Raw genomic sequence first — 120,579 nt, forward strand, 5'->3', positions numbered from 1 at the left:
ACCTCGCCTCTCCCCGCCTCTGGGGTCCTCCCAGCGCACCTCTGGCCTCCAAACCCTCTACGACCACCGTCCGTTCATTAGGTTTCAGGGATGCATCCAATTGGAAAATGCCAGGACGCAAGCAGAGTTGTAGACCTAAAATTTAATGAACAAAAATCATTACTATAGACATGGCCAGTTGGCTCAATGGATAGACTTCGGCCCAGTGTACGGACAACCCTGTTTCCATTCCAGGTCAGGTCACACAGGAGAAATGACCATCTGCTTTGCCCCGCCTCCCCCTCCCCCTTCGCTTCGCCTCGCCTCGGGCAATGGAGCGTGGCCCCAGCGCTGTCAGCCTCAGGAGCTAAAACCAGCTCAGTGCTGCAGCATCTGCCCCAGATGGGGTTGCTGGGTGGCTCCTGTCTATATCAAATGTGGGAGAGTGCTTCATTATGCCCTCCTCTAACCTAAAAATAAATTTCATTATTATAAATGTTATAAAATTTAAAACGGCTCTTTATTTATTTTTGTATTTTTCTGAAGCTGGAAACAGGGAGAGGCAGTCAGACAGACTCCCACAAGCGCCCGACCGGGATCCACCCGGCACGCCCACCAGGGGCGACGCTCTGCCCACAAGGGGATGATGCTCTGCCCATCTGGGGCGTCGCTCTGCCGAGACCAGAGCCACTCCAGCGCCTGGGGCAGAGGCCAAGGAGCCATCCCCAGCGCCTGGGCCATCTTTGCTCCAATGGAGCCTCGGCTGCGGGAGGGGAAGAGAGAGACAGAGAGGAAGGGGGGGAGGGGGTGGAGAAGCAAATGGGCGCTTCTCCTATGTGCCCTGGCCGGGAATCGAACCCGGGTCCCCCGCAGGCCAGGCCTACGCTCTACTGCTGAGCCAACCGGCCAGGGCCTAAAACAGCTCTTTAAAATAAATTATCCACATAATACAAAGATGAGCCATGAATGTAGACAAATTATTTCATCACCAACATAGCTAATGAAACATTTCTACTCCATACACACACAGAAAAAAATTTATTAAAATTTCCTTAGCTCTGTCAAACAAATAACCATACTGAAAATGGCTTCCTATATCTAAACACACACCTGGCTGAATAACACAGACAGTGTGGACAAAAAAGGGTTCTGTGGAAAAGGACCTTCTCCTAAACCAGGATAAAATTGCACTTGCTCTTCATGGCCATCGATATGGAAACCTGCAAGAAAAGGGAATGACAGATACCGTTTCCATTATCGTTTTCAAATAAACTTCTAAAAGAGCCCCCAACATAAAACACTACAACAGTTTAAAACTAATTTTCATAGAAAAATGATAAAAAATACATTCTAAGTGTTTCTACATCAAAATAGATTTCTCCCTCAAGGCATACTGGAATAAGATGGCTGCACTTCACATTACAGAGGGTGGGGTTGCTGGCTTGCATTGCAGACACTAACACTTGCTGCTGAGCCCCTACCAAGCAAAAGGCCTTCATCCACATCAAAAGATGACCACGGTGCCCTGGCCGGTTGGCTCAGTGGTAGAGCGTTGGCCTGGCATGCAGGAGTCCTGGGTTCGATTCCTGGCCAGGGCACACAGGAGAAGCGCCCATCTGCTTCTCCACCCCTCCCCCCCTCCTTCCTCTCTATCTCTCTCTTCCCCTCCGGCAGCCAAGGCTCCATTGGAGCAAAGTCGGCCCTGGGCACTGAGGATGGCTCCTTGGCCTCTGCCTCAGGCACTAGAATGGCTCTGGTTGCAACAGAGCAAGATGGGCAGAGCATCGCCCCCTGGTAAGCATGTCGGGTGGATTCTGGTTGGGCACATGCGGAAGCCTGACTGCCTCCCTGTTTCCAACTTCAGAAAAAATACAAAAAAGAATAAAAAACAAAACAAAAAAAACATGGTATTGGCAGAAAAATAGACAGTCAGACCAATGGACAGAATAGAAAGCCGAGAAATAAAACCACATGTATGCCTGACCTGTGGTGGTCCAGTGGATAAAGCGTCAACCTGGAAACACTGGCTTGCCTGGTCAAGGCACATATGGGAGTTGATGCTTCCTGTTCCTCCCCCTTCTCTCTCTCTCTCTCTCTCACTATCTCCCCCATCCTCTCTAAAATAAAAAAAAATTTTTTTTTAAAAACCCACATGTATATGGTCAAATAATTTTTTATAAAGGGGCCAACAACACACAGTGGAGAGAAGAAAACCTCTTTAACAAATGGTGCTGTGAAAACTGGAAAGCCACATGAAAAAGAATGAAACTTGACTACAGTTATGTCCCCTTGTACTAAAATTCAAAATGTATCAAAGACCTAAATATAAGACCTGAAACAATAAATTACATAGAAGAAAACATAGGCACTAAACTCATGGACCTTGGTTACAAAGAGCACTTTATGAATTTGACTCCAAAGGCAAGAGAAGTGAAGGCAAAGATAAATGAATGGGACCGCATCAGACTAAGAAGCTTTTGTACAGCAAGAGAAACTGACAACAAAACAGACAGCCAACTAAATGGGAGATGATATTTTCAAACAGCAGCACAGATAAGGGCCTAATATCCAAAATATACAAAGAACTCATAAAACTCAACAAACAAGCAAACAATCCAATAAAAAAATGGGAAGAGGAAATGAACAGACACTTCTCCCAGGAAGAAATACAAATGGCCAACAGATATATGAAAAGATGCTCATCTTCATTAGCTATTAGAGAAATGCAAATCAAAACTATAATGAGATACCACCTCACACCTGTTAGATTAGCTATTATCAACAAGACAGGTAATAGCAAATGTTGGAGAGGCTGTGGAGACAAAGGAACCCTCATCCACTGTTGGTGGGAATGTAAAGTAGTACAACCATTATGGAAGAAAGTATGGTGGTTCCTCAAAAAATTAAAAATAGAACTACCTATGACCCAGCAATCCCTCTACTGGGAATATACCCCCATAACTCAAAAACACTGGTACGTAAAGACACATGCAGCCCCATGTTCATTGCAGCATTGTTCACAGTGGTCAATACATGGAAACAACCAAAAAGCCCTTCAATAGATGATTGGATAAAGAAGATTTGGTACATATATACTATGGAATACTACTCAGCCATAGAAATGATTACATCGGATCATTTACAGCAAAATGGTGGGACCTTGATAACATTATACTGAGTGAAATAAGTAAATCAGAAAAAAACTAAGAACTATATAATTCCATATATAGGTGGGACATAAAAATGAGACTCAGGGACATGGACAAGAGTGTGGTGGTTACAGGGGGGTGGGGAGGGAAAGGAAGGGGTGGGGTGGGGAGAAGAGGGGCACAAAGAAAACCAGATAGAAGGTGACAGAGGACTATATGACTTTGGGTGATGGGTCTGCAACATAATCAAATGTCAAAATGACCTGGAGATGTTTTCTCTGAACCTATGTACCCTGATTGATTAATGTCACCAATTAAAATGAATAATAAATAAATAAATAAATAAATAAATAGAAATTTTAAAAATGACCGGGAACAAAAGGTCTATACTACTGAGAACTTTATAGGAAAGAAAGATGAGTCCGTGACCACACAAACAGCATGTCCTTTGGCATCCTACTGCTCCAAGCAGGCCTTTCTTCAAAGACTGACATGGAGGCCAACTGCTAAAGAACAAGGACACAAAGACTAAACCTGCCACCTTCCAAGCACCAGGGAGGGATGTCCTAGGCTCAGGAGACACTCAAGAAAAGTGAGGAGACGATGCCTTTCCCTGAAGCTGCACATGACCCAGCTGCACATGTGTGACAAAAATCATCTTCAACAGCCACCACCTTTTTCAGAGTATTACAAATTACGATTAGGTTCCAGGACCACAACATTCCCCCAACTTTCCAAAGTGATCGCTTATGATGAAAACATACTAATCAGACTCCTATTCTCTTCATATATATTAATTTCAAACATCAATCATTTTCCAGCCATGGTCAGGATATCGACCACAAAGGCAAAGTATGGCAGGCTCGACCCCCCTCATCAGGACACTACCAGACTGACTGCACAACGAAATTGAGCGCCTGAGCTAAATGATGGGAGCTCATACGTGTGATACGTGTGTGTTCCTCTCTCTCTCTCTCTCTCTCTTTCTCTCTCTCTCTCTCTCTCTCTCTCTCGCCTGCCCTCCCTCCCTACTTCCTTCCCCTCCCACCTGCCCTAGGTAACCACTTCACTTTTCTCTGTGTCCATCAATAGACTCACAGTCTTTCTATAATACTTCACCTTGTCCTCTCAGCACCGGGTGGCTGCTAAGATATGTTCACCAGCCTCAACAAAATAAGACCCTCGAAGGTGGTGACCACTGTCTCTGGCACACGTCCTGACTGAGCAAAGCTATCCTGCGCTTTCACTTAAAACCAACGCCAAGAGCCCCAGTCTTAAGCACCATGGGGTCAGAGAGCTGACTTCAAAACCCCCTGCCTACCTCCCCGGGGAAAAAAATCTGCCACCTTACAACACCAAAACTCCATGAACCACTGTAGGCCTCTATCCTTGTTTGTCACGGCTCATACACACCCCTTTCATATTTGTTCTGTAACATACCTTATAAAACTTTAGACAACTGGCAATCTGTAAGTCTCTCAGTGGATGTGAAGGGGGACACGATGTCACTTACACAATACTTCTCATTTCTAGAACACCTTACATCCAGACCCTTGCCTCACTCACAATGCTAAGGACTCTGCTAATATTTTATAGATTACTCCACTTAAAATGAATACAAAGAACTTTACATACATAGGTCAATTTCCAAAACACGTCTATAAATGTATTACAATAAAATTTAAAACACCAACCACATTGTTCAAGATCCTTTGCCTAATGGTCACTTCACATACTAAAAAATAAAGGAAGATTCTGGAAAAAGCCATTCATGGAAGAAAGCCCAAACACACATAAAACTTCCTTGTATTCTGCAGCTACTGAAATGAAACAGTACATGGCCACCTTCTAAATACACAATGTACACAAAGGGAAGATGTGGTAATAGATGCAAATCCATTTGAAATTTTTGTAGAAGCAAGGTTTCTCCTTAAATCATGGGCTAACAGAAATGAAAACCAAATTAAATGTACTCAATGTATGGTACATTGAAAGGCAAAACTGGTCCTAAAAATAAAGAATGGAAAATTATTTTCACAAGCTTCATGAACCAGAGTGATCTGCCATCACTTTCCATGAATAACAAAGTGAATTCATACATCACAGGGCAAACAGGAATAACTAGCAACATCACAATGATACAAGGGGATTGAATATACCTCTGTTGCCTGACCTGCTGTGGTGCAGTGGATAAAGCCTCGACCTGGAAATACTGAGGTCGCCGGTTCGAAACCCTGGGCTTGCCTGGTTAAGGCACATATGGGAGTTGATGCTTCCAGCTCCTCCCCCTTCTCTCTCTCTCTCTCCCTCTCTCCCTCTCTCTCCCCTCTCTAAAAAAAAAACAAACAAAAAAAAAACATACCTCTGTTGGGGATGCAGCCCACCTTTTAGAACCGATCTGACCCACACATCAACTGCTAAGAATGTGCAAACATAACACAAGTAGCCAAGAAGATTCCATATACATAAATACTCCAGGATAACCCAAAAAACTGCATGTTAAAGCTCAGGTTCAAAAACATTTGAAACTATTTTTAAAGGGCTACAGGGAACTAGAAAACAAGTTTCTACTAATTTCGATTTGCTGAAGTTCTGTGACCTACAGGGATGCCTCCCATGGCTTTCCATCTGGAAATCTGTAACACCAGGCAATTACATTCTCATAGAAACATCTAAAACAGCCCACAAGCTAAGTCACTAGTAAAATTATAAAATAACTACAATGGAAAGATAATAAAAATATTGCATTGCAATCCTTTCAGATTCCAGAAATGATCCAAGTTTCCACTTCACTGGTTTCTGCTCCAAAGTGACTCTGCCCCCAGGGCATATTTGGCCAAGATGGAGGCATTTCACGTTCTGAACAAGATGGGAGTTCTACAAACAATTAAAACAAACAAACAAACAATAGGTGTTCCTGAGCACATCTGATGCAGATGCACCCCTCACCCTGGACAAAGAACAATCTGACCCAAAAGGTCAATACCACTCAAAGACAATCTCTCCTGTACACGGAACACAAAGAGTAAAGTACAACAGAAACAGCAGGTCATTTAGGTCATTTTCCATCCTAGATTGCAAATGCTGCCTCTCCTGCACTAGCCACAAGGGAGCTCACACCTACAGAACAACAACTCCTCGTGGCTGCTGAAATACACTCAACTACCTCATTGACACGGGACTGTCTGCAGCAGTGAGAAGTGTCTCCAACACAAATCCTGATGAGGCAGACCTACCCTGGACTTTAGCTGGACTTCCAGACCACGGACCAAAGAATGAGCAGCACGTGGATCACATAAGCCACTTGGAACTCCTCCAGCCTGCCTGCTGGAGATAAAGACTCTGGGACACCTTAGGACAGTGGTCCCCAACCTTTTTTGGGCCACGGACAGGCCTGGCCTTTAGGGTGGGACGGATAAATGTATCACGTGACTGAGACATGCGTCAAGAGTGAGTCTTAAGACAGATGTAACAGAAGGAATCTGGTCATTTTAAAAAAATAAAACATTGTTCAGACTTAAATATAAATAAAACAGAAATAATGTAAGTTATTTATTCTTTCTCTGCGGACCAGTACCAAATGGCCCAAAGACCGGTACCGGGGGTTGGGGATCACTGCCTTAGGACACTGAATCACGTTGTGACCCACAAGATGCACCAAGCATCTTTGTCTGCTCACGACTCAGGACATGGTCTTTAGTTCTGCTTCAATACTGTAACTTATATCAGTCATCCCAGTCTCTTACTTTCCTGCCTACACCATCTACGGGTTCCTTTTTCTAATTTTGCATACCTGTTTATGTGCCACTTTCTCCAAACAACCTACATGGAGATCTACTTTACTTGCAAAATGCTTCTTGTTTCTAGAACACCTTCCATCTACACCCTTCATTTATGACACTAAGGATTCTCATAATTTCTTTATTAGTCACCTTAAGAAACAATTTTACATACAATGCCTTCCCAAAGATGTCTACACATGAAACATAATGTCACACATGAAAACAAACTATATGGAAGGCATACAAAAACAATGAATAGAAGAAAGCCCGACTACATTGAATAACTTCCTTGTGGCATACAGCTACTAAAATGAACTGCTGGACTAACTCCTTATCAATAAACATAAATAGCCTAATCACTGGCACATACAGTAAATTTTAAGGCAAAAAGTGTCCTATAAATAACACAAAATCCTTTTAATAGCTTCAGTAGACGTGAACGGTACAGTGGATTCTGCCTTCCTAGAGGATCCGCTCTACTGCGCACCTGCGCTACGGTGTCATTCCCCGAGACGCCCACACAAGGGCACCAGGGCATCGCGCCGATGGCACATGAAAACGAACTGTATTAGACTAGACTCAACTGGTAACACATAGAAACGATGTATCTTCCCCTCCTGGTGGCTCCTCTAGAAATCCGCAATAAAAAATAACTACAGAGCTCTTATGGCTACAAGTTATCAAATCCACTTCTCAATGACCCACAAAATACATTAAACTGGCGGTTACAATGCCATTGGAACTGAAACGTAATAAAAAATAAAAAAAAACCGCGCACCAATACACATGAAACTCTTAACAGTCTCCCCTGCACAGAAGAGCTAGAAAGAAAACCTGACGGTTCCCTGCTTCCTCACTTTCCTTCAGAACCCAGGTTAGTACATCGAATGCATCTCACCTTCACGCCGACTGGGCAACCGCCTCCCTCAGAGCCCGGGCGATCGTACTGATGCCCCTTCTCACCGCAGGTCCGGACTACGCGGTACCTGAGCCCGCCCCGCACCCACCTCTTCCCGCCTCCCGCCTCCTTCCCGAGGGCCGAGGGCCTGGTGGGAGGGAGACGCCACGCCCCTCACCGTTCCTTTAGGTTTCAGGGACTCATCAAAATAGAAAAAGCCAGGGAATTTATAAAATTGGAATCAACTCTTTTAAAAGAAACTATTCACATAATAAAAACACAAGCCAGAACCGGAGAGAACATCTTATTCACCAAGTACCTGATGAAACATTTCTGTTCCATAAACTGACAAAACTATACATACAATGCATTTCTAATCAATATTCACATAGCACACTAAAACAAATAGCCCCACTGAAAATGAATTCGTATCTAAACAGACTCCAGGCGGAAGAACACAGTGTGGACAAGAAAGGGCTCAGTGCAATGGGACCTCCTCCTGATCTGATAGAAATTCCCGAATTGAACAGGTCAAGGTGGAAACTCACACCCTTGGCAGATCACTTCTTTACCAAAAGGCTTCTCTTTGCCATCGCTGAGCTGCGTCTGGCCACTCTGTGCCTCAGTAGGATCATACTGTGATAGGGTGTCAAGTAACTGAAAAACTGTTGAGACTGGTATTTCAAAAAGAAGAGCCAGGCCCCCCTTACTCCTCCATTCTGAGAAGAAGAAAAAAAACACAAGAGAAAGAGATTAAATGGGCAAAAGTTAGTTAGTAGTTAAATCATAATTTAACTATAGTTCTCTGTAAGGACTGAGGCCACTACTTGCTAGACAGAGCAAAGAAGGTAGAACTTATCTTCCCCTTCTTTAACAGCCTTTAGGAGACAATGTTTACATATCTTAATTAAAAATTTCTATAACGCTTCCCTCCTGGAGTCATAAGAGTGACGTATCCCTCTAGACAAAGGGATCATGAGCCCACTCCCCTTGCTTGAAAAACCTACATTCTATAACATTTTACATGCTTTCTAATAATCATCCCTTTGGAAATTTTTTATATATATAAAACTTGTAAACTAAACAAGCAGGGATTAGCTTATTAGGTGTCCTAATAAGCTAGCCCCAACACTTTTAGCAAATATAATTTCATTAACTTCTCTCTTTATCTTAAGCTAAAACATTTCATTTCCCACTGTTGTGGCAACAAGGATAAGTGTAAACCCTGGAAGATTTGGGAATGTCTTTGAAATGTAAAACAACATTTACTACTACTCTATCAAGTATGTAAAACATTTATCACTACTGTGTTATCTTGTAGTCTTAATGTGTAGGAATGTTTTTCCCTTTAATAGATCGTATAGAGCCTGACCTGTGATGGTGCAGTGGGTAAAAGCATTGACCTGGAATGCTGAGGTTGCTGGTTCAAAACCCCGGGCTTGCCTGGTCAAGGCACATATGGAAGTTGATGCTTTCTGCTCCTCCCTCCCTTCTCTCCCTTGGCCTCTCTCTCTGTCCCCTCTCTCTAAAATCAATAAATAAAATCTTGAAAAGGAATAGATCCTATAGATAAATGTTATAAGCTTATCATTAAATGATTTTTGTTATCATGATCCCCCTCCTTTTCCACCCAACCAGGATGTGATCATGTCTATATAACCAACCTCAGGTCTATAATCAAGGCTGCACAATTTGGATTAGTTATACCCCATGCAAGTCATATGTAGCCAGCTTATTAATAAATCTCCTCCTAAAATTTCTTCTGTATCCTGCCTCGGTGTCTCTATGTAACCCACGGATTAAAGTAAGTTACTTTATAACAATACCTTTGACCTGCCCCCTGATAGCGTCCTCTTGCAAAACAGTGAGAGCACAGACTCTTCCCTACTTGCTCATCCTGTTTGGCTCTGGCTCTCAGGCCCCCAATCTTCTCTCCCTTCTTTTATTTCACATCCATTAAAGAAATTACCTCTCTCTCTCTCTCTCTCTCTCTCTCCACCCTCTTAAATGAATAAAACAAAAGAACAAACAAACAAATAATTAAAAAAAAACTAGGCTTGCCTGGTCAAAGCACATATGGGAGTTGATGCTTTCTGCTCCTCCTCCCTTCTCTCTCTGTCTCTCTGTCTCTCTCTCTCTCCACTCTCTAAGATGTTTTTCTAAAAATAAAGAAATAAATAAATAAAATTGCTATACTGAGAGTCTCAGCAGAATTGGAGATCTTCATCTCAAATGTTTGGAGTCACTTTAGCTCAAATAAACTCCTAAATAATCCCAAGGTTTCATGTTTCTGACTAATATATAACATTAGGAAATGACAATTGCAGACTACAATAATATGGCACCCACACCTGTTGGAACTGCTAAACTCCAACTATGACAGTACCAATGTTCTCATGCATTCACTGTTTACTTCTTGGATGTCCACTGAGGATCAAGCCTACATGCTTGGTATATCAGAATGATGCTCTACCTAACTGAGCTACCTGACCAGAGCATAATCATGGCTTTCATCCAACTCTCTCATTTAGAGATAGAAAATATCTCTTTCAGAACCAACATGTTGCCACACAAAAAAAAGAAAATCAGGACAGAGATAAAAAACGTACTTAACATAAGCAGAAAAGTGGACAGACCACTGACAGATAATGCACGGTACCCACCCCTGTTCTTACTGAGAAGCCACCAAGGTGTTGTTCCCAAGATGCACACAACCTAATGCCAGACGCACACTGAGAGCCTATTTAAAAAGGACCAATTTTCACTATAAAGCAAATGACAGAAAAATTTCGAAGATCTGAAATTATATAACCCATGTTTCCTACTCTCATAACCATTAACCTTGAAATCAGTATTAACAAATAAACTAGGACATACTTATACTTAGTTATTAAATACCATTTTAAATAGCCTTAAACATACATTACAATTGGAATTCTAATATTATTTCAACTGAAAGATAATAATAAAAATATATAAATAAACTTATGGTGCCCTGACCAGATGTCTCAGTGCATGGAGCGTCCTCCCTGTGTGCCAAGGTTGTGGGTTCCATCCCAGGTCTCAGCACCTAAGAGAAGCGACCAAGAAGTTCACACCTAAATGTAACAACCAAGTGGAGAAATGAGCTCATGCTTCTCTCTCTCTCTCCCTCTCTCTCAAGTCAATGTAAAAACTTTAAAATCCAATGCAAAAAGGTGCAATAGATCTACAACAAGCCTAGAGCATTTCTCTCAACAGAAAGGCAGAAAAAAAGGTAGAAAAACAAAGAAAAAGACCCAGATATCTCTTTGGACCATGTTTCTATTTTCCTTTAGGAAGGACTACCTTTTCTTACCATAAACAATCCCAATTCTGAAACTCAGTGTTTCCCACTGGAGCCTCTCCTATAATGGAACCATTGCCCTGTTGTCCCTCCAAAACACCTGGTAGCAGTGCGTTGGGGAAACTCCTCCCAAACCTGAGGCCGGAGGGCTGAGCGGACAATGGACTTCTCAGGACACAATGGTTTACTCTAATGTGCCATTAAGCCTATGAATACTGGACCTTTTTATCAGATTAGACTAAATGGAACCTTGAGGCTTCTCCCTAGAGCAGGCATTCCAAAAATACAGTGTCCAACTCTCTTCCCTCTCTTTCCCCACCAATATCTACCTTCCTGCCAATATGAACACAACAAGCATTACTGGACAGGCACCAGAAGCCAGAAAGTTTATTATACCTCACCCGGATCAAGAGGTAGAATGTTACAGTAATATAATGTTATAGTAATTAAGTATATAAAAATATAGAAACTATAGAAGATATATAGAAATGTAAGGACATAATATTAATAGCCACTAAGGCAAGTGAATAAGGCTACACCCTCTGGGTGGGAGCTAATCTAGTGTATAGGGATATGATAGACAAAACCATGCCCTTTGCACAGGGCCCAGTTAGTGTGTGTGTGAAACCATATCTGCATAAAAAGAGCTCCCTGCAAGGAACTCCCTAAAAGTGGCTTGATGTGACAATTATGTTGAGTCCCATAAAAAAGAGCTCCCCATGAGGAAATCCCCAAAAGTGGCTTGATGTGATAATCCTGGAGATTAACACCTGTTAGAAGGTGTATGCCAGAAAGGGTGCTAAAGCCAAGGGGCCCCCAGCGGCAGTTAGCCCCCCAGACTCCAACATAGAATGCAAACAGTCTCCACGCTGGCCACTCTAACCAAGGACAGCTGAGAGGAGCACACTGATGGGGCCCCCTTTTAAGCTGTACCCAGGCATGCCATAGGATCTGAGTAATAAGCTGCCTGTGTGATTCTTGCAACTAACTTGTGTGTTGCTTGTGTCTCTCCTCTGGTGGCTACTGGTCTCAGTAACAATAACTAGATATCCCCCTCAAAGAGGCTGCCAGCCCTGCTGTTAAGCAGGAGAGCTCCACTGCATGGGGAAGTCGAATCAGGGACGCCTAATTGACATAAAGGTCGGGCTCTACTGGGACAGGGGAGCACTTCCCTAGGAAGCCAGCCTCTCACTGAGGAGGGTGTGGACAAAAATGGGGCCACATGCTGAACCTGACAAGCTCCAGGGAGGCTTGCATGGTGGCCTTGCAAACTCAGAGACCTAAAATAACCACACAGGATGGTCTGAAATTAAAACTTCCTAACTAAAAGCAGTTCATGGTGGGTAGTCATGTCCTAGGGAGGTATTTTTCTCTAAGAAAGGTCAAAGGCTTACTTTAATTGAGCCTGTCTATTGTCTTTTGCATCTATAATAATGTACCTGATAATGGCACCAGAGAAACTCAGGTCCAAGGTAGCATTTTTATTTATTTATTCATTTTAGAGAGGAGAGTGAGATAGAAAGAGAGAGAGAGAAGGGGGAGGAGCAGGAAGCATCAACTCCCATATGTGCCTTGACCAGATAAGTGCAGGGTTTTGAACCGGCGACCTCAGCATTCCAGGTCTATGTTTTATCCACTGCACCACCACAGGTCAGGCCCAAGGTTGCTTCTTAGGTGAGAAAGAATTCAGGCGAGAGACAGGGTGCAGTGTTCAAGCAAAGCAAGCAGTTTATTAAGCAAAGCTGTGCACTTGGCACAAGTGGGCAACTCAGCTAGTCTAAGCACCACTACCTGTTGGGTCTTAGAGATCATATACTTTTTAACTGTAACTTCCAAGTTTCCTTTTAACTGATACTCTTGACCAACGTACAGTATTTCAAGGCCATTTGGACATCTGGTGATTTTGTCCTGGCAGACCATGTGACCGCTGACCCCCTCCTTCAGTGGGTGAGATAAAACCCCTCTGTTTCCCCTCACCTTTTCCTGCCCTGGTGCCTGTCTATCCTATCTAACAATAGCACGCCTTTGAAATGTAAGGGTAATATTTTCCTGCACTCCTCAGAGCAAGCAGATCACCAGAGCAGAAGCCAACCAGCCCCATTGTTGTTATTATCATGGTCATTGTTAGCTATCTTATTCCTGCCCACGTAAAAGAAATTTCAGTATATACATTTTTAGTTTTAATAAGTCCCACAGATGACCCTGCTTTGCGTCCTTGGCCTCCCTAATCTATCACCAATCAATTTCATGTAACCCCCTTGTCTTCGGCTTTGATTCTGATGTACAAAATACAGGGCAAAACGCCGTTTTCCAGATCATTTTTTCAATCCGCTGAGACTTTGATTACCAGCAACTGTCGACAGTTTGGCTAAAGTAAACTCATAAAAACTCTACAGGTCTGGACGTTGCTTAAGTTGACAAGGGAGACCTGGGGGGGAAAGGCTCCCTCCCCTCACGAAACATCTCCTGGGAGGGGCTGCCCCTCCATGGAAGGTGAGCCACTCTACAGCGGTAGCACTCGGAAGGTCACCAAATCCTAGGAGGGAGATCGTCTTCAGGGAGTTATCCCCTCTCCACCGCGGAAGATCCTGTCTAAGGCGAGGCTGGAGCTCCTTTCCAGGAACTGACCCCGCTACAGGGAGGTGTCCTGCCCTCGCCATCCCCACCCGCAGTCCACCCCGCCCCACCCACCGCACCCAGTCAGCCCCGCTGCACCACACCGCGCCTTCCTCTCTGCGATGGGACGTCCCGCTCCACCATCCACGCCCCTCTGAGTCCATGCTCAGCGCGGTCCCCGCCCCTCCCCACGCCGTCCACGTCCATCGTGGTCCCCGCCCTGCCCCACGCCATCCCCAAAATATAAGCGAGTAAAGAGATCCAAAGTGAAAGATGGGGAAAGACACGTCTGTGCTGCAAAAGTAGGTTGACAGTTTTTTGGTTACATGCACCCAGATTGCTGCAAAGTAAAAAACTTTCTGGTGACTTTTACCTAGCTGTTATTTTCAAGATGTCCACGAGATAGCAGCATAAAAATATTTTGTTTGTTTTTTTCCTAGATAGGTCCACTGTGATGTTGATCCAAATATGTGCAAAACAGAACAGCAAACACCGTGGCTGGATGGCTTGGTTGATTGGAGCATCGTGCTGAGATGCAGAGGTGGCTGGTTCAATTAGGCTGGGGCACATACAGGAACAGTTTGATGCTTCTGTCTCCCTCTCTCTCTCTGCCCCTCTCTGGATTCAATAATAAAAAATAAAAAGAAAGAAAAAATGACCAAAAAAATTTAAAATCAGACAATGACACTGCCCTCTGCATTAAATGAGAATCCAGACCTGGAAATAATTCCTATTTTAAGACCCTCACATGCCTCAGCTTACCTACTGCTCCCATTTGCTGAATGAGACACGGACGATTGTTATCCCCATTTCACAGGTATCTGCACTAAAGACTGATTCTAACACAGTTCAAAGTCCAGAACCAATGGTCCAAGATGGGCCAGAAGAGTGTGCACTCACAGGATCCTGGATAAACAGAGCAATCCAAGTACTCCTTGCAGCCTTGTGTTGAATATTGTACTTTTTTAAAAGTTTTTTATGTTTTTAAGGAAACCTGCACATAATCTGATGGTCCAGCTTGCCATTTTCTCACCCAAAGTGGTGTTTGGGGTGGAACTTGGTCAGGAAACGGGATAGGATAGGTGGGGAGGGAGGAGGTGGCCTGCCCTTTCCCAGGTGCTGAACCAACAGATCCCTTTAAGAGTGCCCTCCCCACTTCAGACAGGGCCCCTCCCTGTCTGGTGGCATTTTAAACTCTGTTCTTCAGTCCAGAGCACGGGTCTGCTTCTACCATGTGTCTTCCTCTGAGGCCTCACCTGACAGGAGCTTCCCACAGGCTCGGAATGAACTCTAGAGCTGAATTCTGGCTCCACCAACTAAAAGCAAATAAATGAAAACTCAGTCTCCTCATCACCCAAATGGGGAGAACCGCTTCCTCTCTGGTGGCTGTGAGAATTCAGGAAAGTTCACTCCTTGGAGACCACAATCAGAGAAGGGACACTGAGGGGCCACCAGGAAAGGGGAGGCATCCAGAGGAAAAGGGCAGGAGGACTCAGTGCCAGAGACGGATTAAGGTCGGTTGAAGCTCCAGGCACAGAAGAAAATACTGGGCCCCTTACATTGAGAAAAAGTGTAAAGTTGAGGTTTTGCGGGTCCTTCAGAAGCCGGGGCCAGGGCGCACACCCAGTGTGCTCACCATTAAAACTGTCTCTGCTCAGAGCCCATAACCCCCACCATTGTTATGACTTGCCCTTGACCTTCTCCAGAAGCAGAGCAGCTATGGCACAGAGGGGCCAGACCCACAGGCCGCTGGGCAGTTTTCCCTAAACTCCTTCCTGGCATCTAATGTGAGATCCTCAAGCTGTAGCAATAATTCATATGGCCTTACTGGGCTCCCTGTAAAGATGGGACTATAAAACCTATTCATTAAAAAAATTAATTTTTAAAGTTTTTATTTATTAATTTTATAGAGAGAAGACAGAGAAAGGTGGGGAGGAGCAGGAAGCATCAACTGGTAGTTGCTTCTCCTATGTGCCTTGGCCAGCAGAGCTTGGGGTTTCTAACCAGCAACCTCAGCATTTCCAGCTCGATGCTTTATTCACTGTGCCACCACAGGTCAGGCTATTTATTTATTGATTTTTTTCCCAGAGACAGATTGAGAGTCAGAGAGAGGAACAGGCAGATACAGACAGACAGGAACAGAGAGAGATGAGAAGCAGTAATCATCAGTTTTTTGTTGTGGCACCTTAGTTGTTCATTGATTGCTCTCTCACATGTGCCTTGACCGTGGGGCTGCAGCAGAGTGAGTGATCCCTTGCTCAAGCCAGCAACCTTGGGGCCAAGCTGGTGAGCTTTGCTCAAACCAGATGAGCCCACGCTCAAGCTGGCGACCTCGGGGTCTCGAACCTGGGTCTTCCACATCCCAGTTCGATGCTCTATCCAGTGCGCCACCGCCTGGTCAGGCAGTCAGGCTCTTTATTCATTTTAGAGAGCAAGAAGGGAGAAGGGAGACAGACAGAGGGCGAGAGAAAAGTTGATTTGTTGTTCCACTTATTTAAGCATTGAGTGGTTGCTTCTTAAATGTGTCCTGACCAGGGATCAAACCCACGACCTTCATATATTGGGAAGACACTCTAACCCACTGAGCTACCTGGCCAGGGCTCCACCCTATTCATTTTGTAAGTTAGCTCTCAATGTGCCAATGTGGCTTATCTGTATCCATGGCTAAGAACTAGGACACCTTCCAGTGCCTGATGACCTGGGCCTCCTTAACTCACCCCTGCCTGACTGGAACGCAGGGGACAATGAACTTCTGAGGACACCGTGGATCCCTGAAATGGACCATCAAGCCTAGAAATACTTGAGCTTTCATGCTGATTAAGCTTAAGCTCAATGGAATGCTGAAGCTTCTTTCTAAAGCATGCCTTCTTAGAATTATAAAACATAATGTGCAAGTTCCTTACCTCTTTCTCCACTAATAGCCAGCTACCTGTCTATGAAAACACAACAACCATTACTGAAAGACACCAGACAGAGGCCACAGACAGACTTGGGACCCCACAGACCCCTACATTCGTCCTCCTAAACAATAGACCCCAAACCAAAATAGGACCCTAGGCTTGGGCCCCAAACCAAACACTGTCCTCCACTGTGCGGACCTGAGCTGAGGTGTAATTCCCAAGATGAACACGAGGTGGCAGCAGAGAAGCACATGTAACAGAGACCCTTATTGTATGAGCTATGAAGCAAGTTCCAACAAACTTCAGAGGACTGAAATGATATAAAGTATATCTCTTGCTTTCACTACAGTTAACGTTGAAACCAGTAACAAATGGTAACTAGAAATTCCTTATATTTCCAAGTTGTAAAAGTATCTTCTAGATAGCATTGGATTCAACATTGATAGATAACGACAACACCCAACTGCCGTTATTTTTCCTGGTGAACTGCACTGAGGTGTTATTCCCAAGATACGCACGAGGTGGCAGCAGAGAAGCGCGCTTGGAACACATTTACGACAGACCATCCCGTGTATTCTTTCAAGTAAGTTTCAACAACATTCAAACCTTGAAATGATATAAAGCATGTTTCTTGTCATTACACTTAATCTAGAAATCAGTAATAGAAACTAACTAGAAAACCCTTATTTTTTTAAGTTAAGAAATTCACTCCTAAATAACCTCCCTCAAAATAACAATTCAAGTTACAAAATACTTTAAAATTAATGAAAATAAAAACTACATAAGAAAACCTATGGCATAATGTAGTGATGAATACATTTTAGAAGGAAAAACTTTAAAATACACAGCCTTTCCACCCATACTGAGAACCAGGATAGTAAATCTAGAGAAAATAAAAGAAAGAAATGTTCACAGAGACATCTGGAGGGTGTATACCATATTTCCCCATGTATAACACTCATCCTTTTTTGACAAATTTGGGGTCTAAAATTTGGGTGCGTCTTATACAGTGGTTGTAGATATTTTTCTTGAATTTCCTGCTTATTCGCATTTGTTATCTTTTTCTCAAATTTTGGGCCCCAAAATTAAGGTGCATCTTATACATGGAGGCATCTAATACCTGGGGAAATATGATACTTTACAACCTTACCTGGCCTGACCTGTGGTGGCGCAGTGGATATAACATTGACCTGGAAATGGTCGCCGGTTCGAAACCCTGGGCTTGCCTGGTCAAGGCACATATGGGAGTTGATGCTTCCAGCTCCTCCCCCCTATCTCTCTCTCCTCTCTCTGTCTCTCTCTCCCTCTCTCTCCTCTCTAAAATGAATAAATAAAAATAAATTAAAAAATTACAACCTTACCCGTTTTTTCCTCTTGGGGTGAGATTTTGAAAAAAAATAACTCATTGCTCTATACAATATAAGCTGCAACAACAAGAAAAATCCATCGTCATTTTTTTCTTTTTTTTAATTTTAATTATTAATGTTAGAGAGAGGAAGGGGGGGAGACAGACAGACAGATAGTCAGAAACATCAATCTGTTTCTGTATGTGCCCTGTGTCAGGATCAAACCTATGACATTAGTGTATGGCTGTGATGCTCCCTACTGAACTCTCTGGTGAGAGCAAACCATTGTCTTTTTGGGGGGAAAAAAAGTACCAGAGAAAACCTTAGGTAATTTAAAAATAAAAGAATAATCTGTCTGCTGTGGTGACAACACCAGAAGTCTTTCCTTTGCTCTTGACAGTCAGGGGCATAAACACTATTTCTAATAGTTTAGCACAAAGTGACCCCTTTTCTAACATGCACTTTTTCTTGTGCCATGGCAGCAGTCCAGACTGAGAATCCACCTAAGCTCTGGACATCAGTATTTACCTGAGCCTGGGTCACCACCTACAAGCTAGGTTCCTTTGGTCACAGAACACCTCCGAGGGTCTTTGTTACATTACTTGTAAATTTTCTCAGTTTTATAGCTGAGAACACACATTGCTGAAGGACCAAGACTAAGGTCTCAGCTCTGCCTTCTGAGAAGCTGAGATATTGGACCTCACCATGATCAATCAAAACTGGGACCAAAGGCATTGCACTGCCAAATCCAGTGCTTCTCACAACTTATAATTATTTTATTTATGTATATTTTTCATTCCCTCTGTCTACCCAATGACTATCTAGTTTTCATAAAAAAAGAAAGTGAGTCTGTCTCATTCACTATAGGCAACCAGTGTTGAGCACAGTGCCCGGCACATAATAGAAGTACAATAAGTGTTTATTAGATGAGTGAATAAATACTCATTTGTATACATATACAGATATACACAAATGACAGGCACATATGGACACACAGAGATATGCTCATGTGCAATGAACATCTATGCACACAGATGTATACACACCCAATATACCTGGGTACATATAGATAGAGAAATATAATAGGTACACAGAAAATATGGGAAGAAAAATGTCATAATATTAACAGTAAATATCTCTGTATGGAAAATTTGTTGTTTTGTTTTCCTCATAATTTTTCTAGCATTTCTGCAATAAGAATACATTTTTATAATAAAAAAGTTGTTAAAATTCAATATACTTGTCAAATCAAAGTACATCATATTTTATAATAAATTAAGGAGATTTAAATAAAATAGTTAAAAAGACAGAAGTAAAAATAGTAGAATAGGAAGTCATTGAGTGCAGGGACATGAGTTCCTAGCACAGTGCCTGGTATATGATGGGCATATGATGGGCACTTTCAAAGGCTTTAAGAAAGTGTGGCAGGTAGGAAAGAAGGAAAACAGGATGAAAAGAAGGGTGATAGAAAAATCCAGGGAGGGAAAAAAGACAGGAAGAAAAAAAGAGGAAAAACAAATCATAGCTAGAGAGAAAAAGTGGGGGAGGAAAAAGAGAGATTTATCACAATTATACACATTCACATTCTTTGAGATCCCAAGTTTACGATAAAAGTTCTCCGCATTTACCAAGCATTCAAAAAATATTTTTAGAGCATTAAAGAATACATGGAACTTACTGGCTCCACAATGTTGAATTTCTTGGACTCTTGAACTTCCTGGATTTCATAAACATAATCAAGGGAGGATTAAAAAAAAATGTGCCTCTCTTTGTCCACCTGCAGACCTACCTGTAGAATGGTAGCAAATGTCACATATTGGCACTGTCATTCACACAAGTCAGTGCTTATAAAATGAACAGAATGCTGGAGCTAGAGGAGAGTTTAGGCACCACGGAGTGATCTGGTCCCTTTATTTCACAAATAGGAAACACAAAGCCAAGAGATAAAAAGCTACTTATGCAAGACTTCTGGGTTTCTTGTCCTACAAGTAAGAAGCTTGGATGTTATCATGCCCATCCTCACAAGAGAAAAACACTAAACAAGGTGAAAATAAACTACTCCTCCTGGATCCAACAATTAATTGAAATCAGAGGGAAAACCAATGTCTCAAAAATTATATAGAAATTCAAATATGGGGAATAACAGTGTGTCAGAGCAGAAGCCTGTAGCTGTAGCCAATATCAGACTTTATTTAAGAACTCTCCAGTGGGTCCAAGAAAATGGCATATGTGGACACTGGGCTTGCACTCTCCCCAAAACACATCCAATGTACCCCTTTGCTTAGAACAATTCCTCTTGAAAGACAACTGAGAAACAATTATACAACTTCTGCACAACAAGCTAGAGAGCGAGAGAGTGCATAGAGAAGGCTGAGGAACCATGAGAGCTCTGCAGTAGGTGAAGGATCAGCGCAGGTCCAAAGAGACCAGTGAGCGCCACTGTTTACATCTCTCGGGCATGTGGATAGAAGACGGGAGCTCCATCCAGGCTCTATGGCCACCTGCAGGGCGCTGCATCACATCACCAGTCACCCTCCTGGAGCTAAATACAACAGAATCATAAGGGCAGCATAGCTTGTATAAAGAAGAGCTGCTCTTCCCAGATATCGATCCAGCAGGTAGGTATGCCATAGCGACACTGCCCACTGAGCTGCATGTGCATGCGGGGCTCCCCCACCTAGAGAGAGTGCAGAGCTAGCAAAACAGTCTGGTACCAGCTGCAGGGCAATTCGACCCAAAGAAAGTGCAGAGATAGTGGGTCACTTCTGGTATTCCCCTCCTGGAAAATATGGAGCTGGCAAATGGGCTATGGTCTGCACACAAGACTGCATGATCAGAAAAAGTACAGAAATTGGAGGGCGCTGCTGCTCACACTTACTTGGGCTGCTCTACCCAAAGAAACCACAAAGCTAGAAAAACCTTGTGGCCCACTGTGGAGTGAGGGGGGCAATGCTGTGCATGTGCACAAGGCTGCCAAGCCCTGAAAAGGTGAAGAATGAACAAACTAAGGCTGTGTGTGCACCCAGGCTACCCCACCATGACAAAGGGTGGATCTAATGGGGGGTGAGATACAAGAAAGCAATCAGGTAACCCAGTGGTCCCCAACCCCGGACCGCAGACCGGTACCGGTCCATGGGCCATTTGGTAATGGTCCGCAGAGAAAGAATAAATAACTTACATTATTTCTGTTTTATTTATATTTAAGTCTGAACGATGTTTTATTTTTTTAAAATGATCAGATTCCCTCTGTTACATTCATCTAAGACTCACTCTTGACGCTTGTCTTGTAAGTTCAACAATTATACTTAAAAATAAAATACCACAGTTTTTATGCCAGTCGCATAATTTTATCTTGTGCATTTATCCATTTACCTAAAGGTCAGTCCGTGAAAATATTTTCTGACATTAAATCGGTCTATGGCCCAAAAAAGGTTGGGGACCACTGAGGTAACCAAGCACAGACCGTGCTCTGACAACAGATAATTGAAACAGGACACGCAAAACACACACCACGCAGCCCCTTTTACACCAGGCAGCCCTGCCCAGATTAAAAGGACAAGGAGGCTCACACACCACAGGTGGCCCATTCAGAACCCATTCCTTCAGGCCGGGCCACAGGATAGGCACTGCATGCACCGCCCCCCCCCCCCCACTGACAACCAGCAGGCTGAAACTATTCAACACACAATGTAACAGAGACAACTTTTTCAAGAGTGGGCAAGATGACTATTCCATTCGACTCAAAGGAACAAAAACAGACAATCAAACAAAATGGGGAGACAGAAGAATATAGTCCAAATGAAGTACTAAGAAAAAAACTTCAGAGAAATATCCTAATGAAATGAGATGGGTAATTGGACAGATAAAGAATTCAAAGCAGGCTCAGTGGTAGAGCGTCAGCCTGGCGTGCAGAAGTCCTGGGTTCGATTCCCCGCCAGGGCACACAGGAGAAGCACCCATCTGCTTCTCCACCCCTCCCCGTCTCCTTCCTCTCTGTCTCTCTCTTCCCCTCCCGCAGCTGAGACTCCACTGGATCAAAGATGGCCCGGGCGCTGGGGATGGCTCCTTGGCCTCTGCCCCAGGCGCTAGAGTGGCTCTGGTCGCTGCAGAGCAACGCCCCGGAGGAGCAGAGCATCCCACCCTGGTGGGCGTGCTGGGTGGATCCCGATCCGGCACATGCGGGAGTCTGTCTGACTGTCTCTCCCCGTTTCCAGCTTCAAAAAAAAAAAAAAAAAGAATTCAAAGCAAACAGTCACAACGATGTTTAATAAACTTGAGAGTAGAATAGAGGAACTCAAGAGAGCGCTTGAACAACAAGAAAATGTAATAAGATCATCCGGCTTGAGCGCAGGGTCGCTGGCTTGAGCTTGGGATCATAGACATGACCCCATGGTCACCAGCTTAAACCCCAAGTCTCTGGCTTGAGCAAGGGGTTCACTGGCTTGGCTGGAGTACCGGAGCTGGCCACACTTGTCCCCTCTCGAAACACCCCACCGCGAGCGCGCACTCACACGCGCGAATGTGCGCCCGTGGGCCAACCAGTCAGCCTCAGCGCCGTCTCCCGCGCAGGCACGTCCGGGCTGGGCGTGCAGGGTGGCCGGAGCATGGACGCGGATGGGACCCCGCGGGGCGGCGCCGAGGAAGCGACGGGGAGGACCTGGGCGGGCCAGGGATGGCGGGACCCAGCCGGGCGAGGGGCGGTTCCGCCGGCCGCTGCGCAGGGTCACGTGGCCGCCAGGGTCACGTCCCCAGGCCCCCGCGCCTTCAGGGACCTCCGCGCCCACTTCCCCCGGAGGGGTGGCCGCCGTGGGCGACTGGGAGAAGGCGCACTGCGGAAACGTGAAGAGGAATCAGGACGCGCTGCACCGCACAGGTGACGGGACCGGGCGGGAACCGCGGGCGGCATGCGGGCCGGCCTGTGTCGGGGCTGCTCCTTCAAGCGCTTCGCTTTCGGGACCACGATTTTGTTTCTCCCCAGGCCTCAGCGCCCATCGGCCCGCTTTTATGGTTCACCGCCGGCAGACCGCCAGAACCCCGGCGGAGGACACTGAGGACTCGCATGAAGAATGGACTCGGAGGCAGCGAGGTGAGGGGCCGCAGGCCCGGCTCTGTCCTTTTGAAACCGACCCAGGGTCAGGTCCCCCGCCTCTCAGCAGCTAATGAGGGACAGAGCTTGCATTTAGCAAACAAGCGAGATGCAAACAGTGCCGTTGTGCAGTGTGGTGCGATTTGCTACACTGCTTCCATGTGTAAATAATTACACATGTTTATAGATGTGTTAATGAGCTGGAACGGTATAAAAGTATAAAAGCACATAAGAAATAACTCATTCAGAACACTTGTCATCACAAGAGGAGGAGGAAGGTCTGGCCGGTGAGCAATGCTCCAGGACAGGGCTGCCTGGGCCGCGCAGGCCACATTGCACATGGGAAAGGATTAATCATGTTGATTAAGGCAACTGGGGTTGTGGGCCAGGGTAGGGACCATTGTATCAGGCCCTGTGTCAGCCATCTCTTCAGTGTGTCTGGTTTCATGAGGGTGTGGTCAGTAAGGTCCTTCTGCGTTCATGGGTCTAGCATTGAAACACAGCTGAAGTCCAGATGTTATCTCTCTAACTTGACCCAAATGGTTTCTGTGGTCCACAGACCTGAGGCTCTGTTCCCAAGACTGTTTGGTGCTGACCAGACTCTGATGATTAAGGAAGGGCAAGGATGGTTACATGTGTAGACGTGAAAGGATAAGAAGGAAAGGAGGCAAGGTGGTCACTGTACCCTTAGACTGGACAAGGCCACTCTGAAACAAGAAGACAGAAAGGAGCCCTGGACAAGTTGCTCAATTCATTAGAGAGTCGTCCCTATACACCAAGGATGTGGGTTTGATGTCCAGTGAGGGCCCATATAAGAATCAACCATTGAAGTCTGACCAGGTGGTAGCACAGAGGACAGAGCATCAACCTGGGACAATGAGGACCCAGTTTCCAAACCCCAAGGTTGCGGGCTTGAGGATGGGTACACTGGCTTGAGCGTGGGATCATAGACATGACCCCATGGTCACTGGCTTGAAGCCCAAGGTTGTTGACTTGAGTCCAAATTTTCTGGTTTGAGCAAGGGGTCACTGGCTCAACTAGAGTCCCCTGGTCAGGGCATGTATGAGAAAGCAATCTATGAACAACTAAAGTACCGCAGCTATAAGTTGATGCTTCTCATCCTTCTCCCTTCCTATCTGTCTCTCTAACTAAAAGAAAAAAGAAAGAATAATCAACCACTAAATGCATAAATCAGTGGAACAACAAATCAATGTTTCTCCCTCACTCTCCTCTCTCTTCTCTCTCTAAAATCAATTTTAAAAAGTTAATTTATTGATTTTATAGAGAGGAGTGAGAGAGAGAGAGAGAGAGAGAGAGAGAAAGAAAGGGGTGGCAGAGAGGAACAGGAAGCATCAACTTGTACTAGTTGCTTCTTCTGTGTGTCTTGACCATACAAGCCTCGGGTTACAAAGTAGTGACCTCAGTGCTCCAGGTCGCTGCTTTATCCACTGTGCCACCACAGGTCAGGCAAATTTTTTAAAAATTTAGAAGAAAGACAGAAAGGAGAAAGTGTTATGTTAAAGAAATGGAATTTCTGTCCAGTTAAGTGACCTTTATTATATTTTTGACATAAACGGCCAATTTTTTTCTTTTTCTTTTTTATTTTAGTGAGAGAGAGGGAGGGACAGACAGGGACAGACTGGATGAAAGGGAGAGAGATAAGAAGCATCAGTTCTTCATTGCAGCTTCTTAGTTGTTCATTGATTGCTTTCTCATATATGCCTTGACTGGGAGGCTACAGCACAGTGAGTGACCCCTTGCTCAAGCCAGTTAGCTACCTTGGACTTGAGCCAGCAACCATGGGGTCATGCCTATGATCACATGCTCAGGCCAGTGACCCTGTACTCAAGCTGGTGAGCCTGCAGTCAAGCCGGATTAGCCCGCACTGAAGCTGGCAGCCTCAGGGTTTCAAACCTGAGTCCTCAGCATCACAGTCCATCCTGGAGAAGTAAGACCCTCTGGACAACACTCTAGATAAAAATTGGGTAAGAGAGAGTCATTTGTAGATTTCAGTTCCTCTGAATCCTCTAGAAAGGCTAATAAGTATGGCCTACATATGTGGGGTGGACTTTGGATAGGCCTGGATTTAAGAACTAAACTGAAAGTGAATTTAGCACTGGAGCTTTGGGCAAATCTTACAAATTCTCTGAGCTCTTGAATGCTAATGTGTAAGGTGAAGATACATGCATATATTCATTGACAGTATTCAATTCAATTTATTTATTTGTATATGTATTTATTTCTTAGGTAAGATGAGGGGAGATAATGAGGCTGACTCCCATATGCACCCTTACCAGGATCTACTTGGCAACCCCAATTCTCGAGTACTGAGCTGTTTTTTAGCACCTCAAGATGATCTACTCTGGCTAACCGAGCCATCCTGAGCACCCAGGGCCAATGCTCAAACCAATTGAGCCACTGGCTACAGGAAAAGAAGAGAAAGAGAAGGAGGAGAGGGAGGGGTAGAGAAGAAAATGGTCACTTTTCCTATGTACCCTGACTGGAATCAAACCCGGGACATATACTGGGCTGATGCTCTATCCACTGAGACTCTAGCTAGGGCTTAAATTCAATGTAGAAGAACTGACACATATAAGTTGTCCAATAAATATATCTCTGATAATAGCAACCATACACTGTTGGTGTTGTATACCAGGCCTTTCCTCAATACCTTACATATACTGTGCCCTTAAATATTTTAATTTCTTTTTAATTTTTAATTTTTTTATAGGGACAGAGAGAGAGTCAGAGAGAGGGATAGATAGGGACAGACAGACAGGAATGGAGAGAGATGAGAAGCATCAATCATCAGTTTTTTGTTGCAACACCTTAGTTGTTCATTGATTGCTTTCTCATATGTTCCTTGACCGTGGGCCTTCAGCAGACCGAGTAACTCCTTGCTGGAGCCAGAGACCTTGGGTCCAAGCTGGTGAGCTTTTTGCTCAAGCCAGATGAGCCCGCGATCAAGCTGGTGACCTCGGGGTCTCGAACCTGGGTCCTTCCGCATCCCAGTCCTACGCTCTATCCACTGCGCCACCACCTGGTCAGGCAATATTTTATGAATAGCTAATAGTTGGGAAGTTATATCTCATAATGGAAAGATCTAGAAACAAATATTGCATTGGCCATCTGTAGTCAGTGTAGAGGCTTACTATTATAGATGCTCTCTGAGCCAATAGTTGACAAAGGAAAATACCAGAGTATATAGAAGGACAGGTGATAATTTGATGGGAGGAGATTGTGTGTTTTCTGACAAAATAGGGACTAAAAATCTAGATCCCAACAACCTCACTCTTCTCCAACTTAGAACTCAGAAGAAAAGAGACTGAAGTAAAGATGTATAGCCTACGAGAAAGAAAGGGCCATGTGTACCAAGAAGTCAGCGAGCCCCAGGATGATGACTACCTTTGTAAGTAACCCTCACAAAGAAGCATGTTATCTCTTCATACAATAATTTCATCTGGTCCTTTGGCCCTTAGAGCAGTGGTTCTCAACCTTTCTAATGCTGTGACCCTGCAATACAGTTCCTCATGTTCCGGTGACCCCAAACCAAAAAATAATTTTGGTGGCTACTTCATAACTGTAATTTTGCTACAGTTATGATTCGGAATGTAAATACCTGATATGCATTATGTATTTTCCGATGGCTTTAGGCAACCCCGCTGGGGTCGCGACCCACAGGTTGAAAACCACTGCCTTAGAGCATTCCATTCCCCTAGGGACCTGCACTACAGAATTGAGGCTCAGTGATGTGAGTGCCTGGGCTCTCTCTGAAGTTCTATATGTCCAGGAACATGCACTACCCCTTCCCTAATCCCTGTTGTTCTCACCCCCTCAGATTGTGAGAAGTGTCAGAACCTCTTCATTGACAATTGTGACGTGCATGGGCCTCCTACATTTGTAAAAGACACTGCAGTGGTTAAGGGGCATCCAAACCATGCAGACCTCACTCTGCCCCCTGGGTTGAGAATCAGACCATCAGGCATCCCTGAAGCTGGGCTTGGAGTGTGGAATGAGGCATCTGCTCTGCCAGTGGGTCTTCACTTTGGCCCTTATGAGGGCCAGATCACAGAAGATGAAGAGGCAGGCAACAACGGATACTCCTGGCAGGTGAGAAGTATTTACCTCTTCCCCTGTCTTGTGACTTCGCACATCTTTCCCATAGCTTGGTGGGACCTGCTCTTCTACATACTAGGACATGGATGGAGACAATCTGGTTAGCTCTGGGTACTGAGTGGACATTGCAGACATGGAGCTCCAGTTGAGGATCACAGGTTAAGTGGGGGCAAAATAGTACACACACAAAGGAATGCCTCCTACGAGCCCTGAGTGGACAGGTCAACTCAGATGTGATAAGAAAAATATTGTCACGAGTGGCAATGTATGCAAGCTGAAAGACCTTTGTTAACAGTCGGGTAATATAAGTCTCCTATTACCTTCTCACCTGAAAAAAAACCTTTATTTTTTCTTCCTGAAATGCAGATCACCAAAGGGAGAAACTGCTATAAGTATGTGAATGGGAAAGATGAATCCTGGGCCAACTGGATGAGGTAAGGCCAAGAAGTTTCTGGGAGTCACGGAGAACACTCATCCCTCTCAGGCCCATACATCTTACCTTCTCATCGTGCCTCCCTCAGTGTTCTGCCTCAATCCTCTGTTCCTCTTTTTTCTCCATTCGGTGCTCTTTCAAAGCAAGAGGTATTTAGAGGAAGAAAGGAAATAAAAATAGAACATATGTCCTCAAAATATAAATCTCTATACTAGACAAAATTTAGGCACTGGAAAAAAACTTTGAGGGCCTGTATTACACTTTAATTCAGGGGTCGGGAACCTTTTTGGCTGAGAGAGCCATGAACGCCACATATTTTAAAATGTAATTCCATGAGAGCCATACAATGACCCGTGTACATTGTGCATTATCTAATAAAAATTTGGTGCTGTCACGGAGGACAGCTGTGATTGGCTCCAGCATCCCGCAACCGTGAACATGAGCGGTAGGAAATGAATGGATTATGATACATGAGAACATTTTATATTTTTAACATTTTTTTATTAAAAATTTGTCTGCGAGCCAGATGCAGCCATCAAAAAAGCCACATCTGGCTCATGAGCCATAGGTTCCCAACCCCTGCTTTAATTGATCTAATTAACATTATTTAAGCAAGCCCTTACTATATTCCAGTTTGGAGGAAAGTATTCATTACTTAAACATATTATATAACCCATCTTCTATTCCTATGGAGGACTAATTGCAGACAGAGTGAAACAATTGATTTTAGAAATATTTAACTATAATTCTCCTATTTTTTGAGAAGTGCAGAGTGCCAGGATACCTAAACCAAGGATAGCCTAAACCTGTGAGTTTAGGATAATTTAAAATTATCCCAGCCTCACTTCTAACTAGAACTGAGTTCTGAAGCCTGCAGAGCAATGATCATGGGCCACTTTCCTGAGGGGCTCTTTTATCAGGGGCTACAGAATGTGAATAAGCTATTACTGATCTTGATGATTTCTCTAAGACAAAGAAACCTTTCAACCCTGGCCAGTTGGCTCAGTGGTAGAGCGTCAGCCTGGCCTATGAAAGTCTGGGGTTTGATTCTCAGTAAGGGCACAGAGAAGCACCCATCTGCTTTTCCACCCTTTCCCCTATCCTTCATCTCTATCTCTCTCTTCCCCTCCCACAGCCAAGGCTCCACTGGAGCAAAGTTGGCCCTGGTGCTGAGGATGGCTCCATGGCCTCTGTATCAGGTGCTAAAATGGCTCCGGTTGCAGCGGAGCAATGCCCCTGATGGGCTGAGCATCACCCCCAGGTGGGCATGCTGGTAGATCCCAGTCAGGTGCATGTGTAAGTCTGTCTGCCTCTCCGCTTCTCACTTTGGATGGGAGGAACTGCCAGGTTTTTATGGGAACCTGGGTGAGGCATCAAATGCTACCTAGATAAAATGTGAGGAGAATGGAGAAAAGCCTCTCACGAAAAGATGGACTTGGGCTGAGTATTGAATGATGTGAACTAATCTAGACACAGAGTCCAACATCAAGTAGCAAGTTCTGTGATATAAACAGAACCTGATTTAGTTTAGAGAAGCTAGAGGTCACTGGGTTTTATGGCCAATCAGGGTGGAGGTTACATCTGGAATTAGCTTTGGAAAATGGTATTAGGAAGGATGAGCACCGTAAGCAGGACCTGGACATAGGAAGTTGTATGACATTGTGACAGGCTCAGACATTGAACAGATGGGTCTCCAGGAGCACTGTGGGAGTGGGCGACATCACAGCCCGAGGGCCTTGCGTGTCAGGTGCAGAGCTGGACATGGATCTGAGAGGTTTTAGGAACTCATCGCCTGTGGGTTTCTTTTCTTTCACCTGCCTCAATCCCAGATATGTGAACTGTGCCCAGGATGATGAAGAGCAGAACCTGGTGGCCTTCAGTATTGCAAGCAGATTTTCTACCGAACCTGCCGGGTCATCAGGCCATACTGTGAGCTGCTAGTCTGGTACGGTGACGAGTATGGCCAGAAGCTGGGCATCAAGCGTGGCAGCAAGCAGAAGAGAGAGCTCGCAGCAGCTAGAGGTGAGCACAACTGTTCTTCAAAATGAAAAAATATAAAAGAACTTTTCTTAGAAATTTTCATGGTACACTCTAAAGTCAGTAAGATTTCAAATCAGATGCTTCAGGAATTAAGGATTCATTTCATATGCCTTTGATTCTTAGGAAAAACTTTTTACTTTTAATTTTTTTTAAGTGAGAGGAGGGGAGATAGACAGACTCCTTCATGTGCCCCAACCAGGATCCACCCAGCAACCCCTGTCCGAGGTCCACGCTTGGACTAGCCAAGCTATCCTCAGCACCTGAGGTCAACACTTGAAAGAACTGAGCTATCAGGCTAATGCTTGAACCAATCGAGCCACTGGCTGTGGGAGGGGAAAAGAGAGAGGAGGGAGAGAGGAAGGGGGAAAGAAGCAGATAGTTGCTTTTCATGGGTGTCCTGACCAGGGATTAAAGCTGGGCCATCCACATGCCAGGCCAACACTGTTCTCTGAGCAAACTGGCCAGGGACTGATTTCTGAGGGCCACTCCTGTCTAGCATACAGGGTAAGAGCAGAGGTCGGATAGATGCCCAGCAGCCTGGAAATGCAGAGCTGTGATCCATGCTGAGATGCTGGGACCTTCCTGAGTGAACTGGGACAATGGTGCTGTTCTCAGCTACAGGGTGGCTTTTTCTCTAAGATTTGCTTTGTTAATTTTTGGAAAATATATTTCAGTGGGGAATCCTCTCAGAGATTACTTTATCTCCAAGTGAGATAGGATAGTGGATTAACTGGAGAGGGGTGGGAATCAGGCATGTAAGAAGCATGGTTGGAGGCCCTGGCTGGTTAGCTCAGTCAGAGCATCATCCTGTAATACCAAGGTTGAGCCCGGGTCAGGGCACATACAAGAAATAACCAGTGACTGCATGTCTAGGTAGAACAATGAATAAATGCCTCACTCTGTCTCTCTCTCTCTCTCTCTTTCTCTCCTTCCTCTTCCTCTTTCTCCTCCTCTCTTTGTCTCTCTAAAATTGATCAATTTTTAAAAAGTATGATTAGGGACATTTTGAAACAGGACTTCCCATTGTATATGTAATGGGCTAACACTGAATAAAATCAAGTATGAATATTTGGTGTGGCCTGACCAGGTGCTGGTGCAGTGGATAGAGTGTCAGACTGGGATGTGGAGGACCCAGGTTCGAGACCCTGAGTTCGCCAGCTTGAGCGCAGGCTCATCTGGTTTGGACAAGACTCACAAGCTTGGACCCAAGGTTGCTGGCTCGAGCAAGGGGTTACTTAGTCTGCTGAAGGCCCACAGTAAAGGCACATATGAGAAAGCAATCAATGAACAACTAAGGTGTCGCAACAAAAAACTAATAATTGATGCTTCTCATCTCTTTCTCCAGTCCTGTCTGTCCCTATTTATCCCTCTCTCTGACTCTCTCTCTCTGTCTTTGTAAAAAATAAAATAAAATAAATTTTCTTAAAAAGAATATTTGATATAAGACTTGAGGAAGGATATATTTTCAATTTATGATCTGTGGGAAACTATGAGAGAAGCAATTCTTAGTTGGGGCCAGTGGTCTTTCTTAATGTGTTAAAAGCTACAAATATATAGGAAATATCAGCATTTCTCCACTCCTACAAGGAGTGAACCAGCCCTTGATGCTACTTGAAAGTCCCTCTTCTTGCAATGCGTAGAAAGGGCACTTGATATGGGCTTTCTGTTTTTCTAAATAAGATATAGTACATAAAAATTAAAAGAGAAAACAGACTGTGAAGAAACACTTTGTGGGAGACAGAAATTACCCTGTCAACCCCATAAGAATGACTCGTGGGACAGGTCTTAACAGCAGGCAAAACATACAGACCAGGCAGCCTTATCAACCTCTGTCTGACCAAAGTTTTCTCTTTCAGAAGAACCAAAGCCAGAGATACGTCCATGTGCCTCCTGCTCTCTGGCCTTCTCCAGTCAGAAATTCTTCAGCAGACACGTGGAATGCAATCACCCCTCTCAGATTCTCCCAGGAACATCTACAAGAAAATATCTCCAATCAGAGAATCCCTGCCCAAAGGATCTATACCAGCAGCAGCAACATACTGATACACACAGCTGGGATGACAAAGCTGACGGTCAAGAGGTCAAAAGAAAGTTCAAATTTTTGCTAAAAAGGACCAGGCTGAGGAGGATTTCAAGGGCCTTTTTCAAACCTCCCAAAGGACACATGGGGACCTCTAGTGAGCAAGAGAGAATAATGCAGGAAGCACCCAACAGAGGCCAGGAAGTGAATTCAGTGGACACAGGCAAACTATCTGTGGGAATAGGAATGTCAAGAATTGTAGCTGTCAAGTATGGAGAGTGTGGGCAAGGCTTTGATAATGGGTCACATCTCCTCAGACACCAGAGGACACACTCAAAGGAGAAGCCCTATGTTTGCAGGGAATGTGAGCGGGTCTTTACACGGAAGTCACATCTCCTCAGACACCAGAAGACACACTCAGAGGAGAAGCCCTATGTTTGCAGGGAGTGTGAGCTAGGCTTTACACGGAAGTCACATCTCCTCAGTCACCAGAGGACACACTCAGGGGAGAAGCCTTATGTTTGTATAGAGTGTGAGCGAGGCTTTACACGGAAGTCACATCTCCTCAGTCACCAGAGGACACACTCAGGGGAGAAGCCATATGTTTGTACAGAGTGTGAGCGAGGCTTTACACGGAAGTCACATCTCCTCAGACACCAGAGGACACACTCAGGGGAGAAGCCCTATATTGGTACAGAGTGTGAGCAAGGCTTTGCACAGAAGCCAAATCTCCTTAGACACCAGAGGACACACTCAGGGGAGAAGCCCTATGTTTGCAGGGAGTGTGAGCGAGGCTTTACACGGAAGTCAGAGCTCCTCAGACACCAGAGAACACACTCAGGGGAGAAACCCTATGTTTGCAGGCAGTGTGAGCGAGGCTTTACGTTGAAGTCATATCTCCTCAGTCACCAGAGGACACACTCAGGGAAGAAGCCCTATGTTTGCAGGCAGTGTGAGCGAGGCTTTACACAGAAGTCAGAGCTCCTCAGACACCAGAGAACACACTCAGGGGAGAAGCCCTATGTTTGCAGGGAGTGTGAGCGAGGCTTTATGTTGAAGTCACATCTCCGAAGTCACCAGAGGACACACTCAGGGGAGAAGCCATATGTTTGCAGAGAGTGTGAGCGAGGCTTTACACGGAAGTCACATCTCCTCAGACACCAGAGGACACACTCAGGGGAGAAGCCATATGTTTGCAGGGAGTGTGAGCAAGGCTTTACACAGAAGTCACATCTCCTCAGACACCAGAGGACACACTCAGGGGAGAAGCCCTATGTTTGCCAGGAGTGTGAGCAAAGATTTAACTGGAAGTCAGATCTCATACAGCAGAGGACACACTCAGGGGAAAAGCTTTATGTTTGCAAAGAGGGTGAGTGAGTCATTAGCATTAAATTGCATCTCCACAGCCATAGCTGTTACACAGGTCATACCCCAGCTCTGAGGGGACTTCAGAAGGAGTCTAAATAACCCTTTCCTCCCAAGAGTGTATTTAGTACAGAAGTAACTGGTTAAACAAATTCTTCACTTTCATGACAAGGGATGAGCTAGACAAACAGTTCCTTAAGTGCCGTGGTAATGTCAACACCAATCTCCTCAGTCTCTTGACCTCCTGTTCTAATAAATTTTATCTCCATAAAACTGTGAAGCCCACATATCTCATTCCCCCCTCTCACTGAAACCAGAGAATTCCAGGAGGGCCACAGAGAACTCACACTGTCAGGCACAGAAACTAAACCCCTGAAAATGTGGAAGTCTGGATTCAACCTACTTAGCTACTGCCCAGGGAGAGGGATTTGACACAGACTCACCAGGAAAGGAATTTCCTTGACTTCCAGGAAGTGCAGCCTTTTCTCCTAGTAGGCTCACCACCCTCCTTCCTTAGCTTCTCTTGGCTTTTGTCCTGGTTTCCTCTGACCTCTGTGGTCTCAGTGATGAAAACCAGGGAAGAACATATGCGTGTGCATATCCATGTACGTGGCTCAGTCTGGGAACATGGTCTCCCTCTCTCCTCGCTGCCCCTTGAGGGTGACCATCTCATGGTGCACACCACATGGACTCCAGATCATTCCGTATTTGGTTTGAATCTCAGCTCGGCCCTCACCAGCTGTGCCACCTAAAGCAAGATTCTCAACTTCTCTATGCCTGTTTTTTTTTTAATAAATAAATTTTTATTAATTTTAATGGGGTGACATCAATAAATCAGGGTACATATATTCAAAGAAAACATGTCCAGGTTATCTTGTCATTCAATTATGTTGCATACCCATCACCCAAAGTCAGATTGTCCTCTGTCACGTTCTATCTAGTTTTCTTTGTGCCTCCTCTCCCTCTCCCTCCTTCCCTCCCCCTGCCCCCCGTAACCACCACACTCTTGTCCATGTCTCTGAGTCTCGTTTTTATGTCCCACCAATGTATGGAATCATGCAGTTCTTGGTTTTTTCTGATTTACTTATTTCACTTTGTATAATGTTATAAAGATGTCACCATTTTGTTGTAAATGATCCGATGTCATCATTTCTTATGGCTGAGTACTATACCATAGTGTATATGTGCCACATCTTTATCCAGTCTTCTATTTTTTTTACAATGATTAAAGCCTTTAAACAAACTCTTGGCCAATACAGCAAGAATCCATAAAAGAATAGTGTCCTTAACAAGTTCATCAAGTCCAAGTTGGCCCCAACACCATGCCAAGTCCCTGATAAATGCAACCCAACCCCAGTTCAGTCTGTCAGGAGCTGTCCCAAGGAGCAGGAGTCCAGGAAAAGTCCACATCCAGGAAAAGTCCACATGGCACTGGAATTGTCACAATTCTATACTTTGCAGCTCATGTCCAAGTCCCAGTGACCGCTGCTTCTAGCTGGTAATGATTCAGGTAGACTGGAAAAGCCATCTGCAGCATGTGTGGAGATGGAGCTTCTGTTCTCCTCTGCCTGGAGAGATGAGACTGGTTGCTTTTCCCTGGAGCTCTGCTACTGTGGCTTGGTAAAGAGAACCTTGGGATACACTAAGCTGGGTTCTTTGCCTATTTTTTAATCTATAGAATGAGAATGGTGGCTGACCAGGCAGTGGTGCAGTGCATACAGCACTAAACTGGGACACAGATGACCTAGGTTCAAAACCCCAAGGTCGCCAGCTTGATCACAGGCTCATCAGCTTGAGCTTGGGGTTGCGGGCTTCAGTGTGAGATCATAGACATGACTCCATGGTCGCTGGCTTAAGCCCAAGGGTGATAGATTGAGCAAGGGGTCACTTACTGTGCTATAGCCTCCTGGTCAAGGCACATATGAGAGATCAATGAACAACTAAGGGGCCCCAGAAAGAATTGATGCTTTTCATCTTTCTCCCTTCCTGTCTGTCCCTATCTATTCCTTTCTCTGTCTCGCAAAAAGAAAAGGGAAAAAATTGCTTCTCTTTCTCCACTCTCTAAAATGAATAAAATAAAGAAATAAATAAAAAGACTGGACTTGCCTCATCAGGCATGTATGGGAGTTGATGCTTTCTGCTTCTCCCCCTTTCTCTCTCTCACTCTCTCTCTCCATTGTCTAAAATAAATTTTAAAAAATAAAGAAATAAAAAAATAAATTGCTACACTGTGAGTCTGTAGGATTGGAGATCTTTATCCCTAACATTTGGAGTCATTTTGGCTCAAATAAACTCCTAAACACTCCCAGTTTTCATGTTTCTTATTTTGACGAGATCAATCACCTAACCTTGTAAAAATAAGTTCTGCCTGATATATTATTAGTAAATGACAAATTCAGACTACAATAATACAGCACTCACACCTATTAAAACTGGTAAACTTCAAATATGACAGTACCAATGTTCTCATGCATTCATTAATTCTTGGATGTCCCAACTGAGGATCAAGCCTACAACCTTGGTGTATCAGAATGACGCTCTAACTAACTGAGCTACCTGGCAAGGGCATAATTATGAGTTTCACCCAACTTTCTCATTTAGGGATATAAAATACCTTTCAGGACCAATGTATTACCACACACACAAAAAAAAAAGAAAATCAGTACAGAGATAGAAAACATACTTAACATAAGCAGGTAAGTGGATCAACTAAGGAGGGAGGGGCATGCCCCTTCTTCCCTCAAAAGGAATAAGAAGAATGCAAGAGAAGGGAGCCTGCAGGGGTAACTGAGTCAGCCAGTTATAGATTACTTCTTATAGTTCTCTGAAAGGGTTTCTGGGGCCACTTCCTACACAGAGCAAAGAAGATAGAACTTATCTGAAAACCCCTTCCCCTTTTCTCAAAAACTTTTAAGAAACAATGTTTACATACCTTAATTGAAAAAATTCCAACACATCCTCTGAATCTACCTAAACTCACCCTCCCATCCTGGAGTCATGAGAGTGACTTATACCTATAGTCTAGACAAAGGATCATGAACCCTTGCATGATCTCAAACCTCTATTCTGTAAAAGGTATATAAGATGTAAGAAATCTACCTTCAGGGAGTATGTGTTTGGTTGCCTCCTTTGGGGTAACACTGCTCTGCTGGCTAAATAAATGCTACTTCCTTCATCAAGTTTTCTGGGCTTTTTTTGTCCTCCTTTGATTTGTACCATACAACCACTGACATATAATGCACTGTACCCACCTCTGTTCCTCCTGACTGCCACCTCCATGTTGTTCTCAACATGCATACAACCTAACAGCAGAGACACACACTGAGGACACATTTAAAAGGAACCATATTCCACTATAAAGGAAGTGACAACAAACTTCAAAATTTTGAAATTACATAACTCATGTTTTCTCCTCTTGTGACAGTTAACCTTGAAATCATTAGTAACAGATAAACCAGGAAGTCCTTATATTTACACTTATAAAATACAATTTTAAATAACCTGTAACATACATTGCAATTGGAATTCTAAAATAATTTCATCAAATGAAAGATAATAATAATTTTTTAAAACCTATGGTGCCCTGATCAGCTTGCTCCTTGCATGCAGTATCCTTCCTGTGTGCCAAGGTTGTGGGTTTTGTCACATTTCTCAACACCTAAGAGAAGTGACAAAAGAGTACACAACTAAATAAAACAACTAATTGAAAAAATGATTCCATGCTTCTCTCCCTCTCTCTCTCTCTCTCTCTCTCTCTCTCTCTCTCTCTCTGTCTCTCAAATCAGTGTAGAAAAAAATGTAAAAAATCTAATGGAAAAAGCTGTGATAGACCTGCAACATGCCTAGTGTATTTTCTCAATAGAAAGGCAAGAAAAAAAGAAAAGAAAAACAAAGTAAAAAACCCAGATATCTCTTCGGACCATGTTTCTATTTTTCACCTAGAAAAGACTATCTTTTTTTAACCATCAACAATCTAATTCTGCCTAACCAGGCAGTAGTGCAGTGGATAGAGCATTGGACTGGGATGTGGAGGACCCAGGTTCGAGACCCCGAGGTCGCCAGCTTGAGCACAGGCTCATCTGGTTTGAACAAGGCTCACCAGCTTGGACCCAAAATCACTGGCTCGAGCAAGGGGTTACTTGGTCTGCTCAAGGTCCACAGTCAGTCAAGGCACATATGAGAAAGCAATCAATGAACAACTAAGGTGTCACAACAAAAAACTGATGATTGATGCTTCTCATCTCTCTTCGTTACTGTCTGTCCCTATCTATCCCTCTCTCTGACTCTCTGTCTCTGTAAAAAAAAACAAACCTAATTCTGCACCTCACAGTGTTTCCCACTCATATCTGCCTCCCATGTGCTCTCCTACAAATGGAACCATTTCCCTCTCACTTCCCCAAAACACATGACCAGCACTGCCTTGGAGAAATTCCTCCCAAACCTGTACCAGATGGCTGAGGGGACAATGGACATCTCAGAACAACACAACAGATTTCTCTAATATGTCATCAAGCCTATGAATATTGGAGCCTTCTATCAGATTTGACTAAATGGAACCTTGAGACTTCTCCCTCGAGCAGGTATTTATAGTTTTATAGAATAGAATCTCCCATTTGCTTTGCTGTCTTTCCCCATCCATATCTAGCTTTCTGCCAACATGAACACGACAATCATTACTGAACAGACACCAGAGTCCTTAGACAGAATCAGGGCTTGTGGACCCTAGACAACTTAAAGTGAGCACTAAACCAACCCCCAAACCAAAAAGGGGACTTGGCACCAAACACCAAACACTGGTCTACAGACCCAACCCAGACTAGGAAACACCAATGCCAGAGACTGGCATGGCACCTTGGATAGCAGAGTTCATACATCATGCCCTAGAACTGGAGCTGTTTGTGGGCCCCACACTGGAACTGGGATATGAGGCTACATGCAAAGGGACCCCAGGTGCACAGCAGAATACAGATTCAATAACAAACCCTGAAGACAGACTCTTGATCTGTGACCAAGACCCCATAACCAAACTTCAGACATGGAGCCAAACAACAAACCCCTCTTGCTGCATGACAGATGCGGGAGCTGAACCTGATACTCACAATGCAAATACAGCCAGGACTTTATAAAGGGCATCTCATGACTCCCGAAGTCCAAGCAGCGAGCTTCAAAATATATTTCACTTCCAATGTAAATGTAGAATAGAGAAACATCACTAGCAGCCCTACCACCTTCTACCAAACCCCACAAAAATAAACCAAGTAACTGACAGAGGGAATAGAAATAAAGCTTACCCTTAGTCAACACATGTCCATGATCTCAGCTGAAGGACTCTCCAGGACTTAGTGTCCCAGCTATTCATGTCACATGCCTGGTTCATCGACACTGTGGGGAAAGAAATAAAAAAAAATGTTCTTATACTTTGAAAGTCTAGCAGCTGAGCTAATAATCAAATGAAATAATAAGATGAACAAGGGATATTCTATGTATAATAAAGGCTCAAGGGGAACTGATATTCCCAAGAATACAAGACAATGAGGTTATACTGGGTGTATAGAACACTTCAAAAAACTGAATAACAGAATCTAAGATATTTTTTTTAATTAATGATTGATTTTAGAGAAAAGACAGAAGAGATAGAAAGGGGGAAGGAGCAGGAAGCATCACCTCAGAGGAGTTGCCTCTAACATGTGCCTTGACCCAGCAAGCCTTGAGTTTCAAATTGGCAACCTCAGCATTCCAAATCAATGCTCTATCTACTGCACCACAACAAGTCAGGCCAGAATCTTAGATTCACAAAGGTGACATGGATAACATGCAGCTAATTTAAGAACATGTGACACATCTGACAGACTACTTTTTGTTGGAAAAATCCAAATCCTATTGGACACAAGAAATAAGGTAAGGGGGTCAACAAGCTGCTCCTTGCAGTCTTCATGTCTAACACTAAGGTGCTTGTACTTAAGTTCTCTTCTGAAACTGACATATGCACAAGGTGACAGAGAAGCACACTTCAAACATATTTAAAGAGACCACAAACCAACAGAAAGAAACTTTCAACAAGCTTTATGGTTTGAAATAATATAAAGTGTGTGTCTTGCTGTCATGGCCATGAACCTAAAAAATATTAATAAGAGGAACCTATGAGCTCCTTATGGTTTAAGGTATAAATGACATTTTCTAAATAACCCCCCAAATGCATCACAATTGGAAATATAAGATAACTTTCAATTGAATGATAATTACAATACAGCTAGTGCTCGACTTACATCCATGATTGGTTCTGACAGCCCAGTCATAACACGATTTGGTCGTAAGTTGAGTAGGCTATATGTACAGTATTGTAAAATAATGTTATAAAAATATTTAAGTCGCCTGACCAGGTGGTGGCGCAGTGAATAGAGCATCAAACTGGAATGCAGAGGTCCCAGGTTTGAGACACCGAGGTCGCCAGCTTGAGTGTGAGCTCATCTGGTTTGAGCAAAAGTTCACCAGCTTAAACTCAAGGTTGCTGGCTCAAGCAAGAGGTTACTCGGCCTGCTGAAGGCCCATGGTCAAGGCACCTATGAGAAAGCAATCAATGAACAACTAAGGTGTTGCAACGTGCAACAAAAAACTAATGATTGATATTTCTCATCTCTCTGTTCCTGTCTGTCTGTCTGTCTATCCCTCTCTCTGACTCTCTCTCTGTCTCTATAAAAAAAAATTTTCCATAAAAAAATCTTTAAGTCATATTTTATCATAATTTTCTTTCATTATTATTATATATCATAATTTTCTCTGTTCATTTTATGCCATTGTATCACCTCTACACCATTTTGTTTCTTATTTTTACATTCGTCAGGTTTAAGTAAAACACTGCATTACCAGTACAACTGGTTTAATATTTGCAAAACACACAAAATTACAAAATACAGGTGTAAAAAATACTATCGGAAACATTTTCCCAATTGTAAAACATATCAAAATATATAAACATGTACGAAACATTTTATTGGCCGCTGGTGCTTGGCTGTGGATCATTGATGTCGTCATCTGAGGCAGCAGTTGGGGTTACTGGAGTTGGTTTTTTCATAAACATGTGCGATCAAATTCACTTTCTTTCCTCCTTTGTACTTGTTCATTGATTGCTTTCTCTTATGTGCCTTGACCAGGCAGTTACAGCAGAGTAAGTGGTCCCTTGCTCAAGCCAGTGCCCTTGGGCTCAAACCAGCGACCATGGGGTCATGTCTATGATCCCATGCTCAAGCCAGCGCCCCTGCACTCAAGCTGGTGAACCCATGCTCAAGTCGGATGAGCCCGCGCTCATTTTAGTGTCGAGATCGATGGCCTTTCTTTCCTTCTTGGCAGGCTGAGGCATAGACAAAGACAATTTCCTCTTGGTAGACATCTTGGGAGGGGTTTGATGAAAAATATCCAGGACACAAAACACAAATTGCTGTACCGAGTCTGGGATAACAGTGGAAATGGTGCATGGGGAGATAGATGGTAGTGCTGCTGGAAGCTGGTCTGCACTGTCATACGCCCAGCTGGGCAACGCTTGTGCTGCCAGATGCAGAGCAGTCATAGCTAGCAATTGTGGTCGTAAAGTCGAATGGTCGTAAGTTGCATAGGTCATAAGTTGATCAATATCTGTACTACATTTAAAAAAAACCCTATGGGGGCCCTGGCCAGATGGCTAAGTGGTAGAGCGTCGGCTTGGCGTGCAGGAGTCCCTGGTTTGATTCCCGGCCAGGGCACACAGGAGAAGCATCCATCTGCTTCTCCACCCCTCCCCCTCTCCTTCCTCTCTGTCTCTCTCTTCCCCTCCTGCAGCCAAGGTTCCATTGGAACAAAGTTGGCTTAGGCACTGAGGATGGCTCTATGGCCTCTGTCTCAGGCGCTAGAATGCCTCTGGTTACAACAGAGCAATGCCCAAGATGGGCAGAGCATCGTCCCCTGGTGGGCATGCCGGGTGGATCCTGGTCGGGCGCATGAGGGAGTCTGTCAGACTGCCTCCCCATTTCCAACTTCAGAAAAATACAAAAAACAAACAAACAAACAAAAACCCTATGGGGCACTGGCCATGTAGCTAAGTGCAGATACTATTTTCCCAAATGCCAAGGTGACAGGTGTGAGCCGCATTGTCAGCACCTAAAAGGAGCAACCAATGAGCACATAACTAAATGGAACAACTAAGTGGAGCAATGAGTAAATGCTTCTCTCTGTGTCTCAAATGAATGGATAAATTTAGAAAACCAATGAAAAGTGGAGTGATGAATCCACAACGTGGCCACTCTGGATTCCTTTCATCAGGAAGGCAGAATAAAATGACAAACAAAAGGCCCAGATCTCTGTTAGGACCATGTTTCTATTCTTCAGCTGGGAAGGATGACTTTTCTTGACCATAAACACTCTGGATTCTGAAACTCAGTGTTTCCCACCCATTTTTTACTCCCATGGTGCCTCTCCTACAATGGAACCATTTCCCTCTTCCTTCCCCTCTCACCTGGCCGGCAGTGCCTTAAAGAAACTCTTCCCAAACCTGAGCAAGAGGGTTGAGGGGACAATGGACTTCTCAGGACACAATGGATTCCTCTAATGTGCCATCAAGCTTATGAATACTGGAGCATTCTATAAGATCAGACATAAATGGAACCTTAAGGCTTCTCCCTAGAACACATATTCCATTTTTTGTTTGTTATTTTGTTTGTTTTTGTTTGTATGTTTCTGAAGTGAGAAGCAGGAAGCAGACAGACTCCCACATGTGACCAACCAGGATCCACCCAGCAAGGCCACTAGGGGGTGATGCTCTGCCCATCTGGGGTGTTGCTCCATTGCAACTAGAGCTATCCTCAGCCCCAGGCCAATTTTGCTCCCATAAAGCCTCTTCTGTTGGAAGAGAAGAGAGAGATAGAGAAAAAGGAAAGGGGGAAGGGTGGAGAAGCAGATGGGCACTTCTCCTGTGTTCCCTGGCCAGGAATCAAACCCAAGACTTCCACACGTAGAGCCAATGCTCTACCACTGAGCCACGTGGCCAGGGCCCACATATTCTGTTTTATAGAATAGAATCTCCAATTCACTTTGCTCTCTTTCCCCATCAGTATCTACTTTCCTGCCAATGTGAACATAACAACCATTACTGATCAGAGACCTTAGACAGAATCAGGACCCCAAGGACTCTAGACGACTGAAGCTGAGCACTGAACCAACTCCCAAACCAAAAAGAGGACTTGGCACTGAACACCAAACACTGGTCTCCAGAGCCAACCGAGACTAGGACACACCAATGCCAGAAACTGACACGGCGCCTTGAACACCAGAGTCCATACATCATGCCTTAGAACTGGAGCTGCTCATGGGCCCCACACTGGAACTCGGATACAAGGCTACATGCAAAGGGACCTCAGACCCCAGATGCACAACAGAATACAGATTCGAACACAGACCCTGTAGACAGACTCCTGATCTGTAACCAAGACCCCATAACCAAACTTCAGACATGGAGCCAAACACCTGACCCCACTTGCTGCATGACAGAAGCAGGAGCTGAACCTGATACTTACAATGCAAACAGAGCCAGGACTCCATAAAGGAAATCTCATAGCTCCCTAAGTTCAAGCAGGAAGCTAAAATATATATTTCACTACCAATGTAAATGTAGAAGAGAGAAACATAACTCACAGCACTACCACATTCTACCAAACCCCACAAAAATAAACAAGTAATTGATAGAGGAAACAGAAATAAAGCTTACCCTTAGCTGACACATGTCCATGATCTCAGCTGCAGAACTCTCCAGGAGTTAGTGCCCCAGCCATTCATGTCACATGCCTGGCTCATTGACACTGTGGGGAATAAAATAAAAAAACGTCCTTATACTTTGAAAGTTCTAGCAGCTGGGCTAATAATCAGGTGAAATAATCAGATAGACAAGAGATATTCAATGTATAATACATGCTCAAGGGAAATTTATATTCCTAAGAATACAAGACAATGAGGTTATATTGCATATATAGGACATTTCAAAATCCTGAATAACAGAATCTTAGATTTTTGGGAAAATAATTATAAATTGATTATAGAGAAAAGAGAGAAGAGACAGAGAGAAAGGGAGAAGTAGAAAGCATCACCTCAGAGTAGTTGCCTCTCATGTGTGCCTTTACCCAACAACCTTAGAGTCTTAAACCAGAAACCTCAGAGTTCCAAATCAATATTCTATTCACTGTGCCACCACAGGTCAGGCCAGAATCTTGGATTCTTAAAGGTGACATGGACTAGCCCTGGCCAGTTAGCTCAGCATTAGAGCGTCGGCCAGGTGTGTGGAAGTCATGTGTTCGATTCCCGGTCAGGACACAGAGGAGAAGCACCCATCGGCTTCTCCACCCTTCCCCCTCTCCTTTATCTCTATCTCTCTCTTCCCGTCCCATAGCCAGCTCTCCATTGGAGCAGAGTTGGCCTGGGCACTGAGGATGGCTCCATGGCCCCTGCGTCAGGCTCTAGAATGGCTCCAACTGCAGCAGAGCAACACCACAGAAGGGCAGAGCATCGCCCCCTGGTGGGCATGCCGGGTGGATCCCGGTTGGCCACATGCAGGAGTCTGCCTACCTGCCTCCCCCCACTTCTCACTTCAGAAAAAAAAATGTAGCTAATTTGAGAACATATGACACACCTGACAGATTACTTTTTGTTGGGAAATCCCAAAACCTATTAAACTCAAGAAATAAGGTAAGGGGTCAACAAGCTGTTCATTAGAGTCTTCATGTTAACACTAATGTGATTGTACTTTAGTTCTCTTCTGAAACTACCATGGGCACAGAGTGACAACAGAGAAGTACACTTCAAACATATTGAAAAGGGACCACAAAGCAACAGAAAGCAACATCTAACAAGCTTCCAGGTTTGAAAGAATATAAAATGTGTGTTTGGTTCTCAGGGCCATTAACCTAAAATATAGGTTGAGAGAAGGACAAACAGGTAGAAAGAAAGAGAGAAAGAAGCATCAATTCTTCATTACACCTTAGTTGTTCATTGATCGCTTTCTCATATGTGTCTTAACTGGGGGGCTACATCAGAATGAGTGACCCCTTGCTCAAGCCAGCAACCTTGGCCTTCAAGCCAGTGACCTTTGGGCTCAAGCCAGCAACCATGGGGTCATGTCTATGATCCCATGCTCAAGCCAGTGACCCTGCACTCAAGCTGCTGAGCCCGTGCTCACGCTGGATGAGCCTGCAATCAAGCTGGGGAACTCAAGGTTTAGAACTGATTAGCTACGTGAATTCGAAACTGCTCTCTTGATGTTCCGCTTATCTGTCAGACCTCACCCTTACTGGACTATCGCCCCTGAGACAGAGAAATTCCAAGAAGCTGGTCAACCTGCCCCAAGAAGGAGAATTCCAGAAAGCTGAAATCCTAAAACCATAAAAGGGAACATACCAGAACCTTTGACTCAGTATCCCCTCAGGTTCTCCCAAACACTATATAATTCGTCCCTAGTCTGTAACCAGCACCCTTCTCTCTGGGAGAAGTGCCCAGCAGGGTTCCTTTCTTCCTTTCAATAAAGCCTGTTACTCTGGTCTTCTCAGACTTCCATGGATTCCAACATTTGGTGCCAAAACCCGGGACAGGGTACTAAGGGCCTGGACAATCCCTCTTTGCCGTCCAAACTTATAACCAGGGAAGCAATGGGCAGCAGCAGCTCATCCCGGGCTTACTTCCTGATTCTGTTTGGACAAGTAATTGTAGGTCGATTGGCCAGCAGTCTAACACTGTCCTGAACCCCTGCTGGGCCAGAAAGGTAAGGAGTTTCTCCCTTCCCCTTCTCCGGTTGGCCTCCAAATTTCTCTCTAAAAGTACCCCTTCTTAGTCAGACGCTTTTGACTTCGGACCCCATATCTATGAGTGGTCTGCCTCTACTCCTTTATGGACTTCTATGAAAGTCTAGGCGCACCTAGCCAGGCCCCTCTCCTACGTCCTGGGATCTCAGCCTTGGGGTGACAACCTCCTATCTGAGATTCTCTTTCTACGGAGATTTTCTCCTCTCAGAACTGTGACTGAAGGCAGGGATGCCCCCTTCTCTCACCAGTCTCCTCCACTGTGGGCTCCTCTCAGTCCAAACCATCCAGCCAGGCTCCCCTCAGAACATGAACTCCTCACAATCTCAGGCCTCAGAGACGATTCCTCTATTCCTTCGGGACTACTCCTTTGGGACTCCTCTACTCCTTAGGGACCCCTCTATTCCTTCGAGACTCACCCTACTCTCTGAGGTTCACAGTTTGGGAGGTTTCTACTCCGAGCGGCTAGCTGCTACAAACTTCCTCGTAAGTCTAGGCTCATCGTCAGGTTGCTTTCTACTACCATTACTATATCCTAAGAGATCTTGACAACTTTTGCCACCAGACGGGGAGGGCATCAGAAATTCCTTACGTGCAGGTTTCTCTTCTCCTTTTGCTCCTGTCCTTAATTTCTGTACCACCTGTTCTACACACAGGATGTTTTTGGCCAAAGAAACCTCACCTTTGTCCCTACCACCTGAGGTCTCACCCTGAATCGAATTCAGACCCTCCACAGTCTCCAACCACCTACCACCACATTTCAAATCCTTTCTTTCCTTAATCTAATAGGCTTCTTTAGACACTGGATTCCCAATTTTGCTCTCTTAGTCAAGCTCCTCAGTGAGATCTTCTGAGCATGGCTTTTAAGGTCTATAATGGCCAAGGAAGTAACAGAAAAGGCAAATGAGACCCAAAAGAAGTCAGGAAATACCAGCTTTTGGCATATGCTCTTAAAGGCTCCAGTGCTCAGAAATGGCTTCCTAGGATTCTATCAGGACCCTGCTCCAGAGTGGAAAGAAAGGTCACTGAACTGAAGCCTGCTGGGTTTCCCAGCTCCACCAGTTGACACGACTGTCAAGAGGGACACGAGAAGGTAAGCTGCCCCCTTGCTCCATGGAGGGAGGGTTCAGTCTCTTCTAGTCCTGCTCCAGCTACCTATGACCTGACCTTGCCCAGCATGCTGGGAATTGCCACTGAAGGTCCAAGGACATCATTCACGAGCCTAAGGTATTTCTTCCAAGTAGCAGATAAGCTGATCTCATTTCTTGTAAACACAAGGGCCATCTACTATGCCTTGCCTGAATATTTGAATTTTATTTATCCTTCGAAGATCTCTACTATGGGTATTGACAGTCTGATTTTTTTTTTGTGTGTATTTTTTTTTTCTGAAGTCAGACTCCCGCATACGCTTGACCGGGATCCACTTGGCATGCCCACCAGGGGGCGATGCTCTGCCCATCCGGGGCATCGCTCTGTCATGACCAGAGCCACTCTAGCACCTGGGGCAGAAGCCAAGGAGCCATCCCCAGTGCCCGGGCCAACTTTTGCTCCAATGGAGCCTCGGCTGCGGGAGGGGAAGAGAGAGACAGAGAGGAAGGAGAGGGGGAGGAGTGGAGAAGCAGATGGGCGCCTCTCCTGTGTGCCCTGGCCGGGAATCGAACCCAGGACTTCCACACACCAGGCCGACACTCTACCACTGAGCCAACCGGCCAGGGGACAGTCTGATTTTGTTGCTTTATTTACTGTATAATATCTCCTTTATTCCTCTTGTCTCAATGCTCCATGCCTATTGTAGGCTGGGACCTGCTGCTAATTCTAGCTAGAAGCATGGTCACTAGGACTTAAACTCTAACTGCAAAGTGTAGAAATGTAACCACCCTTTCCTTAAGTACTTGCAAGATTTACAGGTTACTCAGCAATCTGTTCAAAGACTGTCCAAGAGGCACTTCCAGCATTACATCACCGAAGGACTGACTTTCACATGGACAGGTCCACACACCGTGATCCTGACAACTCCCACTGCTGCTAAGGGTGACTCTTTCCTTCACCCTGACCATCTGGAGCTCAGAAACACAGAAACAAAACCGACCCCTTGTCCTTCCATTCTCTATTCATCTCTCAGCCTGCCTCACCCAATCAGGGGCTTTCTACTCATGTGGGACCAACACCTTTATGTGTCTCCCTACTAATTGGACAAAAACCTGTACCCTAATCTACCTCACCCCAAATATCAACCTAATCCCACCCCATGAACCTCTTCCAGTTCCTAGTAAACTACCCATCAATCTAAGGACCAAACGAGCTGTACAGGTAATTCCTCTTCTTGTTGTTTTAGGAATCTCTACAAAAGTAGGTCTAAGAGCAGAGTACTACCCACTTCCCTGTCTTATTCCTACTCTCACTCTCTCTCTCTCTCTCTCTCTCTCTCTCTCAAGCCCAGCGAATTCGTAAACATGGAATCAGTGGCTTCACACAAACTGGGTGTCTTGACTATTGCCTTTCATTGGTCCACTCACTCTCCTATTTATTTTTCTAACTTTTGAACCCTGCCTCTTACATTTGTTCACTAGTTTCTTATAGAACTGCATGCAGACCTTTGCCAATCAGAAAACTGGAAAAATCTACCTAACCCTACATACCAACCCTGAAACCCAACTTGCCCTCGAGAAACAGAAAAATCTGAAACCCTTTATCAACAAACCTCCTAAATCCTATCTTTCAACCCCTACAGGTCCCCTAACCCTAAAGCTCTCCCGTATCCCTGAAGAACTAGGAGAATGAATAGCATTCTCAGTCTTTTTACCCTTCACATAATAAGGGGACAAGATCGCTGGGTCTTCTTGGCCGAAGAAGAGCCTACAAACAAACACAAAACATTTCTTTTAGCTCAAGCTAACTGCTCTCTCCAGTGCTGCCAGGAAAGAATATCTCTAACTTTACCATGGAAGAACTTTCATCCTGCTATACAACCCTCCTTATCCAAATAATTGCCCCCTTCTTTAACAAGTTCCTACAGGCCTGGATGAGAGAAATTTCTAGAATTACCTACAATCAAATGCTCCTACACTCCTATTCCCCAATACCCCAAGGAGAACTTCACGAGGGAAATATCAAATAGGTAGGGATGACAGCAGGAAGAAGCCGCCCCTCAGCCCGAGAGGTTCCCTCCTGAATGTTCTCCAAACCCCCTTCCTTTTTAACCACACATACTCAGTCCTTCAAAAACTTACACCAACAGGTTCCCTGTCTCTAAAAATCTCCACATGTCCTCCCATTCGAGAGGAACTAGACCAGCACGTTTCATGAGGCTCATCCAGGAGACCATGTATCACCATGTCACTCTGTCCACTCGGCACTTGCAGCAAGCAATTCACAATTATTACCTCGCAAAATTTTTTTACTTCCTCACTTAGGTTTTTGAAAGCATCGCCTGGTTCAGACCTCACATGTGGTAGAGTCCTGCCATTCTCTTTCCGAAACTTTCCTTTCTTCTTGCATACCTGACCTGCAGGTGGTGGAACACTCTGAGAAAAATAAAGTTAGAACTTAACTAGTATATGAATATAGTAGGCAAATAAAATTTGACTAGACAATAGGACATTAGGTAATGTAAAGTTATTACAAAGGTCAATACTGACCTTTTAGAAGTTTGCGCCAATATTGTTATTGCTGCTCAAGTTATTGTATAAATGTACTTAGAATGACTTACCACCTGATTTATAGCTTATAGAAATGAATTAACCGTTGCCTAGAAATATGTAACCACAGTGAAACAAAAACAATTATTAATCAATGTATTCTGTATACCATGTGATTGTAACTTAGTGTGTGTATTTAAAAATAAAGCTAGACTAGCCATTGGCAGAGATGCCTGGCAGTGAATGCTAAAAGAATTTGGCTCTCTCACTCATTTTGTGCTGACATCATCTCTTCCTGTGGGACCCCTGGATTGCCCCCGGGGCTGGACCCCAGCAGGGCTTGGTTTTAGGACTAAGCCTTTCCCACCCTTTTTGATGTGGGGTGGTATAATTCCATCATGCCTCAGATAAGTGACTTTGTATTAGAGACTTTCCTATTTTGTATATTGGATTAAAGGTTTTGATTTTACACTATAAAATGGGGGCAGACCAGGAGCTTGCTGTCTTGGTTCCTGAGATTAGCATTAGAGAGGAGAGCAGAGAAAGGCTACGTGGAGGAGGCCAGAGAAGCAGCCAAAATGGTAGAGTGCTGAGTGAGAAGCCAGTTTGTGCAGAGAGAAGGAGATGGGGAACAGAGGTGAATAAGTCTGGTGAGCTAGAAAACTTTGATTCTAGGAAACTCAGGTAAGTCAGTAGTTTTGTGAGCACTGAATGAGTGGGTTTTGGAGCCCAGTGTGTGTTTTTACTTGCCTGCCGGGTGCAAGCTAGGATTAAAGATGATGGCCCATCAGCTTTTGGCTCCACTGTTTCTTTACCGACTGTCCGAATCCAATGGGAACCTGCATGTGAATGGCCACGATGGCGGCTCCTGGCCTTACAAACAGCAATCAAACAAATACAAAATCCAAGGTCACTATTAGGACCATGTCTGTATTTTAGGGCTGGGACACACTACCTCTCCTTGCTGTAAACCATCTCAGGTCTGCACCTCCCAGAGTTTCCCACCCATTTTTTACTCCCATGGTGGCTCTCCTACAATGGAACCATTTCCCTCTTGTTTCCCCAAATCACCCGGTGCCTTGGAGAAACTCTCTCCAAACCTGAGCCAGAGGGCTGAGGGGACAATTGACTTCTCAGGACACAATGGTTTCCTTTAATATGCCATCAAGCCTATAAATACTGGAGCCTTCTATCAAATTATACTAAATAGAACCTTAAGGCTTCTACCTCAAGCAGGCATTCAGTTTCATAAAATACAGTGTCCAACTCTCTTCCCTCACTTTCCTCACCAATATTTACCTTCTTGCCAACATGAACACAACAAGCATTACTGGACAGGCACCAGAAGCCAGAAAGCTTATAGCTCACCAGAATCAAGGGGTAGAATGTTACAGCAATACAATGTTATAGTAATTAAACATATAGAAATATAGAAACTATAGAAGATATATAGAAATGTTAGTATATAATATTAAAAGCAACTAAGGCAAGTGAATAAGGCTACACCCTCTGGGTGGGAGCTAATCTAGTGTATAGGGATTGTTGGGCAGATAAAATATATTATGCTTACTTTGTTAAAGATGGCACTGCCCACGTGGAAGCCCGTCGCCCAGATGATAACTTTAGTTGCTCTTCTTGCTTGGGATGGGCATGATTATGTTAATATGTGTTGAGTGAGGGCTTTCGTGCCAAAATGTTTTAAAAGGAAGAGAGATCACGTTGTTCCAGGAGAAGAGTGATTACGTTCTAGGAGGAGCCCATGCTGTAGGAGAGCAGAGAAAGGCCACGTGGAGGAGAGGAGAAGCAGACAAGATGGCAGGATGCTGAAGGAGAAGTCAGTTTGTGTAGAGTTTGTGCAGAGAGAAGGAGATGGGGAACAGAGGTGAATGAGACTGGTGGTTTTAGAAACCTTTGATTCTAGGAAACTCAGATAAGTCAGTAGCTTTGTGAGCACTGAATGAGTGGGTTTGGGAGCCCAGTGTGTGTTTTTACTTGCCCACCGGGTGCAAGTTAGGATTAAAGCTAACGGCCCACCAGTTTTTGGCTTCGTTGTTTCATTACCATCTGTCTTAATCTAATGTGAATCTGCACAGGTCAGGCAGCTGTGATGGTGGCTGTGGCTACTGGCTTTACAGGGATATAATGAGCAAGACCATGCCCTTTGCGCAGGGCCCAGTTAGTGTGTATGTGAAATTATATAGAGATAAAAAGAGCTCTCTGCAAGGAACTCCCTAAAAGAGGCTTGATGTGACAATTACATAGAGTCACAATAAAAAGAGCTTCCTACAAGGAAATCCCCAAAAGTGGCTTGCTGTGATAATTCTGGAGATTAACACCTGTTAGAAGGTGTATGCCAGAAAGGGTGCTAAAGCCAAGGGGCCCCCAGCTACAGTTAGTCGCCCAGACTCCAACGTTCAAGGTGGACTGTCTCCAAGCTGGCCGCTCTAACAGAGGACAGCCAAGAGGCCCCATTAGGCTGTACCCATGCATGCCATAGGAACTATGAGTAATAAACTGCTTGTGATTCTTGTAACTAACTTGTGTGTGGTGGTTGTGTCTTTCCTCCAGTTGGCAATTGGTCTCAGTACCAATAAGTAAAATCCTCATAGCCTCCTCAAGAGTAGTCTCAAAGGGGCTGCCAGCCCTGCTGCTAAGCAGGAGTGTCCCACTGCAGAAGGAAGTCGAATCAGGGATGCCTGATTGACATAGAACTAGGGCTCTACTGGGGCAGGGAAGCACTTCTCTAGGAAGCCAGTGTCTCTCTGAGGAGGGTGTGGACAAAAAGGGGCCACATGCTAAACCTGACAAGCTCCAGGGAGGCTTGCATGGTGGCCTTACAAACTCCGAGACTTAAAATAACCACACAGGATGGTCTGAAATAAAAACTTTCTAACTAAAAGTAGTTCATGCTCGGTAGTCATGTCCTACAGAGGTATTTTTCTCTTTCTCTAAGAAAGGTCAAAGGCTTACTTGAATTGAGCCTGTCTGTTGTCTTTTGAATCTACAATAATGTACCTGATAATGGCACCAGAGAAAACTCAGGCCCAAGAGGTCTTCTCAGGTGAGAAAGAATTCAGGCGAGAGACAGGGTGCAGTGTTCAAGGAAAGCAAGTAGTTTATTAAGCAAAGCTGTGCACTTGGCACAAGACACAACTGGGCAACTCAGCTCGTCTAAGCTCCGCTACCTGTTGGGGTCTTAGAGATCATATACTTTTTAACTGTAACTTCCAAGGTTCCCTTTCACTGATACTCTTGACCAACGTACAGTATTTCAAGGCCGTTTGGACATCTGGTGATTTTGTCCTGGCAGACCATGTGACTGCTGACCCCCTCCTTCAGTGGATAAGATAAAACCCCCTTTGTTCCCCTTCCCCTTTTCCTGCCCTGGTGCCTGTCTATCCTACCTAACAATAGTACGCCTTTGAAACTTAAGGGTAATTTTTTCCTGCACTCCTCAGAGCAAGCAGATCACCAGAGCAGAAGCCAATCAGCCCATTGTTGTTATAACGGTCATTATTAGCTATTTTATTCCTGCCCACGTAAAAGAAATTTCAGTATATACATTTTTACTTTCAACCAGTCCCACGGATCACCCTGCTTTACGTTCTCAGCCTCCCTAATCTATCACCAATAAATTTCATGTAACCCCCTTGTCTTCTGCTTTGATTCTGATGTACAAAATACAGGGCAAAACGCCATTTTCCAGATCACTTTTTCAAACTGCCGAGACTTCGATTACCAGCAACTGTCGACAGTTTGGCTCATCGTAAAAATTCTGCAGTTCTGGACGCTGCTTAACTTGACAAGGGAGATCTGGGGGTGAAAGGCTCCCTCCCCTCACGAAACATCTCCAGGGAGGGGCCGCGCCTCCAAGGAAGGAGAGTCACTCTACAGAGGGAGGGCCCCCTCACTCGGAAGGTCACCAAATCCTAAAAGGGCGGCCCTCTTCTGGGAGTTAACCCCTCTTCCGGGAGGAAGCTCCTGTCTAAGGCGAGGCTGGAGCTCCTTTCCACGGACTGACCCCCCCAAAGGGAAGTGTCCTGTCCTCGCCATCCCCGCCACGCCCCGTCAACCCTGCGCCCTCAGTCCCGCCCCTCCCCTTGCCCCTCTGCCCCGCGCTGTCCGCGATCTTCGCCGTCGAGCGGAACGCCGACTCCGCCCCTCGCAGTACGCCCCGCCCAGTGCCCCTGCCCGCCATCCGTGCCATACACCCCGCCCAGCGTCGCCGGCCCTGCTCCTCACCGTCCCGCCCCGCCCCGTCGTTCGCTGTGCACGCCCCTCGAAGTCCACGCCCCACGCTGTCCGCCCCGCCCCGTGTCATCCACGCGCCTCGCCGCCCCGACCGACCCGACTCTCACCGCACCGCTCCCCCCGTCCCCACCCTTCACCGCGCCGTCCCTCCTGTCCCCGCGCCCTCCGACCTGCCCTGCACCGGCCCTCCCCTCGCCAAGGTGTGCGCCACGCCGTTCCTGCCCCACCCCACGCCACCCCCGAACCGCCCCTCGCCGAGGCCGCCCACGCCATCCGACCCTACCCGCGCGGTCCACGCCCCGCGCCATTGGTCCAGCCCCATCACCACCCCACGCTGTCCGCCTCACCCCACGCCGTCCACGCCCCACCCCGCCCCACGCCATCCACCCCCCGCCCCGCGCCGTCTCTAAAATATAAACGTATAAAGAGCTTCAAATTGGAAGATGGGATAAGACACGTCGGTGCGGTGGTGCAAAAGTAGGTTGAGAGTTTTTTGGTTATATGCACTCAGCTTTTTTTTTTTTTTTTTTTTTATTGATTTTTAGAGAGAGGGAGGAGAGAGAGAGAGGGAGAGAGAGAGAGAGAGAGAGAAGGGGGAGGAGCAGGAAGCATCAACTCCCATATGTGCCCTGACCAGGCAAGTCCAAGGTTCCGAACCGGCAACCTCAGTTTTCCAGGTCGACGCTTTATCCCACTGTGCCACCACAGGTCAGGCTGTACTCAGCTTTTCACTTCAAATTGTACACCAGATTGCAGCAGAGGAAAAAACTTTCTGGTGACTTTTACCTAGCTGTTATTCTCAAGATGTCCACGAGATGGGAGCAAAAACATTGTTGTGGGTTTTTTTCCTAGACAGGTCCACTGTGATGTTGATCCAAATATGTGCAAAACAGAGCAGCAAACGCTCTGGCTGGATGGCTGGGTTGGTTGGAGCATCGTGCTGAGATGCAGAGGTGGCTGGTTCAATTAGGCTGGGGCACATACGGGAACAGATTGATGCTTCTGTCCCCCACTCTCCCCCTTCCCCTCTCTGGATTCAATTAAAAAGAAAAAATAAATAAATAAATAAAAAATAAAAGCAAAAGCACTGCCCACTGCATTAAATGAGCATCCAGACCTGGTAATAATTCCTACTTTAAGACCCTCACATGTCTCACCTTACCTATACCTCTCGTTTGCCGAATGAAACGGGCGATTGTTATCTCCATTTCACAGGCATTTGAACTAAAGACTGATTCTAACACAGTTCAAAGTCCAGAACCGATGGTCCAAGATGGGCTAGAAAACTGTGCACTCACAGGATTCTGGAGACATCAAGCAATCCAAGTACTCCTTGCAGCCTTGTGTTGAATATTGTACTTTAATATATTCTTTATGTTTTTAAGAAAACCTGCACATAACCGATGGTCCAGCTTGCCATGTTCTCACCCAAGGTGGACAAGACGTCACAGAGGGGAGACGTTAACGGTGCCCAACAGCTATGTCCCTCTGGGGCACTGGGCTGTCCTGGGGGAGGGGGGCGCTGGGCTGAGTGAACTGGGGGAGGGGCTGATGGGCCTGAGCTGAATGGACAGAGGAGGAGGCTGTGGGGAGTGGGTGAGCAGCAGTATGTCCCTGAGACCACAGCTTCCCTGGGACACCTGCAGCCTGCAGCTCGGAGGGGTGCCTAGAACTGAGGGGCGAGGACTGTACCCCAAAAGCCTGCACTGAGCCACCCCAAATTTTCCTCTCCTCTTGTTCACCACTGGGTACTATCCTCTCTCCAGGGAGGGACATGGGGGCTCAAGGCAATTTGCTTACTGGACAGCCCACTGAGCCAGAGAGAAGCTGGGAGGAGGGTGAGGGACCCCTGCTGGGTCCCGGTCACCTCTTATCCCGGTCAGCGGTCAGCGATGGAACTGAGCGAGTCTGAAGGATGAGACCGCCCAGGAAACCCAGTTCCCCCACTCAGGTGGCACACCTTTGTCTGGGACAAAGGCCACTCAGGGCTGGAAGGGCCGGACACGTCAGGTAAAGACAGGGACACTTGCTGAACTGCTGCTGAGATCACAAGCCCGGGCCGCAGGCACGAAGCCACCAGAGGGCTGGGATGAAGGTGTATTTGCTCTGGCCTGGGGCCCAGAGGAACCAGGAGCAGGAACAGCAGTCAGAATGGGGTTGGGCCTTCAGGTCACTTCCTGTTCTCTGACCACTGACCCTGTGGTCACACGCAGGACAGCTGCCTTCCCCGTCCCATGTCCTGTGACCATGGGGCCTCATGGCCATGGCTGGGCATCCTGACACCCCCAAGAGGGTCTGTTCCCCACACACTGGAGGCTGTGAGGGCCGTGGGTCCCCCTTCCAGCTGGGCAGTGCTGTCCCCACAGTGGGGTCCTGCTCTGGACTTAGGGGTTGCAGCTGCTGCCACCTTGGAGCTTGGCAGGGCTGTTCCGGGTGGGGGCCCCTCCTCCCCCTCCCAGGAGTGGGTGTTCCCAGCATCCAGTGGAGGTCCATGGGAGTGTTTTCAGAAGTGCCTGAGTCTGAGGAGGAGACCAGAGTGGAGGCCCAGCTGGAAACTGCTGGAGTTGCTCATTGAGGTCCGTGGAGGTGAGTGAGGTCCCTGAGGTCTGGACCGAGGCCCCACAGGAAGCCAAGCCAGCAGGCGCAGCATGGTCCCCACAGGGACCCTCTCCTGTCACTCAGGCTCTGCCCAGACCTGGACCCCAGGGACCCCAAGGGAGGGGGCAGAGGGACCCGTGTGCCCCACAGGCAGCAGGGTGTGAACCTCCTGGGCTCAGAACTGCTGACCCAGGCGACTGGGGCAGTGACAAGCCCTGCTGGGCTCAAGGCTGCTGACCTGAGGGAGGACTCAGCACCCAGCTCCCCCATCCCTGCTGCCTGTGGGCAGGGCTTCCTGGACTGACGGTGCTGTGTCTGGGTACCGCATGAGGACCAGGGCAGGAATCAGCACTGACCGCCTGCACTGTATGTCCCTATTTCCTGTATACTCAACCCTCTGGTGGCCCCAGGTGTACAGGGGACTCCACATCGTCCCATAGGCTGGGTGCTGCTGCCTCCCCGGGCCCACAGCCCGGGTCCCAGGACCTCAATGGTCACAGAAGTACCTCCTTTGTGCACATGGCTTTCCTGAGCCAGGGGCTCCCGTTTGCGGACAAAGGGTGGACCCCAGCCACGGTTTCACATCACTTCCATCCTGGAAGGGATGTCAGAATCCTTGTGCAGCTCCTGTTAGGGAACATTCATCCTAAAGGCAAGGGCACCAGACGTTACGGTGTCTCGGCACAAACCCTGCTCAGCCCCTGCTGGACTGGATTCTCTTTGGGGTCAACTCAACCATTTCCCACAAGACAAACCTGCTCATGCTTCGAGGGCCAGGACGCCGTTGTGTCGCCAAGGCCCTGAGAACCTGGGCCGGGAACAACGCGCTGGGACCTCAGGCTCCGGCTCCTGCTCTGCCTGGTTGGGAACAGAGGACCAGGTGTCAGGGCCGCAGGCTGGGATGGCTCACAGTGTCTCTGATGTAGCGACTGTCACCCCCTGCACACTCACATTTCCCTCAGTGGTGCTTGAGCTGGGAACCATCCACAGCAGTGACTTCCTCCCGGAGAACAAACAACGCACGTGAAACTCGGCTTTGACACGAATTTTTGCGGTCAGACAACCCGGAGGTTGAGAACACACATGAAGGAGCTTCAGAAGTGTGAACTGTGTCCAGATCCCAGGGAGCTATTTTTAAACATGGAATAGTGCCCCCTTCTCCCATTTACCTTTGCTTTATAAAGAGTTCTGCGGTTCACAATGTTACATCCCAAGAGACAGACCACAGCAAACCCAAAGTGAATTTTTTAAGTTTTATTGCAAACCTGCGCAGGGACTGCAGGCAACCCACGCAAGGGAACACCGCAGCCCTGAGCCTCTAAAATGGCTCCTTTTTATAGGGTGGCTATCTAGGCTGAGCAAGAAAGCAATGTTTACAAGGGCGGGAAAGGTGCGATTAGCTGACCTTATTCTTGGCTAAGTCTCCAGGGTAGGGCTTCCTTGCTGCTGGGTACATAGAGTTCAGTGAAAAATATTGCTACATTTCTAATGGTGGTTTATCTTTTTTCCTCCAGCCATGTATTGGATGTACTCAGTTTTCATGGCTGGTGGCCTGCACCGCTTGTCCTAAAATGTCACATTCCCCCATTTTCTTCTTACTAGTTCAAATCATTGAACTTTGGTATTGCTCATCCGAACTGGGTATAATCTGGTAGGGTTGAGCTAAGACTATAAGTCTTACAGTATCTATTCTTTCTCGAACAAATGCTGTGGTGCAACCGCAACAAACTGGAACTGGACCCTAAACTGATGCAGTCAATTTGGGTTTTATACACTGGCCAGTGATCAGCCTACTACGCCTCTCACAATGGTCAGCAATGAGCTTAGGGGGAGAGGGTATTTATAGGTGAAACCTGCAAGGTTACAATGTTTTCAGCACATTTGTACAATATCTTTGCAAAAGTACACAAGCACACACTGTTCTAAGATGATAAACTACTTTCCTGCAATATCTGCAGGGCTGATACACAAGGAACATATCCTGCCTTTGCTAGCAAGATTAGATTTGCTGAGGCTCATGAGAATTTTCTACTTTAGCTGTAGCTATAAGCTAATTGGGTCAGGGGTCCTCCCTAGTATGTGCTGGCACGCTGACAGTGTGCCCTTAGTACTACAAGCTTTACGGCTTGAATTCTCTTTTGTACATACTGCGTGAGGCAGTTGATAATACACGAACCAATGGTGACCCCCCTACTATAAGTAAAACGAGGGGTCCGGTAAGAGCAGTAAGTAATGTAGTGAGCTAAGGGGATGAAGAGAATAAATTCTTACACTAATTTCTTTCTGCCTTGCATTTTTCTTCTCTGTACTAACTTCTTACAACTTGCACAAACTTTCTGCAACTTACATAAACCTTTCATTTTTATGAACTTTCCTTATCTAATCAGAAATAACTGGCTTTATAATAACTTACTTTCTCCCTTTTTTGTTCTAAAGTATTTCTATACCTTATACCTTTTATTACCGAAACTATAATTTCCTTTCAGTTAGAACTCTTAATTTTAAAAATCTTAACCGTTACCTTTAGTGACAACTAAGCTGGCAATAAGTAATTTTCTTTAAAGCATACTTCCTCTTGGAGGTGTCCTCCAAGTAGCTAGTATTTATAGGTTAAGTGTAAGTACATATATATTTTTTATTACCTTGTAGCTTCCCTTCTAACTAAGGGACTTCTAGTAGTACATGTACTAACTTTTAAGATAACTTGTTCTGGCTTTCCTTTGACTTTAGTTCTCCTCCCTCCCTAAAGTCTAATTAAAAGGAGGTCCTTAGTGAGTTTCTCTAGGTATTAGCCATGCATGGACCAGTCAACTTCTGGTGTGTGGCTGAAGCCAGGCATGCTGTCCTTCTCAGGGTCAGCTTATAAGGGCTGGTGAGGTCAGTCTCTGCTGTCTACAAGGGTGTCTCTGCTGGGACTGCAAGCTTCAGCCAGCTGCGGTGGACCCACGCGGGTATGCCTTCTACCTTGGCAGTAGTGGGAGTGGTCAGGATCATGGTGTGTGGACCCGTCCACGTGGAAGTCAGTCCTTGGGTGGTGTACTTCTTTACCTAGACTGAGTCTGTAGGATAGAAGGGATGTATTAGGTCTTCTGGCAGTGCTGGAATCACTTCTCGGACAGTCTTTTGGACAGCCTGCTGAGTAATCTGTAGACCCTGTAAGACTCAGGGGACCCTAAACTTTTTACACAGGGGGCCAGTTCACTGTCCCTCAGACCGTTGGAGGGCCGCTACACACAGTACTCTAGTACACTGACTACTAATGAAAGAGGTGCCCCCTCGGAAGTGCGGCAGGGGCCAAATGGCCTCAGGGGGCCGTAGTTTGGGGACCCCTGCTGTAAGTACTTAAGGAAGGAGTGGTTATTTAATTTAGTTGTTTTATTTCCTCTCTGAGTTTCGGTAGGAAGGGAGGGAGTCTCCTAAATATTATCTTAAAAGGAGTGAATTCTCCCCCGTAGGGGGTGTACCTCGCCCTAAGAAGGGCTAATAAGAGTAAGGTGGGCTTTCTACCAGCTTAAAACAAGTTTAAAGTTTCCTTTAAGATCCGATTCAGCCTGACCAGGCGGTGGCGCAGTGGATAGAGCGTCGGACTGGGATGCGGAAGTACCCAGGTTCGAGACTCCGAGGTCGCGCGCGGGCTCATCTGGCTTGAGCAAAGAGCTCGCCAGCTTGGACCCAAGGTCGCTGGCTCCAGCAAGGGGTTACTCGGTCTGCTGAAGGCCCACGGTCAAGGCACATGTGAGAAAGCAATCAATGAACAACTAAGAAGTCGCAACGAGAAACTGATGATTGATGCTTCTCATCTCTCTCTGTCCCTGTCTATCTCTGCCTCTGTAAAAAAAAAAAAAAAAAAAGATCCGATTCATGTTTTGTACCTGTTAATTACTTTAGTAAAATCTATTTCTAAACGTTCACCCGGGAAAGTTCTCTGTTTCTCTTTATTTCTTTACTTTGCTTAATATTTATTTGGGTACAGACTAAACACTTAGAAATTATGCTTTCTCTATTAAGATTTTAATTCTGACTTTTCTAATTGGATGTAAAAAACAAAAGCCTTTGGCACCCTGGGTTCTAGAAAAGTTACTAAAATTTTCTAAAACCCTACTGGTTTTAGGGCTATCTTATTGGTAGCATTATCAGCTGCTTGCTTGGGGTTTTTTTTGTTTTTTTGTTTGTTTTTTGAGTTTCCATGGAGTCCTCCTCTCTAGGTGGCCTGGACTGTGGATGATGACCACTACTTCAGGAGAGCAGTCTCCTGTATTCTCCGGGGTGAGGGTTTGAGCCTCACCTTTGCTGGTTCTTAAGCTTTCTCCTGATGGCCCCTCTTCAACTGTGCCTGTCTTAGGTTGTTCCTGCCTTCAGAAAATGGGGGGTTCTGATGTTTTCAATTATATAAATCACTAGTAGAGAAGGGGACATAAATTAATCTAGCTGGGCCCCTAGGATCCCCCCCTGCAGCTTCTCGGAGGGGAAGCAAAGGTGCCAGCTTTGGAGCTGGTGGCATACTAGGATGAGTATAATTGGCCCCTGTATGGGTATGGGGTGGGCTTTCCCAAGAGGGGGCCAGTCCCAGTTGTGGGTTTGCTGCGGGGGGTAGCCCTGTGGCTTTAGGCGGGTCCTCAGCTTGCTCTGGATACGGAGGAGGAATGGGATCTAGTAAGGACTCAGCGGCCCCTGGATCTTCTTGTATTACTGGGTAAAGTCTGCGGGCAGGCTGTGGCTGTTCTCCCAAAGTTTCTTGTTTTGGGGAGGGAAGCCTCCCTTTGCCTTCGTTTGGGGTGGCCAATAGGACAGCTTTTCCTCCTGCCCGGACTTTATCTCCCTTAATATAGTTCTTAAAAAATTTCTTAACATAACCTGGTCTTCCCGTGGCTATGGCAATCCACACATCTATATATGGCATCTGGTCAGGGTGCGGGACCCGATAGACATTTGCCCTGACAGCAAAGAATGTGGGTAAATTGAAAGTGCCCTCCGAGGGCCACCCTACACCAAAGGTTGGCCATTCTGGTTCACAAAGAGTCTGCAACGTGGTGGAATCAACAGGAGTCCCATAGTCTCGTGCCCTGCGAGAGAAATCAGAAAAGTTATCAAGCAAGCACTGAAGAGGCGTTAGGGCAGTAGATTGCCCCTGACCCATTCAAAGGAATCCTGTGAGGAAGCAACGAGCGAAGCAGACAAACAAACCAAATATGCACACAAAACAAACAAAACTTCTACAAATATGCACACGAAACAAACAAAACTTCTAAAACAAAACCAAAGGGAGGAGGCAGCATCCTACGTTCCCCGACCGACCGGGTGGGGAGAAATCAGGTGGCATCCCGACTGCTCCACTACACCCTTTTCTAACCAGAGCTCTGTTTCCAAATATTCAAAGAGGAAGCTTCCTTACCAAACAGTCTTGAGACTCCAAATGTTTCAAATCAGCCAAATTCAGTTTTCAAACGGCAACTGCCGGAGGCTGGCCAGCTACCAACATCTGCTGCAACCCACTCCGTGAGGAGGGGTCTTACATGGCCAATCTCACTGGGGCCTCCATATGTTACATCCCAGGAGACTGACCACAGCAAACCCAAAGTGAATTTTATAAGTTTTATTGCAAACCTGCACAGGAACTGCAGGCAACCCACGCAAGGGAACACTGCAGCCCCGAACCTCTAAAATGGCTCCTTTTTATAGGGTTGCTATCTAGGCTGAGCAAGCAAGCAGCGTTTACAAGGGCGGGAGAGGTGCGATTAGCTGACCTCATTCTTGGCTAAGTCTCCAGGGTAGGGCTTCCTTGCTGCTGGGTACATACAGTTCAGTGAAAAATATTGCTACATTTCTAATGGTTATCTTTCTTCCTCCAGCCATGTACTGGATGTACTCAGTTTTCATGGCTGGTGGCCTGCACCGCTTGTCCCAAGATGTCACATACAATACCTTCAGCCTCCCAGGGGCCATTACCAAAGGTCTGCATGTAATTGTAAAGATGACTTCTCCAGACTTTTTGTTAAAGGGACGTGTCCTTCCAGCAGGATATTCCAGGCAAGCTGACTTCCAGGCCGTGGGCAGGGACTGCTGCTTTGAAGCTGCTCAATGTTTGTGAAGGAGCCACCAGGCACATGCTGACCTGGGCTCTCTCAAAACGCTCCCTCATCAAACACATGGTAGGAACCCCTGATCTGAACAGCCCAGACCGCCTTCCCCCTACGACACAACAGCCTCCCTCCCTCCCTCATGGTTAGGGTCAGGGCTCCTGTGGGCCCAGTGGACCCTGTAACCGGAGGGGACAAGACCATCAGCAGTGCGGAATAGTCTTGCACCTGTTCTCCCCCACACGAAGCCCAACACTTCCTCTCTGGGGCCCCGAGACCCCAACCTCCTCCTCCTCCTCCTGGTGGTCCCGCTGAGCTTAGTCTCCACACTGCTGTTGGAACCAGGCAGTGAGCCGGGCTGTGCCTGAGGCAGCCCTGGGGTGATCTCTCTCCTCCTCGACTCCAGGACAGGAGAGCAGGCTGTGGGAGTACCAAGAGGAGAGGCAGCCCGAGGCCAGAACCCCCATCCAGACCTGTTTCCTCAGCCAGGGAGGAAGTGGGGTGCAGCAGATGAAGCCCGGAACTGGACGGGCGGGTGTGGGCAGCAGCTGAGAGGACAGTGAGGCAGCCTGCAAAGGGACAGTGCTGCCCCCAGGTGGCCGCTGGCTGCAGCTTACTATTCAGGACCCGAGGGCCTGGAGGGCATCCCAGGAGGAGGACATCCTTCACCCTCAGGGTCTCCTCAAAGCCCCACTAGCTCAGAGACGGGGGGGGGGGGGGCTGATCCCCAGGGCTGCGCTGAAGGGAGACAGCAGATGGTCTGTGGCCCAGGTTCATGGGGCTGGCCTGGGTGTGCGTACTGCAGCACCTCCACCCTGTGGACTGGACAGGGAAGCCAGGACCACAGCCCGCTCTACACTCAGCCTGCAGGGTCCCTGGGAGCCCAACCCACAGGGACAGCAGGGTAGGGCCGTGGGTAGCCTCAGAAGCCCATGTGCTGGCCGTCCTGCACCTAGGATCCCGTGTGCAGCAGTCCTGAGGTCAATGTAACACACAACCACATCACTATTCTCTTAGTCTGGGGCTCGGGAGTCTGCAGAAGTCTCCTGGGGCTGAAGTCAGGGTGTGGCAGGCCCGGTTTCCCCCGAGGCCATGAGAAGGGGTATGCAGGGGACCCTCAGAGGCCCCGTTGTTCCAGCTCAGGAAGCGCCCTGTTGCATGGCTGGTGGCCCCTCCTGCACCTGCAAGGCCAGGCCCATGGCATCCCGACCTTTCCCTGACTTGGCTTCTGGCTTTGCCTGCACATCTCTGACCCTGGCCTTGCTGCCTCCCTCTGGTTAGGATCCGGGTGGTGGCACCAGGGGCTGCCAGGGGAATGCAGACTCACCCAGTCTCAGGGTCCTACCTGGATCCGATCTGCAAAGTCCGCCTGCCCGTTCAGGTGAACAGCTCAGGTTCTGAGGGTGGGGAGGTGGACACCTGAGGGGACAGTGTCTACACCTTCCCAAACCAAGTTTCCCAGCACGGCCAGGCCAGGGGGCCAGGGGGCCAGGGGGCCAGGGGGCCAGGGTGGGAAGGTCTGGGAAGGAACAGGTTTGAGGGTGGAGTGGGGCATGACAGGCCTGTCGGCAGCCTGAGCCTCCAGGAGTCACACAGAACCACCAGCACTCCACGGTGTGAGGACAGGTCGCACACAACCCTCTGCACGTTCAGGACGGGGCAGAGCTTCCTTTATTTCCCAGCACGCTGTGGGTCTGGGACAACTTCACCAACGCCCCCGTCCGGGTGGGTGCAAGTCTGCAGGAAAACCCGACACCGCTTTCTGTGTGAGGGAGGGAGACCCCTCCCTTCGGCCCTGTGGTAGATCCTGCGCTGCTCTCTGCCTGAGAAGCACGTGAATGTCTAACGGCAGGAGGCCCCCATTGGCTGTGTGTCCAGGTCTGTCTTGAGGCATCTGCATGTGCAGCCCTGTGGCAGGTTTGCACCAAGACACAACTTCCAGCTTCTTGAAATGATGTGGGGCGTTTGTTTTCGTTGCACAAGGGCGGTCACAACCACGAGGACTGGGCTCTCCTGTCTCGCAGCTGCAACCTCGGAAGAACCAGCCCACTTGACCGGGCGACCAGGCAGCGCCCTTCGCCCTTCCAGTCCCTGCGGACTCCAGGCCTGCGGACCTGCCCCTCTGGGGGGGGGGGGGCAGGCAACGCATCTGATCATTCTGGAAAGAGCTTCCGGAATTTGCCGTAGGCGGAGTTGCTGATAATGACCTCCACGTTGGCCACACCGGCCTCAGGGACCACGTGGACGTCCTGCACGGTGGCCTCCTTGTGCAGCCAGCTGGGGGAAGGGAAGGCTTAGTGAGATGGGTTGGGCAGGAACCGCGAGCACACAGAACTGCTTACCAGGGCAACCCACCCACATGCAGGGCCCCCGCAGTAGGGGTCAGCCCAGAGGGGTCACTGCTGGTCGCTCAGAACAGAGCCATGGGGGCGTCCTATGGGAACCAAGGGCCCGCCCCGCACCGCACAGCCCACGCACCTCAGCTGTGGCCCTGCCAGCCGCACCCGCAGGGTCAGAACGCGCCTCCCTGTTGCCCTCAAAACAGCGTTTTCCAGCTGGGCCTTCAGCTCCTCCAGCCCCAGCCCCAGGAGGGCAGACACGGCTAAGGCACGGGGTTCCGACAGGCGGTACCTATGCGGGGCCGCAGAGTCGCTCAGCCGAGGATAGAGCGAGGGTCCCCACAGTCCCCCACACACGGGGCCCCCACTGGGTCCGCTTCAGTGCCCAAGATAGGACATGGCCTGACCTGCTGTGCAGGTGAACAGCGGTGTTTCAACGCCAGGAGGTGCGGGGTGCAGAGCTGGCCACCCCAGAACACATCACCTGCAGGCACCCAGGCCTGCGGGAAGGCAAGCCCCAGGCCGTGCGAGCAGGCTCACCCGGGCACCAGGTCCACCTTATTGTGGACCTCCAGCACGGAGTCCAGCAGCTGGGCGGGCAGGCATAGGCCACGCAGGGCGGAGAACACACTGGCCTTCTGCAGCTCGGTCTCAGGGTGGCTCAGGTCTCTCACGTGCACGATCACATCCTGAAGACCAGACAGGACACATGGTCAGGATGTGGGGCCCCTCTCAGCCCCAGTCCCTAGGCCCGGGTGGGACAGAGGGCAAGGTTCCCAAGACCCCACAGCAGGTCCTGCCCCCCACCCCACCCCACTCCCCCCGAGCAGTGTTGCATGCGAAGCTTGGGGCTGCTCCATCCTTCTCGGAAATCCTAGAATTTTTTTCCACATTTTAAACAGTGCCTTTTGCCTCACTGCATTTTACAGGTTACTTCATTATGCAAAACTTGGTAAAAGCCACCTGTGAGTTTCCACTGGAAAAGGTACCATTTATATGTGTGTGAAGTATTCACTTGTGGGATCTTGGGGGGGGAGGGCTGGAACTTAAGTTTTAAAAATGTTTTATTTCAGAAGTTTTCTATTTTCAGAAAACTGGCAAAGGCATTTGAGATGTGGCCTCAACCACTTGTGCTGTGTGTCCAAAATCACTGTCACAGCTCAGGGCCGCAGTGGGACGTTCTCATAACCACACCCCAGAGTTGTTCAAATTTTAATGCATTCCCTGTGACCCTACGTATCCCAGGATGACAGCAAGGATGTGCTGTTCTCCCTGGCTGTGTCCCGTCCTGTGGGGGGCCCTTGCCCATGTCCTGTAGGAGGAAACCTGATGTCCACTGTTTTCACGTGTTTGAGGGCCCGGCCCCGATCGGTGCACGCTCACCGAGTGGGCCACATCCTCCAGTGTGGCGGAGAAGGACTCGATCAGGCTGTGGGGCAGCTGGGACAGGAAGCCGATGGTGTCCATGTAGATAACCGTCATGCCGGATGGCAGTGACCCCGCGTGGGCCGTGACATCCAGTGTCGCAAAGAGCTGGTCCCGCGGCTGGGCAGCGGCGTCTCCCGTCAGAGCCTTGATGAGCGTGGTTTTCCCTGGACAGTGGTACAAGGACACTCGCTGCAGGAAGGGCCCTCACATGTCCCTCACGTCCACTGGGGCGACACAGCAGACACAAGTCCTGTGGTGAGGTTTGTCCTGGGAGGTAGCCGTTTGTATGTGTATGTATCCCTCTTTAGGCCTGGAAGAACCCTCAGCTTGGGTTTTGAGAGAAGTCACCCTCTTTTGCACACAGACCACAACTCCTTGAGGGTGGGGAGCTGGCTGTGCCCCTTGGGAGGGGCTGGACCTCCGGGTGCTCAGCAGATGCTGAGTGAGAAACAGAGGGCAGAATGGGTGCTGCCCATTTACCCACAGTGCCTGAGACTGTAGGGCTCTGGGCCCCTCCAGGACACCCGGGGTTCTGACTGTACCTAAGGATTCAGTTAGCACGCGGCCCAATGAACCCCACAATGCACCGTGATGCCCCACTTCACACAACCCAAGTGCTTTTGTCATCTGCAAGGGTGTCTGCTACAGGCTTAAAACATGAAGTGTTCTCCAAATTCGAACACATTGGTAAGTGAGGGCGTCCACCCTGCTGTCGGGAGCTCAGCAAACACACCCCTACGTGACTGCTGCTGTGGGCCTGACAAGCCCGGGGCACTCGGCTCACGGTCGGTCTGCTCCTGCCCTCTGGCAGCCTCGGTGACCACCAGCCCCGTCGTCTTTGCGAGTGGGCTCCCTTCACACACCAGCCCAGAACGGGGCCCCCACGTCTCATGCATCACCCGCTCACCACTGTTGGTGTAGCCCACCACGGACACCACCGGGAACTCCCGCCGCCGGCGCTGCCGCCCCAGAAGCTGCCGCTTCACCCGCAGCCGCTCCAGGGCCTTCCGAATTTTCATCTCCTTCTCCCTCATGAGACGCTGCTGCAGCTGCACGAATGACTCTCCTAAACACACCCGAGGGGGCGGGTCAGGGAGCAGACAAAGAGGAGAAATTAGAGTGCCTGCTGCATAACAGGCCCCCGCGGGGACGTGGGCAGGGTGCTCACGGACATCACCCAACACCTTGTCTGACACACAGCTCTATCCAGCAAAAGGCAGAGGCCCTGGCCGGTTGGCTTAGTGGTAGAGCGTCAGCCTAGCATGCAGGAGTCCCGAGTTCGATTCCCGGCCAGAGCACACAGGAGAGGCGCCCATCTGCTTCTCCACCCCTCCCTCTCTCCTTCCTCTCTGTCTCTCTCTTCCCCTCCTGCAACCAAGGCTCCATTGGAGCAAAGTTGGCCTGGGCGCTGGGGATGGCTTCATGGCCTCTGCCTCAGGCACTAGAATGGCTCTGGTTGCAACAGAGCAACGCCCCAGATGGACAGAGCATCGCCCCCTGGTGGGCATGCCGGGTGGATCCCGGTCTGGCCCATGTGGGAGTCTGTCTGACTGCTACCCCGTTTCCAACTTCAGAAAAATACCAAAAAAAAAAAGGCAGTATCGCCCCCAACTTCCACCACCTGGGCCCCCCTCACTCTGCAGGAAGTAACAGCCTCGGAAGAACAGCCCCTGATGTCCCCAGGGAGCCAAGTGGCACCTCTAAGATGTGTTACATCCTGACCCCCAGCATCTGTGAGTGATACCTTATTGGAAAATTGGGTCTGTGCAGATGGGATGAGGTAGAGGGTCTGAGATGAGCCACCCTGGGTCAGGGGGGCCCTGCACCCAATGATAGGGACCTTAGAAGAGACAGAGGAGGAGACACAGACACAGAGGAGAAGCCACATGGGGACGGAGGTGGCCACCAACCCAGGGACGCCTGGAGCCCCAGGAGCTGGGAGAGGCAGAAGGACCCTCCCTGGAGCCTCCAGGGGGAGCACGGCCCAGGGATCCCTGGACCTCAGACATCTGCTCTCCAGGACGGAGGAAGAGTGAATCTCTAATGCTTTAACACAAGAACTGTGGTCTGTTACTGGCTCCCAGGACCACCTGAACCCCTAGCCTGTGGGATGTGACCACAGATGAGGCCCACACGCAGCCTTTGCCCCATCAGGACTGTTCAGGGATGGTGCCGCCTTCCTTAACATGGCTGCCACGACTTACCCCCTTCCCAGCACTTGGTGAGGAGACCTTGGACACTTACCTGACCCCATGATGTAGCGAGAGCTCCCTCCACGTCCACCCAGGTGGGAAATCCTGTCTTTCAAGCGGGACCTGTCGTGCAAACAGGGCAACCAGTAGACAGAAGATGCAGAGGCCGTCCAGGAAGCACAGAGCAGGGGCACCACGTCACGTGCGAGGGCGAGGGAAGGACGTTGTGTGGGGTCTGCAGATGGACAGGACCAGCGCATTGGGGTCCTCTCCTGATGGGCCTTCACTGAGTCAGGGCACGGGGTCCCACACGGGGTGACGCTGTCAGGGAATGAGGTCCCACATGGGGTCCTCTCCTGATGGGCCTTCACTGAGTCAGGGCACAGGGTCCCACACGGGGTGACGCTGTCAGGGATTGAGGTCCCACATGGGGTGATATTCCTCGTGAAGGGACGAGCCCCAGCAGGCATCCGACACGCTGTGCCGTCCAGGACTGAGACCAGCCATGTTCCGTCCTTACCACCCCTGAGCAACAATCAGACATGGGAAAACAAGAAGGTTGTCTGTTGTGACACCTGGCACTGTTGCCGTACCTGAGCACAGGGAGCTCAGCCAGGGCCACCTGCAGCCGTGCCTCCTTGGTCCGGGCGTTGCAGCGGAAAATGTGCAGGACCACCGTAAACCGGTCGAACACCTGCACGCCCCAGGCGGCCTCCAGTTCTTTCTAGAAGTGCAGAGTGCGTGAGACGACCCACACTGGGAGCCCGGCCCCATCCCTCGACCTCAGATGAGAGGACCTGTAGGAAAATGGCTGTAGACTGCAGCCCTGAGACAAGTCTTCCGTGAGGACTTTAGAATGCCAAGTCCTGGGGGGGGCAGAATGCCGCCCCAGCAAGCACCAGTAAGATTGTTTAAAGGAAGCACTGATCCTTATAGCCTTTTCCTGCATACCTGAAAGCTACCGGACAACTGCGTTCTCCGCATCTGAACCCCTTCTAGGCTAACTTGCTCCAGGCTCTGCTAACATGTTTCATAACCAAAGACACGAATAAACACGAAGAGGCTGTAGAGATCTGGGCTCTCAGTCCTAGAGGCTGGGAATCCTCTGTACCCATCTTTTTTCCATGTTGTATCCTGTGTTTTTCTTAAGTCCTGCAGCGCCTTCCCCTCCTGCACACCCACTGCCAAACTGGCCGCGGCAGAGACCAGTCCCAAACACTGTGTCCTCACAGCACAGTGTACCGAGTACCTTGGTGGGCGTGGACATCCTCTCCACATTCAGAAACACAGCTGTGACCTCCGACAGTGCTCTGATTTTCTCTAAAAGACAGAAAGTCTCGTCAGGGTCTCCACTCCGTGGACAGCTATCACAGGGAGACCCTGCACTTTGGTTGACTGTGTCCCTAGACTCTCTGAGCAAGGTGTTTGGGACACCTGGGGCATGGACTGAGATCGAGGGGAAGCCCAGAGTCCAAGTTCAAGCACCTGAGTCCCACAACCACGGAGGTGACGTGACTGACCCCATAGAGAATGAATGCACGTAAGACTCATGGAGACACCGACAGGCAGCAAGGACCCTCCTGTGAACTGAGCCCACAACAGCAAGGGGTGTGACTGTCAGGGGTCCCAGGAGAGCGAGGTTCCCACTGGGTGTTGAGGGAAGCCAGAAGGGAGGGCAGGGCTGGGGGGCAGCCCACTCTCAATGCACCAGGAGGCTCCATCACGTGGAGGCCTTTGTGATGTCAGAGATGTCCTCCTTCAGTCGCGCCAAGCAGTGACCTGTGCTTGACCTGCTGGTCCCCTCGGTCCCACGGGCTGCGTTGTGCTCACTGCCTCCCTCCGCAGGAAGGGGCAGGAACACGCGCATGGGACCCACCTGTCAGGTGCTCCAAGGTCCCTTTGCCAAATACGAGCTTCCTGTCGGGCGCTTTGGTCGGCACCACCATCGTCTCCACCACCGACCAGCTGTCCAGCGTGTGGACCAACGCTTTCGCCTCCGCCACCTGCCACTCAGCTTTGGGGAAAGACACGTCCTTGGTGATGGATGCTTCCAGGGGTCAGTGGGGACGTGATTCACTTAAGCCCCCTAGCCCCTGCCCCTCGGATCCTGCTCCCACTATATACCCCCCCATCACCCTCCACCCCCGCCATCGCCAAGCCATCAGAAGCCTCAGCGTACAGATCTAGTCCACGAAGCCCCGCCCACTCTCGCCGGATTCCAAACACCGAAGCCCCGCCCCCAGCCCAAACTCCGCCACTCCCGACAAAGTTCCAGCCATGAAAGCCCGCCCCCAGAGCAGAAGCCCCGCCCAACCGCGCCGGAATCCCAGTCACAAAGCACCGCCCACTCTCGCCGGAGTTCCAGCCCCGGAGCCCCGCCCACCTCCCCGGGGGTCACCTCGAGTCAGCTGCGGCTTCGCGGGTCCCCATTTGACCTCGGGGTGCACCAGACAAACGCGCTGCGCCCCCGCTGGCAGCAGAGGTTCCCCGCGCAGCAACTCCTCCTCCTCGTCCTCCTCATCTTCTGCCCCGTCCTCCGCCTCCCCGGCCCGGCTTTTCCAGCCATCCGCACGTGGGCCCCGGCCTCCGCCCCCGTGCCCTTGCAGGTCCCCCGGACCTCCCGGGCCGAAGGCGGCGAGCGCGCGCTGGGGACAAAGCAACGGCGACGGGGCGGCCCTCAGAGCGGAGAGGCCGCGGGGCACGCGACAGAGCCAGGCTCCCGGGCGGACGGCGGCCCGAAGGGTCCACATCCCACGTCCTGCCGAGCGCCTTGGGGCGGGGCCGGAGGGCGGGGCCGGGGGGGCGGGCTCCCGTGCGCTCCGCCCATTGGCCGTGCGGCGTCACGTGCTTCGCGCGGGGTAGGCTGTATCCGTGGTGCTCGCGCTCAGCTTGCGTTCTCTTCCGCGCGCCGGGTCCGGGCAGGACGCCCCCGAGCGCGGACGGGCTCAGGTCCCAGAGCTCGGCGCGCGCTTCCTCCTCCGGCGCCGTCCCGCACCCCGCCCCGGCCTCCGGTGGATGAGACCGGCTGGGCGCTCTACGTGTCCATCTAGCCCCCATTGTACGTAATTGTTTCTCCTTCACGCCCCGACCCGGGACCGAACCTGTGACCTCTGTGCGCCGGCTGGGCGCTGTACCCACTGGGCTGCCCGGCCGGGGCCTGGTAGTCAGGACCCTCCTGCGGCTGTTGCCCCTGCTGCTCCCGCGGCATAGGGACGGAGGTGGGTGGGTGGGTCCATGCAAAACTCCGTGGTCCTTCTGCCGACAATTTCAAACACTCTAGTTGCACATTTAAACCTGCAGCGGCCTGGCTGGATGGCTCATTGGTTAGATCGTTCTCCTTAAATGCAGAGGTTGTCAGATCCATCCCATCTGTCTCTTACTGTTCCTCTAAAATCAATTAAAAAGAGAAAGCCCCTGGGTTGGAAAGGTCTGTACCCTAGAGCAAGATGTAATGAGTTGAGGGTTGGCTGTGTCCTTCAGTTCTGTGGTTTACAGCCTTGGGGACCTCTTGCATTTTGCACTCTGAGGGAACACGTGACATGTCCCTATAGAACAGATATTTTAGGAGGTACAGAAAAAAACACAGAGAACAACTCTGCAGCTCTGGGGACGGCTTCTGCCTGGGCCCTACGGAGTGGGACTGAAACACAGGTGACCCCCAGACACCAGAGCCCATAGGCTCCCAACTGTGGAGGGCGCCCTGAGGACCCATTCAGGGAGACATGGCCCGGTCCCTGTGGCTCCTGTGGCCTGAATCGCTGGCCTGTGAGGGCCTTTCCCAGTGGGGCTTGGACTGTGCAGGCCTCACATGCCTCAGTCTGTTCCTGGGGCCAGGAATCTCCTGGCACAGGTTTAGGGCGAGTATCTGTGGGTTCATGGAACTGCTGGGGCAGGTGAGGAGTCAGCATGCCATACGACGGGCACCTCGTGGCCACACTGCTCTGCAGGTTTGTCCTGGGGGTGACACCCACCAGGCTGAGGTGTGGATGACTCCAGGTTATTTTGTTCTGCTCCTGACAGTCAGTGTCTATACCAGTGTGGGAAGGGGGTACAGAGCCCCAGGAGGCAGGGAGGGAGGACAAGGGAAGAGGGCTCTAAGGTATATTTGCAGGAGGGAAGACCCTGCTGACTGGGGGTCCTCCAGTGAGGAGGCCCAGAAAGAGAGGACTGTGGTAAGCGGGGGACACAGGACCCCAGGGCTCTGACAAGAGGGGCTCCCCTGCCCCCAGGTGTGTCGCCCAGGCCCCAGGCCAGTCCTATGTCTGGTCCCACAAGCGCTGGTCCAGATCCCATGTGACCAGAGGGCCCTAGAGGCCCACATGCCTGTCTGGGGCTGTGGGGCATGGCTGGCTGAGGAGAGCCTGAGGCTGAGAACACTTATATTATTTACTTGAAAATACAAATGGGATGTCATAAAACATTTTTAAATCGCTCTACACAGCAAATAAAAATTAACTTTATATGTTTTGTACACCTAAGAGGAGACATTCCCATGAACACCGCATGGGGCAGCCCTGTGCCCAAGGCACGTGCAGACGGGAGGCGCGGGGCTGCAGGAAGTGCCCATGGCTCCGAAGCCGCAGTCCATGCAGGGAGCAGGACAGGCAGGTCGTCCCAGGCAGAGGTGGGTCCTCACCGGCGTGGCCCATTGGACAGGGCACGGTCGTCTCCCAACCTCAGCTCAGAAGCCAGACCGAGGGCTGAGGGAGGTCTGACGTACAGGGAGCCAGCTGTGTCCCGAGCCGCATGTCCTCTGCCCGCCAGGCCGGCTGGCGGCACACCCTTCCAGGGCCACCTCCAACTGGTGCCCATGGAGAATAAATAGAACGCCTCACTCCACCCAGACGCACCTTGTTCTCTGCACAAGAGCTCAACCATGAAACAGCAGATGGCTTTGTTTGCACAGAAGCTGCTGCACCTGGCCGGCCACAGTATGTCACGAGGGCTGCAGCTTGTCCTCCTGGCACTCGTAGTCGTACAAGTCCACTGTGCCCAGGCCGGACGGCGTCTCAAAGAAGGGCCTCTGGGCCAGCGGTGTACGCAGGCGCTCAGCTTCTGGTCCACAGGGCTCAGCTTTGCCTCGTATCTGCAGGAGGGTCGCAGTGAGAGCACGGGCCACTGGGGACATGGCGGGGTTCTGTGATGGGGACAAGGGGGCTCATGAGGCCACACGAGGGCCGTGGTGAGACCGTGCACAACAGCAATGATCAGGAAACAAGCCTAGCCTTTGTGTGTCATGGATGGAGACCTACTGGACACTCACAGGGTGACCCGCGCAACACTCACAGGACAACGCTGTGAAAACCATCGCAGGCTCTGAGGAAAAGCCTCCCCCTGGGGAGGCACTGGCTCTGCTGGCCAGATGTCCCCACTGTCACCCACAGCTCAGCTCACCACCCGGGGCCTCTGCATCCGAGCAAGACCCGTGTCCAGAGAATGACCCCAATGGCCACACAAGAACAGGTCCCGCACCCCACGAGGGACACGCGTGCAGACAGGGAAGCCCCAGGCTGTGTGAGCCCCACAGGACAACGGGGACGGAACTGCACCAGGGTGGCGCACATCTGTGCGGTTAGAGGAAACTGCTCAGGAGCGTGGTGCCAGCAGCAATGTGAGTGGACCTGTTGCCCAAGACCCTGGGCGGCCACTTACAGGGGAGCCCACCACCACCCCGGGGCCCAGGCACTGTGCCAAGGTGAAGGCTCACATGCAGAAACCAGTGTGAACGCCACACACAGGCTCTGGTCTCCCACACGGGCAGCTGCGGCCAGCGCTCCGCAGCAATGACTGGCTGCTGCCGTCCCTGTCTCCCCGCCCCGCCCCTGTCTCCCCGCCCCACCCCCACCCCCACCCCCACTCACTCGTCCTCCCAGGGCTCCCCGGCAGCCTGCTCAGCCACCAGGATGTCGTACTCCTCAGCTGCGTACTTCTCCCAGTCCGACAGCTCGGGCCCTTCAGTCTTGGTCTCCTGGACAGGACACGCACGTCACAGGCTGCACGTGCCTGGCACCCAGCACGCCCCGGGCTCCCGGCCACACTCACCCTGCGCAGCGACACCTGCTCCTTCTGCTCATGGTCCATGTACTTCTCGATGTTGAAGAAGGTGTCGAAGAAGACGTGGGCCAGCCTGCAGCGCTTGAAGTCCTGCAGTGTAATCTTCCCTATGGGGACGCAGTGGAGACAGTCACCCAGAGCACGGCCAAGGGGTGCTTGTGTGGGGGACGTGCCCTCAGAACTGCGGCATGGCGCCACATGTCTGACATGCTCTCAGTGACATGAAAAGGGCCCAGGAGGCCGTCCCAGGTGAGGATGGAGCCTGGACTGGGGGCAGGCAGAACAAGTGACGTGCGTGCATCCACCATGGGTGGCGCACACTCATCTGAGCTGCAGGGACATGGGGACAGGGCAGGAATCCCAGGGCAGGGGAAACAGGGTCTCGGGACGACAGCTGCAATGTCCTGGACTCAGCACACGGAGGCCATATGCACAGAAGCGTGCAAGTTCAGAGACCCCCTCCCTGTCTCTGACTTCAGCGGTCCTGAGTCCCGCATGGTGCTCTGTCGGCCACCCCGTGAAGGAGCCTTTCCAGGGGAGGGCAGTCAGGACGTCCTAGGCTGACCTGGGAATCCTGGCTCAGGGCCCAGACTCCATCTGCTAACGGACATGGGCACTGCCCACAGCATGGGTCCTAGCTACACATCCTGAGGTTAGAAACCGAGGGGCATGGGCAGATGTTGGCAACACCCAGCTTCCTGACCCTCTGTGGTCACCTACCAAGACAGGACCCCTCACCAGGGAGGTCTCGGGACAGGAAGGAATGGGAGCCCGAGCTGTGTCAGAATGCAGAAGCTGCACAGCAAACAAGGGTGCTCGTGTATCCAGTGCTGCTCTGGGCACTGTCTCCAGGACACAGTCTATATACCAGCCGGCCTGAGGCTCTGCTCAGCCTGGTCACCAATGGAGAGGGCACAGACTTCTCTGATGGGCCCCATATAGGGGGATGCCTGCCCCCCCACGGGGACCACAGCCCCACAGGGACCGCAGCCCAGGCAGCACCTGTGCGCTGGGGCTTCACCAGGTCCAGCATCTGGCAGAGGCAGCCCTCGGGCAAGGCTGTAGAAGTACTCCAGCTCGAACATGGACAGCGCCCTATCCCCGTCCAGGTCCATGCAGCAGAACCAGTACTCGATGCTGCAAATGTGGGCGAGCAGGGCTTGGTCGGCTTTGGCCCCTCAGGACAGCTCCCAACCCCAGGACCCCCTCGTCCTTGGACGGACCCCACCTGGCACTGAGCCATCCCCAGGGAAGGACAAAGTGGCCTCCTCGCTCAGCGATGCCCCAGCCCGGGCTGCCCCCACATGACCAGGAGCTCGAGGCAGCAGACACCCACCTGGTCGGGGTCTTCTTGTCCTCCTCGGAGATCAGAAACCAGATGAAGTCCGCGTAGATGATCTTCTCCTTCTGCACCCTTCTGCCTCTGGGTTCAGGGCGGGGTTGAGACAGGACCATGTCGGGGGATGGGAGCAGCTTCAGCTGGGACCCCTGTCCACTCGCTGGGTGAGTGGACCCTGCCTCTGTCCCAGGGCTGCTCGGTCCCCCTGGGGATGGACTGAGATCTGCGACCACACAGGAGGCCCCCTGACCCAGGTGGGGAGGACAATGGCCGGGGTTTTGGCTGACGGCACCTCACAGCCCTCAGCTGCCCCAACTGCAGTGTCACTCAGACACCAGGGCCCAACAAGGGCCATTGGGGTGCCCCTAAGGACCTCACAAAACAAAGAAGTGTCCCCTTTAAATCCTGTGACAAAAGCATGTGCCTGTCACCTCAGTGACAGCTGTGTCCTGCGTCGGTGTGGAGCAGGCAATGGGACATGTGCACAGACCCTCGCCCTCCCTCCACCCCAGGACACAGCCTGTGGAGATGTACCGCATCACTGCCCCAGAGAAGACCCTCTCGATCTTCCTGGTGGATATGGCTGCAAGAGAGACGGCTGTGAGTGCGGGGCCGCCCCTCAGGGAGCTGGGAGGCAGCTCTGCAGCTGAGGCTGGGTCAGGGCGGAACCCTGTGGACCAGGATGTGCCCCCCACATGCCCCAGTCTCCAGTACCAGGGCTGAGATGCTGACCCGGGGCCACGTGACAGAGCAGAGGCACAGAGGGGACAGGTTGCAGCCACAGCCTCGGGGCCCAGCTGCCCAACGCCATCAGCTGGCTGTGCCTAGAGCACAGATGCATCTCAGCCACAGGCGATGAACCAGCAAGAGGGGAAGCAGGTATGCTTGCTGGTTCCTATAGCAAGGACCCAGATGGGGGTTTGGAAAAGAAATGTTTCTCTCCCTCAGTCCTGAGAGCTGAAGTCTGAGATTCAGTTGTCACAGGGCTGGGTCCTCCTGAGGCCTCTCTTCTGGGCGTGCAGACAGCCATGTCCTGCCTGGGTCCTCACACAGTCATCCCTCTGTGTGTGTCTGTGTCCTCACCTCTTCTTAGGACCCCATCCTGTAGCATCAAGCCCACTCTAGTGACCTTGCTCTACCTTGCTCTGTCAAGACCCATCTCCACGTACAGCCCCATTCTGAGGTCCTGTAGGTAAGACTTAAAAGTAGGAATTTTGAGGAGCACAGTTCAGTCTGTAGCAAAATCTATGCCCACAAAACAGGAAACAGTCACCCCCTCCTAGCTCACCCTGCTGCAGGATGGCCACTCCTGGGGGGAGGGAGTGGGCAGTGTTAGAGTCTGGAGACTATTTTGCAAAAACATACATGCCTACGTCCATGTCCTGAACCTCAATACCTGTGAACAAGATCCCATGCGGCCTGACCAGGCAGTGGCACAGTGGATAGAGCGTCAGACTGGGATGTGGAGGACCCAGGTTCGAGACCCCAAGGTCGCCAGCTTGAGTGTGGGCTCATCTGGTTTGAGCAAAAAGCTCACCAGCTTGGACCCAAGGTCGCTGGCTCAAGCAAGGGGTCACTCGGTCTGCTGTAGCCCCCCGGTCAAGGCACATATGAGAAATCAATCAATGAACAACTAAGGAACCGCAACGAAGAATTGATGTTTCTCATCTCTCTCCCTTTCTGTCTGTTTGTCCCTCTCTCTGACTTTCTCTGTCTCTGCCACTAAAAAAAATAAAATAAAATAAAGGATCCCATGCGGACTAGGGTCCTTAAAGATGTGATTAGTGAAGGGTCTGAGACAAGTCACCCTGGGTCAGGGGGGCCCTGCAACCAGTGACAGGGACCTTAGAAGAGACAGAGGAGGAGACACAAACACAGAGGAGAAGCCACATGGGGACAGAGGCAGAGACAGGAGCCCCAGGAGCTGGGAGAGGCAAGGGGGACCCTCCTGGGAGTCTCCGGAGAAAGCGTGGCCCTGGGACCCCTGGATCTCAGATGTCTGGTCTGTGGGATGGGGAGGGTGAGTTAAACCCCATCTGTGGTCCTGTTCAGTGTTATCTTCAAATTCCCCACACCCTCCTCCATGACGATGCTTCACTCCCCTGAACTCGGACTTCCGGCCTCCAGAACCAAGAGACCACTGTTGACTTAGGCCCATCTGTGCCCGCGTCACGACGGCCCTGGGGAGCCAGGTCAGCTAAACCACACGGAACAAGTGAGGAAACCTGTCGGTGGCTGTATAGGATGGCATCACCTCTGGCCACCGTCCTCGGCCTTCCCAGGAGGGGAGGGGCCTGCTGCTGCTGGCGCAGGAACCCTGCTGGGCTTTGGAGGCAGCACCCAGAGAAGGGACACATGAAAGTATTTGGGACCTGGCCACGCAGGGCTCACCTAGCAGACCAGACATGGTGCAATGGGCAGGAGTGTCGCCAGACACCCAGGGACAAACTGAGAAGACTTGTGAAAAGGGGCACAGCCGGTTCATGGGAGAGGAGCCCTCTCTCCCCATGCATGTGCCCTCCATGCACGACCCTTCTGTGCACCCGTCTGCCTGTGCAACGTGGTTGTTGTGCTGGGCCAGGTCCTGAGAGTTGATGAGCAGGTCATGGTCCATGTCCAGCTCCCAGAACTTGCAGTAGATGACGTAGAAGTGCTCGTAGGAGAAGTACTCCGTCAGCTGGTTGATGTCCGCCTCCTCTTCCCGGAGTGCCACGTTTTGCCATACAGAGAAGCTGTCTCTCCGAGTTTGCACCGCGGGCCCTGCTTGTGGGATATGGCTCAGCGTCTGGGTCAGGGCTGCCCCCATTAGCGGGACAGCACCAGGACGAGGATGTGGTCAGGGCTGGGCCTGGCAGGGGGTGCCCCACCATCCTCGTCCATGTCCGCACCCTCAGTGCAGGGCGGTGTTGGCCCCGGTGCACTCCACTGCTGCCCACCTGCAGGAAGGTGCTCCTCCGCAGCTCCTCGCATGTGCTCCTGTGTTCAGGTCTCAGCAGCGGTCCCAGAGGGGTGTGTCCTCACCCAGGACGACACCCACCTGTGCCTGCATCATGAGTACAGAATGGATGGAGCCCCCACGTGTGAACATAAGCCTTGCTTATGCTCTGTGTTCCATGTTCTCAGGACAGTGATGCCCCCACTGATAATGGTGGGGAGCACGCGGAATCTGGAATCACGGCACATGGCTCCTCACACGTGTGCTCCCTGTGTTACAGGATGTGTGCTCCCACCAGAGCGCACAGCAGAGGCTAGGCTGCTGGGTCTGCTACTGCTCAGGTGGGGATGTGTGGGGGGTGCCACCAGAGGGGCTGTGCAGGGAGCCCATCCTCCCAGGCCGTGCTCTGATTGGGCTGGGCTCCCACGGGGGAGGGGGGCTGGACCTGTGCCGTGTGCTCCCCCCGGGGCAGGCAGGGCTAGTGTGACTGCTGGATACACTACAGGACCGCCAGGCCCTCGGGACTTGCTGTGCTTGGTGCCCAGGGTCAAGATGTGCACCTGACTCAGGGCTCACACGAGGCCCACTATGTGCAAACCACTGACAGCTCGTCTACGGCTGGAAAGAGGGTCTGGGAGGAACAGGGCCCATGGACAGGGGCCCTCGCTCACATTACGGGGGACGGGCACCAGTGCCCAGTACTCACAGTGGTGATGTAGCAAGAATGGAACTCTGATGCCTCCTTTAGGAACGCCAGGCCAGGGTAGGTGTTTACCACATCCTGCAGATGCAGACGGGACAAGACAGCTCTGCACACGGTGGCCATGGAGAACCGCACATACACCCCCCCCCATCTCTGCACCTTCTGCTGGGTCCTGTTTCCACACACACGCTGCATGCTGCTTGTACAAAGCCAGACGTGGGAGTGTGTAAAACCACATCATCTGCCGGCCGAGAAAGGACAGGAATCACACCATGCTCCCTGCCCACGCGCAGTTTACTCAACACATTGGACAGCGCAGATGTCCCACCAATAGGTCCCTGTTTCACGAGCTCCAGTCACAGGACCCTTTGAGTCCCTTCTGCTGGGACTGTCCTGGTCCCTACAGTCACTCAGAGTGATGACACACACAGCCCAGAACGCTAACCCGGACGTCTTCCAAATTCTGCCCCAGTGAGGGACTGATGCAGGAAACAGTGTTAGGGAACCAGAGTGGCATTTGCAAAACCATGCCCAGTGTCTGCACCCTGCTTCAGGAAGGAAGGCCCATGCTCACCGCCCGCTCTCCGCTGTGGCACAGACTCCACGTCCCATAGCAACGGGGCCATGTGGTGTGGGTGGGGGATGGGGTGTGCACGGGGTGGATAGCGGGTGGGGCGCGCAGGGCACACAGAGTTTACCTGCAGGAAGGGGACGAAGTCCTCCTGCACCAGGTAGTTGCACCATGAGTTCATGAGAATGTGGACAAACTTGGCAGCATCATCATGACAGTTCTGCAGGATTGCAGGCATGCACGCACACACATAGACACACACACACATGAAAGCATGCAGGCAAAAATGCACACAAGTAGAAAGGAAGCATGCAAGCAAATGCACACACAACACAAATGCACGCAAGCACACACACAAACACATGCCAGCACTCAAGGATGGAAGCACGCACAAACACCAGCACGCACTTACTCAGAAACATGCAAACACGCATGCAATGACATACAAACTCACGTAATCACCCACGAACGCAAGCACGCACACAAGCCCACAGGCAAGCACGCAAGCATGCACATGTATGTGCACACACAGGGAAAAGGAACCATCCCAGCCTTACACATTTTGTCAGGGGAGAGTTCTGAACAGGGAGCTCTGTGTCACAAGGTCCCCTGAGATCTTAGGTTCTGGGGGGCCATCCACAGGAGCTCACTCCATGGGCCATGCTCCCTGAAATTAATGTTTGCTTATGCAGCATCCTCTGGAGAGCACACACACAGTGCACACACATGTGCACACTTCCCCCCACAGCAGTGGCCAGGCTGCCACTGGGCAGCTGAGCTCTGTGGGGGCAGCGGGTGTTATGTGTTTTCTAGTTTAGGACCTCCCTGAGCCATCTGTCCAGTGAGCCCCTTCAACAGGCCATGACACCCTGTGCACTGCCGTCCCCTGCCCAGGACACGCTCACGGAGATCTCAGAGTGGCTGGAGAACCACTCCCGGGAGGTGGTCATCCTGACCTGCAGGAACTTTGAGGGCATAACAGACAACCTGCATGAGTAGCTGGTCGCCTGCATCAAGAACATCTTTGGGGACATGTCATCTCCCTGAGGGGTGAGAGGGGCATGCAGTGTCCCCGAGGGGTAAGGGGGGCATGACCTCCCCACGCAGGTCCTGGGAGGGGGCGAGGCTTCCCCGTACCTGATGCTGAAGTAATCCTGGTGGTTATGAAGCCACTGACACCATCTTCTGGAAGCTTCTCTGGAGACTGAGTCAAACTTAGCACCTATTAGAAGTTGCCACAGAGTGTGAGCACAGTGACTCTCCCTGTGTCCCAGGCTGAGCACAGTGACTCTCCCCATGTCCCAGGCTGTCTCAACGAGGTACAGCCTGGGAGCCCCAGCCCCACAGGGCTTCTTCTCACCCCGTCCTGGAGGCAGGAACCTGAGACCCAGGTGTGGGCAGGGCTGGGTCCGCCTGAGGCCTCTCTCCTGGGCGTGCAGACGGCCGTCTCCTCCCTGTGTCCTCACACGGTCATCCCTCTGTGTGTGTGTGTCCTCACCTCCTCTTCTTTTTTTTTTTTTTTTTCATTTTTCCGAAGCTGGAAATGGGGAGGCAGTCAGACAGACTCTCGCATGCGCCCCGACCGGGATCCACCTGGCATGCCCACCAGGGGGCGATGCTTTGCCCATCTGGGGTGTCGCTCTGTTGCGTCCAGAGCCATTCTAGCGCCTGAGGCAGAGGCCACAGAGCCATCCCCAGCGCCCGGGCCATCTTTGCTCCAATGGAGCCTCACTGTGGGAGGGGAAGAGAGAGACAGAGAGGAAGGAGAGGGGGAGGGGTGGAGAAGCAAATGGGCACCTCTCCTGTGTGCCTTGGCCGGGAATCGAACCCAGGACTCCTGCAGGCCAGGCTGACACTCTACCGCTGAGCCAACCAGCCAGGGCCACCTCCTCTTCTTATAAGCACTCCAATCCTGTGGGATCAGGACCCTCCCTAGTGACCTCATTGTACCTAAGTCCCCTCTGTTCTTGTGCAGCTTGACTCCCAGTGAGCCTCCTGTCCTGGTTACTCACTGAGGGGCATCAGGCTCTGTTCCAGGAAAATGAGTGTCTGTGTCCTTATGACAATCCAGATGCCACAACACTGACACGGATGCCCCATCACCCCACTGTCCTCGCACAGACCTGATATCCCCTCCCGACCCTGACATGTCACCCCCACCACCACCACCACAGGAGGTTCCGACACTGCAGCAGCTCTGGGCACAGGGCTAGCAGGTCCTCCTGTCCTACGATGATGAGGGCACCGTGCACCAGCATGAGGGGCTGTGGCTGGCAATCCCCTACTGGTGGGGCAACCAGGTGAAGCCCAAGAAGCTGATCCGCTTTTCGGCTGGATCACATAAACAGCTGGAGCACATGAAGAGCTACGGCCACCCAGGTGGGCGCATGTCCTGTGGGTGGGTACTCACACACGTGTACACACGGCACACATCCATCATGGGTGTGTATGTGCACACACATGCATGTGTGGTTTCAATGCTCAGCTGCATGAGGTCTGGGTGTTGGCGTGGCAGCTGCCAGCTCTGAGCAAGGAGAGTGTGCAGTTCCGGGGGTTTCTGTCCCTTCTGACATCACACAGCATCCCATGTGTACCCCGCCCGGGGCCTCCTCATCCAGTGCCTATGACTCTCTGCAAGGACATGAGCACTTTTGGGCACACGACCCCAGATGATTTGAAGGTAGGGCTGCTCTGCACTGTTGTGTCTGTGCCTTGAAGGGAAGGAGATTTTCTTGCAAACAGAGTTTGTGGTTTCAACTGCTCCATATCTGCGGTAAGGGTGCGTGGCTGTGTCTGTGGGCACTTTGGGTCTCCGGGGTCCCACTCTCCTGTCACAATCAGCACTGTGAGAGGGCAGCCCTGTGTTATGCTTGGTGTGCTACCTGGGATTCACATGGCTATTATTCCGTATACCGCATGGGGTCAGGACCTAGACATGTCAGGTCACTTTTCGCCCAGTGCCCTCTGTAGCAGGAGCATGGCTATCGGAAACACAGCTGGGCCCAAGATGTCTGTGCTGGTGTGAGGGACTGGAACCACAGGGGGGGGGGCAGGGAGGGCGGTGGCTGATGGGCCAGGTGGGGTGCCGGTGGACGAACGTGGCAGCATCGTCGTGACAGTTCTGCAGGATCCTGCAGGCATGCACGTGCACGCGCGTGCGCACACACACACACACACACACACACGAAAGCACGCACGCAGAAATGCACGCAAGAAGAAAGGAAGCATACAAGCAAGCACATAAGCACAGGCACAAACACACGCCAGCATGCAAGGATGGAGGCACGCACAAACGCCAGCACTCACATACTCAGAAACGCACGGAAACACGCATGCAATGATGACGTATGAACTCACGTAAGCACCCATGAACGCAAGCACGCACACAAGCCCACAGGCACACACGCAGGCATGCACGTGTGCACGCACAGGGAAAAGGAACGATCCCAGCCTTACACGTGTTGTCAGGGGAGAGCTCCGACAGGGGAGCGAGGGGCGTCCTGTCCCGTGTCTTCTGCACAGATGGTTAAGTCTATCCTGTATGACACAGTTCAGGCCACCACCCTGTCACCCACAGCCCCTCCTCCCTGTTTGAATTGGAGGTTTTAGGGGAGGAGGGGTTCCTGTGGGGCGTGGAGAGAAAGGCCCCCTACCTGAGTTGCCCAGGGCAGCCCGGGCTGTGAGTGGGGGAGTCCAGCAGGCTGTGGTGCTGGCATAGGTTGCAGCTCATGGCCCCCAAGCCAGGCCCCAGAGGGCAGCTCGCCCCAGCACTCTGCTCCCCGGGCCTCTGTTCTCTGCTCCATCCCTGGACACAATTGGCAGATGGACAAGCCCTATCATTCAGGTTCCAGAAGTAATCTGAGCTCCCAAGGTCAGCGATTCTCCCCCAGGGTGATGATAGCCCCAGGGACATCCGCAATGTGTGCAGACACTTTGGGTTGTCCAGAGCCTGAGCTGAGAGGAAGGTCTTGCTGGCAGGCAGTGAATGCAGTGACTGGAGGCTGATAAGCAGCAACAATGCACAGAACAATCCTGAAAAAGCAAAATAAAACACAGAAGTTTGCACAGCTAGATATAGACATGCAACCCTTTATGAAGATACAGCAAATAAAACAGTGGGATGACGACACGTGATTCGACAAAATGACGACACAGAAAAAAATGTCCAGTAACACATGCACATCCATATAATAAGTTTCTCTAATAAAGATGGCTTTTTAGGTGGCATGAAAAGAAGATGCATTATAGAATAAATACTGTGAGAAAAGCAAATACAAAAAATTATTGGAATCATCCCCTCAACCAAACTCCATTCCTTCTGGATTTGAGTAACTACTCATGACTAATATAAAACACGGAGTTCCCTAAAACATAAGCATGCAACGAGATGCAAAGTTAAAAATGGGAAAAGACACATCGGTGATGCAAAAGTAGTTTGACAGTTTCTGGTTATATGCACTAAGCTTTTAATTTCAAAATGTACACTAGATAGCAGCAGAGGAAGACATTTTTCTGGCGACATTTACCTAGCTGTTATTTTCAAGACGTCCATGAGATGGCAGCAGAAAAGTCCTTTTGTTAAATAAACTAGAAACGCCCAAGTTAATCAAATATGTGCAAAACGCAGCAGCAATCGCCCTGGCCGAATGGCTCGCTTGGCTGGAGCACTGTCCTGCAATGCAGAGGTGGCTGGTTGGGTCCTTGGCCGGGGCACATACAGAAACAGATTGATGCTTCTGTCTCTCCCTTACCCCCTTTCCTTTCTCTGGAGTCAATAAAAAGAAAAGAATAAAAAAATAGAAAAAATAAAAACAAAACAAAAAGGCAACAGAGAACGTTTTTCCTGCCCACAGCATTCACTGAGAATCCAGACATGCTAATAATTCCTATTTTAATTCCTATTTTCACATGCATCACCTCACTTAAGGTTCCCATTTGCCAGATGAGACACGGATGATTGCTATCTGCATTTCACAGGTATTTGAAATAAAGACCGATTCTAACCTAATTCAAAACCCAGAACCGACGGTGCAAGATGGGCCAGAAGAGTGTGCACACACAGGACCTAGACAAATCCAAGTACTTGGAACAATCCAAGTACTCCTTGCAGCCTTGTGTTGAATATTGTACTTTTAAAAAATTTTTCTGTTTTTAAGAAAACCTGCACATAACATGATGGTCCAGCTTGCCATGTTCTCACTCAAGGTGGTGTTTGTGGTGGACCTTGGGTAGGAAATGAGATAGGATAGGTGGAGAGGGAGGAGATGACTTGGCCCTTCCCAGGTGCTCAACCAACAACAGATCCCTTTAAGAGTGCCCTCCCCACTTCTACCCCCTCCCTGTCTGATGGCACTTTACAATCTGTTCTTCAGTCCAGAGCACCAGTCTGCTTCTACCCACGTGTTCTTCCTCTCCTGACAGGAGCTTCCCACAGGCTAGGAATGAACTCGAGAGCTGACTTCTGGCTCCTGCAAGCAAAGAAATGAAAACTCAGTCTCCTCATCCCTCAAATGGGGAGAACGGCTCCCTCTCGGATGGCTGTGAGGATTCAGGAAAGTGGTCTGTGTTAGCTTCTGCCCATCGTGTGACCAGCACTCCCTCTCCCTCTGTCCTGTCTTGTCCCATGCCTCATACGACATTCCTGTCAGTCCCCTCCTCTCTGCAGCCACCACCACATGACATGTGAGACCTTGGAGCTCAGGACGGCCTTCCTCCACTCTGTCCTTGCCATTCCTAGACAATTGTCCTTGCCAATAATAAACTTATATGTTGAGCACCTGGAAGCCCAGGCTTAGCCGGGGACACCCTCCCAGTCCTTGCACTCTCACAACCTCTTCATTCTTTGGAAACCACAGTCTGAGAAGGGACACTGAGGGGCCACCTGAAAAGGGGAGGCATCCGGAGGAAAAGGGCAGAAGGACTCAGTGCTCATAACCTCCACCATTATTATGACTTGCTCTTGGCCTTCCTCAGAAGCAGAGCAGCTATGGCACAGAGGGGCTGTTTTCCCTAAACTCCTTCCTGACATCTAATTTGAGAGCCTCAAGCTGTAGCAATAATTCATATGGCCTTACTGGGGTCCCTGTAAAGATAGAACTCTCCAACCTATACATTTTCAAAAATTAATTCATTTTAAAAGTTTTTATTAAATTTAGAAAGAGAAGACAGAAAAGGGTGGGAAGGAGCAGGAAGCATTGACTTCTATGTTCCTTGGCCAGCAAACTGTGAATAGGCATAGGCTTCGAAGTCACTTGATGGGGAATTTTCCATTGCTCCACTGTCCCAGAGTAGGGACTTACCTGTCCCCATGAATCCTTCTGGTTCCCTTTTGCTGAAAACCAAGAGTGGGCCCTGGCCGGTTGGCTCAGTGGTAGAGCGTCGGCCTGGCGTGCAGAGGTCCCAGGTTCGATTCCCGGCCAGGGCACACAGGAGAAGTGCCCATCTGCTTCTCCACCCCTCCCCCACTCCTTCCTCTCTGTCTCTCCTCCTCCCGCAGCAACGCTCCATTGGAGCAAGGATGGCCCCGGCGCTGGGGATGGCTCCTTGGCCTCTGCCCCAGGCGCTAGAGTGGCTCCTGTCGCAAAAGAGCGATGCCCCGGAGGGGCAGAGCATCGCCCCCTGGTGGGCGAGCTGGGTGGATCCCGGTCGGGCACATGCGGGAGTCTGTCTGACTGTCTCTCCCCGTTTCTGGCTTCAGAAAAATACAGAAGAAAAAAAAAAAGAAAACCAAGAGCGGTCTCGAAGGCTTATTTCCTCCTCACGTCCCCTGTCAGGCACCATTTGTTGTTGTTTTCTGGGTTTCATGAAGAGGAGCCACAAAGGAATGAGGCAACAATATTGCAAGCGGAGGACCCCAATCTCTCCCGGATTGAGTTGCCTTAGAGAGATCAGCTATTCAATTTATTAAGCAGAAACATGACATCATGCATGAGAAACTAACAAGCAGAATACAGTGTCCAATTTTATTATTTAGTTTTGCAAAACTGATTAGATTTCTCTTGCCCTTTCTGAGACATAACACCACACTACCTGCTGTCTGATTCCTGACCTGCAGAAAGCTCCAGCAGGGCCAAGCTTCGCGTCCTTGAGGCCTTCCCTGGACGCAACTGCCTTCAGTCATGTGTGCTTGGTCTCGACCTTCACTTCCTCAGGGTGGGAATGGAAAGTCACTCGGTGCTCTGGCTTTCCTCCCACAAATAACTACCTGCTCGTAGCAGGCTACGTGGGGAAACCGAGCTTCCTCAGGGCCCCTCCACCTTTTCCTTGCACCCTATCTCACCTGGCCATTGGGGAAGTTGATGGGAAGGTTTCACATTCAACCAAACAGATGAGATGGTCATTCCAAAGCTGACACATTCAACGTGTCCTGACTTTAAACCCCAGAATGTGAGCAAATATTTCCCCCTTAACAGTACACTGAGACATGAAGAACAACACAGAAAGCACTGTGACCCTACATATTCATTGATGGATGACATTCTATATTACTCCTCAATCCTCAAAGGTTAACTCACTGCATTAATGGGGTGTGATTTCTACATTCCCAGGCCAATCATTCAGGTTCCAGAATGATCTTTGAACATGTGTTTCTCACCCAGGTTGGATGGTGGCCCCAGGGACAACCGCAATGTATGCAGACATTTTAGATTGTCATGAGCCTGGACTGAGGGCGGGTCATAAAGGCAGACAGTGTGCCCAGAATGGAGGATGATAAGCATCCGCAACACACAGGACAATTCTGAAAAGCAAAATAAAACACAGAAGCTTGCACAACTAGACACAGACATACATTCCAGTATGAAGATAATAATTAAAACATTGGGGTAATGACACGTCAATAGACCAAATGACAAAACAGAAAATAATGCCCAGTAATACCTGCACATCCATATGAAAATTTTGTCTAAGATATCTTTTTAGTTGCATGAAAACAACATGCATTATATAATATATACTGTGAGAAAAGTAAATTAAAAAAATTGGAAGCCCTGGCCGGTTGGCTCAGCGGTAGAGCGTCAGCCTAGTGTGCGGAGGACCCGGGTTCGATTCCCAGCCAGGGCACACAGGAGAAGCGCCCATTTGCTTCTCCACCCCTCCGCCGTGCTTTCCTCTCTATCTCTCTCTTCCCGTCCCGCAGCCAAGGCTCCATTGGAGCAAAGATGGCCCGGGCGCTGGGGATGGCTCTGTGGCCTCTGCCTCAGGCGCTAGAGTGGCTTTGGTCACAACATGGCGACGCCCAGGATGGGCAGAGCATCGCCCCCTGGTGGGCAGAGCGTCGCCCCATGGTGGGCGTGCTGGGTGGATCCCGGTCGGGCGCATGCGGGAGTCTGTCTGACTGTCTCTCCCTGTTTCCAGCTTCAGAAAAATGGAAAAAAAAAATTGGAGCCTTATATCATACCTTCGGCCAGACTCCAATCCTTATAGATTTTAATAACTATTCATTACTAATATAGGACACAGAGTCACCTAAAACATAAAGGTCAGAGATGGATTGAGGTCAGTTGAGGTCCTGGGTGCAGAAGAAAATATTTGGCCTCTTGTCATTTAAAAAAAAGTGTCAAGTTGGGGCTTTGCAGGGCCCTTCAGAAGTCAGGGCCCAGGGTGCACGCCCAGTGCGCCTGCCGTTAAATCCGCCTCTGATAAAGGTACAAAGAGATTGAAAATGAAAGAATGGGAAAAGACACACAGGTGGTGCAAAAATAGGTTTACGTTTTTTAGTATGTCAAACAGTTATTTGTGGGATTACTATTTATGAACTATTGTGCTGTTTCCATATGAACAAATGTAAACCTCCTTTCGCACTTATCTGTATTACATGCAAAATTATATAATAGCATACAGTACACCTGAGGGCAAAATGCATTAATAGAAATGAACAGCACTTCATATCAGAGACTTTAATTTACTAGGGAGTTTCAAATTGGTCTGTGCTCAATAACATAAATTCTAATTATACAGAACAGAGCTACAAGGAAAAATTAGTTAATGTATAATCATAACAGATTTAATGCAACACCTCCCCCCTTTTAGACTGAGCATGCCTCTTTCAGAACCAATAGGTTCCACCTGTCCAGGCAGTGGTGCAGTGGATAGAGTGTCGCACTGGGAAGCAGAGGGCCTGGGTTCGAATCCGAAGTCGCCGGTGTGAGTGCGGGCTCACCAGCTTGAGCGGCGGGGTTGTTGGATTGAACATGGGACCATAGACATGACCCCCATGATCGCTAACTTGAGCAAGGGGTCATTCGCTCTGCTGGAGCCTCCCCCCCCCCCCCCCCCCCGCACATATGAGAAAGCAATTAACGAACAACTAAGGAGTCTAAGGAGCCGCAATGAAAATTTGAGGCTTCTCATCTCTGTCCCTATGTGTCCCTCTCTCTGTCTCTGTCACACACACACAAAAATCACTAAAGATACACAGAAACTTTACATAAATGGTCAATTGAAATCAACGTTTGCCCTATCCTCTACCAAACCTTTCCAGCGGATCCGCGCTGAGGTGTGATTCCCAAGATGCACACGAGGTGGCAGCAGAGAAGCGCGCTTGGAACACATTTACCAGAGACGGTCCTGTGTGTGTTCTTTGAAGCAAGTTTCAACAACCTTCAAACCTTTGATATTTTATTTATTTATTTACTTACTTACTTATTTATTTACAGGGACAGAGAGAGTCAGAGAGAGAAACAGACAGGGACAGACAGACAGGAACGGAGAGAGACGAGAAGCATCAATCATCAGTTTTTCATTGCGACACCTTAGTTGTTCATTGATTGTTTTCTCACGGGTACTGATAGCGGGCCTTCAGCAGACCGAGTAACCTCTTGCTCGAGCCAGTGACCTTGGGTCCAAGCTGGTGAGCCTTGCTCAAGCCAGATGAGCCCGCGCTCAAGCTGGCGACCTCGGAGTCTCTAACCTGGGTCCTGAGCATCTCAGTCCTACACTCTATTCAGTGCACCACCACCTGGTCAGGCAAAACCTTTGAAATGATATAAAGCATGTTTCTTGTTGTCATTACACTTAATCTACAAATCAGTAATGGAAACTAACTAGAAAACCTCTACATTTTTAAGTTGAAATTCACTCCTAAATAACCCCCTCCCCAAATCACAATTCAAGTTACAAAATAATTTAAAATTAATACAAATAAAAAATACATATAAAACCTATGGCAAAATGTAGTGATGAATCCATTTTAGGCAAAAAAAAACATGAAAATACACAGCCTTCCCACTCATAATAAGAACCAGAATAGTAAATTAAATCCAAAATAAAAGAAAGAAATGTTCAGAGACATCTGTAGGGTATACACTGTATATCCCCATGTATAAGGCTTGTTCTTTTTTGAAAAATTTGGGGTATAAAAACTGGGTGCGTCTTATACAGTGGTTGTAGGTTTTTTACTTGCATTTCCCACTTATTAGCATTTGTTGTCTTTTTATCAAATTTTGGGCCCCCAAAATAAGGTGCATCTTATACATGGAGGCATCTTACACATGGGGAAATACGGAACTTTACAACCTTACCAATTTTTTTCCTCTTGGGGTGAGATTTTGAAAAAAATAATTCATTCCTCTATACAATGTAAGCAGCAACAATAACAAAAAGCCATTGTCATTTTTTTCTTTTTTTAAGATTTTAATTATTAATTTTAGAGAGAGGAAGGGGAGACAGACAGAAACGTCAATCTGTTTCTGTATGTGCCCTGACCCAGGATCAAACCTATGACCTTAGTGTATGGCTGGAAGCTCTAACCTACTGAGCTCTCTGGCCAGAGCAAGCCATCGTCTTTGGGGAAAAAAAAATACTAGATAAAACCTGAGGTAATTAAAGCATAAAATAATAATCTAGTCTGCTGTGGTGACAACACCAGAAGCCTTTTCTTTGCTCTTGTCAGTCAGGGGCATAAAACTGAGAGACCACCTAAGCTCTGGGCATCCAGAATTTACCTGAGCCTGGGTCACCACTTACAAGCGAGGTTCTTTTGGTCACAGAACACCTCCCAGACTCTTTGTTTCGTCACTTGTAAATTTTGTCACTTTTATAGCTGAGAACATGCATTGCGGAAGGACCTAGGCTTAGGCCTCAGCTCTGCCTTCGGAGAAACCAAGATATAGGACCTTGCCACGTTCAATCAAAAGTGGGATCAAAGGCATTGCACTGCCAAATCCAGTGTCCAGTCTGGAGGACGTGCTCAGAATAAGTGGTCCCACAGGAAATGCTCATCTCATGACCTCCCCACCCATGGCCTGACTAGTAGCCCCAGCCACTCATCCAGGCCCCTGACCCATTCCTCACATCCTGCCCGCCCCTTACCTGTCACCTCAAATTCTTCCCACTGCTCCCCTCACACCTCAGGACAGGAAGGACAGGTAGCCACTCACTTCAAACCTGCTGGACACTTGCCTCATATTTAAGACACCGGTGAATCTCCAGGTAGGCACATTCCTCTCCTAGGTCCACACTTCTCCCCTCAGGTCCAACTTCCTCTCACCTACAGTCCGACCCTGCCCCACACCCTGCTTCCAGGCACATCACTTCCTGTTTGACAGGCCACTGCCCTCACGCCCAGATCTTGCCTTCACCTCAAAAAAGGCCCTGCTGCTAGAATTTAATTTATGACCTGCCCTTGCCTCATATCCCTACACCATTTATTATGTACAGCATACTTTTTTTAAAGGATTTTCTATTTTTATTTATTCATTTTATTTATTTTAAAGATTTTATTTATTCATTATAGATAGGAGAGAGAGAGAGAGAGAGAGAGAGAGAGAGAAGGGGGGAGGAGCAGGAAGCATCAACTCCCATATGTGCCTTGACCAGGCAAGCCCAGGGTTTTGAACCGGCAACCTCAGCGTTTCCAGGTTGACGCTTTATCCACTGCGCCACCACAGGTCAAGCCTGTACAGCATACTTTTTTTTTTTTTTTTGTATTTTTCTGAAGCTGGAAACGGGGAGAGACAGTCAGACAGACTCCCGCATGCGCCCGACCGGGATCCACCCGGCACGCCCACCAGGGGCAATGCTCTGTCCATCAGGGGGCGATGCTCTGCCCCTCTGGGGCGTCGCTCTGCCGCAACCAGAGCCACTCTAGCGCCTGGGGCAGAGGCCAAGGAGCCATCCCCAGCGCCCGGGCCATCTTTGCTCCAATGGAGCCTTGGCTGCGGGAGGGGAAGAGAGAGACAGAGAGGAAGGAGGGGGGGGTGGAGAAGCAAATGGGCGCTTCTCCTATGTGCCCTGGCCAGGAATCGAACCCAGGTCCCCCGCACGCCAGGCCGACGCTCTACCGCTGAGCCAACCGGCCAGGGCCATGTACAGCATACTTTTAAAGCTGATCTAAGGAGACATCTTTATCATACAAAACTGACCTGCAGCCAAATCAGGCTGTGGTGCAGTGGGTAGGGCATCGGACTGGGACACAGAGGACCCAGGTTTGAAATCCCAAGGTCCCCAGCTTGAGTGTGGGCTCATGTGGTTTGAGCAAGGCTCACCAGCTTGAGCCTAAGTTCATTGGCTTGAGCAAGGGGTCACTCGCTCAGCTGTAGCCCCCTGGTCAAGGCACATATGAGAAAGCAATCAATGAACAACTAAGGTGCTGCAACAAAGAATTGATGCAGCATCTCCCTTCCTGCCTGTCTGTTTCTATCTGTCTCTCTCTCTCTGTCACAAAAACAAAACAAAACAAAAAAACTTACCTGCAGATTTTGGTCTATTAATAAAACTTCTGGGGGGGGGTTCCCCATCACTTTCTCTATTGGAAAGTAGAACACTCCCAACTGCTCTGAAAGAGGTGCTCACAAACAGTGGTCCCAACAGATCCCAGAGGACTGTCCCTGGGAAACCAGTCCTGACAATGTGCCACCTGAACACAAAGTGAAGAAACGGCTCACATAAGTGGGTGAATGGGGGGGGGTATAAGAAAACTATGAACTGCTGTTCAGGGTTGCTGATTCATAAGACGTACATCCCCTAATCTAAACTCATGCAGTGTTAGAAAGTTCTTCTTTGGTTTGTTCTATACTCATTACAAATACAGGATCCTCCCAAATTCCCTCTGAGCCCTGTGAGTTTGGGTAAAGATTCCACCTAAGAGAATGGTGAGTTCTGTCACGAGTTGTGGATATCGACCAGCCAAATCTGGGAACATACGTCAAAACTAAGAGTTACCCAGAAGAAACTGACAGAACTAACAAAATCTCTCAGCTCCATAACTGTATGCATTACCAAATTGAAAAGTAAAATATAATGAACCAAAACATTCCTTCCCTTCCATGAAACATTGCCCCCATGTCTCCAGCACACCATTTAAGTAAGAATACCGTGCCTTTGAGTCATTAGACTCTCCTTCCTGCCTCCGAGGAGGAAACAGAAGCGATGTTTTTCCTCAGCACCGTCCTCTTCTGAGAGAACGTCATGGGATCTTTGACATGCTGAATTTTGACGTAGTGACATTATTTTCAGACAGTGATCCTGCAGGAAACCTTATCGGCTTGTGGGCGTGGGCATAATCACATACTGATGCCAAGAGACTGGAAGAGACGGCCCCTGTAAAATGTACTATATTCACGACGTCCACTAGAGGGCACCAGGATAAATTTTTACAAAATTTTTTAGGAAACCTCCACTCAGCCGGGGAACCGGAGGAGCACAGTGAATAACAGCAGCACTGAGACCATGAACACTTTCAGTGGGAGAGAATGGAGGACCCTGAGACAGGACTTTCTGTGAAAGAGTGCTCCTCTCTTTCCTAGCACAATTTGGAAAAGAATGACCTCGGAAATGACACAGCCCTGTCACGTAAGCTGTCACTCTCCCCAGAGAACCAGCGTCCTTTCCCAAGAGCCCAGAGTCCTAGGAACCATGCAAACAGGCCCATCTCGGCGTGATACCACTCTGGTGATATATGACCTAAGTCCCCTGAATTAGGAGAACAGGGGACACTCCGCGGCACGCAGAGATGACGGCAAGGGACCCTGTGGAATACAGCAAAGCTCGGCCAGATGGCACACAGGAGCACTCCCGGGGGGCACATGTGTACGTGCGTCTCAGTGTACTGAGAGGGGTCCGGCTGCGCGGGAACGCGGTCAGGCCCATCAGGGACCCGGGCGCTATCCCATCGCGGGGTCTCTGACAGACACAAGGGCAACAAGACCACGCGCATGTGAACCGACTGGGAACACGCAGGGCCCCCAAAGCTTGTTCTTCCGTATCCAACCTGTTCCCTAAAACCCACCGCCCCAAACAGATGGGCTAGTTCATCCTTCAAGGAGACTCAGGGTCTCGTCCCTCACCTCCACCTTCAAGTTGTTTTACCTATAAACCCCAGGAAATGAAAACGGGGTCGCCTCAAGACTGACCTCTGCAAAAAAAAAAAAAAGAAAAAAAAAGGACTAGAAAATCACTTTACTGTGTCATAAACGATACCTTTAGACAAAAAAAAAAAATCTATACCTACTCGAGCAATGTTCAAAATCGGTAATCATAGCTAAAACGCTCTCAAATATAAACAGCAGCGAAAAAAATTTCCGGCACGGCATCCGGCACCCAGTCCTCAGCTCTCTGTGGGACACACGGGGGACTCCCGCTGCACCCAAACACCAGTCCTCACGTCCTCCTTCAGGGACCGAACCACAGCCACCCCGAGTCCTCTCAGGCCTTTCTCTTTCCTTGCAAACACGAAACAACACCTCTAAGTGGCACCTGTAAGACAAAGGAGCAACGAAGACACTTTTTCTTTGATGCATAACTGTATGCACTACCAAATCGAAAAGTAAATATAATGAACCAAAACACCAGCACTGGCGAAGGTGTGAGAATTAAAAGGCTCGTTTCATAAACGTCCAGGCCTCCGTCCGTCAGGTCCTGTCTGCTCCCTTCCTCGGACCCCCGGACCCTCCGCGGTGACCCAGGCGGCTCCCACCCACACGACCTGGGTCACTGTTCCCACGCCGCTCTGAACAGGAAAAGCCCTTTGCTGCCACCGCGCCCCCGGGACGCCGCAGGCCGAGGAAACCGAGGCGGAGGTGAGGCAGGAGCCTCTCGGACGCACCCTCTCGGACCCCCGGCCGCCGCGGACGCCGCCTCCCCGGACCCGCCTGGCCGCGTCCTCGTGCCCGCCCTGCCCCGTGAGAAGCTGGAGGACTGGACATTAGACTCTCCTGCGACCCAGCGCGCTCCGCTCTGCGCTCCCGGCCTTTCCACCGACAGAGGGGAGACCCAGCCCCACACCTCCCTGGCCGCGGAGGTCCCCTGTCCCGTCCTCCTCCAAAAGTTTCTTTCCGGTCGGACCTCCTCGGGCCCACGTCCCGCACAGACCGCGGTCCGGCTCTCCCTTCCCGGCCAGGGCGCCTCCCGCCCCGACCTGCTCGGACCACGAACCACGGCGGCGTTCGCGGCCACCTCCTTAACGACCCTCCCGGGCGCGGCCCGGGCCCTCCCTCCCTCCGCCTCCTCGTCACCTGTCACAGCCCTGCTGCCTCCTCTCCAGGTGTTTGAGCTGCTGGCCACCGTCCCCTCCTTTACTTTCCGTCTCCGAGACCTCCGCCCCACCCGCGCTGACCGGAGTCTCGCCCCCCCCCGACTCCCACCCCTCAGCGCCCACGTGCAGATGCGTCCACGCTGCGCGCCCGGACTCGCGCCGCCGAGGGGAGAGGGGAGCGCGAGAGGGGCGGCGGTCCAGAGGAGCGTCCCCGAACCGCCGGCTGGTGCCGATTTATGGCACAGCGAGGCCTCTGCTGAGGAGGGCTGCCTGGCCGCGGCGCCCGGGGGTGCGGAGAGCTTCCACCCGGCAGGACAAGAGGAATTGTCTCCCTCGTGCTGGCGAGGCTATTGTTTCTTTAAGGATTTTACATTGAGCCCTGCTGACTGACGTCCGTCACCTACCAAAACATTAACAGTCAGTAACTAATGTCGCTACCACCACAGACATAGACACCAGCATACAGATGAACACATAACACACACACGATTTCCTGTGGCTCATGGCTTAGAAGGCAAAGTGCGCAATAAAAAAGTAAAGATGCCACTTTAGGTTCAGGCAGTTGCAATGCAGGAAAAGAAGAGAATGCTGTCAGGAACAGACAGGAGTGATCCGGGAACACGTGTCTTGGAAGAAGCCGCCTGGAGGCCGAGAGCTAAAGTGCAGAAACCGAATCCTGGACGAGTGGAGAGCAGCACATAGTGCTGTCCTGCCCTCCCTACATGCCCGGGCTCACGACTCAAGGCAGGTACAAGAATCCAACGATGGGAACACGGAGAAACAACTGCATGGAACAATGATTGCTCGCTTTTCCGTGTCTCCCTCAGTACTCTCTCTCTACACTCAATAAGTGAAATATAAGCAACAACAACTTTCCCTATAATGCCATTGCCCTGCTGGCTTTCTGTTGACTAACAGTCTTTCTGCCTCAGTTTCTCCTCTCTTCAGCGTTCACACACGTCCAGTGCCGGTAAAGACGCCTCCTGATAGGCTTCTCAGGTGCGCTGCGCTGCCTGGGCAACAGGAGACTGGACCATCTGAAGCAGTGAGCAGCATCTGGCAAAGTACCTGACTAGACACCTCTATCCTGAGCATTCCCTGACCACTGTGGGCACAAGTGTCCCATGGGTTATGTGGGCAGATCAAAGAACCCCTGCCTGCTGGGGGAACAGCATATCTCAAATCTCGCCCCACTGAAACCCCTGTTGACAAGTATCCTTGACTCATAAATCAAAATTTCCTCCTGGTCCTGCAATGAACCTACTAGTGCAGCCTGGGCCACGACACGGGAGGGTCGTTAAGGAGGCAGCACAACATTCTTTATCTTTTACTTTCCACAATCCACCACCTACAGACCTGCCTCTTAACATGGTAAACAAATGCCCTACAGACTCTCTCAGATGACCTTAAGGGAACACAGTATCACTTACAGAATACTTCTCATTCTCAGAACACCATGCCTCCAGACTTTAAATCACTAAAGATATTAAAAAGTCTCAGACAAATTTATTTTTTAAACAAAGTAAAACTCGTAAAGACAATTTTATAAGGGATAATGTCAATTTCCCAAAGATGCCTATAAATTTCTTAAAATATAAATTAAAACATCAACAAGATGTTCAATAACATCTTATTTTCCCTTCACCTGTTGAAATAAATGGAGGAACAGCCTGACCAGGTGGTGATGCAGTGGAGAGTGTATAAACCCAGGACTCTGAGAACCCAGATTCAAATCTCTGAGGTCACCGTATGCAGCACAGGCTCATTCACCTTGAGTATGTGGTGAGTGGCCGCAGCATGGCATCATGGACATGACTCCATGGTCTCTGGCTGGAGCCCTTCATCTGATGCACACACATACACTGCTGACAAAAGTTGCAATCACCGTTCCAAACTCTTTTTGCAAAACAGCAGTAGGGGTGAAAGAAAAGTTCCTTTCTAAATGCTATTAATTCCCAACTTCCCCACTAGAGGGCAGCAGGAAAATTTATCCTTTCCATTGACTCCTATTCAGGTGATATTCCCCAAATGCAGAATGCATGCATCAGAGTGCAAGGAGGGATACCACACTTACAGACGAGAGGATTCTGAGGTGACAGTCCTCGTTCATCAGACTAACAGAAGAAGGCCTGACAGGAAATATGCAGCACAGCCAAAGTCAGGACCACAGGCGCTCAATGGAGGCTCCAGAGAGCACTGCAAACCCCAATAGAGGACAGAGGGCTTCCAAGCTAAAGCTCTTGGTCAGACATGGGCCTGGCCACAAAGACCAAACCTTAAAAACAGGGCAACCCACACTGAGATGGAACCCTTCATGTTAAGTTCCATACATCATGTTGCAGAAATGGAAGGTCATGTGAACTGAAATCCATGACAACCTCAGACAGAACCACTCCAAGAAATGCAGCACAGAACAAAACAGCTACCCTATTCACTTTTTCCCAGGAAGCACAGGCTCTGGGCAAAGCTCTCACCTCTCTAAACAAGATTTCAGCTGCACATTAAAGACTGAGAGATGAACAGGAAAGGGCAGATCGCCCTGCAACAGCTAAACCAGACACAGTGTAAAGGGACATACCACTCCTTAAAAAGATAGTAACGGAACAACTAAAGGAAGACAATCAAAAATATTAAATAAATAAATAAATAACTGAATAAGTAAATAAAGGGAAAACAAATAATCAAATAAAGGGGGAAATGAATCAATACAAAACAAGAAGCTACAAAAGTGAATGAAGAATAACTACAGAAATAAATAAGCCAAATAAAAGAAGTGATACTTGCAAGCAGCTACCTATGGGAACAGGTTCTGGAGGCCCAGCAAAGCCATGGACAGAGATAGATAATGATCAGAAAGACCCAGAGACCCAGCGAACTCTGCTGATTCACACCAAAAAAGAACAGAGTGACCCTAAGCATTCCTTCCCTTTTCCAGGACATTTTCTCCACATCAGCACTACAGCAGTTTCGGAAAGCAGCAATGCCACAGCAATCAATCTCTGATAGCCTATTATTCCTACCTGCAATAGAGAAACTGACACTATTGTTCTCTTGAGAACCTCGTCCATTCTCACAGCTGCAGTTTAGATCCTACACGGAATTGAAAGGTACACAATGACACTTATACACATAATCACTTACTGACTATGTGGGAAGCCTCAAGAATTTGAGTTTTTGTATTCACACAAACTGACACCAGCCAACAGTAGACTTTTCGAGAAAAAGTGCTATTCTCAGGACGTCCACTAGAGGGCATCAGAAATGTTTTATTATTTCAGGTGCCCTCCTCTAAGGCCCTTTTCTCAAGATTCACAGTATCAGGCGGCAGAGGTCAGAGAGTAAGAAGGGATCACACGGTCAAAGACTACACAGCGCTGCCATGGGACTTCAGATTGATGTCAGCAGTTACAAAGGAATGACCTCAGAAAGTGCACAGCCCTATCACTTAACCTGCGATTCCCAACCAACCAGTCGTGTCAACCATCACTTCCATTCTGAGTCCTAGAAATGAATGAAAGGGGCCAGCGTTACATGGCACCACTGTTCTTTAACATAGACAGAGGGAGAGACCAAGAGAGGGATAGATATTGACAAACAGAAAGGTAAACAAATAGGAAGTATCTACTCTATGTTGAGGCACTTTACCTGTTCATCGATTCCTTTCTCATATCTGCCCTGAAGGGAGGGGCCCTATCGTACAGCGAGGAACCTGCTGCTCAAGCCAGCAACCTTGACCTTCAGGCCAGTGACCCTTGGGATCAATCCAGCGACCACAGGGTCATGTCAAAGATCTCACGTTCGAACCAGAAAGCCTAAGGAACCGCGTGCAAAGCGCATAAGCCAGTATTCAGACCAGAGATCTCAGGGTCTTGATCCAGAGTCCTCTGCATCTCAGTCTGACAGTCTATCCAACTGGACACCACGTAGACAGGAAATAACAGTCTTCATATACAGGATTGGGTGATCTGGGTGAAGAACTCAGTAGACACATCCTGCAACCATGTCACTGGATCATGAGGGGGATAGGAAAGCATGTTCCCTGGGAAAACATCAGTGACACATTACAACCACATCCTTCGACTGTGAGTGTACAAACTACAGGAAGGCAGAGTACTGGATGATGCCACAGGATCCCAGTCCTGCACTTCTGAGGGATGACAGAGAGAACATGGAGATCTGCCATGGGAGCTGGCACGGCTTCACCCTTGGAGGCTACCTGCGCTAGGACATGAGCACTGGGACCAGGGAGCACATTCAGGGGTACTGGCAGGCAGACGTAAAGGGAGAGATGCACAGAAACTGTTTTGGGACCCCTCCTGAAATCATGGGAATGTGCAATCAGTGCACATCCTTCTTCTCTGACCGTTCCAACGCACCCCTATGGGCAACACAGAGGTTCCCTGTCACAACACTGCTATGTCCTCTCACCCTGTGGACGAATCCCTCGATGAATCACTAAAACTGCTGGCAATACACGTGTAATTTGCTTTGGCTACAAGGAGAGAACTGGTTCCCCTTAAAGGCATCTTCATCCCAACCTCTCTGGCAGAGAAGACATCCTTCCATGTATTCCAGGGGGGGCGAAATGATCCGGACCACAAGTGGGCAGAGCAGGTCAGTGCAACCCCCAACATGTCCTCTGGGTGGCAGCGTTCGAGTAAGGAAACGGAAATATGTATCCCAGTGCAGAAGAACTTGCCCTCTGACGACGTACGGATCCTTCCTCACCGCCCCAGTATTCATCATATACAAGCATGGGCTCCCCAGGAGTACGGAGGTGTGTCTCTGACTCTTATGGAGTGTGGACACTTTCCCCCAATAAAAATGCTAACCCAGGGCTGACATAGTGAGACAAGCAGAGTAACAAGCGAGAGAGCACAGGAACTTCAGACAACAATCTCGTGCTAACGGGACCAGGAGGGTCAGGGGGGACTCATACATGCATTGAGAGGTTTAGACATGAGGACTGGGAAATAATGCACATACCCCACAACTGCAGAAGTGAAGGTAGATAGCCTCCCCTGAGAAAAGTAACATGACCTTGGGCCCCATCATCACAGCTCAGTAACACCTCCCAAGCAGAGAAAGACTTAAGGTGCCCTGGACAGTCATGCTCAATTGGCATCAAGACAACAGCAAGCATTTATGAAAAATGTGCTTTCAACCAACACACTCACTACAGGTTTATCAAAAAAGCCTATCGCAACATAATGATTTGTACACTATGGAGGGGTTACAGTCCACCAAAGTACCATTCAAGGTCCTGACCTTCAAACTCCTCGATACTTGAAAAGAGCAAAATAAGAGAAAGTCCCATCTTAACACAACTGCTAGCAGGAAAGGCAAGAACCGTCGGACACATTTTACCCAGAAAAGACACGTGGAACCAAGAAAGAAGGGCTTTGCAGCACCCAGCACAGAACAGTGATAAAACACCTTGACTTCCACACTCAAGGAAAGCAAGGAGAAACAGACACATGGAATCAATGCACTGAGCAGCTATAGAATCAATACACTCAAGCCGCTGAAACCATACAGATGGCAACAAAACTCTATTCCAAATGCCGTACCATTTCCTTTCCTGATCAATAACAGGGTTGAAAGAATACATGCAGTGAAGCACTATCTGCTCATACAGGGCAAAGAAATCACATCCAACAATGTAAACAGAGGCTGACACACACATTTTACACACAGTTATGGGACCTCAACCACACACTCATGCTAACGGAACCCACCTCAAAGATCAAGTTAGGCACGGGTGGGGTAAATGGACAGACACCGCACCCCCAGAAACCCTGGGCAGGAGCAGAACTACAAAACTATGAACAAAGTCCTCAAGTACCACAGAATAAGCACGTCAGCAAAGAAGCCAGCAAACAGTGAGATAGAGGAAAAATCCGACAGGTGAAGCCAGGACCGTACCTCCAAACAGCCACCTTCATAACAACCTTTCTGAACTCCCGGTGGGAAAAAAAAAACAAAAAACACGAAAGGAGAACTCTGAAAGCCTCAGTTCTCCAACAAACTAAACAGCAGAGCAACAGAAAAGGTGACAGGACAGAGGAGCACTGCGCTGGCAGGTACTAAAAACCAGACAGGCAGCAGCAGTTTGAGCAGGTGCACCCTCTGCAGCTCCATTTCAGAATGACAGCTGCTCGTTTTCCTCAGCTCTTTGTCATTTTTGGCAAGTGGAATGAGCAATAGAACTGTTCTGGGAAAGAAATCTCTGCAAATAATTTTTTGTTCCTGTTGACGGAGGAAACATTAGGGGTTTGTCCATGATGTCAAAACCCAGTGTCAACAAATTGCAATATACTCTCTCAATTATATCCTTTCTGATCCTGAGAGCATAGGGCAAGGGTCCCCAAACTACGGCCCGCGGGCCACGTGCGGCCCCCTGAGGCCATCTATCCGGCCCCCGCCGCACTTCCAAAGGGGCACTTCTTTCATTGGTGGTCAGTGAGAGGAGCCTAGTTCCTATTGAAATACTGGTCAGTTTGTTGATTTAAATTTACTTGGTCTTTATTTTACATATTGTATTTGTTCCCGTTTTGTTTTGTTTTTTTTTTTTACCTTAAAATAAGATATGTGCAGTGTGCATAGGGATTTATTCATAGTTTTTTTTTATAGTCCAGCCCTCCAACGGTCTGAGGGACAGTGAACTGGCCCCCTGTGTAAAAAGTTTGGGGACCCCTGGCATAGGGCATCCTGTCACCCATGCTCTGTGTCATTTGACGGTGTGGAAAGGTCACAATTGAGAGAGTAGAGGGTCTGGGTTCGATCACATCGGCTCTGGTCCCTGTGATGTTAGAAGGGGTTCCTACCACAGGGATCATGGTACAGCAGGGCTGGGTCTTCTGACTGGCGAGGGACCCCACCTACGAGGGGGTCATGTGAGCTTTGGATTTTGTCTCCGTAGAGAGGAGTCCCACCTGAGAGAATGATGAGCTTTCTCACATGCACTTTAGTTCCTACCATTATGGAGACACAAACATCCAGAGCTGGGGGTGATGGGAGGCGCCTTGGACATTCACTGTGTCCTTGCAACATGACAAGGGTAGACAGATACTCGGTAAACGAGTGCTGTTCACTGTCCACAGGATGGCAGCACTGACTGGCGTGTTGCTCTGCGTAAAGTAGCCCGCTCTCTCACAATCCTAACCCTTCATGGTAAGGTGACCACTGGTACCCCTTAAAGCTCCCTCACAGGAATGATGCTTCACTCCCTTCCTCGCTACCTCTCTAATGGGAAGAGTAGCACAGGGAACTCAACGATCAGCAACCACACACCTCACTCCACACAAATCACCACAGGACAAGGTGACCAGCACGTTTTCCACCCCAGACAGCCCTCTGCAGCTGACTCTCTCTACACACACAATACTTCTGACTCACCTCTTCCTCTCACAGAGTATGCCTCTCATACTCATTGCCACGAACCCTGAATTCACTCACAGAATACAAAGACACTCTCTGGCTAACTGCCTAAAGACACGAAATGTCACCCAAGATGGCCAAAGTCACCAATCAGGGCACATGGGAGAAACAACTGCTGAATACACAACCCAGTGGGATGACTCACCGTGAAAATAGTTGAACGCTTCTTTCTGGATCCCTTCCTCTTTCTCTCTGAAATCAGTGATAGAAGCCACAGATTTCCCACAAACACAAGGACAACCTCCTGGGACACGAACACTTTGCCACATCCTTCTCATTGGCCCCCAGAAATGCCTGACACCTACATTTCCAAACTAAACCAGACATAACCACAGTAACTTCACACGACGTCACGACCACATCACTCCAGATTCTAAGACTCCTGGAAACCTCAAACTCCCTGTTTCTCTGACAGACCTGACTTTCCCTTGAGGAAGACTCAGCACTGTCTGCTGACCTTCTGCGGTCATCACCAGGCTGACAGTCAAGGAGGGGACAGGACTGTAACAGTGGATTCCATCTGATCTTTTCCGTCTGATCTTTGCTTAACTCATCTTGGCTTGTAAAACAATAACTGGCCCACCTGGCCCCTAGATGTTTGCCCAGGCTCCTTGAAGAAGCCACAGGCATTCGGTGTTTGATTAGGGGCTTATCGGAAAGGCAAGGCCACAAGCATCTGAGGCAATCAATCACCCTGAGAACCGTTACAACTCCCCTCCCTGAAATTAAGTATAAAACTTGCCTGCTGAAGTTGCTTTTGGCTCTTGGCCATCTCCTTGCCTTGGGCCCGCTCGCAAGTGTAATAAACTTTTCTTTGTTTTACCCTGAGTCTAGAATTCTGTCTGTGCGTCCTCGGTCAACAAGGACAATAATACCTGATGATCACCACCTACCATGTGAACAACAATCCCTGAATGACAGCACCTTCTGTGTGAGGTGTGACATTCGAATAAAAGCTATAAAATATATTAATAGGCTTTAGAAATAACTTCAAAGGAACTAGTCCAGTAAACAGGTGAGCCCAGACTCCCAGGATGGCTAGGAGCTGAAGAGTCCTTGAGATAGAGAAGTCGTTAGACTCCCAGGATGGTTAGGAGCTAAGGAGTCCTTGAGATAAGGAAGTCACAAAGAACTCCTAAGACAGTAAATGTAACCACATCCTAGGGGATAGATAGGGATATTTCCAGCTGGGGCTTTCAACTGTATGACTGGTTACTAAGGCACGTGACTAGAATTTAATTTAGGGGAGCCAATTGCTAAATGCCAAATTTGCTTCTGTATGAACTACTTGCTTGCTACGCTATAAAAACCCCTAGACTGTAGGCGCTCGGTGTGGCTCTTGTTACTACCACTAGAGTCCACCCCTGCGCAGGTTTATTTTCCTTTGTTTTGTTCTCTAATTCTTTTGGCCATAAAGATTTGTCCTAAACTCTCCAAGCGTCTCCAGTGTCTGTTTTACCCGGCGAGTGCTACATGAGGAACACCTGGAAAGAATACATGGGAATACAAAGAGTGCGTAGTCACACAACCCGGATTAGAAATAATACCTCTCCTGCAACACACAGCTTGACAGCTGAGACCTCGAAAATAAGGTCTGGACTGACCTGGAAAGGATGACGACCCCTTTCCAGCATTGTTGACACAGAGGCAAGACTGGATAAGCTGACAGAGGTACAATGACTACGGACACTATGTAACACTGTGACAACCCAGAAAAAGCAACAGAGAATCCCCACCTCTTTCCAAACCTCTTAAACGACTCTGCAACACCTATCCCCCATACTCCTTTACATCTCAGCCTTTCCATTGCAGACCTCACTGCCTAAAGTGTTCCTCTTCCAAACTTGAAACCTTAGCCAAGTGGCCCACTCCTGTGGATCACCCCCATGGGCTACATCCTCCATGACGAGTTGTCCCCATAGAGCCCAAGCTCTACGTAGATCAGGTATCCGACTTGACTTACCTGCACAGTGGGATACTCCTGCTTAACAGCAGGGCTGACAGCCTCTTCGAGACTATTTTTGAGGAGCCTGAGAGGATTCTACTTATCAGCGCCAGAACCAATCACCACCGGAGGAAAGACACAACCAACACACAGGTTGTTTGCTAGAATCACACAGGCAGTTTATTACTCACAGATCCTATGGTGTGCCTGGGTACAGCTTTAAGGGGCACGGTGGGCGTGCTCCTCTCAGCTGTCTTTGGTCAGAGCAGCGTTCAACGTTGGAGTTTGGGTGACTACCACAGCAGGGGAGCCCCTTAGCTTTAGTACCTTTTCAGGCCTAAGCCTTCTAACAGGTGTCAATCTACAGGATTATCACCTCAGACCACCTTTGTGGGAGTTCCTCACAGGGAACCCTTTTTATGTTAATCTACTGAAATGTCCCATCCATCAAGCCACTTTTAAGGTGTTCCTAGGGAAGCTTCTTGTTTATGTTAACCTACAGAATTATGGCATCAAACCACTTTTTACCTATATACAACTTCACACACACACGAACTGGACCTTGCACGAAAGGCAGAATCTCCCTATCATATCTGTACACACTAGATTAATTACTGCCCTGACGTCATAGCCTTATTCACTTTCCTTAAATGCTTTTTAACATTATATTCTAATTATTTCTATATATCTTTCATACTTTTCTATATTTCTATATATCTAATTACTTTAACATTATATTACTGCAACATCCGTCCACACCTCAGAGCTGCCCCTGGCACTTTCCCTCTTGACTTGGGCCCCCCCTCTCACCTCCTGCCCGGTCTACCTCTGGTCTCAGGAAAGCCTTGAAGCTCACACAGCACTTTAGTTTTCAAAGCTCCATTTACATGAAAACAGTCAGGAACTGGGTATACTTGTGCATGTCTACTTTGGCAAAATAAATTCACTTACACTTCACAAAACTAAAAACTACCATTGAAAAGGCCTTCTTTAGAGAATATCAACACAAGCCACAACCTGGGAGGTTCTGGAATACAAAAAACCTTAAAAGGACATGCAGAATCCAAGGGAAACGGTGGGGAAATTCTGCAGTGTGGGGCGAATAAAGGGTGACAGTCATTCCAGGGAAAATAATACAAGAATTTCAAGAATTAATTACTGCGAATACAACTATTAATTCCTCCTCACAGTCAGAATGGACAACCTCTTTCATTTCTGTAACCTGCCAGCACGAATTTCCTTCACAGCTCGAGGCAGATGACCAACCACAAGGGAATGTGCGATGTACAGTTGAAACTGCTGACGGTTGAAAATGTACAAACATCCGTAATTAGTGGAAAGCACCCCTGTGCCCAGTGATAGCGGCAGCCAATCAGCAAATGCCCCGCCGCCCTTCCTACTTCCCTACCCTAACCCTTAAACCGTGTCCTGAGACTGTAGCCAGAGCTGCTCTCCCTTACGAGACAGCCCGGCAGGTTTCCTTTCATTAAAGCCTGTTACGCTGGTCTTTTGGACTTCAAGTGATTCTATCAGAACCCTTTGGTATCTGGCAAATATTGTAGTAAGGTACCAAAAAGCTGCAAAATTAATATTGATATTTTAGGAGGAAAAGTCAGGCTTACCTGTCCCATCCTTCCTTTTGGGAGGGGAGGGAGAAGAATGTAGAAGTTTCTGGCTTGCAAGAACAATGGGTCATTTAGTTTTAAATCTAAAATAAAGGTTAGCCGAGAAACTTCTTCCCTTTCAATGGGAGACAGAATTTACATACCACCCTACATTGATTGAAGTCCCTCCCCCCTCCTGGAATCTTGAGGGTAAAATACCTCTAGGCAAAGGAGGGAAGATGAACCCTAAAAGATTTGTAAACATCTTTGATTGTGTTACCTTGAAAGTCTTAATGTTTCTGTGTATCCCCTAAACAAATGTTGTAAGCTTGTGCCATGATGTCATGCTCTCCCCCACCCGTGTGTGATCAAGGGTATATAACCAGCCGAGATGTATTGGGCACACATGTTTTGGGTTTGCAACTGCCTCGTGTCAGCCATATGTGGCCAACTTATTTAATAAATCTCCTCCTTTAATAAAACTCTTCAAAATTCATCTGGACTTGGTGTCTCTATGTAAACCTGCAGAATTGAGGTACGGGTACTTTACAACAATATCATACACATGGATATTGTGCACTTGGTCCGACTGAGGTCAAAACTCATGACTGCAAATAACAGCCCTTCCTATCAATAAGCTTAATTCACCCAGTAATTTCAACTTTTCCTGTACTTAACTTAAACTCCCACTTACTGCAGAGGGAATAAAAAAAAGAATAAAAAGAAAGAGAAGAAAAATTATCATGGAAATACATTCAACACACCTCTCTCATTCCGAGACGGACCGTCACTCCTTCAAAAACGATTGACGCCTCCCCCTTAAAAAAAAATCGGTAAGGACAGAAAAAACCTTACATGAACAGCAGAGTGGATTCCGCCTTCGCCGAGGATCCGCTCTACTGTGCACCTGTGCATGGTGTCGTTCCCGAGATGTCCACACGAGGGCGCAAGGGTATCGCGTAACCGCATTAGACAAGACACAAGTGGTAACATGGAAACTATGTATCTTCCTCTTCTGGCGGCTCCTCTAGAAATCCGCAACAAAAAGTAACTACAGAGCTCTTATAGCTACAAGTATCGAATGCACTTCTCAATAACCCACAAAATAAATTACACTGACAGTCACAACACTATTGGAATTTACACATAATAAAAACACCGCGCACCAAAACACAGGAAAGTCTTTAACAGTCTTTTCTGCACAGAGGAGCAAGAAAGAAAACCTGACGGTTCCCCACTTTTCTTCAGAACCTACGTTAGTTCACTGAATGCACCTCACCTTCACGCCGCCTCGGCGACCGCCCCGTCGGAGCCCGGGTGGAGGTCCCAACACCCCTTTTCACAGCGGGTCTGGACTATGCAGAGCCTGAGGCCGCCCCGCAAATGCCTCTCCCCGCCTCTCCACTCATTCTGGTGCCCCTCGGGCCTCGGGGGCGCACCACGCCCCTCACAGTTCTTCTAGGTTTCAGGGACCCATCGAAATACAAAAAAACTGGGGACTTTATAAAATTAGAATCAACTCTTTAAAAAAAACTATTTACATAATAAAAACACAAGCCAGAAACAGAGAGAACATCTTTACTCACCATATGCCTAATTAAACATTTCTGTTCCATAGACGGACAAAAATACAATACATTTCTGATCAGAATTCACACAGCACCTAAGCCTGACCAGGCGGTGGCGCAGTAGATAGAGCCTCCGACTGGGAAGCGGAGGAACCAGGTTCTCAACACCGAGGTTGTTGGCTTGAGCGTGCAAGCTCATCTGGCTTGAGCGCAGAGTTGCAGGCTTGAGCAAGGGGTCCCTTGGTCTGCTGGAACCCCCTAGTCAAGGCACATATGAAAAAGCAATCAATGAAAAACTAAGGTACTGTAAGGAAGAATTGATGCTTCTCATCTCTCTCCCGACCTGTGGGTCTGTCCCTCTCTGTTTCTGTCACACAAAATAAATAAATATAACAAAATTCACATAGCACTCTAAAACAGCCACATTGAAAATTAATTCGTATCCAAACACACCAGGTGGAGGAACACAGTGTGTACAAAAAAAGTGTTCAGTGGAATGGGACCTCCTCCTGATCCGATATAAATTTCCCAATTGAACAGGTCGAGGTGGGAACTCACCCCCTGGCAAATGACTTCTTTACCAGAAGGTTTCTCTTTGCCATCACTGAGCTGTGTCTGGTGACTCTCTACATCTATAGGATCATACCTTTGAACTACCACCTGACAGTCCCCTCCTGCAAAACAGTGAGATCACAGACTCTTCCCTACTTGCTCATCCCATCCGGCTCTGGCTCTCAGGCCCTCACGCAATCTTCCCTCCTTTCTTCTATTTCACAGAGAGAAGCATTAAAGAAATTGCTTCTCTCTCTCTCCACTCTCTAAAATGAATAAAACAAACAAACAAATGATAAGGAAAATAAATAAAAAGACTGGGCTTGCCTGGACAAGGCACATATGGGAGTTGATGCTTTCCACTTCTTCCCTCCTCCCTCTCTTTCTCTACTCTCTAAAATGAATTTTTTTTTCTTTCTTTTATTTTTAGGGCATTGTATCTTTTTTTTTTCTTTTTTTCCCCGTATTTTTCTGAAGCTGGAAACGGGGAGAGACAGACAGACTCCCACATGCGCCCGACCGGGATCCACCCGGCATGCCCACCAGGGGCGAAGCTCTGCCCACCAAAGGGTGATGCTCTGCCCCTCCAGGGCGTCGCTCCGTGGTGACCAGAGCCACTCCAGCGCCTGGGGCAGAGGCCAAGGAGCCATCCCCAGCGGCCGAGCCATCCCTGCTCCAATGGAGCCCTGGCTGCGGGAGGGGAAGAGAGAGACAGAGAGGAAGGAGGGGGGGGTGGAGAAGCAAATGGGCGCTTCTCCTATGTGCCCTGGCTGGGAATCAAACCCGGTCTCCCGCACGCCAGGCCGACGCTCTACCGCTGAGCCAACCAGCCAGGGCTAAAATAATTTTTTAAAAAATAAATAAATAAGAAATTGCTACACTGAGAGTCTCTGCAAGATTGGAGATCTTCATCCCAAACGTTTGGAATCACTTTGACTCAAACTCTTAAAAACTCCCAATTTTCATGTTTCTTTTATTGATCAGAGCAAGTACCTAACTTTGCAAAACTAAGCTCTGCCTGATACATCATTAGGATATGGCAAATCAGACTACAATAATATGACACCCACACCTATTAGAATGGCTAAACTCCAAATACAGCAGTACCAATGTTCTCATGCATTCATTGTTTAATTTTTGGATGTCCTCTAACTGAAGATCAAGCCTACAACCTTCCTTGGTGAATGATGCTCTAACTAACTGAGCTTCCCGGCCAGGGCCTAACCATGGGTTTCATCCAACTGTCTCATTTCAGGATAGAAAATACCTCTTTCAGAACCAATAAATTCCCACAAAAAAGAAAATCAGTACAGAGATTTAAAAAAACATATTTAACATAAACAGGTAAGTAGATCGACCACTGACAGATAATGCACTGTACCCACCCTGTCCTACTGACCACCACAGAGGTGTTGTTCCCAAGATGCACATGACCTAACAGCAGAAACACACACTGAGAACACATTTAAAACGGACCATATTACACTATAAAGCAAATGACAACAAACTTCAAAGATTTGAAATGACATAACCCATGTTTCCTCCTCTCATGACAGTTAACTTTGAAATTGGTATTGACAGATCAACCAGGAAGTCCTTATACTTAGTTATAAAATACTATTTTAAATAACCTGTAACACACATAGCAATTCTTCATTGTGGCTCCTTAGTTGTTCATTGATTGCTTTCTCATACATGCCTTGACCAGGGAGCTCCAGCAAAGCAAGTGACCCCTTGCTCAAGTCAGCGACCTTGGGCTCAAGCCAGATGAGCCTGTGCACTCAAGCCAGTGACCTTGGGGTTTCAAACCTCAGTTCTTTGCGTCCCAGTCTGATGCTCTATCCACTGCACTACTGCATGGTCAGCCACAACATTTGAATTTTAGATTCTTAAATTGTGCTTTGCAGTATCTTGATTTCTTTTTTTTTTCTTTTTTTTTTTAATTTTATTTATTGATTTTTAGAGAGGAGAGAGGGAGAGAAACAGAGAGAGAGAGAAAGGGGGAGGAGCTGGAAGCATCAACTCCCATATATGCCTTGACCAGGCAAGCCCAGGGTTTCGAACCGGCGACCTCAGCATTTCCAGGTCGACGCTTTATCCACTGCACCATTGATTTCTAAGATGTTTGCTTTGATTTTATTTAGATAATTTTCTGTACTGAATTTGACTGGAACAAAATTAATAAGGGCTATGATCTTCACAGAAAATTAGGAGAATAAAAGATAAATCAAATAATCTTATTAGATGTAGAAAAATAATTTGACACAATTCAACGCTCATTCATATAAAAATCATGGTAATATATATAGTAATGCAAAAAAACTTCTGACCCTGGGCTGTTAGCTCAACTGGTTAAGAGCATCATCCCAAATCAACAAGGTTGTGGATTTGATCCCCAATCAGGGCACACATGGGAACACAACCAAAAAAATGCATGACTGAGTGTAGCAACAAATGCTTCCCTTCGCCCTGCCCTTTCCTTTCTCTCTTTTCTCTCTCTGTCTCTCTAAAAAAAAATCTATAAAAATTAAGCCCTAGCCAGATAGCTTGATTGGTTGGAGCGTCATCCCAGAACACAGAGGTTATCAGTTCAATTCCCCAGTCAGGACACACAGGAACAGCTCAATGTATTGTAAAGTAGCTAAATCCACAAATCCACAGGTGTTTGTAGAGGCACATAGTCCAAATGAGTTTTTGAAAAGTTTTATTAAAGGAGGAAATTTATTAAATATGCTGGCCGCATATGGCTGACACAGGGCAATAGACCCAAATTGTGTCAACCCCAAAAACAGTTCAGGAGCTGTTTATATACTCCTGATTATACATGGGAGGGGAGAAAACCTGACATCTCGGCATAAGTTTATGCCTTTTGTTTAGAGATATGATACATTAACTACATGCTTTCAGGAGGGGAGGGGTAGTTCCCATAGAGATAGATGCCTGTAAATGGCTCATCAGCATAAGAAAAGATATTAATTTAATCTTTTTTTCTTCCTATACCTGGCTAGCTATTCTCCTTCCCCTTCTGCATTTACAACACAATGCCATTGGCCATCTTAGTTTTGATGCTAATCACACAAGCATAAAAATCACACAAAATCTTTCTGCATACCTAGCCCAAATTAATAAAATGTTCTTTAAACTTCCTAAAGTATTAATATTGTTAAGCCTAATCCGGAGGGACTCTAAACATTGAAGACACGAACAAAATCCATCCATTACACATCAAAGCTTTATTGTCTAGCTTGGCCAAGCGGTGGGAACTCCGACAGAAATCTGAGGGAGAGCGCGCCTGCCCTTTGTTCTACCTAGTTTTTATAGTTTTGTAAGTGGGAAGTACAGAAGTAAAAATTGCAGTTAGGTGCCCTTTACCACTATTGGTTATAGTCATATGTCCTTAACATGATAGGACCATGTTCAATTTGCAAGCCACACATCATTTTGGAGAAAACAATTTATAAGTCAACACAATGGTAGAAAGATGTCTCTTTACATATTAAAGGCATTTCTATATTTTTTAGTGTTTATCCGCCATCTCTCTGTCCAGAGTCACACGTATTAACCATATGCATTTACATAGGAGAGGTAGTTTCGTGGGGACAAATACCCTCAAATGGCTCATTGCTATAAGAAAAGGTTTATTTTGGCTTTTCTTTTCCTGCACCTGGCTAGCCATTCACCCCTTTCTCCACAGGTGTGGTGGAATGTCAGGGAATTCATGTTTTCTTCCCTTTGCATTTACAATACAATGCCAAGGGCCATCCTAGTTTTATGCCAATCACACAGTACAGAGATTATTCTCAAAATTTCTCTGCACACCTTAACTCAAATTAATAAAATGTTCTTTAAGCCTCTTAAAATATGAATATTGATTCTGTAGCTTTTGGTACTTTACAACACCTGCGGGTGAGGTGGCGCAGTGGCTTCTCACCTATCTCTGTTCCTCTGCTTCTCTTTCAAAAAACAATAAAAGTACAAAAGAAGCTACCTAGGCTGATAAAAGATATCTAAAATCATCAAAAGCAAAATTATGCTTAATTGTAAAATGTTGGAAATTCTACCTCTGTCTGGGGATAAGGCATCAGTACTAATGCACTTTGTTCTGGACATCTCAGTCACTTCCGTAGGTGAGCAAATAAGTGACAGTCATGCTGGTTACAAAATGAAATCGTGTTGTTATATGTACCGGTGTGTGTGTGTGCGGGGGGTGGGGGGTGGGGGTTGGTGCACTCCGCTGTTTTTTAAAACCTCAGTCCTCGAGGCTTCTTAGGATTAGCCATCAAGAGAAAGTGTTCTTGTCTCTGTTGGTAATATGGTAACACAATCTCGCGGGTGCAAGCCAAGCAGAGGAGACTGGCTGCCCTGCCCTGCCGAATGCTGGACGAGCCGCCGAGCGAACATGCCCACCAGTAAGTGCATGTAGGAGCCAGACTGTCTCCATGGCCGCGGCCGGTCTAAAGTCAGCTCGGCTTTCCTGGCGCTGAACTGATGTCAAGCACCGGTCACCAAACCCGTATAAGAGGAGCCACGGGTCACCCAGTGTGCATCTGAAGACAGCACCCAGGACGCCCGTCCCCAGGAGGTCACCTGCTTTGGCTGAGAAGCTACTGAAAAGTAAGCTCTGCCTGAGGAGAATTTAACTTGTTTATAATGATTCCCACTCAGATTTCTGATGAAAATGCCCTGGTGGGGCAGCAGCTGCAGTGTACCTGCCCACTGATCACCTGCCTTCAGGTGTCTTCCCACTCAAATTTCTGATGAAAATGCCCTGGTGGGGCAGCAGCTGCAGTGTACCTGCCCACGGATCGCTGCCTTCAGGTGTCTTCTCCCTGTGCTCTCCTCCGACTCGCCAGCTCCCTTACCTGGTGTTTCTGCACTGCCCAGGGGCTGAGCCAGGAGCAGCTGGTCTCGGCTTTACTCTCATTCGATTTCAATGAACTGGTTACTCTCAGGAGGTTCCTGCCCAGATCCTGAGTAGGTGTGGGCAGCACCTGAGGCTGCTCACAGGGTCAGCGCTGTTGGAATCCATGGGAGTCCGAAAGACCAGAGTAACAGGCTCTATTGAAAGGAAGAAAGGAACCCTGCCAGGTGCTTCTCCCGGGGAGAAGAGCGCCGGTTACAGACTAGGAGAGAGTTATATAGTGTTTGGGAGAGCCTGAGGGGATACTGAGGCAAAAGTCCTGGTATGTCCGGAATGCTTCTCCTTGGGGGGCTTCGAGCATGTGGGTGTTGAATCAAAAGTCCTGGTGTTTCCGGAGCCCCTCCTTGGGGCGGCTTGTCAGCTTTTTGGAATTCCTCTGTCTCAGGGGTGATAGTCCAGTAAGGGTGAGGTCTGACAGATAAGCGGAACATCAAGAGGGCAGTTTGGAATTCACATATCTATCAAGTGCCCCTCAGCCGAGTTCTCCTTCCTTCGCTTCACCTGCAGCATTTGTGGCACGGAGGTGTGCTGACCTCAGTGCTTCATGGTAAACGGCACAGCCATCTGGAAAGGTTTGAAAGGCTGGGGAGGGGCCCATGTCCAGCTTCTTTGGACACATTGGGCAGCGTTCTTCCTTGACCTCCTGGGACCTTCCTCTTTTTTTTTTTTTTTTTTTGGACTCTTCCTCTTGACTGTCTTCTGGGCCCATGGCCATCACACTGCTTCCAGAGCTGGACGGTCACGGCTGCAGCAACACCAACCGGACATCACATGGAGCGTTTCAAAGGTGCCCCTGTCCCTGTTCATCTCTGGCTGAGCCAGGTTCCGGAGTCTTCTTGTGCCTCCGACACAGGGTGATGTGTTAGGAGGAAACTGCCTTTGCTCTCCCTGATCAGGAAATCGCCAGCGTCTTTTTCTCATTGGACGGAAGCCGAGCGGTCGAGGGGGCGGCCCTGGGACCAGCAGGCACGGGCCCTGTGTCTGCCCCGAGTCCTGACGGTTGGGGTTCCCGTACTGCCCAGGGCTCAGGCAGCTGCTGACAGTGGGCACCTCCTTTATTTGGAGAACGTAGGGCCTCCCGCTCTGGACAGTGGCCCCAGCTCCTCCACTCACTTCCAAGAGCACAAAGCCGGCGTCCACGGAGGCCTGGGGCAGGCCAGGTCAGCACACACTTGGCACCTACTCCCTGTGCCCTGGACAGCCTACTGAGGAGCCACTTAGCCACCTCACCCGCAGTTGTTGTAAAGTACCAAAGGCTACAGAACTAATATTAATATTTTAAGAGGCTTGGAGAACATTTTATTCATTTGGGATAAGGTGTGCAGAGAAATTTTGTGAATAATCTCTGTACTGTGTGATTGGCATAACCAGGATGGCCCTTGGCATTGTATTGTGAATGCACAGGGTAGGAAAACATGAATTCCCAGACATTCCACCACACCTGTGGGGAAAGGGTGAATGGCTAGCCAGGTGCAGGAAGAGAAAAGCCAAAATAAACCTTTTCTTATAGCAATGAGCCATTTGCAGGCATTTGTCCCCACCGAAACTACCTCTCCTATGTAAATGAGTGTGTGACTCTGGACAGAGAGATAGCAGATAAACACTAGATAATATAGGAATGCCTTTAATATGTAAAGAGACATCTTTCTACCATTGTGTTGGCTTGTAAATTTTGTTTTCTCCAAAATGATGTATGGCTTGCAAATTGAACGTGGTCCTATCATGTTAAAGGACATATGACTATAACCAATAGTGGTAAGGGGCTCTTAATTGCAATTTTTGCTTCTGTACTTCCCACTTAACAAAACTATAAAAACTAAGTAGAACAAAGGGCCAGAGCGCTCTCAGTCAGATTTCTGTCGGAGTTCCCGCGGCTTGGCCAAGCTAGACAATAAAGCTTTGATGTGTAAACGACGGACCTTATTTCTGTCTTTCATGTTTTGGGTCCCTCCGAATTTGGCTTTAACACTACTTCATGGACTCCCAATGCGGCTTTAACAGAAACAAGTTCTCTGCATGGTCAGAGCTGTTCCTTACAGACTGTCTTGTCAGTTATGTGCTTGTGTTCTGATAATAGTGATGACCTAATTTCAGAGTTGTTTCAGTGCAAAATAATCGGTTGGACATGAACTTCATATTCTACCATATTCTATCGAATAAATGGCCGAGGGTTTAGCAGGCTGGGCACAGTGCGAAGGTAGGGGCTGAGCCAGCATCCTCATTGCTAACCTGCTGGCTCTCCTGTGCTCTGAGAACAAAGCACAGATCGGCTGAGTCCCTGTGTTATTTCCTCTTCCAGGAAATGAGTAAAAGCTATGCTCGGAAGCATTCAGGATGGGTGGCCTCTGGGGCAGAAGAGCTGACAGTGTTCTGGGAGAAGAAAATCCAGGTCCACACAAAGCAGTTGCAGAATGAGGGCGAGCGGATCCGCAAGAGTGCCCTGGACAGGTGGGCAGTGGGCAGGGTGGGGGGGGGCTGCGGACCAGCCCACCTGATGGGCTCACTCAGCCCCATCCCCAGCAAGAGCATTCCACTCCCAAATCTCACGTGGCAGGTGGAGATACCTCCATTGCAAACACTACCACATGAACTGAGCTTCAAATCACAACATTGTATACCTGGGATAGAGGAACACCCCAGGGTGCCATCCCTCAACCCTCCTTCCCCACTCCATCCCCCACACTCCATGCCCTACCCCATCCCTCCAGCTCCCATTACATCACCCCACCCCTTCATTCTTGAACTCCTGAGCATTTGTGGAATTTGTTATGGAGGCATATGCTGCTTTGGTCTGACTTTCTGACAGTGCTCCTACACATTTGCATGACTGCAGATTCTAAGATGAAAGCCCTTCCTTTCTGCAGCCAACTCCAGAGACCTGGGTGCTGAGGGGGGCCTCCTATGAGGCCCCAAGCAAGCCCAGAATATCTGATAGGGAACAGCTAAGAGGGCAGATTATCACATAATTCACACCTTGACAAGGATGCAAATGGCCAAAAACACTAAAGTGACCACAGCCTCTTACCCAAATAGCACCAGCACCTGCTACCTTGGAAGCAGGCTGGGAAGGGGAATCCTGGCAGAGGCCTGGACCAAGACGGACTGACCTTCCAGCCACCAGAGGTCTGGTTGCTGCGCTGGCCTGCCCTCCCCCGCCTGTCACCCCCTGGCTAGGGGATGAGCTCAGTCATTCTGGACACCTGCCCTGGCTAGGCACAGGTAGGGTGACCGTGGTGCCCTCCTTTCCACACGGCATGGCCCCCACCTCAGCTCTGGGAGCGGGTCCTCACCCTGATGGCTCCTCCCAGCCACAGTTCCATCCCAGGGTCTTAAGGCTTCATCCCTGTCCTCTTCTGTCATCAGGCTCTGGAACCTTCTGGGTTCCAGATCCCAGGAGTGGGCTCTGGATCCAATACATGAGGGTACCATCAGCACCAGCTGAGTATGCCATCAAAATCCTGAGCTGATCGGGACAGGGCTGTGACTCATGACACTCTGTGCCTCTCTGGGAAGATGTGGCTGTTGTCAGGACCACAGACCACAGCCAGGGCATGCCCTGTCCTCTGGACAACAGCAGTCCTTGAGAACACCCTTACAGGCACCCAGCAGTTCCCGGAAGCTGTCCGGCCCTGGGGCAGTCAGTCAGCAGCCAGGCTCTGGTACAAGGACAGGACCGTGGCCGTCATGTGTGGGGCCACCCCTCATGGGCTCAGATGCAGAAAGAGGGGCACCACTGTCCAGATGAACACCTGATGCTCAGAAATGCCTTCCTCATCCAGGCCCCGAGGTGGTGGGACAGGTATCTGAGTGGATGTCTTTACCAAGTTGTCACCAGCCCCAGAGGTCAGCCAGAGCAGGGCTCCCATCCCATCCTCTAAAGCCAGACCACACAATCAGGCTTGAAGGCACCCGGTAATCATTGTGCATGGGTGGACATCTGGGGCTGGTGGAGCCTGGACCCCTGGACCTGGTTTCCTGGCAGCGAGACCACCAGGTACCTTGTGCTATGGTGGCAGCCATATGCCTGCCACCTTCTGATGAGGTCAGGCTGGACGGACAGGCAGGCTCAGAGAAGGAAGGAGAGGAACACAAGGTCACGGCTGCCGGCTGGGTGGGGACGCAGCCCGGGGAGTAGGCAGCCGTGCTCACACATGTGCGTGGTGCCGACAGACGAGGGCTGGCTGTCACCTGGTCCTGGGAAGGTGACTCACAGGGCCTAATTCCTGCCGTCCCAGGCTTCGGGGAGAATGGGCTCGGAAGCTGGAGGAGAGGCACAGGACCCTGCAGACGCCCCTGGAGTCTGCCCGGCGGCCATCCTTCCACACCAGAGACAGGACGGCGTCCTAAGTCCTGCACGCAGGGAGACCAGCACCTGGGCTCCCTGAAGGCTGAGCCGCCGGCTGCACGTGGGGACGCCAGCAGAGCCCTGCCCACCACTGCACTCCACTGCCCAGGTGCCGCTGGCTGTGCTTTTCCGGTACATGGTAGGTGTCGAACAAAACCTGAGGTAACTGGACTGTTTGTGGAATATTTTCTTTATATATCTTTAAAATTCACACATCTTAAAAGCTGACCAGGACGTTACTCACTTGCAACAAGCCACAGAAAGAAGTCTGCTGCAACACAAGGGTTTCTGGCCTCCAGCTTGAAAATTTCATTTCATCTTTGATCAAAAAATGTCCATAGATCTCAAGCTTAGCATAATGCCTGATGAAATGCTGTATAAAGCTTTATGCTTTTTCTTTTTTTAAAAAAAGATATTATTTACTCATTTTAGAGAGAAAAGAGAGGGTGGGAGAGTAAGAAGCATCAACTCCCATATGTGCCTTGACCTAGTAAGCCCAGGGTTTCGAACCGATGACCTCAGCGTTCCACGTCGACGCTTTATCCACTGTGCCACCACAGGTCAGGCCGTCTTCCTTTTCAAAACACCCTTATGTTTACAGTTGTAAAAACTCTGGCTTGCCGAGGCATACCTTTCTTAAGGCCACAAAGGATTTCATCCGTCCTGATGCCCCAGTTGGGGCTGTGACCACCGTGGGCGGGCAAGGGACAGAGTACACAGCAGAGACCAGGCTGCCGCAGGACCTGGACTCTCTCATCCCCAGACGAGGACCTGGACTCCAGCAGTGACTGTCCTCATGTTTGCTCCCAAACTCGACAACCCACATTCTCATTGGCACGTGCCCCAGTGACACAGAAGCTGCTGGTTTGGGACTGGAGTCTAGCTTGTAGCCTTCTGGGGTCACACGTCATCTCTCCAGGCTTAGTGGCTTGTTGGTTTGGGTTCTGTTTTGTTTTGACCCTCCGTCAAATTGTCAAAGGGAAGGGAAGACGCAGGCTGCACCCTCGGGACTCTCCAGGGAGCTACCCAGAGAAAAGGGTCTGACCACAGCAGTGGGGACCTTCTGTGCCCATAGACTCCTCAGTCAGAGGGTGTCTCCACAGCTTACCTCATGGTCTGGATAGACAAGCGGAAAATCCAGAAAGAACAAGTGGAGAGAACACAGCATGGGTCCCTACGACACAGACGGACGAATATTCTCTTCTGTCATCATTCATGACTCAAAAGATTCCATTGATAACCACCCTGGGGAGCCGGGTGATTAATAACCCTAAAAATAGTTTGAGAATAGGAGTCACTCGCTAACACAAAGGTGGGGTTGCAGGAGGTAATTTTATCTGAAGATATACTTAGACACCACTGCTGTCAACACCAATAAACTGAGGCGTCAGACTAGCCCATCTTGGCTGGAAGGACACATTCATGTTTCCGTAAGGCTGGGCACAGCCCGCTGCCGAAGCCACCCTCTGCTGTCTCTCACGATCCCAGTGACCCAATCGCACCCATGACAGGCAGGAGCCAAAGTTGCAGGAACACAAGCAATTCACCAGCCTCCTCTTTACTCTCTGTCATTGGCCTTGTCCTCAGGCAAAGCTGAGCGGACTCACTCGGTGAGGAGGGATGGGGAAAGAGGTGATGGGAGAACAGACTGGGACATGAGGTGAGCAGAACCCCAGCCCCAAGGCCCCCGTGGAAATTCAGCTCGAAACCCCCTCCTCCCTTGGGCCCTTTGTAATTTGCCCCAGGAGTAAGTGTGGAGGATGTCCCTGAAATCCTAGTTCCAGGGGCTGAGTTTCTATAGAATATTCTTCTTCTTAAAGAGCAGCAACCTGAGACAGAGAGCTGGGGACGGGCTCAGGCCATACGGCCTGGAGAAAAGGGGACATTTACTTTCCTTTGTAAACAACTGCTGTCTAGGGATCTAGAGTCACTGAAGGGAGGCCTGCAAAGGAGGACAGGTGGGGACGGAGGACCTGGGGCCACCTGGGCGCTGACTGGACACGGGCGGGGGGCACTGAGACGAGGGATGAAACCAAGAGCGATAAACAAACTTCTCAACTTTGGGAAGACAAAACTTTGCCACAGGATTCGGTGTTTGTGAGATGGTGATTGTTCTGGGCTATCTGCCTGGCACTGTGGTTGGCAGAATAATGCCCTCCCATAGATGTTTAGCTCTCTATCCCCTGAACCTGTGAGTGTGTGAGAGGGGATTGTCCAGGGGTCATCATAAGTGTCCTCACAGGAGGGAGGTGGGTCACTATCTCAGAAGGACACCCCCGTCTTCACTGCAGCATAATCTACAATAGTCAAGACACAGAAACAGTCTATATGTCCGTAGACAGATGTGGACAAAGAAAACATGAGGTGTGTGTGTGTGTGTGTGTGTGTGTGTGTGTGTGTGTGTGTGTATGAGGGAATATTACTCAGCCATGAGTAAGGCAGAAGCCCGTGGGTGGACCGTGAGGGCATTATGCTAAGTGACATGAGCCAGAGGAAGAAACATACTCCATGATTTCACTTATATGTGGGAGCTAAAAAAAAACCAAGCTCGTAGACTCAGAGAGTAGGGGGTGGTTGCCAGAAGCTGGGAAGGGAGGAGGGGCGATGTCGGTCACAGGAACCAAACTTCCGAAACAGATGAGTGAGTTCTGGGGACCTAACGTTCAGCACGGTGACAGTAGCTCATAACACTGTGTGTGTACTTGAAAGTAACTAAGAAGTGGATTTTAAATGTCCTGCGGTCCCCACAGAACAATGGTAACTAGGTGAGGTGAGGTGGTGTGCACGGACATCACTATGGAATCACTTTCCTGCACATTCATGTGTCAGATCACCACGTTGCTCACAGACATATACGAGGCTATGTGTCAATCACATCCCAGTAAAGCTGGGAAAAGAGGCAGGATGGTCAAGTCGGGGAAGGTGTGAAGGTGGATGCAGGGACCAGAGGCCACCAGTCTGGTACAGGTGAGAAATGGATGCCCCCTGGACCCTCAGAGGGAGGCGCCCTGTGCACTCAAAGATTAGCCGGGGAGACCCAGCCCACCCTCCTCCGCCAGAGCCACAGAAAACACATTCTGTTGTTTTAGTCCACAGGTTTGTGGTGACTGTAACGGCGGCCACAGGAACTAACCCTTGCACCAACAGGGCACTCATCCAGACCCCTCAGCGAGAAGCTAATTAGACTCCACAAGATGGAAGGACTGGAAAGAATTTAAATGATGAGGCTGCATAAAATTAACAGAGACATGGCCTAGAGGGTGAGGATGTGACATCTGTCCACCCAGACTGAAACAGACCCGGGAGGACAGATAGGGACGGCGCCGTGGAGCCTAAGCCAGCATGTGGCCAAGCAGGAAGGTGCCTGTCCACGCAGGTCTGGGTGCTGAGACCAGCACTGAGTGGCCGTGGTCCTGCTCCCACATGCTCCTCTCTCTCCGGAACATGCTAAGTGCCCAGTAAAGCCCATATGTCACACACAAGTTGTCAGGGCTCACAATTCAGGGGCAATAGGGTCAGAAACGCACTTCGGAACATCCATTAGCAGGGTATCGTTCTTGTGCTTGGAGGGAAGGAGAAGCAAAGGTGATAAAAGTCAGGATCTAGAAGACAAACAACACTTTCAACCACTGGACCAAATAACATTTACAGAGCATTTCACCCAGAATTGCAGAACACACACAGTTTTCGAGTCTACAAGGAACAGTTCCCAAAACTAAAGACATTTCGAAACGGAAAGTAT

At 48.8% G+C, this 120,579-nt stretch overlaps 2 protein-coding genes and 2 pseudogenes across 3 annotated transcripts; 2 read left to right on the plus strand and 2 right to left on the minus strand.

The window, feature by feature from the left end:
• Nucleotides 1-22,609: 22,609 nt before the first annotated feature.
• LOC136338074 (histone-lysine N-methyltransferase PRDM9-like) lies at nucleotides 22,610-53,164 on the plus strand (annotated as a pseudogene).
• Nucleotides 53,165-60,930: 7,766 nt separating this feature from the next.
• LOC136338340 (putative GTP-binding protein 6) lies at nucleotides 60,931-70,165 on the minus strand. The gene is made up of 10 exons (XM_066280656.1): nucleotides 69,787-70,165; nucleotides 69,265-69,402; nucleotides 68,638-68,708; nucleotides 67,982-68,112; nucleotides 67,441-67,511; nucleotides 66,104-66,262; nucleotides 65,152-65,360; nucleotides 64,309-64,457; nucleotides 63,908-64,060; nucleotides 60,931-63,706 (listed from the first exon to the last, which is right to left on the minus strand). The coding sequence occupies exons 1-10, from the start codon at nucleotides 70,136-70,138 to the stop codon at nucleotides 63,583-63,585; spliced, it is 1,557 nt and encodes a 518-aa protein (XP_066136753.1). The 5' UTR covers nucleotides 70,139-70,165; the 3' UTR covers nucleotides 60,931-63,582.
• A 1,694-nt stretch (nucleotides 70,166-71,859) lies between these two features.
• On the minus strand, nucleotides 71,860-75,322 carry LOC136338141 (serine/threonine-protein phosphatase 2A regulatory subunit B'' subunit beta-like; annotated as a pseudogene).
• Nucleotides 75,323-112,131: 36,809 nt separating this feature from the next.
• On the plus strand, nucleotides 112,132-120,102 carry FAM240C (family with sequence similarity 240 member C). Of its 2 annotated transcripts, XR_010731967.1 has the most exons (4): nucleotides 112,132-112,185; nucleotides 114,792-114,940; nucleotides 116,728-116,976; nucleotides 119,927-120,102. XR_010731967.1 is itself a non-coding variant. In XM_066280911.1 (3 exons), exons 2-3 carry the CDS (start codon nucleotides 114,795-114,797, stop codon nucleotides 116,837-116,839), a joined length of 258 nt encoding a protein of 85 aa, XP_066137008.1. In that variant the 5' UTR covers nucleotides 112,132-112,185; nucleotides 114,792-114,794; the 3' UTR covers nucleotides 116,840-117,039. The 2 variants fall into 2 exon arrangements, 1 of the variants encoding a protein (XP_066137008.1); XM_066280911.1 differs by lacking the exon at nucleotides 119,927-120,102 and having other exon boundaries at nucleotides 116,728-117,039.
• The last annotated feature ends 477 nt before the right edge of the window (nucleotides 120,103-120,579 follow it).

This window comes from Saccopteryx bilineata, chromosome 5 (genome assembly GCF_036850765.1).
Source record: "Saccopteryx bilineata isolate mSacBil1 chromosome 5, mSacBil1_pri_phased_curated, whole genome shotgun sequence".
In the NCBI taxonomy this organism is placed as follows: domain Eukaryota; kingdom Metazoa; phylum Chordata; class Mammalia; order Chiroptera; family Emballonuridae; genus Saccopteryx; species Saccopteryx bilineata.

Excerpts from the sequence above, each read along its gene's own strand:
- FAM240C (XM_066280911.1), top strand. The coding sequence starts at position 114,795 with ATGAGTAAAAGCTATGCTCGGAAGCATTCAGGATGGGTGGCCTCTGGG. Across the intron at positions 114,941-116,727 it reads CGCAAGAGTGCCCTGGACAG|GCTTCGGGGAGAATGGGCTC; the intron begins GTGGGCAGTGGG and ends CTGCCGTCCCAG.
- LOC136338340 (XM_066280656.1), bottom strand. The coding sequence starts at position 70,138 with ATGTGGACCCTTCGGGCCGCCGTCCGCCCGGGAGCCTGGCTCTGTCGC. Across the intron at positions 68,709-69,264 it reads GACCTTGGAGCACCTGACAG|AGAAAATCAGAGCACTGTCG; the intron begins GTGGGTCCCATG and ends TCTGTCTTTTAG. Across the intron at positions 64,061-64,308 it reads AAGGTGGACCTGGTGCCCGG|GTACCGCCTGTCGGAACCCC; the intron begins GTGAGCCTGCTC and ends GGCCCCGCATAG.